This window comes from Mauremys reevesii, linkage group 1 (genome assembly GCF_016161935.1).
Source record: "Mauremys reevesii isolate NIE-2019 linkage group 1, ASM1616193v1, whole genome shotgun sequence".
Taxonomy (NCBI): Eukaryota; Metazoa; Chordata; order Testudines; family Geoemydidae; genus Mauremys; species Mauremys reevesii.
The window spans coordinates 303,863,251-304,007,429 of record NC_052623.1 but is presented as its reverse complement, the minus strand read 5'-3'; the positions used below and the strand labels follow the sequence as shown (position 1 = coordinate 304,007,429).

Genomic DNA, 144,179 nt, shown 5'->3' with positions numbered 1-144,179 from the left:
GCCGGCCCGGGGACTTGGGAGCTCACTTATTCCAGCCGCTGGTCCCCTTTGTTTTCCCTCTTGCCCCGGGGAGATGCGCAGCCAGCCGGTAAGGACCCAAGCAGCGCAGCGCGCCCGAGCCCAGCGCCTGCGGGGCAACGGCCTGTCACGTTCGGGTTTAAACCCTTGATCCGATCGGCTCACGTCAGTCTCCTCGCACGGGGGGGCGCCGCCGCGGGCTGGGCACCAAATCCCGCCTGCGGCCCCGGCCAGGGGGGTAGAGAGACCGTAACTCTCCGGTGGGCTCCAAGCTGAGGTGAAGGCCCAGCAGCGCCGGGCTGCCGCCTCCGCGGCCCCACCGAGGCACCGGCTCAAACTACTTTCACTTGTAACATGGGAGCAGCCGAGAGGCCCCCCGCCTGCGCCCCCTCTCCGGGAACCAGCGTCCCGGGACACGCGGCACCGCCCAAGCGCTCCCCACAGGGACCCCGAGAGGCCCCCGGCGCCTCCTCGGGCTGCCGCCCCCTGGGCGTACCTGGCGCCAAGGATCGGAGGCTCCGGCCGTAGAGGCCCCGCGTGCGTCCCCACAGGGCTCGGTCACTGCCGCGCTGCCAGCTTCCCCAACATGGAGGCTCCGCCTCGGGGCTTCCGGGAGCCGCCGCCGCGGTCGCTTCTCTGCGGCTGAAGCCTGAAACGCGTCCCCGGCCTAAAGGCTCCGCGGGGGGAGGGGCGGGCTCCGAGCGCGCTGCGCCACCGCCGCCTGCTCCGCTCGCTCCTCAGCGGCTCCCCGGCCACATGTCAATGCGCGGCGGCGACTGCGCAGCACCCACGGAAGCCGCGCGGCGGCGCTGCCCAACCGCCTTTTGCGACAGAGGAACAGCGTGGCGGCGGGCGGCGCAACCTGACAACGAGACGCCTCCAACCCGGCCCGCGCGCGCCGCCTACAAGGGCATTCTGGGAAAGGTCCTCCGGCTCCGAGCTCCGGAGGGCGGGGGCGATCAGAAGCTGCTGCAATAGGAAGGCGCAGGCAGAGGAGGAGGCCAATGGGCTGGGCTGGGCTGAAACCTCCGTGGGGCGCGAGCCGCTGCGCGCGGTGCCGAGCTGCGGGGGCACGTAGGGGGCGCAGTGACGTGGCTGGCAGCAGTGGCGGGAGGCGCGTGCTCGCCTCGTGCAGCACGTGGGCTGCTCCCTGCTGCCCCCAGCGCTGCGGGGTTGATGGCAACAGGCGCCCCCTGGGAGCGGGGCGTTTCCCCCTGTGCCGGGGCGCTGGCGACGGGGGCCCCGCAGCTGGTTCCATAGGGGCGCACAAAGCGGCATGTGCAGGGCGGGCGGCCTCGCCTAGGGCGTTCAGGAGCCCAAACAGCGGTGTTGTGCCAGTGGGTAGTTGTGGTGTTCGGCTGGTTCCCCTTGTGTGAGCAGCGGGGCTCGTGAGGAGAGATTTGACAAAGCAGGTTGGGCAGGGCACAGGTTTACCCGGGTTCCTAGTTTCTAAGGTAAGAGGGGAGCCTTGTGATGATCTGCTCCAGGGGTTCTCAGCCTTCATCGTGCTGCAACTGCCTTCTGACAAAAATTACTATGTGACCCCAGGAAGAGGGACAGAAACGTGAGCCAACCTGAGCCTTACTGCCCCATATGGGGGAGGGACACCGAAACCTAAGCCCAAGGGCTTCAGCCCCAGGCGGGGGGCTTGTAACTTGAGCCCCACGACCCAGGGTGGTGTGGAGCAGGCTTTCATCCTGGCTCCATGCCCCAGCAAGTCTAACACCAACCGTGGCAATCCAATTAAAATGGGGTTGTGACCCACTTTGGGGTCCTCACCCACAGTTTCAGAATCGTTGCTCTACTCTCAATGCCTGTAATTAGAACACGAATCTCAAACTTAAATCACCACAAGGGCCATATGAGGACTGGTACATTGGCCCGAGGGCTGCATCACTGACACTTCCCCCTGCTGGACCTGCCCCAATTCCACCCCTTCCATAAGGCCCTGCTCCATCTCCATTCCAACCCCTTCCCCAAATCCCCACCCCTGCCCCACCTTCTCCGCCTCCTCCCCTGAGCACTCGGCTCCCTGCTCCTCTCCATTCCATCCTGGAAAGTGCTAAGTGCCTGGAGGTAGGCAGAGGAGCATGGACGTGGCACACTGGGGAGGAGGGGTGGCGGGTGAGGGGAGCATGGCTGCTGCAGGAAATAACTCCGGGGGGGCAGGGAGCTTGGCAGGCTGTAGCAAATAACTCCATGGGCCATGTGTTTGAGACCCCTGCTTTAGAACTTCCCTTCAATAATTCCTACAGCAGAGCTTTTAAAAAAATCGCTTGATTTAAAAATTATGAGTGATGGAGGGTCCCCCCCACACCTTACTCAGTTGTTTCAATGGTTAATTACTCCCACTGTTAAAAACATATGCCTTATTTCCAGTCTGAATTTGTCTAGTTTTAACTTCCACCTGTTGGATTGTGTTGTACCTGTTGGGGACTTTAACCCCAACAGCGAAATTCGTTGTCTGATCACAGAGAGACAGGCAACACCAGCAAGGTCCGATCAAAAGCCCTTTATTGACAAGTGCACGCATCAATAAAGGGCAGCTCGTCTCCAGTGAGAACCAGCCAGCTCTTTACAGCTTAGTATTAGCCTATATAGACAGTTTTATTACGTCATACATCACTCACTTGAGCAAAACCCACCTCCCTTTGTTTAACAAACTAAAACTAGACACTTTTAATATACACACATGCCTAGACTTTATGTCTACAACTTTAGATTATTAATTATATCTTAACAACACCCAAAAGTTAGAAATACAGGGGAGTTTTAAACAAACCTATAACTCAACCAGAGAGTTAGAATCTGAACCGTGGGATACTAGAGTTTCTTATCAGTTCTTCAAACACTGTCCTTAGCACAGCTAATGCTATGCCAGGAATGCAATCCCTGGCGTATCTCACGTTTTCCAGGGCTCTGTAAAACAATGCTGCTTCTCAGTACTTTTCCACTCTGGGATTACTCAGAAACCTCTGTTAGCCTGACTTCAGTCAGGTTGGCATAACTGGTTTTGTGCTACATCTTTATTCAGGCCTAACAAACCTGTGTCTGCTAGGGTGAAGAGTCCATTACTAAATATTTCTTCCCTATGCAAGTACTTATAGACTGTAATCACATCATCCTTAACTTTCTATTTGTTAAACTAAAGAGTTTGACCTCTTTGAATCTATCACTATAAGGCATGTTTTCTAATCCTTTAATCATTCTTGTGGCTCTTTTCTGAACCCTCTCCAATTTATCAATGTCCTTCTTAAATTGTAGACACCAGAACTGGAGGCAGTATTCCAGCAATGGTTGCACCAGTGCCAAATATAGATTTAAAATAACCACTCTACTCCTACTTGAGATTCCCCTTTTTATGCATCTCCAGATCACTTTAGCTCTTTTGGCCACAGCATCACACTGAGAGCTCATGTTCAGCTGATTATCGACTATGAGCCCCAAATCTTTTTCAGAGTCACTGCTTCCCAGAACAGAGTCACCCATCCTGTAAGTATGGCCCATATTCTTTGTTCCTATATGTATACATTTACATGTATCTGTATTAAAAGATAATATTATTTGCGTGCCTCCAGTTTGCCAAGTGATCCAGATGGCTCTGAATCAGAGATCTGTCCTTTTCATTATTTACCACGCCTCCAATTTTTGTGTCAGCTGCAAACTATATCAGTGAACATTTGTTCCAGGTCACTGATGAAAATGTAAAATAGCATGGGGCCAAGCACCAATCCCTGCAGGACTCCACTGGAAACACACTGGCTCGATGGCAATTCCCTTTTTACAATTACATTTTGAGACCTATCAGCCAGTTTTAATCGACTTAATGTGTGCCATGTTTATTTTGTGTCATTCTAGTTTTTTAATCAAAATGTCAATGTAATACCAAGTCAAATGGCTTACAGAAGTCTTAAGTATATTATGTTCACACTATTACCTTTATTAACCAAACTTGTAATCACATCAAAATAAGATATCAAGTTAGTTTGACAGGATCTATTTTCCACAAACCCATGGTGATTTCTATTAATTTACATTACCCTCCTTTACTTTATTAAATTTTATTCGGTCCCTGTGTGATTCCAATCTTCACAGTTTGCACAGCATAAGAATTTGCTTCAGATGTAGGGACAAAATCATATCCAGCATTGTGGGCCTTGCAGAATTGGGCCTTAATAGTTTAGGAAAGATACAAGATTCTTAGTTATGTGTGCCCAACAGATTACCTCATTGTAACAATGTTTATTATTATATTATTTGTTGAGTGCCAACAGTTAAATGCGTGATGCTTTGCGAGGTGTAAAAAAAAGACAGTTCCTGCCGCAAGGGGCTTACGATTAAAAATACACCTAGAGTAATTGCACACACAAGACACCGAGAATTGTGCTACTTTGGGGAATGTTTTGATTCGTTTAAAATGGAGTGGTGACAGCAATTACTGGTTTGGGTTAATATTTATGGGTCTTGTGGAAGAAGCAAGGTTTAGTCCATACCTGTTTTACAGGTACCCGGCTAGTTATACTGTCATCTGAACTGTTCACAATAAACATAAAGTCGGGCTATTCAACAGCTTTTTTTTTTCACAACACATGCATTTTTGTCCATCTACACTTACCATGTTTGCTGTGTTTTAGGGTGACCAGATGTCCCTATATTTTGGGCTTTTTCTTATATAGGCTCCTATTACCCCCCATCCCGATTTTTCACATTTGCTGTCTGGTCACCCTAGCTGTGTTTGAATCAGTTAATTTTGGGTAGCTTTTTCCATACTGCCTCGGTAGGAGTGAAAGAGCTCAGAGGACATGCATGCAGAGTGGTACCAACAGCACACATAGGGCAATGCACTCTGATGTAGCAAAGAGAGCTGGGAGTTAGGCCTCGCTATCCTAATTATAGAGACATGGTTGGGTCCTGACCCATGCAAAATGACTGTTACAACCATGGGCAATGGATATAATAGGCCAGGGGAGGCTAAGTCTCCCCAAACAGCTTCTGACCCAGTGCCTTTGAGAGCACAGATGCCTGGGCCAGGGCCCCTCCTGTACTCCATCCCAAAGCCCCGCTCCTGCTCTTCCCCTGTGGCCCCACCCAAGCTGCGTCTCTTCCTGCCCATGCTACTTCTCTTCCCCCCACTCCGGTCTGTCCTTGCTCCGCCCCTTCCCCCAAGCCCTCCCAACCTGCTGCTCACCAAGTTGCACCTCTCATCCACCCGCCCACACACACTCCCAAGTCCCCCCACTCGCTCCTCTCCTCCGCCATGGAGGGGAGGAGCGATGGCAGGTCGGGGGCTGAGTGTGGGCTAGGGCCAAGTGGGGGTGGAACATAGGCGGGCTCTGGGATGGAGTGGGGGTGGAGCGGGAGCGGAGCCACAGGCCAAGCACCAGGGGAGCTTCCAGTGCTCATGCCAGCCTCCCCAAATGCTGGAGCCACGTGTTGCCCATGGTTACAACCTGGTTAGACTAAGACAACTATGTGCCAGCCTTGGCTGCTGGCAAGGGCAATGATACGTCATAAGTAGCCATGATTACTAATAGAGTATTAACTTGTGATGTGTGGATACCAGCAGTTGTAACTGATCCCACTGTAGGGTGTTGCTGTGAGTAACACTGGGATTTCTCAGCTTGGAAAAGAGATTATTAAGGGGAGACATGATAGAGGTCTATAAAAGGACTGGTGTGAAGAAAATAAATAAGGAAGTGTTATTTACTCTTTGTAACACAAGAACTAGGGGGCACCAAATGAAATTAATAGGCAGCAGGTTTAAAACAAACAAAAATAAATATTTCTTAACACAATGCACAGTCAACCTGTGGAACTCTTTGCCAGAGTATGTTGTGAAGGCTAAGACTAAATTCATGGAGGATAGGTCTATTATTGGCTGTTAGCCATGATGGGCATGATGGTGTTCCTAGCCTCTGTTTGACAGAACTGAGAATGGGTGACAGGGGATGGATCATTTGATGATTACCTGTTCTGTTCATTCTCTCTGAAGCACCTTGCGTTGGCCACTGTTGGAAGATTGGATACTGGTCTAGATGGACCTTTGGTCTGATCTAGTATGGCTGTTCCTCTGAGTGTTGTGGTACCCACACATTTGGTAGTGTGTTTTGTGTACCTCATGCTTGTGGTAAGGTGGCCCAAATGCTTTCCAGGCTTTAGCCTTCCCTGAATTCCCATAAACACTCACACACTTTGAATAACATAGGATTCCTTGGCTAGCTGCCAAAACTAAAAGGTACAACTGCCCTAGGTACAATGACTGTAAGATACAATAAAAGATAAACCAGCAGTTCCTAATCCAGCCCCTAAGAGCAGTCCAGTACAGGAGTATAAGGGCAACTGTGTCTTGTAACTCCTGCACACTGCCCTTCTGCCGGAAGATCATTGCCCTGTATTCTCCTGCTGTGGTCACTGCTGGTCCACTGCTAGCAAAGGGGCATAATTGCCTGGATCTCACCCCCAGTTCCCAGGCTTCCTGCTGCCCTGCCTTCCCTCTGCAGCCAACTCCCAGGCTGATACCTCCAGCCTGCTACTCCTGCTTCCCTGTATCCTTCCCTGTATCCCTCTGATCTCAGCATATATATTACTTCCTTTTCCTGTATGTTGGGGGGTTATGGAGCCTTTCTACATGTTGAACTGGCTCAGAGTGATCTCCACTGGCTTGAAGGTACTCAGTAATGAGCAGCAAGTGGATTATGTTAGTGGCCCAAGAGGGACTTAAATAAAGTGAGTATGGGTGCTTGTTGCTGAACAGCTGCCGCGCACAAGAGGCATCGAGACGCAGCAAGCAAGACTAACTAGGTTTTGGGTGGAGTCCTATTAGGGTTTGGGAGGGACTTGCATTGGGGTTCCAGAAAATCTCTACCATTAAGAAGCAGAGCAGCAGCTACCGAAAGATTCTAAGGTTGCCTGGACAATGTCTTCTTGTGCTACCCAGCCAGCAGAGGGCTACTGCAGCAGCTGCCCCAGCAGTCAAGCAGGCTACCACCTCTCCTACCTGAGGAGGTGTTTTACCTCCGGAGCAGGTACTAAAGCAGCCCATGGTTTATCATCAATGCACAATGCTCCCTACATTTGTGACAGAGCAGAAGGACCTTTTTAGACAGTCTCAGAAGGATTTTAAGGAAATCTTTTTACCCTTTTACTCCTAGAATATATGGGTTTTGTTTGTAAATAAATCTGGGTGTCTGTGGTGTGAGTGAGATCTTCCCCTACCCATCTAGGAGCTGCCTGGCCAGCACTTACTGTATGTTTAGTGCTAAGTATTGCTTGTTTAATTGTCATCTAGTTATTATTGTTATAGAGAGACATGTTATAGAGAGTTAAGTACATTGTTATATGTTATACAGTATTGAGTTTGTTTTGAGTCTGTAGCTTTCATTTACCATGCTGCTTCATTCTTTTATTACTGTATTGCTTTCATTATTTGTAGCCATGCCGCTTAGATATGATAAGGCTATCTCTATTCTTTGATGGCAACCGCTCATTTCTAAATAAATATTTATTTCTGTTTTCAAAGCATTACTGCTTGTGTGGCTATTCTTGATCAGAGGGCTGTATCTGTGTCCTTTCAAGAAAAGAGCAAGCTAGCTGCGGTTTTCTCTGGCAATTCCTTTTGGGCAGCCCACAACCTTGGTTACCAGTTTAGAAAGTTATAAAGAAAAAGCTTTTAAATTAAAAGCAGTGGTTTTTAGGCAGCATCATTGGTATAATGTAACTGAATACAAATCGGAGCCGAAAAAGCTCAGTTTCTCAAGATGGTTATGGACTCTCCTCCTCTCCTGTGAAAAATGGCCCATTCTGCTCCACCTTCAATGCACTCCACCCATGCAACTACAGGCCAGGGAAAGGGGAGAGGAGGTGAAGAATCCATGGAGTGCCCCCTACCCCTTCTGCATTCCTGGGAAGGGGTAGAGCCAGGGAGTAAAAGACTCCTGGAATTGTTCTCTCCCTCCCCAGGACCAGAAAGGAGGAGACAAGGGCCCCACTGCAGCTGCCTCCCAATCTAGGGGAGAGGTGAAGAGCTCCTGGAGGAGCAGAGGTGCACTGAGGGGCAAGGGGCAGATGTGAGGGGTTGGGACAGAATTAATTTGGGAGCTGGTATGGTACATAATGAATTAATGGGCTGGAGAATGGGCAGATGTGAGATGGGGGGCACAGAATTTATATAACAGAATGTTGGGGGTTTGGGAGAAGCTGGAAACTCAGCACCATCAGGCAGCATTTTCTATAACTCTGTGTATTGTGAACCCAGTTGTGGCTTCCAGTGAAAAGAATCAACATATTACTCTAAAATCTCAAGATTTGGGGCTAATCTCACATGGTTTTTTTTTGTTTTGTTTCGTTTTGTTTCTGAAGTTTGGGGTTAGTAATAGTGGGACTTGACTGAAGCTGGCAAGTGCCCTGAACCAAGATGGCCACTATTCCCATAAAATCCTTTGTAGAGGAGGTGAGACTGCCACTAGTAAAGATGGGTACTATTTCCCATTGTTTCCAAAGGGACTGAATCGAGGCCACCCTCAGATAAGATGGTGACTAGCTTGACCACCTCTCTCTTATTTTAAGGGACTATCCCTTATTTCATGGATTTGTCCCTCCAGGTGACCACTCATCCCTTATTTTAAAATTTATTCAAATATAATAAAACTGATAAGAATTGTTTTAAACATTAAATTGAAGCTTATAGTAATTGTATTATATAATTGAGAGGAAAAATACATGATGTACTAAGGGAAATGGTGTTTCCTTAAAATGTCCTTTAAAATAAAGCATTGTCCCTTATTTTTCATGTGGTTTTCTCTTATTCCCATCCAACAAAGGTGGTAACCCCTCTGATCTCTGTGTGGGAACAGTAAGGAGACAAGATGGGATATGTGGAACTGTAGAGAATTGGACTGGAGTCAGAAGGAACAGAGAAGCATGGGATAGGAGCAAGTAAGGAGACTGGGACAAAGGAAATGTGGAGGGAAACAATATGGGAGAGTGTGGAGGGGAGAGTTGGACAAAAAATTCTAGTTTGGAAATTGTTCAGTGAAAAACAGGGACAAATTTTTCAACAAGCTCTAATGGACCAGCACAGAAGTAGATAGTCTGGGGGCAAAGGAATGTCTGAATTGCCTACAACAGGTATTAGAAGATCATCAGCCAGGCCCCTGAAATTCATGAGGTTGGCTTAAAACATCACAAGGTGTTTTTATTTAAAAAATAAAATAAAATTTGGGTTCTTTTTATTTGCCTTCTAGTTTGAGCCTTTAAGATGCATTCATATCACATTTTCAAACTTTTCTGTGCAACCATGAGGGCTAGAAACTTAATGGAAGCTGAGATTCACACCTAATAATTTGTCCCCAGAAGCATGGTTTCCTGTAAAACTTTAGATGATATCAGACTTGAGATAAAATTGCACAAGTTGGCTACACTGGAGTATGGAGGTGAGGCAGGGAAATGGAAAGACACAGAAAAGGAGATAATGGAAACACGGGAATATTAAACAGATAAGAAGAGGGGACTGGGAAATGTGACTGTAAAGAGGGTAGAGAAATGGAGAAACACTATCAGGCAGGACAGGATGGGAGACTGGGAAGGGGCTGGGGCGGCAGGTTTGTATCTTTTTTGGTGTTGCCCAGAATGGGTCCAACCCGCCTGCCCGCCTAAGGCTCTGGGAGGGAATTTGGGTGTGGGAGAGGTTCTGGGACAGAGTTTGTGTGCAGGCTCTGGGCTGTACAGGGGGCTGGAGTGCAGGAGAGTGTGTGCTTTGGGCTGGGACAGGGAGTTAGGGTATGGGGCTGGGCCGGGGATGAGGAGTTTGGGGTGCAGCAGGCAGGCTGCCCTGGAACTGGGGGGCAAGAGATGAGGACTCCCCCACCCCCACCCCAGCCCTCTCCCTGCTGGCAGCAGTGAGCTCCAGGAGAGGAAGGGTGCTGGCGTGACACTCACTCAAGCTCCCCAGACTGTTGCTCAGGAGGTCCAGCCAGGATAAGCCTCGCCCCCCATCCCAGAGTCAACTCAGAGTTGCCTGCCAGGGGAGAGGGGCTGCCATGTACCTCCTCCCCTCGTTCCTCTGCAGGTGCAGCAGCTGCCTTAGCTTGCCTCTGGCGCCACTCCCTTGTAGCTGGCAGTGGCTGGTGAGGGAGCGCAGCGCGGAGCTGCATGGGGCAGCCACCCACTGCCCAGGGCAGGCAGGGATGCTCCAGGGAAGGCGCATGGGGCCAAAGGAGAGACCCATCCCCGAACATTGGTGGAGCCAGGCACCATGGGCCCATACAGCTCACTGCCCCTGGGAAGGGGACATGGGGATAGGGGAGGGCTGAAAGACATAGGAAAGGGGCAGGATAATGCTAAAGGATGGAGAAGGACAAAATAACAGCCTTTCCCACCTCAAAGGTTAGGATAGTTTAAACTTTAGGCTCTGAGCAGTTGAGAGTGAGGGGATGGGGAAGCCCTTTTGTCTGTGCATTTAAATGTGAATCATCAACCTGAATTTATCACACTCAAATTGGGGTGGAGCTTCCCCAAAAAGGTCGACAAAAATTAGGAGACTGACCAAAACTGACAAAAATTATATTTTTTTTAACGTCGTGATTTCAGGGATCTGAATCACGATTTTTGGACTCTTGAGGCTAGCAGTATTGCACTGTGTCTTTTAGGAAGATACAGAAAAATATGCTTCAGAATACTGGGTAGTGCTTCCTAGAATGACAGTTGTGGAGTTGAGTGATGTTGATCACCAACCAATGTATCCATCAGCCAGTGAACAGAGGGACCATTCATGAATGATTCCCCCCCCCCAATTTTTGTACTTATTTAAGCAATGAACAATTAATCTATTTTTGCTGTTGGCATTTCTAATAGTCCTGAATGTCTTTAACTTCAACATAATTTACATGTATTGGCAATGAACACTTCCAGGTTCAGCTTTGGCTTGTGTCTACATTTTAAACAAAAATTGAAACTCGCTCTCTATATATTGTTTATAGCTATAGATATAAAGATCTGAGACCTGATTTCTGCAGGCATTTGTGTAAGCATAGCTTTTTAGACAATTTTGAAGACCTAAAAGTTGTTTGCCAACATGCATGAGTAACCAAATAAATAGTCCTAGACTGTGAACTTTATATTCCAACACATCTTGCACCGTATTAGTCAAATTATTTTAGAATTATAGCATTTTTCATAAGCTCCTCCTTTCATAAGTCCTTTGGTTGATAAAGAGATCATGGTATTTTATTTTTGTGCAGCATGTCTTTGTTGGATATTTCATGATTTTAATAACTCAAAATTACTAATACGTGTTTGATGAACAAAAGTAAGTAGAGTTGCTAAGTCTGAGTCAACAGCTATTCAGACGATGAGGAACGCAAGCATTGTGCTATTTAGAAGCAGGCTAAGACCTGCATACGAGAATTTTGGTTAAAACGTGTGCAAAATATATTCCAAGACTAGAACCACCTCAGTGAACTGGTTTCTTCAGTTCTTGCAAATATTTTGATGTGTGCTAATAGCTATGTTTAAAATGTTTAGTTGTAAGTTGACAGTTTTCTTCTGCTTTGTCTCAGTGCTTTGTAAAAGCCCTCTCCAATCTCACCTCATCTTCTTTTTGTCTTATGTACAGAAAAGGACTTTTTTCCAGCGGAAACATTTCATTTTTATTTTTACCTTGTGACTTATAAAAACATACTAGAAGATGCTCAGCTGCTACTTTGGGTACCTTGACATTGTTTAAAACAACAGTACAATAGGGGGAAAAAAAAAAGCCCTGTAACAAAACGCTGGGAAAGCATCAGCAAAACTCCAACTCCAATAGAATCGAATGGACAGGACCTTCTCCACCAAAATTAGATCTCTTATAAATTGTTGCTTCCCTGTTTCCAACCTCTTCACTGCCCTGGTGAAAAGATGCCCTTTTTCTAGGGTGACCAGATAGCAACTGTGGGGAAAAAAATGGGACAGGGGGTCGGGGGTAATAGGCGCCTATATAAGAAAAAGTCCCCCCAAAACAGGACTTTCCATATAAAAACAGGACATCTGGTCACCCTAGATTTTTCTGGTCTCTAGAATTGCTTGTGTATGTAGTACAGATATTAACAAGCCAAGGGAAAAATGTTGAGAGAAGGAGTAAAGAAAACAAATACATTAAATACATACAGAGCAGCCTGTAAAAGTACTGTCAGCACCAATTCATGCTATAAGCTAAGTTGTGTCCAGGAATCAGATCTTAGTGACATTATTAGTAAAACAAGGAAAGAATTATATTTTCTATCTGGGAACAAATACCCAACAAATACTTAAGCATGATCTACTATTTCTCTCTCCTTCTGGAACACTGTCATTCCTATTATTCATCTCTTGATTCTCCCTCCGCACATAGCATGGCAATTTTCCTCTAGCTGGGAGGATGAAAGGCCGGGTTCCATTTCTTGTCTCCCGCTTTTTGTGCTGCAGATGAATCCAGCCTTCCCCCCTTCCTGACTCCACTGGTCACAGCCAACACAAGCACTCCCCTCTAGGCCTCTGCAGGCTCTGCTGTCTCTCTACAGGCACACTCCAACCCCTGAGTCCTCCAAGTATCCCCCTGGAGTGTCCAGCTCCTGATCCACTGAACACTCCCAAAGGAAGAACATACCCCAGCTTACTAGTTACATCACAGATCACTGCTCTACTTAACTCACAGCCCTCAGATATGTTTATATTGAAATTCTGTATAAGATTATTTCACGAAGTATAGAGATGCAAGTTCAAATATTGGAAACAAATGATTACATATAATTAAAACCATAACACTCATTCTGGCACCTAGACTTAACTAGTTCCTGTCATGTCTTATAAAAAGCAAATCTGACCCCCAAATCCTTCCAGTGTTTTACAGCCAGACTTGGCTGTGATTTTCTGTTCATGAGACAAGTCACACTGTCAGTTTGCCACATCAGTGAAAAGATCTTGGATGTACCTCTGCATGCACATTTATACCCCCCCAAACATCCATTGTCTTTACTCATAAACAGGATCCCCTCGTGCTGTTTACAATGTGCAGCGGCAGTCAAAAAAAAGCTAACAATGTTGGGAATCATTAGGAGAAGGATAGATAATAAGACAGAAAATATCATATTGCCTCTATATAAATCCATGGTACACCCACATCTTGAATACTGTGTGCAGATGTCATCGCCCCATCTCACAAAAGATATATTGGAAAAGGTACAGAAAAGGGCAACAAAAATGATTAGGGGTATGGAACGGCTGCCATTTGAGGAGAGATTCATAAAACTAGGATTTTTTTAAGCATAGAAAAGGGATGACTAAGGGGGGATATGATAGAGGTCTATAAAATCATAACTGGAGTGGAAAAAGCAAATAAGGAAGTGTTATTTACTCCTTCTCATAACATAAGAACTAGGGGTCACCAAATGAAATTAATAGGCAGCAGGTTTAAAACAATGAAAGGAAGTATTTCTTCACAAAATACACAGTCTTTTAGAAAGACTAAACCCGCAAGTTAGGCTAGGCAATAACAGCTCTGGTCTTAGGGGTAGAGATACTTACCTGCATGCAAGGATAGCAGTCCACTGGCTGTCCTTAAGATCCGGAACAGACACAGACACTGACGCAGGGAACGAAGACTAGAGTGGGAGAAGACTGATATACCTGTTTGGAGCAACTGTCTTCACGAGGAAGGCCAGCCAGGGAAAGAGCAGCTACCTGTCTGTGGTCCCGTCTTCAGGATCCTGTTGCCTCCTGTCCTGCTGTGTCTGTAAGCATCCATCATTCCTGTCATCTGAGATGGTATAGTGACATTTTAGTAATCCTTGCCACTTACCTTTGTAATCAGGGTGGGTCTGAGATTCATGTTCTTGTTTATGTTAACTGCTGAGTTTGTTTTTAATTGGTCCTGTAAATTTGGGGGTCCTCTTCTGTGTTAACTTGCCTTAGTTTAATAAATCTTTTCAACTGTTTTTCACCTTACTCCCATTGTATGTTTTCATTTGGGACTGTAACAACCAGATGACAGATGCGGGATTAAGGGGACAAATCTTCTTATCTTTTGCCAGGTGAACAATCTCAGCTGACCCCGTCACCTGCCGGGACCGAGGAGCAGCAACATTTGAATTTTTAGGCATCCCTAAAATGCTGGTGCCCCAGGGCCCATGCCTACTGTGCCTAATGGGAGATCTGACCCTGCACAACATGATTGTTTCTGGGTGTCAGGAAGGAACCTTTTCATTCTGTCCACCACAGAAAGGCACAGTTGTGAAGGTCCTTTCATTATAACCCTTTTTAACCTTTGAGGCATCAGCCTGTTGGTCCGAAATAGAACGATCACATCAGAAACAATAGCCAGCCTCATTCCAGCCTATACATGAAAATTTTGGGTTGCACAGTTGAAATAATTGAGCACTCAACTGTCTAGTTTGCATCTGCAAATAACTTGTTTCAAAGTCCCTTTTCTTTCCCAAATAGGAAAAGTATAGGTATAACACCATTTGTTTTAGCCTACTCTATCCATAAGCACAGATTTCCCAAATAGCAAGTCAAAAGGTTAGTTTTAAAATTCACTTATGCTGTCACTCATTGAGGCACCCTTATTTGGCCATTCAGTCAGGGTTAATGTCAGCTGCCTTTTTATACATCACAATCTACTTCCCACTGTAGTTTAAGAGGACAAATGTACAGTTTAGCTACAATGCAGCCCCTTGATTGTTGATTTCAAAAAGGCCATGTGGGAATTTGCTTCAGTAGTAGGCTATTACCTCAAATTCAACCCCCCTCTCTCTGTCTTAGGCACCCATCACTCTATTATCTAAATGCTAATGAAGCTTCACAGACATAACTGAGAGAAGGTTATGGTCTATGAGACCTTTTTTATTGGTGATAATGCCTGAGAGGGAAAGAATCCAGCTTGACGGTCAGTTTCTTGGGTGAGTTTGCAGGAGATGGCAGTTGTAAAAAGCAATGTTTTGCCTTGTGAGCTGAATAAATTTGATGTGGGGTAATTGAAAAACAATAAGGCTGAAGCAAACCCCACAATACTCTTTTACAGTGTTACTGTTCAGAGGAAATACAACTGCACTTTAATGGACAATGTTTGAATGAGCAATCAGGTCAGAGATAGGGTTGCCAACCCATCCCGGTTTGGCTGGGAGTCTCCTGGAATCGGGCTCGATTCCCGGAGGCTATTGAAGCCAATCCAGGAGATTTTAGGCTGCTAAAAGTCCAGCAGCGCTGGGGGCTAAGGCAGGCTCCCTGCCTCCCCTAGCTCTGTGCCACCCCCGGAAGTGGCCAGCATGTCCGTCAGCGGCTACTAGGCAGAGGCACGACTAGGGGGTCTCCATGCACTGTCCCCGCCCTGAGTGCTGACTCTGCAGCGCCCATTGGCCGGCAACGGGGAGCTGCGGGGGCAGTGCCTGCAGGGAGGGGCAGCATGCAGATCTACTTGGCTTCCCCTGAGACTAAGAGCTGTTGCCAGAAGAGATAAGCACTGCTTGGATAGAGCCTGCACCCCAAACCTCCTCTCACACTCCAACTCCCTGCCCTAGACCGGTGAAAATGAGTGGGGGAGAGCGAGCGACGGAGGGAGGGGGGTTGGAGTGAGCAGGGGCAGGCCTCGGAGAAGGGCTGGGCAAGGGTGTTTGTGTTTGTGTGATTAGATAGTTCACAGCCCTAATCAGAGAAGAGAAATTTCAGGTTCATAACATCTAGATTTCTTGGAACTAAAGTATCAATTCCTGGCAATCCTTCACATATTCAAAGTATACAAACTGTGTGGCAGGCTCTTAGATAAGACCATCAAAAATGAGACTCCTTCTGCTCTTTGTGAGTAGCGAAGTTCCTTTTATATAATGTTTTTATATGATATGGGGACTTATGCAGTGGCCTTGGACGACATTTCTTTTATTCCTAACCAGGCTAGTTAGAGGCTGCATTCCAGTTGTGCTGAATGAATATAGTTCTCACTCCTTCAGGATGAAAGGCACTATAGAAATCAAAGATGTTATTAATAACGAGGTTGAATATCATGGAGGAGAAAAGGGGTTTCCTGTCTTTAGAGCACAGGGGAAACAGGATGTGAGATAATTAACAATAATTTATGTTATATAACCATGTTGTCTCCTCAGGAAGAAATGGGATGGGTGTCACCCCTTCATGGAGACACCATTCTCCAGTTATTTCCACAGGAGTTCCCATTAGCACTTTAGTGTTATTCTAGCACTAAGCTATATTACATTCATTTATGCTAAAATTACAAGTACTAAAGGGGAAATGCTTGGAGCTTTTAACACTGATGGCCAGAATGTGCATAGTATGCAAATACTGAATACAAAAGCACTGGTTTTCTAAGTAGGAATACTCTGCACTCTTTTTTCCCCATTTGATGCCTCAATTTCACGCTCCTTTGAAAATGTTTTTTGTATCCAATCACAACTTATGCCTGTTGTTACAGATTCAGTTGGCTGATTTAGTGAACTCTGGACTGAAATGAAACATTAGTTCATTAACGTTCCTCTTGGTGGCACCAAAGAAAAGCAGTGCTTGAATAATAGCAAACTGTGACATTAGTAGAACCTGGACATGGTAGGAAAAATTGTTTCCTCCTAGTGTATGTAAGTGAAAATAATTTACCTTGGGGCACTCTGCTTGATACTGGCTGCCAACTAGACATCGAGCCGTTGATCACTGCCCATTGAGCCCAATGAAGAAGTTGTGTTGTTTATGACATAGAAATACACCCGTTTCAGTCTGGGTACTACTTAATCAGTGGTAGATAGGTAGTAATTCAATTGGATAAAGCAGTTATTCTCTAGCCCATGTCTCTATTACAGATATGGTAGAGATAATAAATTAGGCATGTCCAGAGGTTATAGTGGAAACAATGGAGTCCTGTGCAATTAATCCTTTATGAGGCCAGCTGGATTATAATAGTAGGTGAGAAGTTGACTACAAACACCTTTTTTTTTGGGGGGGGGGGGGGGACAGGAGTTGTATCAGCCTGAACCCCTGACTTTCATTGCTGTTTTGATCCTTGTGGGATGGAACTGCTATAAAAATTAGAATGCAGCAGCCTCCTCTGTGAATGTATTTTTAGAATGGAAACATCCCTTGCTTATCAAACAAACATCTTTTTTTTTTTTAGAGTGATGGACCAAAACATAACTGCTCACAGTGGTTTTATGGCATTTTGAACCACTAGTGTAGACTATTGTAACACTGTAAGGTAATTTTAATAATATATCTTTCTTTTGAATCAATATTGGTTTGTTCATCTGAGCGTCTACAACAGTGGTTCTCAAACTTTGGGTCGGGACTCTAAAGTGGGTCGCTACTCCATTTTAATTGGGTCACCAGGGCTGGCTTAGACTTGCTGGGGCCCGGGGCTGAAGCCTGAGCCCACCATGCAGGGCCGAAGCCCTGGGCAGCGGGGTTCAGGTTACAGGCCCCCTGCTTGGGGCTGAAGCCCTTGTGCTTTGGGCCTCCCACCTGGGGTGATGGGGTGCAGGTGGGCTCAGGCTTTGGTCCCCCCTCCTAGGGTTGTGTAGTAGTTTTGTTGTCAGGAGGGGTTGCAATGCAATGACGTTTGAGAACCTGTGGTCTGAAAGCGGATGTGCAGTGGATTTTTTAAAATTTAGCTTTGTGCTCCTTTTTGCTTCTTTATGACTTATAAAGTAGGCCAGAATGGTTTTTCTTCTTTTTTTCCAGAATTTTATTTCCTTAAAAATATTGGGAATGTAAAATTTGACCTTCCCTGGTTTTGCTCCAGGAATGCCTCTCACACCTTATTTGAAGGGCTGGGAAGGCTGGATCTTTACAAAGATATCTTTTTTCCAAAACGTTATTTAGTCATTGCAGTTAAATGGTATTAACAAAAAATGAAGTTTTAAACAGTCCAACTAAAAATCCCTCCCCATCTCCACTGATCAACATTCACTCTCTCGATTCTTTTTAAGTCATCATCTCATGAGTTCTCCACTTACTACAACCCTTGTCTATGCTAGACTTTTTTCTCAAATTTTCTTGTTATTGTAATTCCACCACCAGCTGTGACACTTTACTTCTAACTCGATCACTTAGAAATAGCAGGCGCTGGAGTGCAAATAGGAGTCACTGGCATTTTAACTACCTTATCATGTAGACCTGCTCTGAACCAGGTTACACAACTTGGTAGTTAACTTAAGATGTCAGGAGTGGGTCCATTTTCACTATTGATAGCACCGGTGGAGCTGCAGAAGTGGTAATAACTGTGAGAGATTCTACTAGAGTATTTCTCTATTTTTTTAGCTTGTTTGTATATTTGGCAGGCCTATTTTTATATAGTCAGTTTGACTGTTTCCCCTGTACAGTCAGTTTCTTCTATTGTTTTTCTGAATCTTTTCTGAATGAAGAGTGGGAAAATATAGTTTTAAAAGAAAACCCAAACAACATTATCTGGGGGACTCAAGGGGAGGTGTAGTGCCTGAAAGTACTTTTAACATATATCTCTTTAAATGAATTAGATTTCAAGTTAAGTAGGCCAGTTTAGATAAATATATAACAAGAATTTCAGCACACATAGGGCCAAATCCCAGTTACAATGGGCAAAACTCCTAATGATTAGAGCAGAGCCAAAAGTTGGCCATAATATTAAATAAAAAATTGTTAAAGTCACACATCAACATGTTTGCATAAGAGCTCATGTGAGTTACATCAAAGCCAAAAACAGATTTTCCCTTTTGTAGGCAGTTTCTTCTATATTGTATTGTACTTTTATATTCAAATACAAGTTTAGATTGATGATGAACTTTGGATATCAACAAATTCACTGCAGCAAAACTTGGTTGCATTATTATAGTTCCTTGGCAATAATCCCTAAACAATCACACAATAATAGCTTTAGAGTCAACAGTGAGGTTGCTAGCTAATGGTCCAATGCAAAGTGAAGTGCTGTTAGTAATCTAACAAACTAATTTTCCTAGAGTAATGGCAGATTTACATGAGGGCATCACTGACACAAACATTCATCAGTGATTTATATAATCAATAGTATGTTTTTAGTGGCTAATAATCAGTCTCCTCTTTAACAAGAACTAAATATCCACTCCATTAAATTAAAAGTGTAATCCATTTAATATACTTTAAGAATTAAAATACATTGTCTGTGTATTTGTCTGGTTAGTAAATAATTATTGGCACAGACCCAAAAATGTCATTTCAACAGGCCTCCTAAATTCATAAAAATACATTTGTCTCCTTGTTTGTATTTGTGTTGGCTTTATGGAGAGTGCATGTGGGTAAAAGGATTGGAAATGAAACATGGTATGCATCCTGAATGTGGGCCCAATCCTAAAAAGACTTGTGCATGTGCTTAACTTTACACACCATGAGTTCCAATGAAGCCACTGAGACTAATTGCAGTGCATGACAATGAAGCATGTAAATAATTGTTTCCCGTATTGGGGCCTATATTTGTGGGACTCAAGGGCTTTTCTTGATTGTTTTGTTTTATTTTGTTCTCTCCTGGGTAAATAATAATAAAAATCCCATTCAAGTGGACGATCAAGAATATTTTCCAATAGAGGCTCATAATTTTTCATTGTTTGAATTTCACCAGTATTGCTGAAAATTATTAATACTATTTGATTTATTTAGATTTAAAATAATAAAAAGGACATCTATCCAATGTCCTAGGTGCCCTGTCACATTAATTAATTATACAATACAGTGAAATCCCAGAGACATTAAAATAATAATTCCAGCGGGAATTCAGCCAGCCATAAGCCTATAGAAGCTCTTTCCCACCCTTTCATCGGTTTGGGAAGAACACTCTCAGCTCTCTCCAAAAACCCCATCAAACAAATGTATTATGCAGCAGCCCAGAATTCGACAGCTAATGCAGCATCACCAGATTCAGGCTATTTCTGACCCGGAGAGCAATACCTTGCTAGCCACTCTCTCTGTTTTGTAGTGAGGGGATCCAGCTCAGTCTCCCCGGCTGACTGCATCTTTGGCAGTAGGCAGAGGGTGAGATGCAGTCCCTTAGGTAGGCCAGTCTCAGGTCATTTAGAGCATTATAGATCATAACCAACACCTTAAACTCTACCTGGAGACCAGTAGGCAGCCAGTGCAGATCCTGGAACACTAGGATTATATGATCCCAGAAGATGTCCTGCTCACAGTGGTGGATTATCCAATGGGCCAACGGGGCCCATGTGCAGGGCCCTGGCCAATTGGTGGCCCCTGGAAAGGGAACTGCAGCCAATGGGAGCTGCAGGGACAGTGCCTGCAGATGGGGGAAGTGCACAAAGCCACCTGGCCACACCTCTGCCTAGGAGCCACCCGGAGGGATGTGGTGGCTGCTTCCAGGAGCTGCCTGACATAAGCGCTGCCTGGCCGGAGCCCTCACCCTGAATCCCCTCCTGCACCGCAACCGCCTGCTCCAGGTCAGAACCCCCTTCCACACTCTAACTCCCTCCCAGATCTTGCACCCCAACCCCAGCCCTGAGTCCCCTCCTGCACCCCAACTCCCTGCCCCAGCCTGGTGAAAGTGAATGAGGGTGAGGGAGAGTGAGCAACGAAGGGAGGGGGGATGCAGTGAGTGTGGTGCAGGGTCTCAGAAGGGTCGGGGAAAGGGTGTTTGGTTTTGTGCGATTAGAAGGTTGGCAACCCTATGGCGGAAGCCCCTGCGCACCAACCCCGGTCCCCAGCAGAAGCGCTGGGCGGGGGGTCCCCAGCACCCAGACTCCCGCTGCAGCCCCGAGACTGGAGGCACTCTCACTCCCTGCTGTGGCCTCAGGGCTGGGGGCCACAGCGAGGGGACAGAGCTTCTCTGGTCTTAGGGCCACAGTGGGAGGGTGGAATGGGGTGGGGCCCTAGGGCTGCAGGCGAAAGGGTCAGAATGGGGTGGGGCTGCAGGCGGAAGGGGTGGGGGGGCCCCCACTTGCTCAGGGCCCCAGGAAACCTTAATCCGCCTCTGCCTGCTCAATAAGTGAGCTGCTGCATTCTGCCCCAGCTTCAATCTCTGAATGGTTGTAAGGTATAGCCCCATGTAGAGCACATTGCAATAATATAATCTTGAGATAGCAAAAGCATGGTTAATAGTGGCAAGGTGAACATCCCAAAGGAAAGTCTGCAACTTCCAAGCCAGATGCAAATTGTAAAAAGCTGATTGAGTCACTGTAATATGATTGTCAAACAGCATCTGCGGGTCTAAAATCACCCGTGAGTCATGAATCCAAATAACAAATGGTGGACATACTCCCTCAATCAAAGGGACTGATATAACCTCCACCATCTCCTCTGGTTGCTTCCCCCACTCCCACCATCATCAGTCTTCTCTGGGTTGAACTTCAGCCAGCTCGCTCTTATCCATACTCCAGTCTGAACTAGACATTGGCTCAGGCACTGAACTAAGTTGGACGAGATGAAGACAGAGAGTTGGTTGTCATCAGCATACTCTAAACCAGGGGTTGGCAACCTTTCAGAAGTGGTGTGCCGAGTCTTCATTTATACACTCTAATTTAAGGCTTTGCGTGCTGGTAATACATTTTAACATTTTTTAGAAGGTTTCTCTATAAGTCTATAATATATAACCAAATTACTGTTATATGTAAAGTAAACAAGCTTTTCAAAATGTTTCAGAAGATTTATTTAAAATTAAATTAAAATGCAGATCTTATCAGTTTAGTGTGATCCTTGCCCTTGCTTTTCCTTGCTGAGTTTTCCAGTGTCTGGCACGTATTTGGATACTTTAAGCTGCACACAGGCTTCTGAGTGATCAGTTGTTAACCGCTCCAAGAGGGACAGAGGACAGATTTCATGTGTGAAAATACCAATTCACACAGGTATGTGGATCCAAATGCTGAAAGCATTGCAAATGCAATTTTCTTTAAACAGTTAAATTTCACTGGCAGGGATGTCCAGCAGGTCAGAATAGAGGTTCCATGATCTCTCTCAGTAGTTTCAGGTGTGCTCCGCACATCCACAAACTTTGATGTTCACAATTCTGAGCTTTTTAACTGAATGAGTTGCATTTCAAAATCTTCAACACCCATCCACTGAAATACAGACAAATCCAAGTCGCTTTCATTGAACTTTTCAGGTTTAATTAGAAAAGAAAGCATTGGGCCAAATCGCAGGCAATCTTTAAATCTATCAGAAAATTCTGATTCCAGTTCTTGCATGTACTTTCCAATCTCATCGACTTTGACAGTGCAACATGTCGATAGCTCTTTTATAAGCTGGAAGTAGCGGAAAGTAGAAGTTTGAATATCCATGGAAAAAAATAGTTTCACAACAAATGCTTTTCAGGCTTCATAAAGATCCAAACTGTTTGCCCTGCATCCTGGAGACAGAGGTTGAGTTCATTTAGGTGAGCAGTGATATCAGTTAGAAACATGAGCTTACACAGCCATTTGTCATCATCCAGTTCTGGGTGGTTTTGTTCTTTTTCTGACAAAAGGGCCTTGATTGCATCAAAACAGTTTATAAAGCACACCAAAACCTTGCCATGACTTAGCCACCGAATGTTGCTGTGAAGTGGGATGTCGTTATAAGCATAGGCGGCAGGTTTGTATAATTTTTGGTGGGGCCCAAAATGGTGGTGCCCCCCTGCTCCCGCCCTGTAAGCCGATATAAAATGAAGCTACAACGCGTCAGTGCCACAAGATTACAAGGGTCAATTAAAAGTGGAAAGTCAGAAGCAGCACTTGCCTACTTCAATATACAGTATTATATTTTGTTGCATCTGTTGTGATGAAGTGGGAATGTTCTTAATATTTTCTCTGAATACTGTGTGGGTGCCTCAGTTTCCCCTGCAAGATGCCAACTGAAGGTGTTGGGGACAAAGAGATCAGGTGGCCTCCTTGTCCAGAAGAGACACAGAGGCCAGAGGAGGGAGTGTCAGTTTGGAGCTGGCTGGGGAAATTGGGAGAGACCCAGAACTTGGTTCTGGGCTCCCCACCCCCCAAGATGGACCTGACAGAGGGGTTCTGTTTTCTGTACCAACAAGCTCTGTTTAAACTGTGTTCCCGTCATCTAATAAACCTTCTGTTTTACTGTCTGGCTGAGAGTCACATCTGACTGCGGAGTTGGGGTGCAGCGACCTCTGATTGCCCCAGGACCAGCCTGGGCAGACTCACTTTGGAAAGTGCATGACGTGGAAGGGCATGCTGAATGCTCCGAGGTCAGACCCAAGAAGGTGTAAGCTTCTTGCCCTGGAGACAGTATGCTCCGAGAGAGGAGGCTCCCCCAGAGCCCTGACTGGCTTTGTATGGAGATGTTCCAAAGCATCACAGCATCCCCTTCCACACCGTGCACTTCCCAGAAGTCCGCACAGGCACTGACACTCCCTCCTCCGGCCTTTGTCTCTTTTCCAGGCATTAGGAGGCCACCTGATCTCTCTGTTCTCCAACACCTTCAGTTGGCACCTTGCAGGGGAAACTGATTTGGGAGAAATGAAGTAAAAGCTGCCCAAACCGAGCTTGAGCACTCCTGAATTTTGAGGTGTTCAAATCTGGAAGGCAGGTGCTGGGGGTGGGAGAGGGCTGTGGGCTCCATGGGGGAGCATGGCAGCAACTGTCTGGAGCTGCATGGAGCCAGATACGCTGGTCTGAGTGGCACAGTAAGCGGTTTGGGGGTTGGAGAAGAGGTAGGGAGTTCCGGGGGGCAGTCACGGGACAAGGAGCAGGGGGAGTTGGATGGGGCAGAGGTTCGAAGGGGCAGTCAGGGGACAGGCAGCAATTGGATAGGCATGGGAGTCTAAGAGGTTTATCAGGGGACAGGTAGGGGGTGCGGTCCTGGGGGGGGAAGTTGGGTGGGGTCTCAGGAGGGGGCAGTTGGGGACAAGGAGAAGGGAGGCTTAGATAGGGGCTGAGGTCCCAAGGGGCAGTTAGGGGCAGGGGTCTAGGGAGGGGGTAATCGGGGAACAAGGACCAGTGGGGCTTAGATACGGGGTGGAGGTTCTGGGGGGTAGTTGGGGCAGGGGTCTGGGGAGGGGGCAATCAGCGGACAGAGGCTGGGATTCAAAGGGCTCTGGGCTGCTGGCAGCCGCGGGGATCCCAGAGCCCTTTAAATCCCAGCCCCGGCTGGGAGTCAGAGGACTCTGGGCTGCCTGCAACCGTGGGGAGCCCAGAGCCTTTTAAATCCCAGCCGGGCCGGGAATCAGAGGGCTCTGGGCTGCCCGCTGCGGCGGGGAGCCCAGAACCCTTTAAATCTCAGCCGCTGCTGGGATTTAAAGGGCTCTGGGCTGCCTGCAACCGCGGGGAGCCCAGAGCCTTTTAAATCCCAGCCGCCGCCGGGAATCAGAGGGCTCTGGGCTGCCTGCAACCGCGGGGAGCCAAGAGCCTTTTAAATCCCAGCCGTGGCCGGGAATCAGAGGGCTCTGAGCTCCCAGCCGCGGCGGGCAGCCCAGAGCCTTTTAAATCCCAGCCGCGGCCGGGAATCAGAGGGCTCTGGGCTTCCCGCTGCGGCGGGGAGCCCAGAGCCCTTTAAATCTCATCCGCGGCTGGGATTTAAAGGGCTCTGGGCTGCCTGCAACCGCGGGGAGCCCAGAGCCTTTTAAATCCCAGCTGCAGCCGGGAATCAGAGGGCTCTGGGCTTCCCGCTGGGGCGGGGAGCCCAGCGCCCTTTAAATCCCAGCCGCGGCTGAGATTTAAAGGACTCTGGGCTGCCTGCAACCGCGGGGAGCCCAGAGCCCTTTAAATCCCAGCCGCGGCCGGGAATCAGAGGGCTCTGGGCTGCCTGCAACCGCGGGGAGCCCAGAGCCTTTTAAATCCCAGCCGCGGCTGGGAATCAGAGGGCTCTGGGCTGTCTGCTGCGGCGGGGAGCCCAGAGCCTTTTAAATCCCAGCCGCGGCCGGGAATCAGAGGGCTCTGGGCTTCCCGCTGCGGCGGGGAGCCCAGAGCCCTTTAAATCTCAGCCGCGGCTGGGATTTAAAGGGCTCTGGGCTGCCTGCAACCGTGGGGAGCCCAGAGCCTTTTAAATCCCAGCCGCAGCCGGGAATCAGAGGGCTCTGGGCTTCCCGCTGCGGCGGGGAGCCCAGCGCCCTTTAAATCCCAGCCGTGGCTGAGATTTAAAGGGCTCTGGGCTGCCTGCAACCGCGGGGAGCCCAGAGCCCTTTAAATCTCAGCTGCGGCTGGGAATCAGAGGGCTCTGGGCTGCCTGCAACCGCGGGGAGCCCAGAGCCTTTTAAATCCCAGCTGCGGCCGGGAATCAGAGGGCTCTGGGCTCCCCGCCGGGGCAGGCAGCCCAGAACCCTCTGATTCCCGGCCGCGGCTGGGATTTAAAAGGCTCTGGGCTGCCGGCAGCACACAGCAGGGGAGAAACCTAGCTCCAAATATTGCTGGAGCAGAGCCCCTGTCTGTGAATATTCCTGGGGCTAAAGCCCCAGGAGCCCATATAAGTCGGCGCCCATGGTTATAAGCACTGTCCATCTCTTCTAGCAGTGCTTGAAATTGTCTGAGAGTCAAAGCAGATCGAGCAACAAGGAAATTCATAATTTGCACCACTGTATTCATCACATTATTGAGCTCTGAATTAGAAATTTTAGCACATAGGTTTTCTTGATGGATGATGCACTGAAATTTGACTGTCGGACGGCCAATTTGATCTTCAAGTAACTTTACAAATTCCTTCTGTTTTCCGACCATGGCAGGAGCACCATCTGTTGTCACGCAAAATATTTTTCTGATGTCAACTCCTTGTTCTTCAAAATAGTTTACAAAACTTTCCAGGATATCTTCCCCCTTTGTTGTGCCATTCAGGGGTTTTAGGCAACAAAGTTCCTCTTGGATTTCATTGGAAGCACAATATCTTGTAACAACTGCCAAACGTGGAACGTCGTTTGTATCCACGCTCTCATCAACTGCAACACTAAACACTGCTGTGTCTTTCAATGCAGTCGTCTGCTTTTCCTTCATGTTTTCTGCCATTTCACTTATGTGTCTCTCAACTGTTCTGGCAGAGATGGGCAGTTTTTTCTAGATATGATTGTATCTTTATTTGGCAAATCATTGAACAAAATCTCCAAATTGCTGAGAAAAACTTCTTTTATATATTCCCCATCTGTAAATGGCTTTCCGTTTTTTGCAATGCACTGTGCAATCTTGCATCCGAAGAAGTGGGTATTCACCCACGAAAGCTCATGCTGCAAAACGTCTGTTAGTCTATAAGGTGCCACAGGATTCTTTGCTGCTTGTGCAATCTTGTAACTTCCTTTTGTAGCTTGATTTTTACTCAGGGCTTTGCAGCAGGGTGTGAAAACACACCCTCTGCAGCGCAAGCGCCAGTGTAACAGCGCTGGGAGAGTTTTCTCCCAGCGCTGGCGCTGACTACACTTACCATGTCCTTACACTTAAGCTTTTAAAAACACTGCTTTGCTTCTCATAAGCTGCTACTGCCTTTTTGATTTATTCAGTCTTGTCTGCTTCATCAAGAAAGGTTTTTTCTTGTGCTTCGTTTCAAAATGTCGAATGCTTGATGTGCGACAAACAACACTTTCATAACAGAAAGCACAAATAGCACAGTCCTTCAATAAATCCAAATGCGTCTGTCCAAGTAGGCTGAAATGATCGGACGTCTAGCTTCACTTTCTTAGGAGCTGCCATTTTGTCAAATGTTCCCTTCAACTCTCAGTGGGGAAAAAAATGGCGATAGAGGGCAGGCACAAGGTCAAACACAGTGTGGTCTGATATAAGCAATTTTAAGATGGGGGTGCTGAGCCGCACCCCCTCTTGCCTCGTGTGCAACCCTCACTGTCCCAGGCTGGGAACAGTGGGCCGCAGCGGGGAGGCTGCAGAGCACTGATCCAAGGCCAGGAGCAGAGCCCAGGGTGGCCTGCTGGGACTCCAGGCTGGAAAGCAGGCTGAGCAAGGCTGGAGATCCAGACCCCGGCTGGCAGGAGGTCAGTGGCTGGAACCCCAGATCGGCAGCTGATGTGAGTGGAGCTGGTGGCTGGTAGGGCTGAGCAGGGCTGGAGGCCTGGACCCTGTCTGGCAGGGGGCCTACACTGGAACTCCAACTGGAAGCAAAGTGAGTGGGGCTGCGGCGGCGGGGACCCCGGCTGGCAAGGAGCCAGCAGCAAAAACCCCGGAGCAACGAGTTAGCGGCTCAGCCTGCCGCTGCTCTGTGGTTTTGGCTGCTGGCTCCTGCCAACTGGGGTCTCAGCCCGCTGCCGGCCTGGGGTTCCTTCACCCAGTCCAGCAGCGGGTGCTGAGTGGGTCCGGTGGTGGGACCCCGGCTGGCAGGAGCCGGCAGTGGAAACCCCAGAGTGGGGGCGGGCTGAGCGGCTCAGCCTGCACCGCGTGCCATCAAAAATCGGCTTGCGTGCCACCTTTGGCATGCCATAGGTTGCCCACCCCTGCTCTAAACTTTGCACAGCATGCCTCCTTACAAACCCTCCTAACAGCCCCATATGCACATTAAGTAGGCAGGGTGATGGAATGGCTATGACTTCATTTGTTGTACAGAATTAGAGTAAGCAATAAAAGGAAAAGAAAATAATAGGTGCGTCTCTCTATAAAGTCCACAGCTGAAAGCTGGAGATGTGGGTAGATAATATACGTCTCCCCCACAAATTATGAAGTAGAAAATATAAAGTTTTAATAAAATATAAAGCTGTGTTTCTGCGAAGTGAACATATATATGGTAGTCGTTATTAATCACAGGCGCTGATTTTTGTTTTTGCCCATTCATCCTGGCCTCCATTTTGAGAAAATGCTATTGAAATGCTTTTCCAAGGAGCTATGGGCTTTGATACCTTTTCCCACAATTCCCTTGGATTCCTAGTAATTAAAATTGGTAGAAATATGCTAAATAATTTTAGCAAAAATGTACATTTTTAATCTAAATTTTTAATTTTCAAAAAATTTCAACCGCTCGTTAAGTTGACTGAAAAACAACAATTATTTTCATGATATCCAATCTTGATTCAAAAATTTGTCAGTGATGAAGAATCCACCATGACTGTTGGTAAATTGTTCCAATAGTTAAATAGGAAAAAAATTCAGCAGGTTATAAGTGATTAAAATGAGTGGGTGAAAATGCAAGCACTTATGAACATTGGTGGTTGCTATTGCTCTAACTAGAACAAAAAAAATGAACAATCTTAATTTTCTGGCGTGGCAGACACTTTAATTTAGTGGCATATTTCAGTACTGAAAAATTATTTCAACTGGGTTAGGAAAGACTAAGTATAAGACAATAATAAATCTTACCCATAATAATAATTATATAAATAAAGAATATGATTAAACTTCACTACTGTGTGTTTTTATCTAAAGTGATTGCTAAATAACAACATTAATTTTCATTATGCTAAAACTGGTCTTATGACTCAATGTTTTCATCTAGGTGAACTGTAAAAAATCCTACAGATTATAGAGGAATTTTAACTATGTTTGTTTTACCAATTTTGCTACAAATAGAAAGTATACACCTAGTCCTGCAATCCTTACTCAGGCAAGCTTCCCATTGATTTTAGGGCACCAAGAGTCAGTCCTACATGAATGACTTTTGAAAACTGCAATTCTGCAGTATTATATATAACCAGTAGGTGGCAGCCCATCATTCTTTGATACAATAGGGATAGGCATTTTTTATACAGATTGTTCTTCAGGTGCAATATTTAATTAAATTGGTAAATTGACCCCTTATAGCCCAACTCTGCATTAAAATAAGTATGTTTGCACAGGATGTAAATCGCTACAGAACCTGGCAATTTTTAATTACTATTACTAATATTTTTTCTAAATTACAACAACATTTAATATATAATAATAGAACAATAATACTTTTTCCTTTTAAAATTACTGTGGAACTATTAAACTGTTATCTGCTACTCATATTGTAGCTTAATTCTGTTTGCTGAAGGCAGACCCATGGTACATTACCATTTTTGTACCATTTTGATTGGTAGCTGTCCTTTGCTTTTGAATCAGTTATATGTTGATTTTAAATAGCTTATTACATTACTTTACATGGTGCCATGTCTAAATAGACATGAGTGAGTTTGTAATTGGATGTTGGCAATCAAATTTTCTTCCATTACAGAATAATTCTAGCCTCTTAAAATATTTACATAGGAAGCACCTATAGGTTACAGACATGAGGACTATAGAAAACATGAAGATAGTCAGGTAAACATAAATTCAGTAGGAGTGCCTTTAATGCCCAATAAGAGTTGGGGGTGCTGTGCTCATAATTTTGCAGGACTGAGCCCACTATGACCCTACATATTTAACATAAATATCATAAATTAGGATGTGCATATTTTCCAGCAATTGTAAAACAGTTGGTGGAACTTTTGACATGTGACTAAGTCTGTTATAGTTCTACACCCTCTGAAACACAAAAGCATAATTAACATCCCACCCACAAGGGTCAGTTACTTCTGACTATCTATGGCCTTAATAAAGACAAGTTAAGAGACTTGGTTTACTTCAACAATGGCTTGTCTGCAATGTGATGTCACTGAATTTCTGGTCTTTGAGGAAGATGCCATGTTACCATGCCAGGTATATACTTTGATGTTGCAAAAGGAAGAAGGAGTAGACCACAAACAGAATTTAAGAGACATTATCAAAATATATACCAAACAAACAAACAAAAAAAACCCCTTGGGCCAGATCCTCAGCTGGTACAAATCATCCTAGCTCCACTGAAGACAATGGAACTGCAGTATGTCAATTTACCCTCTCTGAGGGTCTCACCTTATTTGTTTTAAAAAAACAGATCTATTTCCTATACTTGTACAGTACTAATAATACTTTATATTAAAACAGAAATCATTTTTAATCTAATACTCTTTTAATAATGTCTGCTCTTTGCTTATTTTATCAGTTTCAATCAGTTTAAATCAATAAACTAGATTGCTAACAGTTTGCTAGATTACCAGATTGCTTCAGTTTTACTATCTGGATCTCTTGTAGAAACACAATACTGTTCCACTGTATATCTGTTTCCAATACTGCACTGGAACATTTAAAGGAATATTATAAGATTGGGGGGAAAATAACACTGTTTGAATTCTTCTACAGACTATTATAAATAGCACCAAAGGTTTCTATCACTGAAAGAGATCATAGAAAAAAAGCAATCTCTCTATTTTTAATCTGTTTATTTTATGCATTTGACAATCCTTTGGGTATAATCAGTTTCACTGTTTTTCCTGTATAATCAGTTCTTGATCTTGCAAACATTTAAGTGCGTGCATAACTTTACTCACGTGAATAGTCTCATTAACTTCACACTCTTAAAACAATAACACTTTAAAATAATCTCATATTTTCACTGAAAATTAAAAATATTTTAAGAAATACATGAAAAGTAGACTGATACTGTCTAGACATCTGATAGCCAAAGCTAAATGTGTCAGTCAAATTCCATGTGGATAGGTTTCCAAATTGCTGTTCACAATAATGGGAATGTTTTTTGGTGCTTTCAAAGAAGCCAGAAAAACTGAGTAGACAGGGACAATGAACTCACCAAAATTTAATTCCTCCAGGCCAAGGATGAGGCACATTGCCAGGGCAGGTTGAGGAAGCTGATATTGCTCTCCTCGTGCCATGTGTGTTGTGTAGACCAGTAGTTTTTTAAAATCTTCAGTTCTGTCAATCTGTGATGTTTTAAAAACCACTGAAATTAACCATAAAATAGACTTTTTCCAAAAATACAACTGGAAAGAACTTGTATATCACTGCATAGAACTGATCACCTCTTCATTTAAATGCCTCATGAAAACTCACTTCAGCACAGTGCACAAATGTTAACCCATTTCAACTTAAATGGGGGCACTCAGCCTGCATGAAAAATCAACAGCAAAAAAATCTTAGACTTCATTCTGGATCTTCCATTATGTCTAATTTTGAGTTGTCTGTTCATTCACACTATATACATGCACACAATATTTTAAAATTCTGCAAATTTTATTTGTCAAATGTGGAGGCTCCAGAATGGCATTGGGGAGCACAGACCACTGGCTGCACAGAGGTGGGAGATTGCTGTGCAGCTCCCCACCCTCTGCCAGACATGGTCTCAGTGGTGAGGCTCAAGGACCGGGCCTGCCCCAGAAATACCCCAGGGCCCTGCCCCTCTGTGCCAGGTGCACCAGGTGCAGGCAGGCTAAGCAAGGCAGGATCCAAGTGTGGAGGGGCTTAGTGAGGGGGTTCCAGGTGTGCGTTGAGAGGATTCTTTGTGGGGCAATCTGGTTGCAGGCAAGATCAGTGGGGGATCCAGGCGTGTGGGGATTTGGATGCACAGGGGCTTGTTGGGGGTTCTAGGTGCAACAGTAATGGGACTCTGTGGAGGGGGGTGGTCCAGGTGAAGATGGGTGGAGCTTGGGGGGGTTCTGAGTTGGCAGGGGGTAGAGCTCACCAGGGGGGGTCTTTGTATGGGGCACTCAGTGGGGATCCAGATGCTGGGGAGTGGGGCTCAGTGAGGTGATGATCCAGGTGCAGCTGGTTGGGGCTTGGTGGGGGGAGGATCAAGATGTGGGGGGCTTGTTGGGGTGGTCCAGGTGCAGGGAGAGTGTGACTGGGACTTGGTGTGCGGGGAAGTTCTGGGTGTGGGGGGAGTGAGGCTTGGTGGAAGGGTTTGGGTATGAGGGGGTCTGGATGCATGGGGGTTGGGCAGATGAGGAAGCAGTTCCCTGTACAGAGTGATCCCTCCCCCTGCAGCTGAGGAGCAATGGGTGCAGGATGGGGGGGGGGAATTTGCAGAGCTTCCTACAGCCAGGGGAGAAATCTGGGGGTGGGTCAACCCGGACCCGGATGCTGTGCAGGGGAAGAGGAAGTCCTGTCCTCCCCAGCCCAGCTGGGACTAGCAGCTGAGTCTGGCGCAGGGTAGGAACCACCAGCCAGGTCTTCCCACTCCCGCCCCCTACCCCACAGTGATTTTCCTCTCTGCTGACTGCCTTGGGCACCCAAAACATACTGCTGGGGAGGGGCTCATGACAGCTCTTGTGGCTTCCCTTTGCTTCCCTGTCAGAAAGTCATTTTTCTGCAGGGAAGCAAAGAAATCTGCAGGGGACATAGATTCTGTGCATGTGCAGTGGTGCAGAATTCCCCCAGGAGTAGGGGTGTGTGTGTGTGTGAAAACACACACACACACACACACACACACACACACACACACACACACACACACACAGCCTTTATTGAGTTATTGCAAAAGGCTACACTGTATTTTTAAAACAACATGATAACTGCTTCTTGAAGCAGTTCTATTGGAAATACTGGTAACTGCACATAAATTTGCATTTTAGGGTCTATACCCATTTTATCTTTATTAATTATTATTATTTATTATTTAATTTGTAATACATATGAGATATGGGCCTCATTGTATAAGGCCCTGTACATAGACAGAGTAACAGACAGTCCCCGCGTCAAAGATCTTACAACCTCAGCAGATAATGTAGACAAATGAAGAATTATTATTGTCATTGGAAACAGGCACAGACTGAATGACTTTCCCAAAGGAACAGAGAGAGTAATTGAAGTGAGCTCTCCAAAGTCCCTGTTCAGTGACTTAACCAGAAGACTAATTTCCTCTCAGCCTTTTCCCCATTTCTGAACTTGCTTTACTACTGCATATAAATCATTCCTATTTCTTAATATTGGAGGACTAGTATATGCAGCTGGAGAACCATATCTTACTACAGGTGAAGCTTATTGAAATAATTCCAGAGAAAAAGCTGGACAGTTAAAATATATTCACAGCTGTGTGGAAGTGTTGTGCCAAAGAAAGGAAGGGGTAGGAAGGCTGTTGTCTTAGTGAGCTGTCAGGTAATCCTGAGGTCAGAGAATGGCAAATGTACATTCTGAAGTTGGAGGAGAGAAGGGATGGGTCAATACAAAATTAAAATGAGTCTAAATTTTGTTCACAAATGATTGTGCTGCCCTACTTACATAAACTGCTTAATCCTATCTGGTAGTGGTATAAATTACATCCAATAGTCCAGAATTTATCCTGATGATCAAGATGAAAAGAAAATCCTGTTACAGATCAGTGGTGGAAGTGATACATAGCAGAAAGTAGAGAAAATTATAATAAAAAGCTCTAGTTCAATTGTGTTTTCAATTGCATAGGCTCTGTCACAAGCTTCCTGTATGTGACCTTAGGGCCAGATTTTCAAAAGTGCTCAGCTCTTGTGTAGGCACCAAAAATAAATGGCTAGAATTTCCAAAGAGCCCACTATGTTGGGCACTGATGTCTCTCAAAAATCTGGCCATAAATGTCCCAGTGGGCTTTGCTGGATGTTGAGGACCTTGGATAGTCTAGGGCTCATTTAGGTGTTTAAACAGGAGCTGAGCTCTTCTGAAAATCACCTTGTCATTGGTGCTGAGCATTGGAAAATCTGGCCTGAGTAGGTGACCAGACAGCAAATGTGAAAAATCAGGATAGGCGGTAGGAGGTAATAGGAGCTTATGTAAGAAAAAGACCCAAAAATCAGGACTGTCCCTACAAAATCGGGACATCTGGTCACCCTAGGCCTGAGTGACTTCACTCCGAATTCAGTGGGTGCAGCTGTGGGGTCTTTCTGTGCTTTTGATTCTTCATCTGTAAAATGAGGATAGTAATATTCACATCTCAGGGATGCTGAGAGGCTTAATTAATCAACTGTCAGGTGTGGGGCGGGCAGTTAAAAGAAGGCCAAGCTCTGTTTGGGGCTGAAAGCCTGGTTTCAGCCAAGAGCTGGAGATAGCTTGCTACTTGGACAAGCCTTCCAGGGGATGAGGTGACTAGGCCCAGGAAGACTGACTAAAGGGACTAGCTGCATGAAGACAAGCTCTGCATAGAAGAGCAGGGTCCTGCCAAAGACTGTTCAAACTACCCTGTTTTGAGTTAAACATTTTCCTTTATTTTTGGATTTTAATACCGCAGAAGGGGTGCGACTCAAGTGTGCACTTGATCCATAAGAGGTGGCAACTGACTGTCGGAGACACCTCAACCAGGGAAGTATTGCCCCCTTGGGCCAGAAGTGGGCACCATAGAGTCAGACCCTGTCACAGTGACATAAAGCCATCTTCCCTTACCCTTCTTGCACCAAGTATCATTCTTTGCCAATGACCTGTATCAAGCACAGCTCAGACAGAGGGCCCATTGTTCCAGTTGGAATGGTGAAAATGCCCTCAGGATGCTTGCAACCCAAGCTCTTCTTACCAGCATTGATTAGACACCCCTGTGTTTTTCAGCAACAGCAAAATGAGTGCAGTTAGGAAGGCCACATGAAATCAGTTACTGTTTAATTGTTCATTGTACATCACTATGCTATAGTCAGGAAATAATTTAAAATCCTACACTACCTTACCACTTTTAGCTGCTTTCTTTAAGGTGTGCATTTTGACTCCATGTCAATTGCTACTGTAAATATAAAACTATTTATAAACTATCTCACAACAGGCCATATGCTCCCCATTTTGACTAAAAATGCACAGAAGGAGCTGAAAAAATCCTGCAAAAGAGAGGCGTAGTAAATTGATATGTCCCATACCATCTGCTTCCATGAGAAACTGATGTTATAACAAACTTCAGGAGGCCTGACTAAAAAAAACCATTGTAAAGAGCCAAACCCCATTGTGGTGTTTGGAGATCTTTTGCCAATCTTTTGCATGGTACCAATTTTCTATTGTATTCTTCTGTGGCAATATACCAAGTAGAACATATTGGGCAGCTTATAAGGTTTTTAAGGCTGGATTTTTAACAACTAGCAATGATTTTCTCTTTGTATTACCATTCAGCGAACACTCCAGTATTTGACTCCAGATGCTCTGATCTTGCTAGACTTATGAATCATTCTTTAAAAAAATATTTAAAAAAGGGTAGCCAGACTAAAGTTGAAATGCCACTGACACCATTCCTCTTGTAGAACAAGTAAAACAGTGAGAAACTGCTGCAGAACTTGTTCTCATTAGCTAAAATATTTTCTGTATTTGCCCAAAACCTGTAACACCTTTGCTTGAACGGATATTTGGTTGGTACTTAAGTTAGTTCTATGTGGAGAAGAGAAGTTATTAAATAATTGTTTAATATCAATTGCAAGTACATGTATAATGTAGTTGGCTTATTTATTAATAGGAACATGCCCCATTACATATTTTGCTTGGGTTTCAGATGTCTTACACTAATCCTTCAAAGGTACAAAGGAAAGGACTGAAAAATTCCCTTTAAAAGCCCAGTTTTATTGTGACAAAGTCTACACTGGGGATTAGATTGGCTTAACTATGTTGCTCCAGGGTGTGGATATTTCACACCCCATGTGAAGTAGTTGGGTCAACATAACCTTTTAGTGTAGACCAGGCCTTTGTTATTGCTACTGATTTTATGTGGAATGTGCTCAGATAGTACAGTGATAGGCAGAAGTTTAAGAAAGACAGATAGCAGCTGGTTACTAAAAGCAAAAGTGCAACTCATCAAAGGCTCCCTATTTTAATATAAGTAGCTTTATGACCTACCTTCAGTCTTTACTCCAACTAATATTACGGTTATCTCTACTAGATCTGTTTTCTCTTTGACCTACTTTTGTGCATACTATGAGAGATGCTACATGTGTTATTCAGAGAGAGCTCACTTGTAAACCTTCATTACCGCAAAAGACTAATTTTTTCCATTTATCATTAGAAGCTTACAGTGTAAAGTAACACATAAGTGTCTAAAGTGTGCAGATGCTAAATGATATGTAAGGAGGAAATATTGTTTGTGTGACCTGGTTTTATTAGGGCCAAGTATAGATATACATTATCTAGCATGGAGTATTTAACTGCAACTCCCCCTGTGAATCTGTGTGGCTTGGTTTAGTGCAAAAAAACTGGCGCCTTTGACAAAAGCCCCATGTTGACATGTTTGAATTGCCCTTTCATCTCAGGAAGGACAGTTAATTTGTGTCAGGGATTAGATGTACAACAAGCGTGGAAGAGAAAGTCACATGGAAGGTTTTGTTGTTATTTTTGCCTGACAGATCAAAGAGAAGAAAGAAGAAGAAGTGACAACAAAAATGGCACTTAGGGTACGTCTACACTACGGGACTATTCCGAATTTGCATAAACCGGTTTTGTAAAACAGATTTTATAACACACTAAACACATTAAATCGAGCTATCCCATAGTTCTTGGCATTTCCGGGTTGAGATCCCAGTGCCTGATGGGGCAAAAATCATTTGGTTCTGGGTACAGCCTCACATAGCACAGCAAGCATGGACCCTGCTCAGCTCCATACCGCAATCGTGGATGTTTTAACAGTATATGCTGAACCAGGACCGTAAGAGGCGGATCGCAGCGCCGGGCGATGACAGTGATGAGGACGTGGACACAGAATTATCTCAAGAGATCCTGATGGTAATGGGGCAGATTCTATCCATTGAAAACAAGCACTGACTGGTGGGACCGCATTGTGTTGCAGGTGTGGGACGATTCCCGGCACTTTCATGGAACTTTGTGACTTGCTTGCCCCTGCCCTGAAACGCCATAATACCAAGATGAGAGCAGCCCTCACAGTAGAGAAGCGAGTGGCGATAGCCCTGTGGAAGCTTGCAACACCAGACAGCTACCGGTCAGTCGGGAATCAATTTGGAGTTGGAAAATCTACTGTGGGGCTGCTGTGATGCAAGTAGCCAAAGCAATCACTAAGCTGCTGCTACGAAGGTTGTGACTCAGGCCATAGTGGATGGCTTTGCTGCAATGGGATTCCCTAACTGTGGATAGATGGAACCCATATCCCTATCTTGGCACCGCAGCACCAGGGCACCCTTTTCAATGGTGCTGCAAGCACTGGTGGATCCACAAACATCCACGTGGGATGGCCAGGAGGGTTCATGATGCTGTTTAAACGGCTGCAGCAAGGGACTTACTTCCCAGACCAGAAAATAACAGTTGGGGATGTTGAAATGCCTGTCGTTATCCTGGGGACCCAGCCTACCCCTTGATGCCATGGCTCATGAAGCCATACACAGGCAGCCTGGACAGTGGTCAGGATCTGTTCAATTACAGGCTGAGCAAGTGCAGAATGGTGGTGGAATGTGCATTTGCAGACCTCAGCCAAACCAATGTCCCCTATGTTATTGCTGCTTGCTGTATTCTCCACAATCTCTGTGAGAGTAAGGGGAGACCTTTATGGCGGGGTGGGAGGCTGAGGCAAATCACCTGGCCTGGATTACGCGCAGCCAGACACCAGGGAGATTAGAAGAGCACACCAGATCAGAGAAGCTTTGAAAACGAGCTTCATCAATGGCCAGGGTACAGTGTGACTGCTGTGTTTGTTGATGAACACCCAACCCCTTGATTGACTCAGTCCAGTACAGCTTACTTATGCAAATAAAGTCACTCTCATTTAAAAGCATTAATTCTTTATTTTTTCATTATAAATGTGCTTTGGGAGGAGGAAAGGAGGGATGGAGAAGGCCATTAAAAAAATTCAGAGTAACGGCATCCTTCTGGTTGGGCTGTCCACGGGGTGCTGGGTGAGGAGGCTAAGGAACATGGTGAGGGGGGTGGTATACAGGGGCTGCAGCGGCACTCTGTGATCCTGCTGCGCATGTCAGTTTGATCACGCAGCAGCCCCAGAGTTGCATCCCGCCACCGCTGATCTTCCTGCCGCCACCGCTGATTTTCCTGCCGGTCTTCCTGCCGCCACCTCTCATCTCGGTTGTCCCTCCTGTCCTCACGTTCACTGGCCTCTTTCCTGTAATTTGAAACCACGTCCTTCCACTCATTCAGATGAGCTCTTTCATTGCGTGTAACTTCCATAATATCTGAGAACATCTCCTTCTTTTTCCTCCGCCTTATCTGTGCTAGCCTTTGGGATGGAGGAAGCTGCATTAGGGAGATAAATATTTAGAAAGATACATTTTACAGAACAATGGTTATACTCTTTCACAGTGAAAAGCACTATTCACCTTACATAGCACATGTGATTTCCCTACAAGGTCGCATTTTTCATCTTAATAGTGACTGCTTGCATCTCTGGGGTTACAGATCTCACAGACACAGGTCCAGGCATCAGGATTCAGCTTGCATGCGGCCATGGTAAGCCACTGTCTCAGTGATTTACCAACGCATGGCTAATACCACGCTAGCTCCTGCTAATCAACAACCTTCCCCTCCCCACCCACTGCTTGTCCGTGACCAAACAGAAAAGATCATCGGCATTTCACCGCAGGAAAGTGTTTTTAAGCTGCTGCATTCCACGAACCCAGTAGAAAAATGGCCACCCCCCTTACTTAAATTCCTGATTTTTAACCAGGTTATCCTGAACGATATCACTTTGCTGAGGATAACAGAACAAGATAAAGAGCGGATGCTTCTTGAATGCCAGCAGTCCCGAATGATACCTGATTACTTGCTACATGCATGGCATGGTAAAGTGTCTGGGCAGAACAAGGATGCCTTGCCCAGAAACCTTCTGCAAAGGCTTCTGGAGTACCTACAGGAGCGCTTCATCGAGATGTCCCTGGAGGATTTCCTCTCAATCCCGGACATGTTAACAAACTTTTCTAAGTAACTAGCATCCCAAGTCCTCAGGGCAAATCAATCATTAAAAAAGGCTTGCTTAAAAAACACTGTTTGCTATTTGCAAAGGTACACTCACCAGAGCTCCCTTCCAGGGCGTCATTCTCTGCAATAGTTGCTTGTGAGGGCTGGGAGCAGGGTAATTCCGTCAGGGTGATAAAAGCTCCTGGCTGCTGGGGTCACGGTGCTGTGTGCTCTCTGCGAGGTCTTCCTCTTCTTCTTCCTCTTCATCTTCCCGTCTGCATAATCCTCAGACATGGCAGAGATTACAACCCCACCTCGGAATCCACAGTCAGGGCATGCAGCTCAGCATAGAAGCGGCATGTTTGACCTTCCATTTGCTTCTTTGGTTTTCTGGTAGGCTTGTCTGAGCTCCTTAACTTTCACTCTGCACTGCACGGAGTCCCTGCTGTGGCCTTTAGCAGTCATAGCCTTAGAAATTCTTTCAAATACTTTAGTTCTGTTAGCACTGAATCCTCTCCCCATATAGCGATCAGATCCATTACCTCCCGAGCGGTCCATGCTGGGGCTCTTTTCGATTCTCAGGAGACTGCATTGTTAACTGTGCTGATGAGCTGTGCGTGGTCACCTGTGCTGATGAGCTGTGCGTGGTCACCTGTGATGATGAGCAAATGAATTTCAACTTTTCCTGTCTACCTGGCCAGTGCATCCGAGTTGAGAATGCTGTCCAGAGCGGTCAGTGGTGCACTGCCATTAAAATCGATATAAGGTGCAGGCTTTAGAAGCATGGGATACGCTTGAGATAATGTTAACTAAAGACCATAAAAACCTTTGAGGCCCAATCTTGTAATTCCCATGCACTTCAGTGGGCGTTTTGCCTAATGGGGTACAGCATAGGTAGCTATATTCAAACCATCCCTTCACATTTCTATCAATACTGATCTGGGGAACTTTATGCTCAGTCATTTCCTGGCCTCTCTTCTGACTCTGTCAGAATGACTGTCAGCTATAAGGGAGTTTTTGTATTGCGGACACATAAAATTAAACTAAAGTCACAAGCCTTTTTCACACCACACCCTAAATAGCCATCACTAACTACTTGTTACTGCTCACCTGGGCTTGACTTTAATTTTATTTTTCCCCCGTCTGAGCTTTGGTGGAAAATAGACATAAACAACCCAGAACTACCGTGGAAGTTTTTTCTTTGCTATAACCACAAAGCAGCAGTTTTTCCCCTTGTTTTCCATAATAGAGTAACCTTCCTCTTCATTGCTTTTTATGTCCCTGCTTGCTTGTTGATTCTCCATGTCTGTTGCAAAGGCAGCTTAGTTAATTTTTCATTTCTTTCAAAGGCTTGCACCAGTGAAGTACTAATTCTCTAGTAATGATAAAATGGAGCAAGAGTTGAAAGCTTCCAGATATTGCCTTCAAAATAATCCACAAAGGAAATCATGAGCAGGTTTGCTGTTTCACTTCAAACACATAGGCCAGATCCTCAGGTAGTATGAATAAAGTTATTAAATAGAACTATGCCAATTTGCACCAGCTGAGGATCTGGCCCTTCAGCTTTTCCATAGATCAGTGTTACCATTCCTGCATTAGAAAGTATGGGGCACTGCACAGTGCTTTTCCCCCAATGCTTTTAGGGCTTGGAGCAGTTTGGGGGACTGCTAATTGGTACTAGCATTTTATCTCTGAGTCACTAGTTTATCTCAGGTGCAGGCCAGTAAAGACTGAAAGTTCTAACCAGTTGATGGCTATTTACTGTCCTATGTGAAATAAGTTAGTTGCCCCAGACCAAGTCATTACTGGATAATTTTCCACACTTAAAAAAACTGGCACCCTTGTTAGCTGTGGGTTAGCCCATGTGTCTTCAAAATGCAGCATATTTTTATACAAACACATGCTTAGCTAATCTGGTTTACAGTTACAGGGCTGGATTCATGGAACGTGTATACTGGTTTCTGCTGGACATAGAAGGCCCCCAAGACAGAAAATTTGCTAGTGGGAGGTTTCAGTGGCACCAAGCCACTGAAATCTTCTTTGCACCTAGGAGCAATAAGGGGTGGGTGCAGCCCCCAAAAGCAGGATTCTGACCAGGAAGGGTGGTTGGGGAGTGCAGTGGTTCAGTGTCTCTGTGCATGGAACTCTGATAGAGCTGAGGAGAGTCACAGTTGCTGCCCTCAGGGGGATCTCCAAGGAGGGGTGATGGTGGAATCACTGCATGGCCCTCCTCTGGGTAAATGCCCCTGTGCTGCAAGGAGCCTCACCAGCACAGGGTGGTGCAATGTTCACCTTTCTGTGGCTGCTTCAGTGAATATTGTTGGATTGCACCGACCACAGTGTATTCACAGCTGTCAGGAAAGTATAAAGAAAAAAATTATGGCCAAAGCTCTTTTCTTGTTCTGTTTGGAATGATTTTGATTACTAGGTCTGAACTATTTCATAAGATACCTATAGCCAAGATTCTTCCCTTCTTAGATAACTGCCCTGAGTCTAGCTGGTATCCAGATTCCCTGAAGGGAAGTGCAGGTTATTTCTAACCCTGGCAAACAGGGCTGACTCTGTGTCCCATACAGAGAGCATTGAACCAACACACGGGTGTGTACCTATTTGAAGAGGTTTAATGTTTTGCATAGGACGATTAAAGAATCTACAGAATAGAGTCTTCCTGTTCTACACAGATCCAAGGTTTGTCTGGTTCATTTTGCTTCCACACAACTAGTACTGTAGTTTTGTTGCCCAGCTGGGTTTGGCCGTCCCTTTAGGATGTCTCCTTAGCTGTGCAGAGTTCATGCTCAGTGTGGTTGAGAAGAGGTGAGAAGGAGAGATGGCGGTAAGCTTCCTTTTGGTTCACTGGTCCTGCAGCTAGCCAGCAGCTAAAACAGCCCCTGCTGTAATTTAGCCTGAGCTAAAATAGAAAATTAGGTAACTTTTTTTATTACCTATTACCACTTTAACTATGTCAGTCAGAGGTGTGAAAAATCCACAATCCTGAGTGACTTAGTTAAACCAACTGAAATCCCCAGTGAAGATTTTTTCCATCAACCTAGCTACCGCTTCTTGGGGAGGTAGATTATCTATGCTGACAGGAGAACCCCTCCTGTTGGTGTGTCTACACTGAAGTGGTACAGCAGTGCAGTTGCCTGCTGTAGCATTTTAAATGTAGATATACTCTTAGAATAGGCAAAGTTAAACTGGAGCACTGTACAAAAGGAAGATGGACAGGTGGCATAGATCCCTCTATGTCAGCTTTATGCTGCCCAAGGATTCCTCTACATCAGGGATATGCTTAACTGTCCTTGCAGCCTGCAGGGCAGCTTTCAAGTTGTTTTGTGCTGCTTGACATTGATGAGAATCCATTTCTGTCTATAACAAACAGATGATCTAATTGCAAGAGATATATAATTCCTTGTTATGCCTGTGAAGCCATTTCCTCAGCATCTGGTACTTTTCCGATTATCTATACACAGCTTTGGAGAATTACTAGGAGCATCAGCTTTAGCGTAAAAATACTACTGGGAACCATTGCATATCTCGATCTACAAAAGACTTGGTGCTCTGCAAAAGCCAGCTCCATCAGTGAACATATAATTTTCTTACATCATAGTAAATTACAAGCTTTGGTTATGGTTTCAAAAAATGTGTTCTACAAATGTCCTGACATCTGTATTCTGCTGCTTTTACTGTGGTCCATGTGCAAGTCATTAATCTGATCTGACATGGAAAAAAATCTCTGCATCCTCTCTATAAGTTTCTTTGTTATTGTAACACTTTGCAGTATTTTGGCTCCTGGCAGCATCATATTCCTTTCTAATTGCCTTAGATAAAACAACAACTTTGTGCTATTTAACATGCTTGGTTCTCTCTCAAAGGATGTTATAGATGCCCTATACTTCTCATTTATGTGGAAAATTGAACAGCCAGGAACACATATGGCCAACAGACTCTTTGCTCTTGACCTGGTTTGAAATCTTGGTAGCACAGAAGTCTGATCCTACTGAGAAATGGAGATTTCCTACGTGTGTCATTCTGCAGGGCTACGGCAGGGGCTTAGGCAGCCAGGGTGCCCCAGCGCCTCTTGTGGTCCCTCGGTCCTCGTCCCTCCCCCCTCGCCTCCGGCCCTCCAGCGGCTCCGGCAGGTCCGCCGAGCCGCGGCGGCGGACCGACTGCCGCAGGCGCGAGACTGGCCGAGCCACGGGAGCCGCGGGGAGCGCGCAGCGGCGGCGGGCGCGGGCGGACGCGGGCGCGGCCGGCGGGGCGCGCGCGCGCATGCATGCCTGCAGTGAGAGGTCCAGAGCCGAGCGAGCGGCGCCGCCGCCGTCCGGTCTCGCTGCCGGCGGGGTCCCGTCGCCGGCCCCGTGGACTCCCGCAGGCATGACTGCGGCAGGTCCACCGGCCCAGCCTGCCGCCCCCTAGATTTGGCCGCCCTAGGCAACAGCTTGGTTTGCTGGTGCCTAGAGCCGCCCCTGCATTCTACTAATCATTCATGGAAAATAAGGGCTATAGACATACATATGAAAGGCCTCCATGGAGTTACTCTGTGACATCAGTGTAACTGAGAGCAGCATTTGGCTCTGCAAACAGTTGTACTTAAGTCTTTCTTCAGCTACCATTGTATCAGACATAACCAGAATGGTGAGAGTGAGCTAAGATGAGCATACGCAAAATACACTTCTGTTCATTTACTGTTACCAAACTTGCATGTGCTATTTAAATGGCACCAGTTGCATATGTTGAGATTCCCAGTGTGCTGTATAGGAATAATGCTGTTAGTGGTCATTCTCCCACTTCTCAGGGGAGGTGCTTAGCAAGGGTCATGAAACTGCTGATTTTCATTGGGAGGGGGAGCACATGACCCACAAGACAGTAATGTATTGGCACCGCATAGAGGTATTGGATTTTGTCAGCCACGGCCTTTGGTAGCTTTCTGTGTCCTCCCTGCTAATAGTGAACCAAAGTGAGATTTGTTTCTATAGAAACAAGAGGGGAAATGCTGAGATAGAGTGTCAGAGGCCCACAAAGGCTTTTGCAATCTTTCATTTGGTTCTTTTACTAACATCTCAATATTGGAAGAATAACTGCTACCAACACTGGTGAGCAGAGTATTTTAAGTTTGGCTTCTATTAACACAAATCCTGTGGCCCAAGTGAGGATTGCAGAAGGCTCCACCAGCAGCATAAATGGGGCTGTTCCACTGCATGGGGATGGAGAGAAGGGCAGGCTGTAGAGTGTTGTAACGAATCCACATCCTGTGTGTCATGGCGCTGTGATCTGAGGGGCTTGAAGTGGAGATGTCAATTCTGATCCTCCTGGCGCAACCCTCTGTCCCCTCTCCCACTGGAAGAGGGCAGGGAGACAGCCGCTATGAAGACTACTGCAGCCTGATGACTTGTGTCCACCTGCACCCACCTCCCTGCTCAAAGCCAATTGAACAGGGGAGAGGGCTGAGTCCATCATGTTTAGTCCAGAGAAGCAGAGTTACGCAGTAGCTAGAGGAATTCTATTTAATTAGAGATTTACTTACAAAGAAGCTGTGAACTTCTGAAGGACCAGCAGCTGCAGAAGTGGGGATGTATTCTCCCCCAGGTACATCTGTACAATCCCACTGACTTTATGGGGTTAAACATGTGACTTCAGTGGGGCTGAACAGAGGGAACAATGTAGTTCATGTTTTTCACACCTTACATGTCACTTTCTGTACAGGCTAGTTAAATATTTAATGAGCTAGGAAAACAGGCCAAGATTTTCAAAAGCAACCAGTGATTTTGGCTACCTCAGTGTTTGGGTGGCTAACTTGAGACACCCATAGGGGTCTGATTTTCAGAGGCTCTTTCTGAAAATCAAGTCTCACCGTATGTTTCAAATCAGGAACCCAAACACTGAGGCAGCCAAAATCACTGATCACTTCTGAAAATCTTGGCCAAAGCTTGTACATAAAATTGAAAAAATAAATGACAACTTTAGAGCTTGGTTTTGTGTTCCTTACACAAGCAAAACTTCCATTGACTGTGAGGCACCCAAGAAAAAGATGCAGACTTACTGGACTGGACCCAGGGCTGTCCCTAGTCATTTTGGTGCCCTACATAAGAACATAAGAACGGCCGTACCGGGTCAGACCAAAGGTCCATCTAGCCCAGTATCTGTCTACCGACAGTGGCCAATGCCAGGTGTTCAGAGGGAGTGAACCTAACAGGCAATGATCAAGTGATCTCTCTCCTGCCATCCATCTCCATCCTCTGACAAACAGAGGCTTGGGACACCATTCTTACCCATCCTGGCTAATAGCCATTTATGGACTTAGCCACCATGAATTTATCCAGTTCCCTTTTAAACATTGTTATAGTCCTAGCCTTCACAACCTCCTCAGGTAAGGAGTTCCACAAGTTGACTGTGCGCTGCATGAAGAAGAACTTCCTTTTATTTGTTTTAAACCTGCTGCCTATTAATTTCATTTGGTGATCCCTAGTTCTTGTATTATGGGAATAAGTAAATAACTTTTCCTTATCCACTTTCTCAACATCACTCATGATTTTATATACCTCTATCATATCCCCACTTAGTCTTCTCTTTTCCAAGCTGAAGAGTCCTAGCCTCTTTAATCTTTCCTCGTATGGGACCCTCTCTAACCCCCTAAGCATTTTAATTGCCCTTTTCTGAACCTTTTCTAGTGCTAGAATATCTTTTTTGAGGTGAGGAGACCACATCTGTACACAGTATTCGAGATGTGGGCGTACCATGGATTTATATAAGGGCAATCTTATTCTCTATCCCCTTTTTAATGATTCCTAACATCCTGTTTGCTTTTTTGACTGCCTTTGCATACTGCGTGGACATCTTCAGAGAACTATCCACAATGACTCCAAGATCTTTTTCCTGACTCGTTGTAGCTAAATTAGCCCCCATCATATTGTATGTATAGTTGGGGTTATTTTTTCCAATGTGCATTACTTTACATTTATCCACATTAAATTTCATTTGCCATTTTGTTGCCCAATCACTTAGTTTTATGAGATCTTTTTGAAGTTCTTCACAATCTGCTTTGGTCTTAACTATCTTAAGCAGTTTAGTATCATCTGCAAACTTTGCCACCTCACTGTTTACCCCTTTCTCCAGATCATTTATGAATAAATTGAATAGGATTGGTCCTAGGACTGACCCTTGGGGAACACCACTAGTTACCCCTCTCCATTCTGAGAATTTACCATTAATTCTTACCCTTTGTTCCCTGTCTTTTAACCAGTTCTCAGTCCATGAAAGGACCTTCCCTTTTATCCCATGACAGCTTAATTTACGTAAGAGCCTTTGGTGAGGGACCTTGTTAAAGGCTTTCTGGAAATCTAAGTACACTATGTCCACCGGATCCCCCTTGTCCACATGTTTGTTGACCCCTTCAAAGAACTCTAATAGATTAGTAAGACATGATTTCCCTTTACAGAAACCATGTTGACTACTGCTCAACAGTTTATGTTTTTCTATGTGCCTGACAATTTTATTCTTAATTATTGTTTCAACTAATTTACCCGGTACCGACGTTAGACTTACCAGTCTGTAATTGCCCGGATCACCTCTAGAGCCCTTTTTAAATATTGGTGTTACATTAGCTAACTTCCAGTCATTGGGTACCGAAGCTGATTTAAAGGACAGGTTACAAACCTTAGTTAATAGTTCCGCAACTTCACATTTGAGTTCTTTCAGAACTCTTGGGTGAATGCCATCTGGTCCCGGTGACTTGTTAATGTTGAGTTTATCAATTAATTCCAAAACCTCCTCTAATGACACTTCAATCTGTGACAGTTCCTCAGATTTATCACCTACAAAAGCCGGCTCAGGTTTGGGAATCTCCCTAACATCCTCAGCCGTGAAGACTGAAGCAAAGAATCCATTTAGTTTCTCCGCAATGACTTTATCGTCTTTAAGCGCTCCTTTTGTATTTTCATCATCAAGGGGCCCCACTGGTTGTTTAGCTGGCTTCCTGCTTCTGATGTACTTAAAAAACATTTTGTTATTACGTTTGGAGTTTTTGGCTAGCCGTTCTTCAAACTCCTCTTTGGCTTTTCTTATTACACTCTTGCACTTAAGTTGGCAGTGTTTGTGCTCCTTTCTATTTGCCTCACTAGGATTTGACTTCCACTTTTTAAAGGAAGTCTTTTTATCTCTCACTGCTTCTTTTACATGGTTGTTAAGCCACGGTGGCTCTTTTTTAGTTCTTTTACTGTGTTTCTTAATTTGGGGTATACACTGAAGTTGGGCCTCTATTATGGTGTCTTTAAAAAGGGCCCACGCAACTTGCAGGGATTTCACTTTAGTCACTGTACCTTTTAACTTTTGTTTAACTAACCCCCTCATTTTTGTATAGTTCCCCCTTTTGAAATTAAATGCCACAGTGTTGGGCTGTTGAGGTGTTCTTCCCACCACAGGGATGTTGAATGCTATTGTATTATGGTCACTATTTCCAAGTGGTCCTGCTATAGTTACCTCTTGGACCAGCTCCTGCGCTCCACTCAGGATTAAATCTAGAGTTGCCTCTCCCCTTGTGGGTTCCTGTACCAGCTGCTCCATGAAGCAGTCATTTAAAGTATCGAGAAATTTTATCTCTGCATTTCGTCCTGAAGTGAAATGTTCCCAGTCAATATGGGGATAATTGAAATCCCCCAATATATTGGGTTCTTAATTTTGATAGCCTCTCTAATTTCCCTTAGCATTTCATCATCACTATTACTGTCCTGGTCAGGTGGTCGATAATAGATCCCTAATGTTATATTTTTATTAGAGCATGAAATTTCTATCCATAGAGATTCTATGGAACATGTGGATTCGCTTAAGATTTTTACTTCATTTGAATCTACACTTTCTTTCACATATAGTGCCACTCCTCCCCCTGCATGACCTGTTCTGTCCTTCCGATATATTTTGTACCCCGGAATGATTGTGTCCCATTGATTGCTCTCAGTCCACCAGGTTTCTGTGATGCCTATTATATCAATATCCTCCTTTATCACCAGGCACTCTAGTTCACCCATCTTATTATTTAGACTTCTGGCATTTGTGTACAAGCACTTTAAAAACTTGCCCCTGTTTATTTGTCTGCCCTTTTCTGATGTGCCAGATTCTTTTTTGTGTGACTGTTTATCATCTGACCCGGCCCTTACATTATACTCTTCCGTCCTCTGCTCCTGACTATAACCTGGAGATTCTCTATCATCAGACTCTCCCCTAAGAGAAGTCTGTGTCCTATCCACATGCTCCTCTGCAGCAGTTGGCTTTCTCCCATCTCCTAGTTTAAAAACTGCTCTACAACCTTTTTAATGTTTAGTGCCAGCAGTCTGGTTCCACTTTGGTTTAGGTGGAGCCCATCTCTCCTGTATAGGCTCCTCCCATCCCAGAAGTTTCCCCAGTTCCTAATGAACGTGAACCCCTCCTCTCAACACCATCGTCTCATCCACGCGTTGAGACTCTGAAGCTCTGCCTGCCTACCTGGCCCTGCGCGTGGAACTGGGAGCATTTCTGAGAATGCCACCATAGAGGTCCTGGATTTCAGTCTCTTCCCTAGCAGCCTAAATTTGGCTTCCAGGACATCTCTCCTACCCTTCCCTATGTCATTGGTACCTACATGTACCACGACCACCGGCTCCTCCCGGCACTACACATAAGTCTGTCTAGATGCCTCGAGAGATCAGCAACCTTCGCACCAGGCAGGCAAGTCACCATACAGTTCTCCCGGTCATCACAAACCCAGCTATCTACATTTCTAATAATCGAATCTCCCATTACTAACACCTGCCTTTTCCTAGAAACTGGAGTTCCCTCCCCCAGAGAGGCAACCTCAGTGCGAGAGGCAACCCCAGCACCATCTGGAAGGAGGGTCCCAACTATGGGAAGGTTTCCCTCTGCTCCCATTGACTGCTCTGCTTCCCTGGGCCTTTCATACTCCTCAACAGCGCAGGGGCTGTCTGAGCGGAGGTGGGACAATTCTACAGTGTCCCAGAAAGCCTCATCAACATACATCTCTGCCTCTCTTAGCTCCTCAAGTTCCGCCACCCTGGCCTCCAAAGTCCGTACATGGTCTCTGAGGGCCAGGAGCTCCTTGCACCGACTGCACACTTACGCCACCCGCCCAAAGGGCAGGTAATCATACATGCAACACTCAGTGCAATAAACTGGATAGCCCCCACTCTGCTGCTGGGCTTCTGCCTGCATTGTCTCCTAGTTAATGGAAGGGTGGTTTACAGAAAGGGGTTTTGGATTGTGGTTTGGTTTATAGGTTTTAAGGGGACTACAGGTGAAGGGTTAGGACCGACAAGGGACTCCCGCTCCCTTCCCAACTCCCTTGCGAAACTCCCTGTTAGCAGCGCCTGTTCGCAAAGCTCCCTGGTTGCTTGTGCGCGGCTTTATAAAGCCCTGGCCTGAGTGAATGCCCCGCCCACTGATTAAGGCTCAGCCAATTACCAGAGGCTTCGAGCTTTCAAACCTTCCTTTGAAAGCTCATGGCCTCCAACTGCCAGCCACAGCACACGGTCCTTCAAACAACCCAAACAAACAAACAGACTGACAAACACAAGCTCAGCACACAGCAAGTAACCCCCAAACACAAACAAACACACACTACAGACAGTCACTTAGCCCACAGATGCTGCATTTGCTCCTCCTTCACCTGGAGAACTCCCTTGCGAAACTCCCTGTTAGCAGCCCCTGTTCGCAAAGCAACCTCCCGCATGGGGGCTGTGTGGGGCTGGCCTCAGGCCTCCATGTGTGTGTGGGGGGATAGCTTGGGGGGGAAGGGGGAAACCGCCCCCCAGCATGAGCAGGCAGAGCAGAGTGGGTTGGGGCAGGGTTGCTCCACTTCCTGGTGAGTGCAGGGCAGGCCTGACCCCCGCACGCATGGGGCGGCGGGAAGTGGAGTGACCCAGCTCCAGCCTGCTCCACTCCCCTGGCTCCCAGCCACACCGCTGATGAGTGTTGGGGGGCAGTTCCCCTCCTGCTCAGCCTTGGGGGATGGGAGGCAGTCCTCAGGGGAGTGGGGGAGGGACTGGGGCAGAGCAGGGGCTGGGGCCATGGGGAAGAGGTGGAGCAGGGGCTGGAGCAGCTGCATACTTTGCGTATGGGTAGGGACAGCCCTGACTGGACCATGTGGAAGCTGACCCCAATAATCAGTGTATGCAGAGAGCATACAAAATATACTGTGTACAGGGTATGGGTCTTCAGAGATTATATATGACGCTATTTATTTGTGTCTTATCCAGATGCAGCCACAAATTCCTTGAATGGTTACAAATAAATTGCTCCTGCTGCTATGATTCTGAGTGGTGTGTTCACACAGTTCCATTCTGGCTTGGAATTACATTGTATTTACTTCAAGGTGCTCTCTTGAACTGTATTAAAACCCGTTTGAATTCTGTCTGCTCACACCTTCCACACTACAGCTTAGTTGAGCTCTCATGCTAGCCTCCTTGCCTGGCAGTACCTTCTGTCACCTCTTTGGAATGCTGTCTCACAGGTGATTATTTGCTTGATGGCCATTTCTATGGTGCTGCAAACTATAAAGTTGTTTTCTGTCAGGGGGAAGGGAAGGGAGGCCTCATTAATTTTGCTGCAGTTCAGTGTCAGTTCCTGCAACAAAACTGGCAAGCTTGTGGGATGTTTTATCTGAAGATTTTGCTGTTTCTGTGGCATTTGTAAGAGGCACTCATAAAATGCACAATTGGCTGCAGTATTCCTAAGAGCCTGGAAACATTCTACCCATGTGTTATATAGGAAATACAGAATGGTGTGCTATAAAGGTTCTTTCAGCATAATTTGAGCTGGATGCATTATTCATCAGTGGCAAACCCACAAATGAGTTATATAGGTCATGCCAATGAGTCCGAGTGGACCCTTCATGCCAGACCACACCATTGGGACTATTCTCTGTATCCCTCCACCAATAAAGCTAGTACCAAGCCTTAGTACCATGGCCAAATTTTTCTAAAGCTTTAGTGGGTGCATGTAGCAAGCCATGCTGGTAAAATGGCAGCTTTGAGACACATTTTCAAAAAGGGTCTGTTAGCTGAACACAAGTCCCCTGCATGTGAGAGGAGATCAGATGGATAGGGGCAAGTGTAGCCTGGAGCACTCAAGCTGGATTTTCAGAAGGGCACAAAATCTGTCCATACACCTGACCCGGTGCTGCTCTAGTCATGACAGGGCCATGACTAACTCACCAGGCTGAAGTTAACATGCACCAGCAAGTCACTGTCCAAGATGGACGATGGATGCTAGGGGAACACACTCCTAAATGAAGAGTCGAGAGAGAGTTGGAGACAGATAGATAGGTAGCTAGCACTTTCCTACTGGGCTTGGGATATAGAGTTGAGCAGAGAAAAGTGGCAGGGCATAATCCAGGAGTGAGGGGGGTTCTTGGGGCTATATAATCTAGGAATGTTCTGTTTCTGCAGTATGAGACTTTCCAGTTTTATTTTCTAATGAAGTGAAGATGTCGTGTGTGGTCATGGTTGTGGAAGAAGGGGTGGTCTTTTTGGTAGCTAGGGCCAATAGCCAGCAGGTCTTGGAAAATCAGTTCAGTGAAGTTCTTAAATGGACTTTGATCAATAAGGAACCAAGTCAGGCCTGTAAAGCTGCCTTGCTCAGTGGACTAGATTGCACAGTGGCCTTCCTCAGGAGCAGCTCTTACTCCTGCCTATTCCAATTTATTTCTTTGCCATATTATCTAAATCTAACTCAAGCAACACGTTTTTCTGAGCATTCTGGTAATCCCCTATTTTGTAAGCAATAAATCCTGATGAGCAAATACCTTGGCAAAGCCAAGGACCATTAAACCAGTAAGAAGACTGCTGTTCCTAGCCAAAGCTGTGGCATTTACAAATTTATTATTTTCTCTAAGTTGAAACAGAAAGATAAGGTGTTTGATTTTAATACTTATGATGAATGCCAGACCAAAAGCTTCTATTTAACAATTCTGTAACCCATGATACACACCCTCCAGGGGCCTCTGCTTTTGCCACAAAGCCCTCTAGCACAAACCCCATGGTCCGAGTGGGGACTGCTGGCAGCTTTGAATTATGCAGCACAACTGATGCTGCTCCACTGCATGGTAATGGGGGAGAGGACAAGTTATAGGACAACAAGGAGTCAAAATCCTGTGTCATGGAGCCACGCTTGGAAGTCCTTATCACTCATCTTTATTGCTTCCAACCCCCAGTACCTCTTACAAGCTCTCTTGCAGTGGTCTTAACATATGCTACAGCCTGAGGAGCAAGAGGGAATATGTTCCTGCCCTGGGCTCTCCAAATGAGGAAAGAACGGGGATGGGAGAGAAATGGAGAGAAAATTGCTTCTCTGTTTAAGTTTTCAGTTTCACCAAATCACACTCCCTTACCCAGTAATTATAGAGCAAAGATGGTAATTCAGAATGCCCTCTGAAAGTGGAAATGGTGCAGTTCTGCCAAACAAGGGGGGCTGGGTTAGCAGAGGCTGAATAGAGGCATGCATGTTGCATGGAGCCCTGCTCCATGAGAGCTCCCTAGGCTATTGTGTATGGAGAGGGAGTGGAGGCATGGCAGAGGTTGGTCAAGGATCTTTTTGATGCCTGGCTCCTCTGGCCCCTTTCCCTCCCTCATGAGGTGGGTGGGTGGGTGCTAGGAAAAGATTCCTTTTTATTTTAACACCCCCACCCCAAGTAGTTCCCTTTCATTCAGTTGAGTTATTCAGGGAGAAGATTTTAGACTGAGGGTGGAATTGTAGCCACCAATTCTTTCCACAAGCATTGTTCACCATGACTGGAGCTATAGTTATACTAGTGACTTAAAGGCGAAAAACAATTTTTTTCCAAAGCACCTAGGTGTCAATGGAAGTCCGTGGTATTTAGTTGACTTTGAAAATGTTATCCAATCCCACTTATCAATTCCCTGAGAGTCTAGTACAACTGGTACCCAGGGATGCAAGCCTTGAGTTCAATGGGATTACTTGCATAAATACTACTCGACATGAGTAAGAGCTGCTAGCTCATGCTATTTAACAGATTGTAACAAACACATATTTGTCCCCTTGAAAGAATGAACGTAACATTCTCATTATTTTAGATCACATTTTTAATGTTTAAAAACTATATTGGTAACAGATTACAGAACTTATTACTCTTTTATTTATTTACACACAAACTGGGAAACACTGTAATCTATTTGCTTATGTTTAATATGAACAGCACAAAGTATAGTGACATTAGCAGGAGCAAAAGATCACCCATGAGTCATGACACATTTGAAAACCCCATTGGAAATTACCTGGCATCAAGTGTACATCACACTGTAGTGTTTGTACTGCAGCTGGGTGAACCTTAACTTACATAGGGACTCTAGAAAATGGATTTAGTATAAACAATCTAAAGTTCAAGTCTTATGAAAAAATACCTTTTACAGTCTGTATCTTGGCTGAAACACTGTATATATGCAACAGTTTGAAAAGCTCTGTAAAAGCGACTAATACATTTTCCTTCAAATTTGTGCTCATGTTTAAAACAAATATTACTGCAAGACTTGTCCTTATCCTAGGCTACAAAGCAAGCTTGGAAAATAAATATTTATTTTTAGACCCGTTTCTCAACTTCTATTTTTCATAAATACTGAATACTATCTTGTACAGTGTTAACATGGTATGGAATATGCTTGATCACTTTGTCTCTAGCTCCTACTTCTAAAGCATGATTATTTTAGTGGGTGAAATTCACCTGGTGCAGCAACCTTCACAAGGCCTGTTCAAGATACTAGTGCCACTTGATCCCTACCAACAACCTAGGAGGTGACTAGGCATTGTGTGTGCACAGGGAGTAATTTCACCCATCATGAGCATTGTTTGAATAATTTGCTATTGAGAAAATATGAATACAGGCATTAGAATTGAATTCTAGTAAATTCATTGGACTATATTGAAAAAATGCAGCCATTTTCTTGCTACATTCATCAATATAATTATAGTTTTAGGTTTAAAGTTTACTTGAGGCAACAATGATAAAGGATAGAGGGGAGGGGATGTACATTTTGCTACGTGAGAAGCTAAGGTATTCATGTTTCTGTTCAAATTTGGATACAAACACCTATTTTTGTTAATACGCAGTGACTAACATCTATTTCACAGGGGATAAACAATAGCAAAAATATACAGCATCCTGTTTATTTACAATATATATATACATAAAAATGAAACATTTCATACAATACCACACAGCTGCATAGATTCTTCTTTAGAAACAAACATGTGCACAGTATGTGAATGTCCAGACCATTTCAACCCTGTACTTATGAATTTGCTACCATTTTCACAGTCTGTAATGAAAGCCTTCCATTTTGATACAAATAAAACATTCTTTGTATATATTATAGGGAAAAGGTTTTCCTGATGCAAAGTGCTCTTGGGAACTTTTGTGTGAGCTTCTTGGTAGCAGGAAAGAAGAGCCATTATTGGTATTGTTGATGGAATAGAATACACACTGTTGTGGGTTGGTCCTAAGGATACCAGTAATAGGATTGTGGAACTAGATTGGGGTCATTCAAAATCAGAAGGCTTTTTGCCAAGATGCTCTTTTGTCTTAATATAAGATTAAAGCAATTAGTCTTTGCAGATTTAGGATGGGCTATAGATACCATTATATATAATTAATTATTCGTACAGCACCATAAATACGTATGGTGCTTTGTGTCATGAGGCAGATGTACAGACGAAACCCATGCTGTCCCCAAACATGTTTTCAAAGTTTCATTTAGATGTGTGACCAGTCAAAATAGAACACACACGTATCATTATTAAGCTCAGAAAATCAACTTTCTGGAGTGGATGGATATCCTGAAGGGCAGGAATTACCCTTCTGGCAAGGGGCCAGTACAAGGGCTGTGTACCACTGAGATCCCCCTTACATCCTCAAATTAGGGCTTATGTGGCACATAGGTCTTGTGCAGGCCCATCTGTACACTTCATCCCAAAACAGTGTTACTTCCAAGATTCTAGGTCCAAAGTTGTAATATATTTTACTTATTTATGTTTATAAACAGACAGGGAGAGAGAAGGGAGATAGCTTCTTCATTTCTCTCCACAACTCACTGTCAATGAAATGCTAGTCAAGAGCAAAAGCCAAAAGCAAAGGATTTTATGGGCCAGATCTGCAGCTAGTGTCAGTCAACATAACACTAGCTCACGATCTACTCCTAAAACCTTATTAGGAACTCCTGCTTGGAATTACTCCCTCCTTCTCCCACCACTTTCCAATAACCGTAACAGAACAGTTTAACTAGTTTCACGTCCAGTCTATGAATTTGCAGTGTCCACAATAGTGACAAGCTCTCTAGAAAAGGAAGGCATGCTGCCACCTATTAAGTAGATACAGTACTCTGGATCCTACTAATTTAACAGAGGAACTCCTATAGCATTTTACAGTGCTCTTAAAAACCTAGCTAAAATGTGGGATTCATACTTTTGTTAGCTACAAGTTCACTATTTCAAACAAACTGAATAATAGCAGTACATTTTACAGATAACCTTATACAGTGATTTTGACAGTTACAGCAGGGTCTATTGCATTCTGTTAAAAATGTATAAACCTGATGAGAAAATAAAAAAGCATTATTTCACAGTCTGTACCACAGACATCAACATACATATTATTCCTTTGCATAAATAGCTATATATACTAGTCCAGTAAATCAGTCTGAGTGAAATCCCCCCCCCATGTACAGGGCCAGCACACAGCCTGTTTAAGGACTGAGCCCATCTTACACCCTTTCAGGACAGAAATGATGATGGTCCTATGCCTAGGGGAAATTGCACTCATTGCATAAATCCTGCTAATTAAATGTATTTTATTCAGTAAGACTGCAGTATGCAAATTGAAGAAGGGAACAAAGTGGGTGAGGAAGAAGTAAAGAGGGAGAGTGCCCAACTCCCATTGAATATCAATGGGAGTTGGGCATCTAACTCATTTGTGCCTTTGAAAGTCCCCTCAATATCTCCTCTATCACAGTTCCATCAACTCAGTAATCTCTACTGTCAGTAGTAGAAGGAGGAAGGAAAAGGGAAGGAGGAGGACAACCCCAGAGTACTTGTGGGATAAAACAGTCACCTATGAAATTTTCACAGGTTAAAGTTAGTCTTTTAGGGTTTGTGTACACTACAAACCTAAGTCTACTTATATTAGGTCAACTTACATCCACCACAGTAATTAATGTGGTGGTGTATGTCCACACTACCCTCTTTGGGTTGGTGGTGCATGGCCTCACCAGGAGCATTTCTGCTGACCTAATAGAGGGCAGTGTGGGGAGCTGAGAGCCTGGTCTCTGAGCTCTGCTGGCAGCTCCCTGCCTGGAGCCTGGCTGCCACACAGGCTCCTAGCGGGCTGTCCCCCTTCTTTGCTTCCCAGTCCTCGCTGGGAGTGGAACAAAGCTGTTTGAGGCTTTTCACCTCCACATTTCCCACAGGGAGCCGGGGGAAGCCGCCTGGGGCTTCTCACCATTGGGGAGCAGCGTGCAGCTGCCTCGGCTTCTTGCCCCTTCCCCCACCAAAAGCTGGCGCGAGGCCGCTTGAGCTTCTTACCCTGACTCCAGCTGGGAGCTGGATCCAACTGCCCATCTCTCCAGGACAGCAGGGCTCCTGTTGTGAAATTGACACGAAAGCTGATGTAAGAGATGCAGTGTCTGCACAGACACTACGCTGCACTAACTACACTGACATAAGCCTTATCCCTCTCGGGGAGTTGGAGTTATTATGTCAGCATAGTAGGGCACTTACATTGGCGGGACAAGGCTGTAGTATGTACACTGACATAATTAGGTTGACATAAGCTGTCTTATTTTGACCTGTGTAGCATAGACAGCCCATAGGGCTAGACCCTTACAGGTCCTGAGCACCTCCTGCAAGTTGCTAAGTGACCTCAACTCCCAGTGACTTTAAGCGACGTAAGGACAAGGCAATAGGAGTGAAGGCAATTCAGCAGCTCACAGGAAACTCAATTATCTTGAAGTATCAGGTCTGTAAAAAGAAAAAACTGTAGTGACAAATAATATCCATAGATATGATTGCTAATCCTAGTCTCTTTTTCCTTAGTTATAGTGTGAGTATAAAATGAATCAGCCACTGAAAATGTGAGAGTCATCACAAATTGGCAGGTACACCTGAACTTATGAAGGGCATCATTCAACCCTGAATGTGCACCTGTACTCCTGTTAGCCATTAGTTCCATTGCTAGTGTAACCCTTCTGCCAGGTGGAGCCAGCAGCAACAAGGGCCGGGTTCAGTATCTAGTGGTTCCTTTTCAACAATACAACACAAAACCGGCTCGAGCCCCCACCCAGTGACCTGGGACAATTACACACAACCCCTCTGGATGCCTCTAACAGGCAACACTTCCTCTCTCACAAGCACAGTCTGAGTGTAGCAAAAACTTTTAATAAAAGGAGGGAAGTAACTCAGAATTAATTTGGGAAAACACTGCAACTAGGGTTCATAAACACAAACCATGAGCAAAAGACCCAGCCCCCAAGTAATTTGGGCAGTGTCCTTTCGCCTCAGGTTCTTAAGTCCAGCAACCCAAGTCCCTTCAACGTGCCCGTCCCTTCTCTGTACCCCACTCACAGTTGCTGTCCTTGGCCAGTGCAGCCCCAGAGTTCAGAGGTTCATCTGCAGAGTTTACCTCCCACTCTGTGTGGAAGTGGGGGGTGTGGTGTAAGGAGGCACCTTACATGCCCCAATGGCCACTTGCCGCACTTCTCTGCAGGGCTCTGCTCTGGCCCTCTCCACCAACCTCTCTGCCAACCACTTGCCAAGATGTCTCTCACTGATTTCAACTGTTAGTGGGGGAGCCTCACTGCTGGTGCACACTGGCCAGTCTCTTGCAATAGAGACACTATCCTAAAGTAGGTCTAATACTTAGACCTGGGTATCAGTGATTTCAGCTCTGCAGCATGTAACAAGACTCTCAGTTGAATCTAAATTAACTTTTTTATTATACCATGGAGAGAGGAAGGGTCAAACAGTGTCTACGACCCTTAAACAAGGCCCACCCTCTCTCAAGTCATTAGACTTTGGAACCCATGTCCTCTGCCTAGCAAGTGCCGTTCAGTTGAGGGTGAGTCCCTCCACTGGGGTATGCCAGGTACAGTTCTGCTGCCCTCGGTTCACACAACAAGGATAACAACGCTTTATTACTCCTGCCCCAATAACAAGGAGACTGGGATCCAACACCAACCATAAGTGATCATTTGGGCAAGCAATCCCATCATGCTGAACACCTAGGCAGGGTGGGTGTGTCCAGGCAAACGAGATCAGCTTCTGAAGTCTTTTTCCACAGCTCACCACTAGATGTCAGGGAAGAGCTCATTCAGACTCTGTTTACACTAGGACAGGGATTGGCATCCTTTGGCACACAGCCCGCCAGGGTAAGCCCCCTGGCAGTCCGGGCCGGTTTGTTTACCTACTGCATCCACAGGTTCGGCTAATCACAGCTCCCACTGGCTGCGGTTCACCACTCCAGGCCAATGGGGGCTGCAGGAAGCAGCAGCCAGCACATCCCTCAGCCCGCGTCGCTTCCCGCAGCCCCCATTGGCCTGGAGTGATTAACTGCAGCAAGTGGGAGCTGCGATTGGCCGAACCTGCGGATGCAGAAGGTAAACAAACCGGCCCAGCCCGCCAGGGGGCTTACCCTGTCAGGCTGTGAGACAAAGGTTGCTGATCCCTGCACTAGCAACCTAGCACGTTTGACAGCAGAATTCAAACTCTCTAATTCACACATCAAGAACAATACAACATGAACAAATGTGTGTCCCTGGTAGTACATTATTACTAAAAATGATTCGGTACGTGATGATAAAGATCACCTGCTTAGTACCTGAATCTCTAACCTGAGCCATTCTCCAAACTGACAATATGCCACAACATAAATGCAAAGTTAGAGTGGCTCTGCAAATAATTTATAGCTATTTTTGTTTGATCCTGAAGAAACAGAAATAGGCTTTTTAAATATAAAATTTTTTTCTATTTAAAGAGATATTTAAAAAATAAAAATCTGGCTTGATTCCAATTAAGAATCCAGTTTTGCATAAGGACCTGATCCTGTTCCCACTGGAGTGAAAAACTCACACTGACTTCAATCGGAGGAGGGCTAACCCTAAAAGGTTAAGTTAACTTCTTTACAAGGTCAGCCTTAAGTATATGCAAAACTATCCTAAAGGAAAAGGCATTAAGTATGACTAAAGGTGGTGTTTTTTGATATAACTGGAATTTTTCATTTTTTCTTGAAAAGTGTAGATGTATTTAGTAAATATTGGTTTATATGGAAGAAAATGCATATTTCTGAATCTTTCCTTTCACACAAAAATCAGCTCTGCCTTCTCCTGGTTGGTTTCAAATGTTCAGTGCTCTATACCAAGTCTCAGAGTAGCAGCCGTGTTAGTCTGTATCCGCAAAAAAAACAGGAGTACTTGTGGCACCTTAAAGACTAACACATTTATTTAAGCATGAGCTTTCGTGAGCTACAGCTCACTTCTTCGGATGCATCCGATGCATCCGAAGAAGTGAGCTGTAGCTCACGAAAGCTCATGCTTAAATAAATGTGTTAGTCTTTAAGGTGCCACAAGTACTCCTGTTTTTTTTATACCAAGTCTGTTTCTAGTCAGTTTCAAAAGGGTTAGTGGTATTTGATATTCCTCTTGGTCTAAGGTCACTCATGGTTGAGTATTTGTCTCTGCATGGTGATTTGATGTACCATCAGCTCAACCATTTGGACTGGCTGCTCCAATTACTTTTTTTTTTTTACACCACAAAGAGCAGCACCAATACAGGACATACTTTTATCTAACACCAGCTGATGCTTTCATGGTGCCCTTCATATAAACACTCCAGAATGCTACATTTACTAAATGAGGGGAAATGGTTTACAAAATAGTAATGAAAAGCCAGATTAAATGTATGCAATTTAAGAGTACAGTTTTGGTTAAAAAAAGATGGTGAGAGCTGAACATCATTTGTGAAAACTATTCTAGAATCTGGATTTGCAAAACAAAAAACAAATACACGTCTTGCTCCAAGGGACTAAATATTATAGTTTGGAAGTTTTAGGACTAGTATTAGAACAATCTAATTCATGGCCAGAAGAGTAAAAATTAATTATGATTGGAACCAAGTGGCAAAGCCGTGTAAACCCTTGCAGACAATCAACACAAACTTAACATTGATTTGATAACTCACTGGAATTGGAGAAACTGATATTGCTGTTGGGAAAATGGGCATTTTCTGCAAGCAAATACATCTATATCAGTATTTCATTATTTGGATTTGATTTGAGTAAACTCATAATGGATGGGATAGATAAAACAGAATGGTGGTGATTCTGGTGAGTACCAAACAGGGATGTATCCTTTTCAGCATGATGTTGTCTTCAGTTGCCTTCAGCACTGTCTCCTGAGTGCACCCAGTCATAGATGACCAAAGGAATGCTCACTAGGGAAAACAATATTCCCAATGCCATGAAAAGAGAAGCCTGAAAGAAAAAAGGAAAGGAGTCTTTCAACTAAGGTAACATTTTCCTTAGAGAGACTTAAAAATTGATTCTGGGTTTCAAAATTACAAATGAAAACAAAGCTCTGAATTCCTTGTTAAGCACTGAGAATGAAAATTTCCTCTATCCTCAGTTCACAACCTCTGCCTTAAGTGCTCATTTCAGTGACTATCTGAAGAAGGCTGAATGGGTTCTCCTTTGGTACCCCTTGGCTCTGCTCTTTAACTAGTCAATGGGCTCATTGCAGAATGAAGTAAAGCACATGCACTGGGTCATCCCATGAGGGTTTACTTGCATAGCATTTCAGCCATTGTTGTCTTGTGGAACTAATGAATTAACCCACATATGTAACCTAAGATTCTTGCATGCCGGTGCAGAGAAATAACTATGGAATCACGAGCCTGGCCCAAATGAAGTTCTTGATTATGGAGTAATCAAATAAAATTAATCCAAATCACTACTGTAATATGAAAAAGCCCAAAGGCCATGATAACAGAAGGGCTGGTTCTGGTAGTGCACTGAGTGCACCCAGCAAATCACAGGGACTATTCAGAATCTTACATGACTCTATTCACAGCTGGGAAATTAGCAGGATCTTTGACCTTTACCAAGAAAGTTTTTTATTCTAATCTCAGTATGGGAAGGATTGTGCCATCTTCTGGACTGCAAACCTCCCTTGACATGCAGTAAAAACTTGTAAGGTCCTGCTGGGATCAAGTTGTCACAGTCCTGTATGCTCACAAATGGTAAAGAGCTCGCTCCTTTTGCAGGAGGCGCCCAAAATTTGACTGTGATCCCTTAAAACAAATGTGAAGTGCTGCAAACGTGACATACTGCAGGCTCTTTCAGGTAATGTGTTGCAGTGCAAAATAAGTTGTGGCTATGGTGGCAGCTCTTCTGCTGCCAAACTTCAAGGGACTCAGAACCTTGCTGGGGATTACTATTGTTTAAACTGTGGTACTTCTGGACGGTCCCCAATTAGATTTGAGGCCCCAGTCAGATCAAGGCCTCAGTGTGCTAGGTGCTGTACAAACACATAAGAAGGTAAGGGTCCCTGCATCAAAGGTCTTACAATCTAATTTAAGACAAAACACTGCACAGGAGTGTGACAGAGGGAGGGAGGACAAGGGTAACACCAATAGGTTCACATATGTTCAGACAACAGATTAGATCTGTTCTCAGCCTAATACATTTTAATGAGTAACAGGCAAAGCACTAAATTGATCTACAGAAAAACATACCCAAATCCTCTGAGTAAATTTTTCCGTATCTTGATGTGTGATTTTTAAATACAGCGATGAAGGAAGAATGAAAATCAGCATATTGGCAGAAGTTACTCCTGTAACATTCAAATAAATATGTTAGTTATTGTGGAATTTCACATCTGCCAACAACAGCTATTTATTATTATATAGAACCAGAATACTGTACCTATAACTCCAAAAATATCCTTCATTGAGGGGATAAAAATTACTAACAGGTTGATGAAAATCAGGAGGACAAGAGTAACCACAACATGATGGCATAAGTCATATTTTGTTTTTTTAGCCATCTCAAATAAAGAAGAACGCACCTGTAGGAAAAGGAAAAGTTCTCTGTTAGGAGGAGCATACAACTTTCAAGCCCATATACTAATTTTTATTGATTCTGTGCATGACAATGAGATTTTCATAGATGCCCCAGTGATTCTGGAGGACTCAAATGTACTGCCTTTGGAATAAGCCTTACATTTAATTCAAAATCTGAGAACTGGATTTCTATGTGTCTGTACAAGTGTATTTTCCCCCAGATTATATTTCTTGACAGAGGTTGGGGAGTATGTTAACATGTACATTTTAGTTCAAAATTAACTGCTGTTCTGCTAGGGTGAAAGCTCACATAATTGGCTTTGTTTGTGGAACTAAACAGCGATGAGAAGGAACGGAATTCACCTACATCCAACTCTACAACATAGCCACTCTGTGGCTGCCATTCCAGCCTACACAGTAGGTTGGAATAATGTCACCCATGTGGGTGGGGAGGTATTGAATCCACTGGATCTGCATAATTGCGGACTCAGTGACTCCTTCCCCAGCCTGCCCATAATGCCTCTTTCTGTATCAGACTCTTCAACTGTTGTACAGAGCTCCTTGATCCCTGCAACACACAGGGGAAGTGGAGGCTGCCCTCATGGTCAGTCCATCCCACCCTCTCATGAAGAGCTCTACTACAACAGGGTTACTGAAAGGGATTTCTGTGGTTCCTCTGTTCTTGGATTTCATCCTTGATTCTGCCCCTATTGAGATCAATAGGGTAGGATAAGGCCCTTAAGTTGATTTAAAATGAAAATAATAACACCTTCCAGTTCCAAGAGAGATTAATTAATTTTAATTGTATGATAGCTTCTTCTCCCATCCAGAACTCCCAATGAAGCCAATGGGGAGTTTAATATGTGGAAAGACTGACTGCAGGATCAAGTACTCTCTAGTCTGTCATTGATTCAGAAACCAAGCCACACACACAAATCAGCCTTGCTTTGGGAGAGTGCACCTACTACAGATCTTAGCTGTTTCTAAATTGCAAGAAGCCTTATACTTACAGTGAAAAACAGCACTGGCACAGTGAGTATGACTGCAAAAATGACAGCCACACGCACTGTCAGGATGAGGATGTCATCTCTACTCTGGTAGTTGTGAAGCAGATCTGAGTGCACATTTTCTGCAGGGAAGACAATAACGTAAATGTTCCAGCAAATAACCAATTAATTTACAGAAACCGTCACTTAACAATGGTCTTCTTGAACAAATAAGTGATGTATCAGCAAACAAAAGGGCAGGGAATGAAACATTCTTGAGTTAAAATATGTTTTAAACCATACTCCAGTGATTCCATGTTTCAAGATTAACTCTTTGGGGCCTTGTTTCAGGAAAGCATCCCCAGTCAAGAAAGCACAAGGTTAACTCTAAGCTAAAATCCATTTCAGGAAGATTACAGGGAGGCATAGCATAGCTACTGGGGATTTTTTGGCAGCTTAAACTTACATAAAAATAACCACATGCACTGTCCCTGCTGAATTTATGCTAAATTATTAGGTTGCACTAAATAAGTCCAAAGAGCAAATAGAGTGCTAGGAGAAAACAGAACATCTTCTCTTGAAGAACAAACCCCCTTTTAGGTCAACCCTTTCCCCATGAGGTTTCTCTGACCACACAAACTGCTATCCAGCTACTTCTGGTGGCTACCCCCACACCTCCATTTTCCCCCTTGAACCTATCCTCCTCCCTCAGCAACATTCACAGCCCTTGCACCTCAATGACCACCTCCTGGAGGAAGTGATCCATTCTAATTGCTGCTGATATGGGTCACTGGCAGGGGCGGCTCTAGGAATCCCGCCGCCCCAAGCAGGGCGGCGCGCCGTGGGGCACACTCTGGTGGTCGCCGGTCCCGCGGCTCCGTGGGACCTCTTGCAGACATGCCTGCGGGAGGTCCACCTGAGCCGTGAGACCAGCGGACCCTCCGCAGTCATGCCTGCGGGAGGTCCACTTGTCCCGCGGCTCCGGTGGACCTCCCTCAGGCATGACTGCGGAAGGTCCGCCGGAGCTGGCTGCCGCCCTGCCGGCAAAATGCCGCCCCAAGCGTGCGCTTGGCGCACTGGGGTCTGAAGCCGGCCCTGGTCACTGGGAGCGCCACGTGTACTGACAATATTTTAACAAGGCCTCCCACAAAAGCATCTCCCTTAACCGGTGAGAAATGCTGTGGACCAGGTGTACACATGCTGGCAGACAGGAAGAACATAGAATTCATTTGTTTGTTTCCGCACCTTTAAAAAAACCTCTCATAACTGTAACCAAAGGAAGCAAATGCACTGGCCACAAAAAAAAAGTATATTAATCTGCCCTTTCCTGGAAGTGTTCAGACTTTGTTTCTGAAAGGTGTCCTGAGAAAACTGATAGCACAGAACAGTAGTCAGCCTGTGTAATCTGATGTGGGGAGGCAGGGGGGTAAAGACATTGCAGGGGGCTCGTTGGGGATATATAGTTTTAAAATACCTGCCATTTGGCGCAATCTGGTCTATTCCTGAAGGCAAAAATATTACTCGTCAGAAAGATTTGACCCTAAAGGATAAACCCTCTCTGGCAAGAATCACTTATAAATATACAGAAAAAGCCTGAAATCATCCCAAACTTCCCTTCAGTTTGCGGGTGCAATTTTAAAAGGGGCTGGCATAGCCCCTTCTCATACCTGGCTTATACCACATGAGGCGCATTCTGCCATTACAAGCCCAGGTTGCTGCCTCTGTACCTCTGGTCTCCCACTCAGCATGACAGCGAAATACCATATAGCCCAAGCAAGTGACCTTTATCAATACCTAAGTTTTTGTAACTGTACTCCTGTAATGTACATATGGCAATAACTGCGACACCCTGAGCAAATAAACAAGTGGTGTTGGTTTAAAAAAAGAAGGCCAAAATAAAAATGCTATTCTGGTCTATGAAAGGATGAGGGAAAGGGCTACAGAAAAAGAAAAAAAACATTTAAAAAAGGCATGTTCCTGTCAGCCTCAAACGATGATCCATGGGGAAGGAGAAAAGTAATGCTGCCTTTTCACACCCCAATTCTGCAACTGATAGGGTGCAGGCAAACATCGGAGTGGGGGGCTCTCACAGATGCAGCATTATCCACACACTATTAATATTCAGGCACATGGTAAAGTAGGAAAGAATTGGGTTTCCTTTTCTCACAGATTCACGCAATCTGTAGGGTTAGCTTTGCCTCCTCTGTGGACTTGTCTCCAGGGTTTCTGCTCCAGGTCACCCCCAGGACTTGGTCCCAGCACCATAGGCACCGATTTCTGCTCCCAACGGTGGGTGCTCGACCCCCTTCTGCCCTTTGCCCCGCCCCGACTCCATCCCTGCCCCGCACCCATTCCAACCCCTTCCCCAAAGTCCCTGCCCCAACTCTGCCCCCCCAACCCTATTCCGAATCCTTCCCCATATCCTCGCCCCTGCCTCTTCCTCACCTCCTCCTCTGAGTGCACCATGTTCCCTCTCCTCTCCCCTCCCTCCTGGAGCTTGCTACACCGTCAAACAGCTGTTTGGTGGTGGCAAGTGCTGGGAGGTAGGCGGAGGAGTGGGGACATGGCTGGCTGCCTGCTGGTGGATGCAGAGCACCCACTAATTTTTCCCCGTGGGTGCTGTGGTGTCTGGGAGTTTCAGTGCATTAGTCTGGCCTTTCCTCCTTTCTCTTTCATTTTTGAAGTTAAATGGGCAAATGCTGCATATAGCTACTGTCTGTAGCCACTCAGAGCACCAGTAAAAAAGAGATTTGTATCTTTACGGAAAAGGTTACAGAATTTTTTTTAAAAATTCTAGTAAGGTAAGTGAGTGGGATTCTCCTTTTTGTTATTGATTTCACCTGGATTCTTTCTGACCGATATGTTAGATCAGCAAAAGCTGCTTACTTACCATAGAAAGTGTAATAGCCAAAAACGGCAGTCATTAAATACATAACGAACATGGCAAAAAATGAGATATTGGAAACCATTTGCATTTTCTTCTGTGTGCGACTGGAAAAAAGAAGAAAACATAATGAATGGCTGCATTTTGTTTGAATAACTGTTGTAGAAATGTATAAACCTTTGCACAAACAAAATTAACTAGCATTGGAGAGACTTCAGAGTGTGTCTTTTCTTCATTTAAATCAGTGATTCCCAATAGCTGTACTGAAGGAGGAGAATGACTGGGGGACTAACTCTCCCAAAAGCCATTGGTAGCCTCCCAGTTTTCCTAGGGTTTTAAGTCAAGAGAACATAATGACCATTCTGTGAATACTGCCATCCCCAAATCCCAATGGGTGGCTATAGCCGCTAGCAGTAGCCTCTGCAGCAGAGAAAGGGTCAGCTTGGAACTGCTTCTATGTGCAAATTAAAGGACCAGTAAAACAGAATATTAACATCCTAAATGCTTGCAAAAAATGGTCTGTGTCCTCTGGTAAGGAGAACTGCTGTAGTTTAAAAAAAATTGGTTGAACAAACCTTTCATTTTTTACACTAATTTTGAAATGCTTAAACCTGGGTGTGCCTAGTGTTGGGCTCTTAATCAATATTTTGATACCAAAATAGAAACACCCAGATTTATAGAAGAGCTGAGCACCCAAAAATCCCACTGAAGTCAATGGACGCTGAAAGTGCCCAACAGCTCCCAGTTAGACACCTTATTAAGCAGCCAGAATTTCAACAAACAGCAGATCCTTTGACAAGTATGAGAACTGCAGCAGGCTGAGCACTGCTGAAATTCCAGTAACTTCTTTCAGGTACTTAAATAGGAGCTGAACTCTTTGGCCTTGAAGCACTAATGCAAAGACACTAATATGGAGTAAAGAGAGAAAATGGCATACAGTCATTTAGGAGCAGATTTTGCTTCATGACAAAAAATGTTTTTATCTAAGGTATAAAAATATCAGTCCTGATTCTCCACTGGATCTGAGCTGTGCTGGAGGGAGCAGCTGCAAGGAGCCAGTTGCAGCTCCCTGATCATTGGCCGCTCAGCCTTGATGGATGTTACAGCAGCAGGGCGCCTACTGTAACTTGCACCAGTGCAAATCAGGTCACCACAACTACTGCCTGCTCATGCCCCTTTGCTCCCCTTATGCAGTTGCTGGTGTGGGAGGCTCATCTTCTTCATCTTTCTTACACAAAGAAAAGTTATTGGTTCCAGTCACATCGTTTAACTATACCTGATGTGGTTTAAAAACACATTGGGGTGAAAGCCTGTACATAAAAAGCGTAACTTCTTACTGTCACAGGCTTTTTGCTACATTGGAATCAATGGCATTAGCTGAAGTAGAAGACTCTAGCTTGTAAACTATAATAATTTGCACTGCTTGGCTCTCCAAAATCGCTGTGTCATGCTAAAGAAAACCCCTGGGATGTCATGTTACCCCATAGGGAATCCAGATTTACCTAGCTTCAAGCAGTGCTCCTTTGTTTTCTGATTTTATTAAACTACTTTTCCTTTGAATTACGAGGGTGAGCAAGGGTGGAGCAACTCTGCACTACCATTTTAGACTCTAAACAGTTCATTTTAAACAAACAAACAAACAATAAAAAACATCTTACTCTTTAAGTTCGCTGTAAATTGGAAGGACCGATGGGTGGCACACAAATGCAAATGCAAGGGTAGGCAAAGCATAAACAGTCTGTTTGAACATAATTGAAGAAAAGCCAGTTAGGAAAAATACATATTAAGAAATCAGTGTTTCAACTACCTCATCTCCCAACTTTCTGAACTCTTCAATTGAACATTGAGAGTCCTTGCAGGGAAGGCAGAGTGCCTGTCAAAAACATCAGGAACAATAACTTTTCAATGTGAGGACACAATCTATGTATTTTTCTTGCAAATATTTCTGACTCAGTTCAGACAGCAGTCGTGTAGCTGCTGCTACCACCAGGTTTATTCCCTTGAATAAGACACTTTCATAGCCTCTTCATATTCTGTCTGGGGATGGGTCCTGCTTTCAGCAGGGGGTTGGACTATATGACCTCCTGAGGTCCCTTCCAACCCTGATAGTCTATGATTCTACTATTGCTGCCAAACACACTCTTGTGTGAGAGGGGCAAATGTTTGATTTTTACATGCCATGAGGAGGAATATTATTTCAGTGCCATAGAATGGATGCTCAGAGAAGTCTGACAGTGATAGATCAGAGCTTGACTGTGATATTTAGTCTCAGCCCATAGGAAGGAGCTGTGCAGAGGGTCACTGTCCCAGAAGGAGTACTGGGACACATTCTGTTTCAAGGAGGCAAATGCCTGCTGGAGTTCCCAGGCATTACAATCTCTGTGTATTGATTGATAGTGCAGTTCATTCCCTCTTTGAAGCTGGCCAGATCTGCTACCTGGTGCAAAGAGAGGCAGAGCCTCAACTCCTTAAAGTCCAATGGAACTTGCCGCTTACACAAGCTGAGAGAGAAGGTTCATTATGCCCTTTCCATCACAGCGCATCTGTGAAAGGGCCACGGAGACTCTGGATCTAAATGATGTGTCTCATTGACTATGAATATGGAGTGTGATATCAAATTATCTGAATTAAAAATAAACATCATAGAAAGAAACATACCTTGGAATTAAAGGTAACATACTTTGGTTGACACATATCTTCATGTGCTGAGCTAACATTTGATATGATAGGTGATGTTGCACTTGGCTCCAGGACTGGGCAGGAAAGTTGAACTTTCTTGTAGATAACCTGCAATAAAGTGCCACATGGTAAACTGTAAAAACTATTATTAAAATAAAAAATACCAAAGATACTATACGGGCAACTCTAATCCAACCAAAACAGCAAGCAGAACTTACCACTATGAGGAAAAAAACCATGCAACCAAGGGAAAATCCACTAGTGTATCCAAGATACCCTAAAAGAAGTACAAAAGAAATCTAATCAATAACTCATTTAATGGTCACATTTGTTTGTGTTTTTGTTCTTTTTATAGCTTCTTACTTTATAACATAGTTAAAGTCGTTACACATTATACACATAATATGCACCATGAACTTCAGAATAGTATAAAAGTGGAATATAAGTAATATCCATGTCCATAGACACATTACCTAGACACAACTAGTCAAAAATTTTCAATGAGAATTGTTATTGAAATTTTGAATTTTTATGGAAAAAACTTTTGATAATTCTGTTGCAATTTAAAAAAATTACTAGCTCTATGTAATATTACTTTACCTATTGGAATAAACACCCAGGTGGTCATAAAATCTGTAATCAGTTGCCACAAGCAAATGGAAGAGCTAACGAACAATATTTTGAATCAATTTAGTTATACTGTGCTCATTTGTCATGTTACTAGCTTTTAGTTTAGCCTGGCTTGTTCCAGGATGCCTAATACATAGCTTATTCCTGTGCTAAGGCCACTTTATTCATGACTGAGCACTGTCCTCTCCATTGTATCTGAGTGGCCAATATGACTTAGAGGGGAGCAAAATTTGGGTACCCCCATTTTATTCTAATGATATTTGCACTCTTACCTAAGTTCTTAAGAAGACACAGGGGCAGGATTATAGTAAATGTCACGGCTATAACAAGAATTCGCCCATCCACATACCATGCCCTGTAAAACATTTCAAAGATGCAGTGAAATCTCCTCTTAAAGCACGATCACTGTTTTTTAACATCTGATCAGCCATCCAGAATTACAGCATTTTCTCTGGCTTCCATATGTTGTAAGCTCAAGTACAGGCAAAGACTAGGGCAATTTCCGAACTTCTAGGGCATTGGTTACATGTGATAGTAAATGGAATATTTTATCAGTAATTGCTTAAAAAGTGGCACTCTTTGGAATCTGAGCCACAACACATTTTCATAGTCAGAGGGCAAAATGTTGCCCTTACTGGTAGGAGTGGTGGCATGGATGAAGGGATGGAGCAAACCAGCTGGCATTAGATAGAAGCTATCCTGCCAGCACAGGAAAAGACAGATCAAGTGGTCAGACATAGTGCAGTGCAGCATATGCTGCAGACAGCAGTATATCCACTTAGCCTGCTGAGGACCTGGCCACATGCCCTAAATGACAGACCATGCTACTGAGGGCTGGATTCACTGGCCACCCCAGTCACTTGACCCCTTCCCAAAGGCTGTGGGTAGAATCCTCTCCTGGTGGTCTGCAGGGAAAGGGCAGAAATGCAGGATTGTTCTCTACAACATATTTTAAAGTGCTCTGTCCAGTCTTGTATGAAACATCTCCAGGATGGTGTTTCCACCTTTTAGCTAAGTTGCAAGACATCATATAACCTGATGTAACAAACAAGACATGTACCAATGTAAAGAAATACCCCTCTTTTTGTTTTGTTTAAGGCAATGGTAGATGCCATCAAGCACTAACAAGTGGCAGAAATCTACCCTAGGTATTCCACTCCTGTCACGTTTTAGTATTGGGGCACTTCGCACTATGGCAGGGGTGGCTAAACGTGAGCACTTTTACAGTTAAAGTGCAGCCTGCTGAGCCCCCTCCCCCCATTCTCCACCTACCAGATGGAGGTGTAGGCGGGAGAGCTCAGGACTTCTGCCTTGCAGTGGGGTGGTGGGGTAGGAGCTGCTTCCCAATGGGGAAGGGGGTTTCAGGGCTTCAGCCTCATGGGGTGCACCTGCCAGGGCTTGGGGCTTCAGCAGGAACAGGGCTGAAGCCCCAAGCACCATCAGGTGCCTCCCATGGGGCTGAAGCCCCAACCCCCGGCAGGTGTGCCCCGGCCCTCAAACTTTTGAAGATTGTCATATGTGGCTCGGAGGGTCAGTAAGTTTGGCCTCCCCTGCACTATGGGGAGTTCTTTACAGATTGAGTCCTACAAGGTGCTCAAAACTCCTGGAGGTGCTGAGTGTGTTCCATGCCCATTGGTTTCAATAGGTGTTGAAGGCGTTTAGTAGCCTGTAGCAGGGTGGACCTCTACTCCTGCCCTGGAGGGGTTAAAAACAGCCCTGGGAAGGGGCTGTGGCTTGAGAAAGCAGCCTTTAGGCTGGGCTGATTGGGGAAGTGGCTGCAGCTGGGGCCTCGCCCCAAACAGAGCAACAGGGCCTTATAAGAAGGCCAGGGAAGCCAGAAGTCTCAGTCAGTCTCTCTCTATATTCAGAGAGAGAAGGGCCTGGCTGCAGGGAGGTTAACCAGGTATCTGGAGTGGAGCAGGGCTGGAGAAAGGCGGAGGAACTGGGGAGCTCCAGCCTGGAAAGCCCCAGGCTGCGGCCTAGCAGTGGGCCAACAGGTGCTAGGGGTTCCAGAGGGCAGCCCAGGGGTAGGCCAAGGCAGCAGGTCCAAACCCTCCTTGCCAGTGATGAATAGGCTGATACTGCAGTCTGCCCCAGGGCGTGGGGCTAGACAATGACTGGCAGTAGCCATACACTGAGGCAAGGTGGGGATAGAGGGTGGGGGTTCCCCGGGGAGGGGAGATCCAGAGAGAAAGGGGTTACTGCCAGGGGGCAGCACCCCTTGTAAAAGGGCACCGGGTCCAGGGAGGGACACGGGGGCCAGAGGACAGGCGGATCACCGGCCTGCAGAGGGCGCTCCAGAGCTGGAACGGAGCTAATTCCCAGGAGTCACCAGCAGGAGGCGCCGCGGGGGTGAGTCCTACCCGTTTACATAGCCCCAGGAATTGCTCAGCATATTGTGGGATCAGACCATAAGATAAGAATGTTGTAGAAATCATTCTTCTAAAGGAAAATCTAGACAGTAATCACTAAAGGCTCATTTATTTTTATTTTCTCTCCCCCCCCCTCCCTCCTCCCCTCCCACACTTTACAATCCCATTAGGGACTCTGCTGTGAACATCTGACATTATCATGAGGAACAGCCAATAATTAGTGCTTTTATAAACCCATGCTCTAGCTTATCTACATGAAGTATAAACTCTGAAGTCAAGTAAGCAAAATAGTATTAAACTTACGAAAATGCTTCTTCTTTTCCCATAAGAAACTTTATGGCAGAAGGCAGCTCATTTTTTACTATGAAGAGATAGCTCAGCATTGCTGGGGAAAAATGAGACCATTTTAGAAAGTGGACATGATACCTTGTGGAATGAACACATAGAAGGATACTGGACCTGTTCTCATGCGAACCCTAAGTAAATACAAGATGATCTAAGGCAAAGAAGTTTAACTGATTCTAAACTACTGATTCAAGTTGGGTTTTCCCTGATATGTCATTTCAACAGACTACACAGAGAATACTAGTTTGAACTGCACAACAGAACATGAGGGCCCCCAAAACATCACTGGGAGAATGAGAAATCTGACTGGCCGACAGGCATAAATGTATGTGCATTCCTTTGTCTGCTCTTGTCTTTTATTCTTCCTTTACCTCCAGTATTCTGGAGAGAAGTGGATCCAAAAACAATCATTTTTCCCGGAGTGCCAAAGACCTGCTCGCCAAGCTTTTCATACACCATGCAGCCTGCGTAAACCAATTGGAGGAGAAATCAGAAATCAGGGGTGACAAGCAACTGTCAAGTCAAAACATTTAAGATTCCTCTTCATTCAGCTAATTTCCCCATCCATGCTGCTATTTCTTCCCTTTTCACACAAATATGGGTCTCTACTGTAACTCACAGGAGTCGAGCAAACTTATTTGGAAATATCCTCCTCACGTTTTTAAATGTCAGGAGGGGCTACCAATCCCTTTTTGAAAGTTGGAACTCACAATGAGATTATTATATCCCTTTAATAGGTGTCCACCTACAGTCCTCATGATATTTACAAACCTGACATCTTAAGTTTGCTCCCTCAGTAGGAATAATATAAGATTTAATGGAAGATAATATTCAACACAGCAGGGATTTGCAAGCCAAGGCTCTGGCAGACAAGCTAGAGAGACACAACACAGCAATCCTGTAATTTTATACAGTTTAACTGACATAGATTAATGCAGAGAAGCCAGACTGTTCATTTAAATTATTATTTTTATTTCCTTATAATATATTAATTTATGAGTTCTCATTCTCCTACGGTTCCTGCGAAAAGAGGAAAGTATGAGAACTATAATTAAATATTCCTTGTTTAAAATCTGTCAAATTCAACTAGTAGCTAGACCCTCTATTAATTACAAGATGTTCCAGTTGAATTTAGCAATTTTTTTTCCCAGTTGTGGCTTGGGCTGACAGAAAAGCTACAGCATTAAGAACACAAGAGGGTATGCAATGAGAATGGAAGATAAGTATTTCAGGTGTTACACTGCACAGATTATCCAAAAGAGGTGTCTCACAGTTTGGGTTCCTTACATTTTCTCCTGGTTGACAAATTTTCTCTTTAAAACTCACATGAACAAGAAGCAAAATTCAGTTTGATCCCAGGACAAAATTTTTAGTGTTTCCAGAACACAAATGTGTGTGCATCTGCATGTGTAAATTTGAATATGCAATTGCTGCCATTGTATACACAGTCATGATAATTGTGTACACAAACTAGGTGTTCAAATGTGGAAGCATTCTCGTGCATGGGTAATTTTGAAAGTTTGGACTAAAAGGTTATAATCTCAGGACATTATTCTTAGCCTATGGAACCTATGGAGCCTATTCTTAGCCTAAAGAGTTTAACATTACAATGGCATTTATATATGTATTTAGACATATATTGTGAGCTCCTCAGGGCAGAGTGTGGCTTCTTCCTTATATGGAAAGTACCTATTATTATACCATGAGTACTGTTGGGAACAACATCAACTCTATTTTAGTGATGTCATCTTATCCCAGATAAGCTTCACTGTACAGAGTTTCATTATAACTGGAATTGCAATCTTCAGATTGTAATGCAATAAAACAGTTAGAGTCTTTCCTTCTACTTCACTAAAGGGAGTTTCACCATATCAGAATTCACTGTGAATTGGTTTGATTATATCTTTTCTTTATAGCAATGGGCCAGATTCTAGTCTCAATTATACCAGTATAAATATAGAGTAACTCTGATGGCTTCTGGCCCAGTCTCTCTCTTCTTTTTCAAACTGATGAGAAAAAAACCCCCAGGCATCTTGCTTTATTCTGAACATCTTTCACCTCTTGTCCTTTTCCCTCCTACTAAATTGATACATTATGGTCTCAAATTACCTGTTTCCCTTGAACATATCAACAGGAGATTTATTGAATAAATAGACAGTACTGTCACCGAAGCCAATAGAAACCTACAAGAGAGTGAAAAATAAAATTTTATAATAAAAGAATTCCTCGGTGTTGCAATTTTGTACATATTGGGACAGATTCTCATTTACACTAAGCCACCTTCATAGTTTTCTGGCCGTGCAAAGGGGCCCTAAAGTAAGTATAAATATAACTGACATGCTTTATGGCTTCTTTACATTGCTATAGTGTAAAAAGGGGACCTAGTATAAATGAGTTTCTGGCCCATTAAGTCTTATATTGAAGGTCTGCCGTGATCAACTTATGGTGCTCAGAGTTTATAGCCTATTAATTAGTAACCCCTCCCACTTTAAATGTAAACCAAAATAAAAATCTCCTTCCATCTAAGCAGGAAGATCTAGTCAGAGCAGCTGTGAGCCCTATGCTCCCAACTACTTAGTTAATGATCTTTCTAAAATCTGAGGCACAAAATTTTATCTAAGTGTTTATATAAGGACACATCCTAATGTCCATACGAGGGTCACATCCTAATGTTCTTTCCCAAGCCATGTTCCAGAGGATGTTGATGGTATCTCCTGATATTGTTGTGCCTGACTCTGCCAGTGCCACTGGGAAATGGGGGCAGCACTGCCCCAAGTAGCCCTGCTAGCCCATTGTACAGGATGTAGTGTGATCTCTCCCAGTCTGTGCACCATTCCAGCTGCTCTGGAGCGGAAGGAGATGTAGTTCTTTGCCTTGCACTAGCATCCCTGTTGGCACTAGCTCACACTGTATGCTCCCCAGAGTGCTGGTCTCTGAGCTACAGATTTTGAGCAGGGGAGACAGCAGAGACACCTCCTCTGAGGTACTGCATGGCACTGGCAATTCCAGTCCCTGTCCTGCACTGAGAGAAGCAGAGGCAGAAGGGTTTGCTGCATCCTGCATTACGGTTGGTGCTTCCAGCGATGGGGCATCCATCATTTGACCCCTGCACTGTAAACACTGGTTTGCAGAAAAATTTGGGAACTAAAATGGGAATGAATGCTTAGTCAGTATTTGCCGGGGGCTGAGCAGCACGCCTGATAACAAGGCAGTACCATGGGCCAAGTGCACAACACTACCTTTGCTCAGTGATCCATCTCCTGTAGACCAGGGCACAATTCAAGCACTGTGTGTTCCTTTTCTCTGTGTACAGTTACATGGGCTGATTGACAACACATTTTCATGCTATGTGTAAGGAGTATTAAAACAATCTGTTGGCACTTCTATCATTTTTATCATGACAATACGTCTTAGGACACCATGTAAACAAATCTAAAATTAAACAGAAAATAAGCTGCTACAATAGGTGGGCAGTTTAAAATGCCAAAAACAAGTCTTTCCACTGAAAGGAACATGCAGGAATGACAGTTCGAGAACAATGTTTTCTTCCTTAGACTAGATGTATTTGGAGGCCAAATTATAGCTGCTCTTGCCATGATTGCATGGCCTGAGGTGCGGGGTAGAGTGGAAAAGGGCACAAGAAGCCCCATTCTTCTCAGTGTAACTGTACAGAACATGCCACAGTGATGTAGACAAGCATTACTTGATCTTAAGGGGGCACCAAACAGCTGACATTGCCACTGCACTTCCCAAAGGAACTTGTCCACCCTGGCTGCATTGTACATTAGAATGCCTGGAGGGCAGTGCTGGGAGAGCCCACACTGAACCTTTTCATAAGGTGGAGTAAGTGCTGCTGCTGAGCATGCTCCCACCAGAGACCACATGCACATTTTTGCACGATGTGGGCATAATGTCTCCAGCCATTATTGCTTGGCTGTTAAAGTTAGTCACTTTGCTAGTCGTTGCTTGGCTGTTGAAGCAAGCCGTAACTGAGCTCTTAACATTAAACTCCTAATTTGCTGACACCAAGCAAAGGGCGTCTTCACGGAGGTAAAAATAACAGCTGCAAGCCAGCCAGGTGATGATCTGATCTGTTTCCTTACCTCTCCTAAGGAGTCTCACCAGTTGCTATGAGAAACTTGTCCTTTTTCATTAAAGCCATATGAAAAGCCTGTTTGTGTGAGGGCTGTGGTTTAGGCAGACTAGTGCCAGTACCATCCCACAGAATGGAATGAAAATGTTAGTGCCCCTAGCTCTTTGCAAACTCAAAACATAAGCAGTGAAGCTTTGGCAACTCAGTAGTATCAAAATTGTTCTCATGCTTCACATTTTGTACAGTTTAAAAAAGTGCTGGCACCCACATAAGAAATCCGGGCAAAATTCTCATCCCTAGTCCAAGCCAAGTGTATAGCTATATGCAGAGGACCGACGCAGGACTAGGAGGAACAGAATCCTACCTCCCACACTGGGAAGCTATGCTGTCTGTCCACAGCTGCTTCCTTCACTCATCAGCTGTAGCAACTACTGTGACCCACTGCACTGCAGAGGCCTAGGCTTTGTGACCTGGGGATCTGTAAAATTGGTGGACTAACAGGTCACACATCTGCCTCTCCCAGCTCTGCCACACAAACCCCCTTGCATTCCACTGGGAATCAGGACACAGCAGAGCTCGGCTCAACCAGTGCCGAAGTCTGCAGAATCCTCCTCCTAAGGTCCCTCTGTGGACTGGCTCATGTGCAGACTTCCAAACATTCTGCAGCTGTGAGAATTTCTCCCCTATTGCTGATATGAAAGAATCTTTCTATGGCATAGCTCATAGTTATTAGCCATATTAGATTGTAAGCACCTATGTGCTCTCATCTTATTTTACACGTGCAAAGCATCATACCTACCTATTGTGTTAAGTTACACAATATATAACAATAGTGTTTTTGTTGCTTTGTTAATTTTGAATTCAGTATGCAAAGACTATATAATCCTGATTCTGATCTCAGTTGTGCGGGGATTAAATTTGATTCCACTGGAGTCAGTAGAGTCATGCTGGTAGAAACGCAGGCCCTAATTAAACAAACAAACTTTTTAACATACAGATTTCCTTTTCCATCTTTGCTTTTTACTTTTAGATTGCAGTGCATGGTTCTCTTCGGTAACCAAAGTCTACCCAGATCAAAGAAGGCTTAGAAACATTTCAAATCAGTGTAATTTACAAGTAATGAATACAGCAAGGCCCTCTGTTCAAAACGCAAAAATAATAATACTTGGTCTCTGTCTTTAATCATTTGTAAAGCAACGTGTGATAAAGATAGCACTATATATTTGTTGGAAAGATTCATTTGATCAAGTTGTGAGGAAAAAAAATTATTCTTGATCAATTGGATTCAACTCTCTGCATTGCAGGACATAGGAACATTTTAAACAGTGGTCTTTATTTGCCACAGAGCTCCAGAAGTCAGATTAGGGTTTAGTATCTTGAAGACTGGTTTGATGGCTCATTCCCTGCTAACTTGCCTCTCACTTTCTAACTTGTCACTAACTACTACATCTTTGGTCTTAATAGCTTTGTCTATGACATTGCTAACATGACTGAAAACCATTACGAAGCTAACAAAAGCATGGCTAATAAATATCTGCGATTAAATCTGCATAGTTAATTAAGTAGAAAATAATTCTGTTCTTTATAGGACAAAAAATGTACCCAGCATTCACCTTAGCTAAATACTTTGTACAACACGGGTAACTCCACAGATCTACCCAGTATTTGATTCACAAGTCCAACTACTATCAAAGATCATTTTAAGCATATCTAAGGTTCAGTATCATGTACACCTCTACCCCGATATACAACGCGACCTGATATAACACAAATTTAAATACAACACGGTAAAGCAGTGCTCCGGGGGTGAGGCGGAGGGGGCTGTGCACTCCGGCGGATCAAAGCAAGTTTGATATAACGCGGTTTTACCTATAACACGGCAAGATTTTTTGGCTCCCGAGGACAGTGTTATATCAGGGTAGAGGTGTATGTGATCTACTTCTGCTTTTATCTTGTTAATGTAAGCATTCAGGAGACACACACCTCTCAACTGCCCCTGGAAACAGAATGCTTTACAGAATGTGGTGTTAGCTTCTTGTTAGTGCTAATGAGTTCAATAGCACTATGTGTGTTGAAGAGAGGAGCAGACAAGGCTGTGAGAGTTTACAAAGAACTAAAGTTTGAGTGGAATCAGAATGGAATTAGACTAATGCTTTGGACTGTTACAGTGACACAGATAGTTCCCATCTACACTGTAACTTTTAAAGCGTAACTGGACCAGGGGCTGATTCCTGATTTGGTTACAGTTATAGGGTAGACCGGACCCTGAACTCTCCAAAGCAAGTCAATTCCCAGAGTGGAAGTCAGAATGATTTTCTCTTTTCAATGGGTTTCAGATTACAGGGCAATCTTGTACTGCACACACATAAGACAGATATTTGCAAACTGAATATAAAAAATTGAAGCACTGCTATAATTTTAATTAGAAATCACTGATGTAGCAATAGCTCTGTCCACTTCCATTTTTAGTTTGACATATAAGCTAGTGAGTTTATTTTTAATTAAATGTTTGTCAGTGCTGCAGTAGCAAAGCAGTTCAAAAACATCCTGAACCGATTTGTATCTTTTCATATTTTAAGTTTCAGATCTGTCTCTTGGTACCATGTGCTAGATCTCAGAAAGGAAAATAGAGGATATAAATCTCATGTGCTTCCTACCCATCATTTTTTCCCCTAGCTGTGCACAAAAAAGTATTAGGGCTTGTACACACTAGCGGTTACTTCAGCATAACTTGTCACTCAGGGGTGTGGAAAAGCCATCCCCCTGGAGTGATGTAAGTTACACCGACCTAAGAGCCAGTGAGGACCGTGCTATATTGACAGAAGAAGCTCTCCCACCAACATAGCTACAGACGCTCAGAGAGCGGGAGTAATTATGCCAATGGGAGAGCTCTCTCCCGTCAGCATAGACTGTATAAAAATTAAACATCTAAGCCTTTGAACAACTGGAACTCTTTAGCTTTGTCTGTCCAAGTGTTCCTTACCCTGGTTTTAGGACAAATACTGAAGCAGCCAGGAGTCTGGGGCCAGATTGTGCTCTGCCTTGCCACTGGCGGTTATGCCTTGTGTGATCCACCTGAAGAATAGGCACAATAATGGCCTCTAAGAGTAGGGGCTACTTCCTCCCTCCACACTGCAGTAAATAAACCACGTTAAAGGAGGTAGGGACCAGGAGAAACCATGGTCATGCTTCTCATTACGCCGGCCAGTGGAACCTTATAGATAGGGCCCTACCAAATTCATGGCCATGAAAAATTCGTCATGGACCGTGAAATCTGGTCTCCTCCTGTGAAATCTGTTTTTTTCTGTGCTTTTACCCTATATTATACAGATTTCATGGAGGACACCAGCGTATCTCAAATTGGAGGTCCTGACCCAAAAGGGAGCGGCGGGGTGTGTGTGTGTGTTTTCAAGGTTATTTTAAGGGGGGGGGTGTGTCATGGTATTGCCACACTTACCTCTGTGCTGACTTCAGAGTGAGGCAGCTGGAGAGCAGCGGCTGTTGCCTGGGCATCCAGCTCTGCAGACAGCGGTGCAGAAGTACGGGTGGCAATACCATACCATGCCATCCCTACTTCTGTGCTGCTGCTGGTAGCAGCGCTGCCTTCTGAGGTAGGCTCCTGGCCAGCAGCCACTGCTCTCCGTCTGCCCAGCTCTGAAGTCAGCGCTGCCACCAGCAGCAGCGCAGAAGTAAGGGTAGCAGTACTGCAAACCCCATACAATAACCTTGCAACACCCTCCACCCACAACTCCTTTTTGGGTCAGGACCCCTACAACACCACTGTGAAATTTCAGATTTAAATAGCTGAAATCATGAAATTTACTATTTTTAAAATCCTATGACCGTGAAATTGACCAAAATGGACTGTGAATTTGGTAGGGCCCTACTTCTAGACAATGCCATGTGTAAATCCCTATACACGCCAGGCAGTTTTGAGAGAGATACAATTTGTCTTAGTCCCTTGGGTGGAGCGGCTCTACACTGCCTCCAACAAGTTGTGCAAACTGCATAGCTTACCCTATTCTTTGTAAGTTACCATTATTATATTACACAGAGTGCTTATGCTGAAGGATTTTAATTTGCTTTGCTTTTCAGAAGTAGTTTCGCACTATGTAATCACTAAAATAATAAGTGTTTGGATTTTGTGCTCCCAGTGAAGGCACTGGCAAAACTCTCATCGATTCTTGGAGATCAGGACAGGTTCTTAATCACTGACATTTAGCTGCTCACATATTAAAAATACCTAAATGTAGCCTGCTATTTTTCTCTTAATAGAAAACTACCCTTCTGGGCATCTTACCCAGGGAATTGGTAGAGAAAGTGAGTGAGATTCTGGACCTGGACATAGAACACCCAAAGATTCACCCAAGGGTGTGTGATTCTTTAAATTTTGTTTTTTAGAGCTCTGGGAGAAGTAGGATAACAAATTAGTGATTAAAATATAAATTGGGTAATCTATTCTCTTGTTTAAAAACTAACATTTCTCATACCATTTCTTGTCCAAAAATGCTCTAATACTTATGCAGCTTGGAGACTCCAAGTGAAATCCTGGCCTCACTGAAGCCAATGGCTAAACTTGTATTGAATTCAATGGGTCCAAAATTACACCTCATGAATCACTGTGATACATTCATATCTGAAACCCATGACCAAAATGATCAAACTTGCATATTTAAGTCCATGTTTAGTTACCTAAATCTGTGGTCTAGGCATTAGCTGCTGCTACTGAAGCCAGCACCTCTGAAATCCTAGCTACTTATGTATACAGCTTACTTCATTTAGTAAAACTGCCCACTGCATTTTGAATGGTCTATAGACAACCACATTCTCTCTAAATGCAAACATTTTAAAATCAAAATGAAAGCGTGCCCAGTCCTGCTATTCACTGTGTGGATACTTACACAAAAAGGATGATTCCTGTGTTGGCTAGTGCAAAGGCAAGACCTAAAATTCCACTACCCATAATGGCGTTGCTGAGATTAAAGACAGACATTTGCAATGAGGTTGTTCCTGGAATCTGGACACAGGAAAAACGGACATATAAATAGTTTAGAGTTCATTATACAATGCACATTTACAGTGAATTCCAAGTTTTACGTTATAGGAAATAAAAGTAATTACTGCTACAGCAATGATACAGTACAAAAAATACAAAGCAAGATTTGAAAGAGAATAAATCCTAGTGAACCTTTTCACATGGACATTCCAATTACTGCCTAATGGAAAGGATAAATGCACTTAAAGAACAGAAATAGTGCGGGCAATATATATTGCTTTAAATATTTTCAGTATTTTTAAAAACACCTTCCATTAATCATAGGAGCTGATTTTTAGAGGTGCTGAGAACATGCAGCTCCCCTGGCTCAGCTGGAGTTGTAGGTGCTCAGCACCTCTGAAGAGCAGATCTAAGGGTTGTATAGTTCACAATCAACAGTATATCGAGAGAGACAGAGAAAGAAAGACTTACATATTCTTCACATTTCTTTTTTTCCAAGTGACTGTTTGTGAGACTTCTTCGGCTCTCCCGATCCGAAATAAACTTGCTGAAAAGAAGTCAGAGAATACATATTCTATCATGAGGATGTAAAGAATATGAATATACACTTTAATGCTATAAGCACAGCATGATTTTATACCTGCAAAAGGGGGTCAAATTTAGCTATTTAAAGGGTTATAATGAGCCTAATGTTCATTTACACTTGTGTAAATCAGGCGTCAGTGGAGTTACAGTAGTGTGAGAACAGAACCAGACCTAACAAATATAGAAAGCTATTCCTGGATCTTTAGTAAAAGAGAAGTACTGCTTCTGTAGACAGGATGGTAATTAATCTGCATACATATTAACAGAATTTGTTAGTCCAGATCCTCTAGCATGGTGTGCCTGCTGGTAGATCTTAGCCATAAAGACAACAAATCCAGCCATGGGAGGCTCATCCCACTGTAGAGGATCTTCTAGTGTTGTACAGCCACCTGATTTCTCTGCTCCTGGTACAAGGGGTACAGCTGAGGGAAATGAGCATGCCTGGGATGTTCCTATGCCCTGTAGGCTGCCAAACAGGAGCCAATAGCAGCTGGAGTTAAACTGTGGGATTGGCCTTGAATTTAACCAGCCCAGGGTGGGGGAGAGCACATCCCCCTCCTGAGCTGCACTGGGTGCTCCCTGGGTGTAGCCAAGAATCTGGGCTTTAGTATTTCCATCAAAGTAATCTTTTAGGGCCCTGGCAAAGCCAATGATTTAGCTCATTGTCCTGTAAAGTTCAGTTTAGTTTAGCTTAGGAAAGCACTAACAGAAGAGCTGCTCTGTAGAGTGATATAACTCTCTTCCTCCATACTCTTCACACATGCTGTTTTGCTTTGTCATCACAATGTGCACATTAGAAATCTATTGTCACTAGGACAACAAAAGCACCCTGCTATTTTTCTGTCTGTCCCCAGCCTTTGGGCTTCACCATCTTAGAGTTATATTTCATGCATGTATTTTCTCCCACTTCTTTTCTCTGCTGAAATCTTTTAGATTGTGTAACCCTTGGTCTGGTTGTTTAGTTTTTGCAATGTCCCTGATCCCCTTGTTAACTTATACATGGATCTCTGGGCCCTAGCTATTGCATCAATCATTATGCAAATTTCATTCCTAACCATGTGTTGCCACCCCTTTTCAAAGATCCCTTTTGCTTAGATAATTTTAGGTGATTCTTTTAACAAACACCAAACCAAAAACACTCTGGATGGCTTTACTTAAAAAATATCGTCCCCAACAATTCCCTACAAGGCATTCGATGAGCTAACATCCTCAGGTCAGGGACATACAGTTCTAATTTAACTGTAAATATGTAATAAACTCTGACTCAAACCATGTATTATAGCAATACATCAAAAAGTATTGTGGGCTATTTTTTGGGCTTTATCTTTTTTGGGGCTCATTTTTGGGGGGTTATTTTTAACAATTTTTGAGTTCTATGTACATGTCCAAAAATTTAGGTTTTTGAGGCTCTTTTATACTGTAATGAGAAGCTTTTTCAGGTACTTCCCAAAAGAAGTATTTTCATTTTTATTATATGTATAAAAATGAATTAACCTTTGCATCCTTGTTACTGAACCTCTGGTTTAGCATTTAGTGTTCGTTCCCTGATGCATTTTAACGTAGTACTGTTTCAAGCAGCACTACATTAGAGCACACTAGGGAACCTTTAGTGCACACCAGCAGAGTCTACACAAACCAATTAATGTGTGCTTTAGAAATCACACCCCATGGTTTGCATTACTGCTCCACATAGACAGGCCCTTAAATACAAGCCAGGGAGCAGGGACATTGCCTATATAAACAAACTGCACAAGGGGTGAAATCAGCATGAATTGAGTAGCTATGTCTGGGGGTTTTCTGGTATCTATTGGATAAACACTGATTTCCTTTATTTATTCATTTTATTTATTTTTTTAGTATCGGGGGATGGGGGGTGGGTTAATCAGTGTTTATTGGTTAAATCTTAAATCAGAAGCCTTAGCTATATTATACCCCTGCACCTTTCAATGTAAAGTTCTATTACACTTCTCACTATCCTGGCTATGACCTTATTACTGGCAATGCATGATGAGAATGTGGTGGTGTTTTGACTATGGGCCATATTCAGATGTCTGTATATCCACTGACTTCAGTGGTGTTAAATGAGGGATGCATTTAGTCTACTAACTTTACAGGTTCTCTTTAAAGATGATTTTCTGTGCTCCGACTGTGGTTCCTGAAGGATACACTCTGATGGAAAATATCTTGAAAAGTCTTAGTCATCATCTCTCCTGTATAATTCCCCTTTAAGTTTATCCCTTAAACCAAGACAAACTTAGACACATATGTTGCTGTTAAAATGTACTTAATCCCATTGCTAGTTTTACAGATTTGCTTCACATCTATCAGATTGGTCTGACTATGCTTATCTACATCTGAATCAACTATTTAATTTCTCATACATTTTAAAAACTATTCATTTTCATAAAGTTACAGCAAGTGAAGACAGAAAAACGTTTGCAATGTCAATGTCAAGAGTCCTGAGATCTGTTGCGGGCAGACAGCAGATTCCTCTTCCAGTTACATATGAGGTGCAAATCAGCCACCCTCTTTCTGAAGGAGAACTCACATTTTATTGCTCACTATGCAGATTTTTTCTATTCATATAAAACAGAATTTGGCCCTGAGCTTTTAGTGAGTTGGAACTTGTATACTTTTGATGTCTTTTTTAAGCCACTTTGCTGAATGTAGGCTGTTGAATGGGAAGAGTTTACATGGCACTCAGGTGCTCTAGCTGAAAAACTCTGCACGTGGTGTAATGAGGAGCACAGAGAGGAGCTTTGTTTCCAGCTCAAAAAAGCCACAGAAACAGCCAGCCACTCTAGTACAACAGCAGATCCTTACCGTAAATATGAAGGCTATTCAAAACCTGAAAATTTAACTCTTTGCCTTGCAATAATGCTTGGAAGGGTTTATTATGATGGAAAGAATATTGTTCTATTGTATTAAATTAACAAAAAGTTTATACAAAAATAAATGCTATAATAATTTTTAAGTAATCATGTAATAATTGTATTTTACTTTAATTGCTGAGCAGAGAATTTTTTTTTACATTTAAATTTGAACCTTAATTATAAATCTGTCACTTTTTTCTAAAAGTGCATTTTCTATTAGGTTTTTGCTATTGCAAACTTAGGAGTAAAGGTTTGATATACATTCTCATTTGCTGAGAGTTTTAAACATAGACAGGAAGATATGATCTACATTTCCTGTTAAGAGCATGAGTTATCAATTCACAGAAGCCTAAAGAACATTTTTGCAACCATTGTGGTTACATACATCAGATTGTGAAACAGCCTTTATTGAAAATCCTATATTTGCCCAAAATGTTTGTTGGTTTAATGTTATTATTTTATTTTTTGTATTGTATATGCAGATATTTTGAAATGTTAGCATTTTGCTACTCCATATGTTTATGCATTTTATTAGACTCATTTGAAAAATTCAAAATGAAGAATACATTGCTACTCTGTTTGCTTTATCTGCTGTTGCAGCCTATGCCCAACAGATGTCACATATGAAATTCAAATTACATTTTCAAATGGAGCATGACTCAGTAATGAATAATTCAAGAGATATACTGAAAATTAGAATGCTGTTTTTAAACAGTGTGTTTCACAGGATAGACAGCATCAGTGGAAAAATACTCACCTATTTATCTGGCCATTTTCTACCTCTGTAAAATCATTTGAATCATTGCTGATGTTATCATCCTCAGGGACAGTCATATTCTGGAACTCAGTTAATTCTAATCCACTTTTAAAAGGCATCCTGATCTAGGAAGTATAAGTATCCAAATGTTTATGCAAATAATAGTGTATATTTTGTAGGTAGATAGTAGCCACAACGTGAGCTCGACAAACCTAAAATGCAGTAAGAAAAACAAGATGTATGAAGTATTCTAATAAGGTTACAGTGAAATCTATACAAGAGAACACCTTTATCAAACACAGGGCCGGCTCTAGGCACCAGCGCTCCAAGCATGTGCTTGGGGCGGCACTTTCCAAGGGGCGGCACTCTCGCCCCCCCCCTTTTTTTTTTAACTTGGGGAGCAAAAAGCCGGGAGCCGGCCCTGAACCAAGATGTTCCCCGTCAGCTGAGGCTTTCAGACTGAGCGGGAACTGACACTGCAGTTATGGCTTCAGTAGCTAGATGGCAATCATGGCAGCCTGAGTTGCACAGGCTGGACTGCAGTTCAGGCTGCCCTGCCACTGGGGAGCCCGAGCATCATCCCCCGGAGCTGGGCCTGGGCTGCGAAAGGGGCTCAGCTCCGGGGGATGATGCTTGGGCTCTCCAGCAGCAGGGCAGCCTGAACTGCAGTCCAGCCTGGGTGTGAGGAGCCGGGGAGGGAGGGAAGTGGGGCCTGGGGATGCAGGGAGGGACTGGGGGAGGGGTCCTGCTGCCGCTGCTGCTCTGCTCTGAGTCTCCCCAGGGCGGCGTGGCGTTTCCCCACAGGAGTGGGCTGTGCAGAGAGCTGCCGCTGCCCCTGGACCCAGCCCTCTGCGCACCTCCCCCGCCTCAGCCCCGCGCTGCCTGCCCTGGGCGGGGAGGCAGAGCCCGGCTCCGAGCGGGGCAGCGGGGGATACTGCCCCGCCGGGGGACCCCCGCAGGTCGGGCACCTGGGGGTCAGTGTCCGTCCTCTCGGCTCTGCCTGCACGGGGCTGGGGAAGCAGCTGTCAGCACCTGCCCCTCTCAGCCCTTGCACCTCCCATCCCGTTCGCAGCCCCTTCCCCTTGTACTCTCCCTTCACTCACACCTCTCCCCTTGTATCCTCCCCCAGCCCTGTCCTCCCGCACCTCCCCCTTCCCCTGCACCTCTTCTCCTGCAACCCTCCTGATACCCCCTCTCCTCCTCCACCCTCCTCTGCGAGTACATCACACCCCACTTCTCTGCCAGTGTAGAGCCCCCAAGCACCCCCACACCCGCTCCTCTGCCTGAACCCTCTTTACTAGATCCCCATCCCTTTCTGGGTACAAGGTTTGAGGGTTAGTCCCTATGCCTTCCATGTGCATTTGGAGCACTAAAGATGGGGTTGCGGGGAACGGAGGGGGGTGAAATTTATACTAAAGTGAAATAAAAATAGGAGAAACATTTTGATCCCCACTGCAAGTGTAAACGGGGATTGCTGTGGTGAACGAGGAGGTCACGTTTGTGGGGGGGAGCCCAGGGCTGGGTGGCAAGGGGTGCGGGTGGGGGAGGGCATTGGTGGGGGGAGGAGAGCCCAGGGCTGGGGAGGGGGGCAGCCAAAATTTTTTTTGCTTGGGGCGGCAAAAAACCTAGAGCCGGCCCTGATCAAGCAACCCAGATTATATCCCAAATGTATTGTACAGGTAGAGTAAAAGGCTCCTCCAGCTTAATTAGAAGAACACCTCCATTGCTTTATTTGTGCCAGGGCTCAGCCCAAGCACCTCTAGGCTTAGTAGCTCACAGCCCTGGCACCTCTGGGCTTGTCGCATCAGTTATGAAAGTAAAAATTTTGCTTGACCCCAGCACCTCATTGTTTGAGCCCTGACACCTCTTTCATTACAAAGTAAGCACTGAACACCTCTGTTTAAGTAACCATATGTTGTCAATCCCATGAGTAGCTGTTTACCACAGGTTTGGCTGTGTTTACATTTATAAAATAGTGAACAAAATACCATATATGCTCAATCATAAGCTGGTTCATTTATAAGCTGACCTCCTCCTCCCCCCCCCAGATGGATAAATAGAAATGGAAAATTTTTATAACCCGTTCATAAGCCGACCCTATAATTCAGGGTTCAGCAAACTTTGGCTCCCAGGCCATCAGGATAAGCCGCTGGTGGGCCGAGATGGTTTATTTACCTTGAGCGTCCGCAGGCACAGAGGTAAACCTCAGTAAACAAAGTGTCCCAGCGTGCCAGCTGCTTACCCTGATGGGCCGGGACAGCAACAGAGAGGGAAATTTTTTTGAGGGGGAGAAGCTGGAAGTCAGGGGAGTAACCCCTGTGACCAGGGCTCAAACATGACCCAACCCCTAGCCCGGGACCCTCCCCCCCATCCCATCCCTACCCACCTTATCTGGGGACGGCCAGGGGAGGATGTCTATGGCCTGGCTGGAGTTGCTCCAGCGGGCCAGACCAGGCGGCGCGGCCGCATGTTCCAGCGGGCTGGGCCGGGCAGCACGGCCACAGTGTGCTCTGGCGCCCAGGCGGTGCAGCCACAGCCTGCTCTTCGGGGCGGGGCCGAGCGACACGGCTGCAGCCTGCCAGCCCCAGAGCTGCAGCTGCTTTGGAGGTTGGGGGGAGAGCAGCATTGCCAGAAGCAGAGAGACTCTGGCCACGCCTCTTCCCTTTTGGCTCTGCTGCCTCTCCTTGCTCCCTCTGTTTGGCTCTCCCTCTCTATACCCGTTCATAAGCCGACCCCCTTCTCTGGTGCGTCTCTTTTTTACTAAAAAATTCGGCGTATGAACGAGTATATATGGTAGTAACACACAACTTCAAAAAATAGGTTTACAACCTAGTAGTCAAGGAAAAAATTCTTAGGGCTGGTCCACACTAAGAAGCAGGGTCGAACTAGGGTACGCAAATTCAGCTACGTGAATAGCGTAGCTGAATTCGAAGTACCCTAGTTCGAACTACTCACCCGTCCAGATGCCGCGGAATCGAAGTCCGCGGCTCCAAGGTCGACTCCGCCACCGCCGTTTGCAGTGGTGGAGTACCGGAGTCGACCGCGGCGCTTCCGGAGTTCGAACTATCGCGTCCAGATTAGATGCGATAGTTCGAACTCCGAGAAGTCGAACTCACCGCGTCGACCCGGCTGGTAAGTGTAGACTAGCCCTTAGTGTGTTAGTTTGAGCCCCAGCTAGTTGTCACGCCTTTGTGTTTTTTTCATGTTGTCTCTCTCCTGCTTTTAATATACATATAAAATGTCCCATTCAATATAATTTTCATTATTAGTCTCCACGTTAGTACCAAATGATAGTACCAGGGATATCATCATTGCAGTTTTCTTTTCATGAAATAGCTTCTTCCAGTTATTTGACTACGCTATCTGGAGATAAAGATTCAGACCACAAACACTCCTCTGATTCAGAAACTGAATCCTTACATTCATGGACAGTCTGAAGAGAGAATAATGTTTGTCTTGTATCCAGAATTGTTAAGCTATCAACTGTGAGAAATAAATTAGTCTCTCCCCTGGGAGAAGATGCAGTGCCAGAGGCAACTAAAAATAACACCTTTGCAGAATTGGTCTAATCCACTACAATAAAATACATTTCCTCATCAGAAATGTAGATAATTTGAAAGGCCATACCTTCGCCTCTATGATTATGATTCATCACCCCAGGACCATATGTATTTGAGAATCAAAGAACTCTGGAACTCAACTGCCCCACAATCCCAACAAGCTTCTGAAGACAAAGTGTCATTAAGAAACAGTTTCTGTAAATGGCTGATGTGTGGTACAACTTCTCTAAACCTAGCAATTTTTCTGTAATGCGAGGTTTCCAAAAGTTTAAGGGAGAGTTTGGGGTTACTGACCATAGCAGACTAACCTCAGGATATTGGGGGATCTCTGAAGCCTGCAGAGCTGCCTCAAAAAAAAAACCAAAACAACCCCCTCAGAATATTCACTTGTCTAAGGAAGCAGGGCTGTCCCTAGTTTTTGTAGGGCCTCACATATTCATGTAGAGTCCTATTTCAATTCCTGTCCAACTATGACTGCCTCCTATCTATATCAAATAAACAGTACAGAATCCAAAACTGCTGCTTACCCTACATCCTCATTGCATTTGAAAACACTTAGCAGAGGTTGGCAGTTTCACTTTAAATAATCTCACAAAATCTCTTCAAAAGGTATAATAAAATCTTATATTGAGTTTCACATGTGTCGTTAGATAGATAATTTTCTTATCCCTGGGGTTTTGAAAATCCACCTCTTGAATTTTCAAGAGCAAAGTTTAAGATAAAAAAAAAAGAGAGGAATTCCCCCTAATTCAAACAAACATTCTTGAAAAACAGCACTTGAAAAAGTAAACAGGCCCAGCTGAAGTGGCTTTTGCTAATTTTAAAGAAAGACCCATTCATCCCATGACATACAATGACACAGTAAAAACAATTTAAATATGAATTAGGGCTACTTAATAAATACAGTGCGATCTACCCATAAAAATTCCTGATAAAAAGACTAAAGCCAAAAGTTTCAAAAATGGGTCCCTAAAGTTAGGCTCCTAAATGCATTTACACACAAAAGTTGTACTACTTTAATTATTCTGGTATACTAACACAATAAACTCCACCAGAGAGGTCCTTTGGGGCCATCTGCCTGTCCCAAGTCAGGGTAAAGGAGGAGGGTTGGGCGTGGGGCTAGCAACTCCACCCCGTAAAAATCAGCTTGCTACAGAAACGCCAACAATAGAGTTAACAGAGACTTTTAGCCTGGAAAAGAAGGGTCTTCAACTCCGCATGACGCTGGGTGGTGAAAGCCACTAAGCCGATCACCCTTCTTACAACCAGGAGGATTACCATCGGCACATGGAACGTGAGGACCATGGTGCGAGTCAGGAAAGACGGCGCAGGTTGCAGCAGAGATGAGGAGCAACAACCTGACCCTACTAGGCATTAGCGAGACAAGATGGACGCAAGCTGGACAGAGACGACTGTTGACAGGAGAGCTGTTGCTGTATTCAGGACATGAAGAGAGCAACGCACCCCACACACAGGGAGTAGGCTTCATGATGTCCAAACAGGCACAGAGAGCACTGATTGGTTGGGAAGCACATGGTCCCAGGATCATCACAGCATCCTTCAGAACTAAAATGAAGAGGATTAAGATGAATGTTGTTCAGTGCTACGCTCCAACCAATGACAGTGAAGAGGAGGACAAAGACTACTTTTACAACAGACTCCAGAAAATATTAGAGACTCTCCCAGACAAAGACATTACCATCCTTATGGGAGACTTTAATGCCAAAATTGGACCGGATAACACAGGATACGAACAAGTCATGGGGACCCACGCTCTGGGAGAGATGAGTGAGAATGGAGAGAGATTTGTGGATCTGTGTGCACTTAACAACCTGGTCATAGGAGGCAGCATCTTTCCTCACAAGCGGATCCACAAGAGTACCTGGGTATCGCCAGCAGGCATGACAGAAAACCAGATCGACCATGTCTGCATTAGCAAGAAGTTCAGAAGATCCTTGCAGGACGTTAGAGTTAGAAGAGGAGCAGACGTGGCGTCCGACCATCACTTAGTGGTGGCCAGATTGAAGCTGAAGCTGAAGAAGAACTGGATAGACGTCAGACAGAAGAGCGAAGTACAACGTCAACCTTCTGAAGGACCATAAGACCAAGGAAGATTTTGGATTGATGCTGAAGAATAAGTTTTCAGTACTACAGGATCGGTCTGAGGAAGAGGAAGACAGTGTACTCAACAGATGGCAGAAAGTGAGAGACACGCTTAGGTCAGCATGCCAGGAAGTGCTTGGAATTAAGAAACACCAGCAGAAAGAGTGGATCACAGCAGAGTCCTTGACTAAGATAGAAGACAGAAAGAAGAAGAAGGCAGCAGTCAACAACAGCAGGACTAGAGCAGCAAAGGCCAAAGCTCAAAAAGAGTATGCTGAAGCCCACAGAGCAGTGAAGAGGAATATTAGGAAGGATAAGAGAGATTATGTGGATGGACTGGCTGCAGAAGCAGAGCAGGCAGCATACAGCGGTAACATGAAACAGCTGCGACTGTCTGGAAAGTTCAGCAAGCCAGAACGTCCCGTTAAAGACAAGCAGGGAAAGTCTATAACAGGAATAGAACAACAGATGAACAGATGGGCGGAGCACTTTGAGGAACTCCTGAACAGACCAGCACCACCAAATTCACCAGACATCGACCCAGCCAACGAGGACCTCCCAATCAATTGCGATAAACCAAGCAGAGCCGAGATCAGAAAAGCCATCACCATGATGAAGAACAGTAAGGCGGCTGGACCTGACGACATCCCAGCAGAGGCCCTGAAAGCAGACCTGGATACTTCAGTGGAAATGCTGTACTCCCTCTTTGAGAAGATATGGGAAGAAGAAGTGATTCCAGCTGACTGGAAAGAGGGATATCTCATCAAAATCCCCAAGAAAGGAGACCTCAGCAACTGTGCCAACTATAGAGGAATCACACTCCTGTCGGTGCCAGGGAAGGTCTTCAACCAAGTCCTCTTAGAGAGAATGAAGGATGCCGTCGATCCACAGCTACGAGATGAACAGGCAGGTTTCCGGCAGAACAGATCATGCACGGACCAGATAGCAACGCTCCGCATCATAGTCGAGCAGTCTATGGAGTGGAACTCCTCGTTGTACATCAACTTTGTTGACTATGAGAAAGCGTTTGATAGCGTGGATCGAGAGACCCTCTGGAAGCTCCTTGGCACTATGGCATCCCAGCAACGGTGGTCAACCTGATCAAGAACTCCTCCGACGGCAGACACTGTAGAGTGATCCCTGGAGGGCAGCTCACAAACAGCTTCCAGGTGCGAACCGAGTCAGACAAGGATGCTTGTTGTCACCACTTCTCTTTCTTCGTCATCGATTGGATTATGAAGACATCCACTGGAATCCAGTGGACGTTGTGGACCCAGCTTGATGACCTGGACTTTGCCGATGACCTTGCACTCCTTTCACACAGTAAACAGCAGATGCAAGAGAAGACCAACGTAGTGGCAGCCACATCATCACAGGTTGGCCTCAACATCCACAAGGACAAGACCAAGATCCTTAGGATCAATTCCATCAGCAACGACCCAGTCACACTGAATGGACGCCCCTGGAAGAAGTACAGTCCTTCACCTACCTAGGTAGCATCATCGACCAGCAGGGTGGCACAGACGCAGACATCAAAGTAAGGATTGGTAAGGCAAGAGCAGCCTTCTTACAGCTCAAGAACATCTGGAGCTCCAGAGAGCTGTCTTTGGCAATAAAGATTCGACTGTTCAACTCCAACGTGAAATCAGTCCTACTGTATGGAGCTGAAACCTGGAGGACAACCAAAACAACCACCAGGAAGATCCAGACCTTCATTAATAGCTGCCTCAGGAGGATTCTCCAGATCCGCTGGCCAGACACCATCAGTAACATCCACCTCTTGGAGAGGACCCGTCAACTCCCAGCAGAGGAAGAAATTAGAAGGAGAAGGTGGGGCTGGATAGGACATACACGCAGCCAACCAACATCACCAGACAGGCACTGCGGTGGAACCCCAAGGCAAGCGGAAAAGAGGAAGAAATACCTACCTTCAGGTTGATAGCAAAAAAATGGGCTATACCTGGAACCAGCTAGAGCGAATGGCCCAGGATAGAAGACTCTGGAGATCTGTGGTTGGCGGCCCATACCCCGGTTGGGGTGACGGGCATGAATGAATGAATGAACTAACACAATAGTTAAAACAGTACAAACCCTTCAGTGTGGACCTAAAGTTATATCAGTACAAGCTACTTTAATACTGGTATAGCTATTCCCATACAGAAAGCGGAATAAGCTATACTCGTATGAAAAACTTTTTATGAGTATAACTGCCTCCATGCTAGGGGCTGTATTGGTATAACTATCTCAGTTTAAAAAAAAAAAAAAGACACTCCTAAAAATACTGTTAGAAAGAAAGCACCTCAACTCCAGCTGAGTTGTTTTCTGAGGCCTGTCTACACAGGGAGATATACCAACACAATTATATCTCTGTAGTTACACAGGTATAACTCACCCTGTGGACACTCTTATAATTATACTTGTATCTATCGTAGGTACTTATATGGCTCCTGCCACCACAGTATCTGAGCACCTCACACTCCTTAATGGATTTAACCTCAAAACACCCCTTTGAGGCAGTACTATTCCCATTTTACAGATAAGGAACTGTGGTATGCAGAGGTCACCCATGAAATCGGTGGTTGAGCAGGGAATTGAAACTGAATCTTGCAAATCTGAGAGTGGAACCATCCTTCCTCTATTATAAATAGACAATAAATTTCCATGTGTGTGAGAAAATTGCATCAGTCAGAGCCTAAAGTGTAAAGTGTAAATTTAAAGTGATTTACTTAAACTCATACAACCATGTGTGGACCCTTTTATTTTGGTTTAAACCAGGTTCTCTCTCTCCCCCCGCCCCAGTTTCACAGAAGTAGATTGGAAATTGGTTAATTTCATTTTAGCATAAACCTCTCTTAAAAAGGAGTTATTATTCATTGTTTGTCGCATGTAGGAGCCCCAGTAATGAATCAGGGCCCCACTGTGTTAGGAGCTGCACAAAAAACAGAAAAAAGAGTGTCCCTGCCCCAAAGACCTTACAATCCAACGCCTCGTCTACATTTGCAAGTTTCTGCGCAGTAAAGCAGCTCTCTGCATTGTAACTCTCAAGGTGTGCACACTGCCAAGCCACTTAGTGCGCAGAAACTGCACAGTTGCAGCGCTGTAACAAAACCACCCCGACAAGAGGCGTACAGCTTTCTGCGCCAAGGCTACAGCACTGCAGTACCAGTGTAGACACCCTAGTCAATTACAGTGCTGTGACTGGCCTCTGGGAGGTGTCCCACAATGCATGTTCTTGCCTCTCTGGTCCTCGGTTTGAACTCTACTGGCCTGCCTTAAGGTGACCAACCATCATTCCCACCCCTTAAATTCCTTGGGAATTTTGAAAGTCCCCTTCCTGTTTGCTCAGTGACACATGCAGTGGCCTCCATGCATCTTTCCGGGTGACCATGCCTGCTCCATGCACCAAGCGATCCCCCACTTGAAGCAATACTGAGCTGCTGGACCTCATCAGCATTTGGCGAGAGGAGGCTGTCCAGTCTCTGCTGTGCTCCAGCCATAGGAATTATGATACCTACGGATGGATTTCACGATGCATGACAGAAAGGGGCCATGACCGGGACACCCTGCAGTGCAGGAGCTGTGGAACACGGTGCGGGAGGCAAACCGCCGCTCCGGTGCTGAGCCCAAGAGCTGCCGGTTCTACAAAGAGCTGGATGTGATACTTGATGGAAACCTCACCTCCACTGCAAAGGCTCCTGTGGATACTTTGGTGGCTCACATGCCAGTCAAGAGTGGACTGAGCCAGGAGGAGGAAATCTTGGACATGGATGGGAAGGGGGACCCAGAGGCAGAGAATGACTCGGAGGCCAGAGATGTATGCAGCCAGGAGCTCTTCTCTACCCCAGAGGAGACTAGCCAGTCACAGCAGTCAGATCTTGGCAAAGCGCAAACAGGAGAGGAGGCTCCCGGTAAGTGGCTTTGATTTTGGGAATCGCTAAGCGAGTTGTTGGGGGCAGGAGGGTTGCAGAAAGCAGGGTTGTGTCTGTACGATGCACATACCACTACATGCCTAGTGTAAGTTGCGTCACCTGGCTTACCACCGCTAGGGGCGATGGTGAGCTACTCTTTCCCTGGGCCGGCTTGAGCCCCGCCCGGTCTCGGAGAATCAGTGGCAGGGGGAACACCGGCGAACGCCTGCGGCGCGCCCCCCAGGCAGGGGAGCGCCGGCAAGAGCCTGTAGCGCGCCCCTCAGGCAGGGGAGCGCCGGCAAAAGTCTGTAGCACGCCCCCCAGGCAGGGGAGCGCTGGCAAAAGCCAGTAGCGTGCCCCTCAGGCAGGGGAGCGCCGGCAAGAGCCTGTAGCGCGCCCCTCAGGCAGGGGAGCGCCGGCAAGAGCCTGTAGCGCTGTCGGGACCCGGTCCCTGAGGATGACTGGCCGGGTAGGGGAACGCAGGCCCGCCCTACACCTCTGCGTTCCAGCCCAGGGCCCTGGCAGGGCGAGACGAGGGTCTCGTCACTGGGTTAGCGGGGTTCTTTCCGCAACATAGACTCACCCCCGTGTCGTTCAGTCCCTGGGCTACTTCCTACCCGATTACGCGGCCCTCAGGTCCCTCCAGTTCACCCGGGTAGTCCGCTGCTGGCAGCTCAAGCTCTCCCCCCGCCTCAGGCTCTTCCAGTTTCTCGGGGTACTAGGCGGCAGGCAGTCCTGGTGAGCCCCGTCCTTCCTCCAGCTCAGGTTTCCCCTGGTCCAGGGCCTCCCCTGGGGTGGCAGCAAGGTCCGAAGGGAGCAGTGTGCAGTCTGCGTCTGCATCTGCCTCCCTCCCTGGTGCTGCTCTCACTGAGCTAAGGGCCCCGCCCTTTGTACTTCCTGTTCCACCCCTCCCCTTCCGGGGGGCGGAACAAGCTTGGCCTGGCCCCGCCCACTCAGGTTGAGAGAGTGGCTTTTTACCCTCAGGCTCGGAGGGAAGCCACCCTGGCTCCCTACATACCCCACCCCTCAAATCCAGCTCCTGAACCCCGGAGCTGGCATCCCCAGCCTCCCCCAGGCGGGATAGAAAGTCCGCATTGGCATTGTCCCGTCCCGCCCGGTGGCGAATCGAAAAGGCGTAGGGCTGTAGAGTGAGGTACCATCGCTGAAGCCGGGGATTCGCGTCCTTCATCTTATTGAGCCATTTCAGGGGTGCATGATCTGTAATCAGTGTAAAGGGGGCCCCAAAGGGGGTAGTAGCGGAGGGCATCCACCGCCCACTTAACCGCCAGGGCCTCTTTCTCAAGGATGGAGTAGTTCCGCTCCCTGGGGAACAGCTTCCGGCTAAGATAAACAATAGGGTGTTCCTCCCCATCCATCTCCTGTGAGAGGACCGCCCCAAGCCCTACGCCGGAGGCATCGGTCTGAACGATGAAGTCACGACGAAAGTCCGGGCTGAAGAGTACTGGCTCGCTACACAGGCGGGCTTTGACAGTTTGAAAGGCCTCCTTGCAGTCGTCAGACCAGCACACTCGGCGGGGGCTATTTTTAGTCAGGAGGTCCGTCAGAGGGGCCATAATGGTTACAAAGTGGGGTACGAACCGCCGGTAGTAGCCAGCTAAGCCCAAGAACTGCAGCACCTGTCTCTTCGTGGTCGGCGCCTGACATTCCTGGAGTGCTTGGACCTTCCCGACGAGGGGCCGTACCAGTCCTCGATCCAAGGTGTACCCCAGGTAAATGGTTTCCTCCTGTCCGATTTGGCATTTTTTTGGATTGGCTGTGAGACCGGAAGCGCGAAGGTCCCGGAAGACAGCCGCTACCTGGTTGAGATGTTCCTCCCAGTTGCTGCCATAGATGACCACATCATCCAGGTAGGCCGCAGCGTACTTAGTGTGTGGTTGTAGAATCAACCGCTGGAAGGTTTCCGGGGCCCCATGGAGGCCGAATGGCGTCCGGGTGAAATGGTAGAGCCCGGAAAGGGTGGCAAACGCGGTCTTCTCCTTGGATCGGGGTTCCAAGAGGATCTGCCAGTACCCCTTAGTGAGATCTAACGTGGTGATATAACGGGCTTCCCCAAGTCGGTCAAGGAGCTCGTTCACGTGGGGCATTGGATAGGCATCAAACTTTGAAACGGCGTTGACCCTCCGGAAGTCAATGCAAAACCGCCGGCTCCCATCTGGCTTGGGGACAAGGACGACAGGGCTCCGCCATTCGCTCTGGGAGTGCTCAATAACACCCAGCTCCAACATTGCCTGGACTTCCTCCTCCACGGCCTCCCGCATTCGCCTAGGCAATGGCCGGGTCGTCCCCCGGACCACCACCCCTGGGTCGGTCTGAATCGCATGGTAGGCGAGTGTAGTCCGCCCGGGTTTCATGGTGAAGGTCTTGGGGAACGCTTTCACTAAACAGGCAGCCTGTTCTTGCTGCTCAGTGGTGAGCGTCTCTGCTAGCTGGGGCCCACCACTTTCAGACTCCTCGGGGGGTTGTGGCCCCAGGTCCGGTTCGGGGGGGTACGGGGCAATTAGTAGTCCTTCCCGTTCCCTCCAGGGTTTCAACAGGTTTACATGATAAATCTGCTTTTCCTTCAGGCGGCCAGGTTGCCGGATTTCGTACGTGACCGGCCCCACCCGGCGAAGGACTTCGTATGGGCCCTGCCAGCGGGCAAAAAGTTTTGATTCCTCCGAGGGGAGTAGGAGGAGGACGCGATCCCCTGGTACAAATGTTCGGGCCTGGGCGCCCCGATTATATTGCTGCTCCTGGGCTCTCTGGGCTGTGTTTAAGTTCTCCCTAGCAAGCTCACCCGTCCGGGCGAGCCGCCCCTGTAGTTGTAAGACATACTGCAGGAGGCCCTGCGTTGCGGACGGTGTGCGTTCCCAAGTTTCTCTTAGGAGGTCCAACACGCCGCGGGGTCGTCGCCCATAGAGGAGCTCAAATGGAGAGAACTTCGTGGAAGCCTGCGGAACTTCCCGAATTGCCAGTAGTAAAGGGGGGGAGTAGTTGATCCCACTGGTGGAGGTCCTGGGTGGGGAAGCGTCGTAACATTCCCTTCAGGGTCCGGTTAAAACGCTCGACCAACCCATCAGTCTGGGGATGGTAGACCGAGGTCTGCAGTTTCTTAATCCCTAGCAGAGCACACACCTGACGGAACAGCTTAGAGGTAAAGTTGGTTCCCTGGTCAGTGAGTATCTCCCGAGGGAGGCCCACCCTGGCAAAGATCTTCACGAGCTCCGCCGCAATAGTGCGGGCGGTGATACTTCTTAAGGGGACGGCCTCGGGGAAGCGGGTGGCGTAGTCCATCACGACAAGAATATATTGATGGCCCGCCTGACTTTTTGGGAAGGGCCCGACCAGGTCCATCGCTACCCGCTCAAAGGGAACGCCCACGATTGGTAAGGGGACCCGAGGGGCCTTCCGGACCCCCGCTGGCGCAGCGTGTTGGCAGTCCGGGCATGACATACAATAATCCTTTACCTCGCGGTAAATACCGGGCCAGAAGAACTTGGCCAGGACCCTAGCTGCGGTCTTCTCCGGGCCTAAATGGCCTGCGGCCAGGATGTCGTGGGCCAGCTTCAGGACAGCCCGCCGATGAATGCGGGGAACCACGAGTTGGGTCCGGACCTCTTGGGTTTGAGGGTCTCGCTCCACGCGGTAGAGCCGATCGTGGCTGAGTTCAAACCTAGGCCACTGGATAGCCCGCTGGACCTCCACGACGTCCCCCTCCACCCGTGCCAGCTGTTCGTAGGCAAACCGTAGTGTAGGGTCCTCCCTTTGATCTCGGCTAAAGTCCACAATGTCCTCAGGGGGGCCCCCCCGTCCCCCGGCCGTCCTGCCCAGGCATGAGAAATGGGGCAGCGCCGGGGTCGGCCCGCGCACTGGGGTCTATGTCGATTTCCGAGGAAGTTCCCTCCAATGCCTCTTCCGGGGATAAGGATCGGAGCACTTCGACGATATCTGGCCAGTCCCGGCCCAGAATAACCGGGTAGGCCAGAGATGGGGCCACCGCCACACTCATTAACTGGGTTGCTCCGTTCACCGTGATAGGGACCTGAACCGTGGGGTACGGTCTCACGTCCCCGTGTATACACTGGATCCGAACCTCCCCCATGATCTGCTCGGCATCTGGAAGGAGCGCCTGGCGAACAAGAGTCTGTCCACAGCCTGAATCGATTAGACCCACCACGTGGGTCCCGGCGACGTCCATGGGAGCCGTCAACTTGGCCGCGGAAGGCGGGCGGGCTCGGCGCTCCCCAGTGTACACGCGGCCAAAGTCACACTCCATCGCCGTACAGTCTCGTTGCAGATGGCCGTACTCGCCACACCGAAAGCAAGGTCCTACCTCTGGGCGCCCCGACCGCATGGGGGCACCAGGGAGGCCGCGGGGTTGGACAGGTCCTGGGGGTCGGGTCCAGCGTCCAGAGCCCGTATGTGGCGGAGCCTCTGGGCGTCGGGGAAAAGAGGTCCCGCCGCCCTCTGGCCGTCGAGCACGGGGTGGTGTCTCAGCCTTGGAGTTGGACCCCCTTTCCAGTTTCTGAGTGCCCGGTCCCGAATTTGGGGGCCGGGCGGCCGGCCCCACAGGGGCCTCGGCCTCTAGAAAGTCCTCCATAAGCGTGACGGCCGCGCTCAGAGTTTGAGGTCGGTGCCGCAACACCCACGCCCTTCCTGGAGTCGGGAGGATGTGCACGAATTGCTCGAGGACGATCTGTTCCGTCATGTCAGCCGCGGTTCTACGCTCGGGCTGTAGCCATCGGCCAGCTGCATCCTTTAATTCCTGGGCCACGGCCCGGGGCCGGGCGCCCGGAGGGTAAAGCTTTCCCCGAAACCGTCGTCGAAAGGTCTCCGGGGTGATGTCAAAAGCATCCAAGATGGCTGCCTTCACTCGAGCGTAAACCCGGGCCTCATCGTCTGGGAGCCCCCGGTAAGCCTTCTGAGCGGGCCCCGTCAAATAGGGGGCGAAGAGGGTCGCCCACTGGCCCGGTGCCCAACCGGCTACTGCCGCCACTCGCTCAAAGGTCACCAGATAAGCCTCTGGGTCATCCTCAGGCCCCATCTTGGCCAGACGGATTGGTGGAGCAGGGGGGGTAGGCGAAGCTGCCCCCCCTGGTGGAACCCCACCGGGGCTCGGCCACAGGGTGGCCAGTTGCTGGAAGCATTGGGTTTGTTGTTCACGGTGCTGGGCCCCCAAGGTTTGAAGTAACTGCTGCTGGTGGGTTCCCAGCTGCTGTATGAGTTGCTGCTGCTGCTGCTGCTGACTCTCGGCCAGGAACTTGATAAGCGTCTATCTCCATCTTCCACCTAGGGGCGTCAAACGCCTCGTGGCCCTAATCCCTTCCGGCAGGGATAGGTTCAGGTCCCTGGTCAGGTGCCACTTGTAAGTTGCGTCGCCTGGCTTACCACCGCTAGGGGCGATGGTGAGCTACTCTTTCCCTGGCCGGCTTGAGCCCCGCCCGGTCTCGGAGAATCAGTGGCAGGGGGAACACCGGTGAACGCCTGCGGCGCGCCCCTCAGGCAGGGGAGCGCCGGCCAGAGCCTGTAGCGCGCCCCTCAGGCAGGGGAGCGCCGGCCAGAGCCTGTAGCGCCCCTCAGGCAGGGGAGCGCCGGCAAGAGTCTGTAGCGCCCCTCAGGCAGGGGAGCGCCGGCAGGAGTCTGTAGCGCCCCTCAGGCAGGGGAGCGCCGGCAGGAGTCTGTAGCGCCCCTCAGGCAGGGGAGCGCCGGCAAGAGCCTGTAGCGCCCCTCAGGCAGGGGAGCGCCGGCAAGAGCCTGTAGCGCCCCTCAGGCAGGGGAGCGCCGGCAAGAGCCTGTAGCGCTGTCAGGACCCGGTCCCTGAGGCTGACTGGCCGGGTAGGGGAACGCAGGCCCGCCCTACACCTCTGCGTTCCAGCCCAGGGCCCTGGCAGGGCGAGACGAGGGTCTCGTCACTGGGTTAGCGGGGTTCTTTCCGCAACATAGACTCACCCCCGTGTCGTTCAGTCCCTGGGCTACTTCCTACCCGATTACGCGTCCCTCAGGTCCCTCCAGTTCACCCGGGTAGACCGCTGCTGGCAGCTCAAGCTCTCCCCCCGCCTCAGGCTCTTCCAGTTTCTCGGGGTACTCGGCGGCAGGCAGTCCTGGTGAGCTCAGTCCTTCCTCCAGCTCAGGTTTCCCCTGGTCCAGGGCCTCCCCTGGGGTGGCAGCAAGGTCCGAAGGGAGCAGCGTGCAGTCTGCATCTGCCTCCCTCCCTGGTGCTGCTCCCATTGAGCTAAGGGCCCCGCCCTTTGTACTTCCTGTTCCACCCCTCCCCTTCCGGGGGGTGGAACAAGCTTGGCCTGGCCCCGCCCACTCAGGTTGAGAGAGTGGCTTTTTACCCTCAGGCTCGGAGGGAAGCCACCCTGGCTCCCTACACTTAGTCTGAGCAGTGGAACAGGGTGTTGATTGACTCCTTCATTTCACAGGAATCTGCCACAGAGATCTCCACGAAACTCTCATACTGGGCAATCCACTGCTGCAGGTTCTTTGGCAGAGCTGCTTTGTTTCTTGCCCCATTAAGTATAACTTTCCCACGCCACTGTGCCCTGACTGGGGGTGGGGGAGAACCATTGCTGCACACAGGCAAGCTGCATAAGGGCCAGGGCGGAAGCCGCAGTCTTGGAGAAGACCCTCCCTTGATTCCCTGCTCACCCTCAGCAGCTAGGTATCTTCCATAATGAACACAGCCTGTGGAAATGTGAGGACAGGAATGATTATAAGGCCCCCCCACAATACTGGCTCTCCCCAAGAGCCACATGCCCAGTGTACAGTATGGTCCTGGAACACTGATTTCCCCTGCCCCTGCGGTTACTCACCATTGCGGGGGGGGGGGGGTCTTCATAGAATATCAGGGTTGGAAGGGACCTCAGGAGGTTATCTAGTCCAACCCCCTGCTCAAAGCAGGACCAATCCCCAGACAGATATTTACCCCAGTTCCCTAAATGGCCCCCTCAAGGATTGAGCTCAGAACCCTGGGTTTAGCAGGCCAGTGCTCAAACTCCTGAGCTATCCCTCCCCCCACAAGGCTTGTGGCTCATATGTGCTTGCCTACGGTCAGTCAGTTAGTAACAGGTATGTGAATAGTGGCTGTGTTTTAAATCAGTGCTCTGTGTGTTGCAAATAATACTGCTTCTGTAAAATGTTGCATTTTGGCTTCACAGATATGACCTTGGGAGCCCAGCCTCGGCTGAACGGTTGCGCAGAATTAGAAAGCGGCCACAAAGAACTAAAGACGTCTTTCTGTGTGAGGTCATTATGCACTCCGCCCCTGAAAAACAAGAACTGAAGGAGTGGTGGGACAGCAAGAAGAGGGACCGAAAGGAGAACGCGGCACGCCAGAATGAAGCCACAGAGTGGCTCTTAATTGTTATGGAGCACCAAGCGGACATGCTCCAGATGCTACTAGCACTGCAAACCGAGCAGCTCCGTGCCCGCCCTGCCCTGCAGCTACTGTCACAAAACTCTTTCCCATTCGCCCCACACACACTGCCAACACACTTATCAATCTCCTGGTTCCAGTCTGTACCTGCTGCATTACACTCCTGCCCCGTCACAGTCCAGCCCTGCGGACTCCCAGTACCCACTGCACTCAACAACCGTCCCTCTGCAGTTTAGCCCTGCTGAAGTACAGTACCTGCTGTACTGTACTCCAAAGGCGAAGGTTGGATATGATAAGTGGACATACACAAATCTTTAACTGTCCCAGGATCTTACCTCCTCCTGGGACCCTCACTTCCCCCATCCCCCTCAGTGCTGATGCATTTTTTTGTTTGTCTGTCTCCTCTTGTTGTTGTTTTTTAATAAAATAATTGTTTTGGTTTGAAAGCAATCTTTATTCTATTAATTGAAAGCAAACAGAGCCCTGCAAAGCAACAGGTAATTTTCTTAAACCTTCACAGTGCATTGTCTGCACCAATCACAATCACCTTCTAGCATTACAAGCACTGCACTCCCGAGCACAGCAACAAATATTAGTGGCTTTCAGCTTCAAATTGCTGCCTCAAGGCATCTCTGGTCCTTATGGTCCTGCGCTGCACCCCTCTAATAGCCCTTGTCTCTGGCTGTTCAAATTCAGCCTCCAGGCACTGAGCTGCAGAGGTCCAGCCCTGAGTGACGCTTTCACCCTTCCCTTAATAAATGTTATGGACCATACAGCACATAGCTATAAGCATAGGAATACTGCCATTGGCCAGGTCCAGCCTTCCATATAGGCAGCGCCAGTAGGCCTTTAAATGGCCAAAAGCACACTCAGTCATTATACACTTACTCAGCCTTTTGTTGAACCGCTCCTTGCTGCTGTCAAGAAGCCCAGTGAATGGCTTCATAAGCCACAGCATTAAGGGGTAGGCAGGGTCTCCCAGGATCACAATGGGCATTTCAACTTCCCCTACAGTGATCTTCTGGTCTGGGAGGAGAGTTCCTGCTTGTAGCTTCCTGAACAGGCCAGTGTTCTGAAAGATGCGTGCATCATGCACCTTTCCTGACCAGCCTGCGTTAATGTCCGTGAAATGCCTGCAGTGATCTACAAGCACCTGGAGAACCATACCCCTTCCGATTAATGTATTTGGTAGCTAGGTGGTCTGGTGCCAGAATTGGAATATGCATGCCATCTATCACCCCTCCACAGTTAGGGAAGCCCATTTGTTCAAAGCCATCCAGAATGTCATGCACGTTGCCCAGACTCACAGTCTTTTGGAGCAGGATGCAATTAATGGCCCTGTCAACACAAGTCCAGCGGTCGACTTTCCCACTCTGAACTGGTTAGCGACTGATTGGTAGCAGTCTGGAGTAGCCAGCTTCCACATTGCAATCACCACGTGCTTCTCCAATGGGAGGGCAGCTCTCATTCTTGTGTCCTTGTGCCATTGGGCTGGGGCGAGCTCATCACACAGTCCCATGAATGTAGCTTTCCTCATCCAAAAGTTCTGCAGCCACTGCTCATCATCCCAGACATGCATGATGATGTGATCCCACCACTCAGTGCTTGTTTCCCCGAGCCCCAAAGCAGTGTCCCACTGTGGTCAGCACCTCCATGAATGCCACAAGCAATCTCATGTTGTAGCTACTACGCATGGCGAGATCAATATCACACTCCTCTTGCCTTTGCAGTTTAAGGAATAACTCCTCTGCCACTCATGACGTGTTAGTGAGAGCGAGCAGCATATTGATCAACAGTGCAGGATCCATTCCTGCGGACTGAAGAGGCAAAGTGTGCAGTACACAAACCATTGGAAGAAGGCGCCAAATGCGAGTGGAAGCACAGGGATTGCTGGGATGCATTGCAATGCATCACTGGGTATTGGGACAGGATCCAGGATGCCCTGTGACTCTCTGTCTTCCCACAACTCTTAGTGGCAGAAGAAGAAGAGATGCTCTGTGGGATAGCTGCCCAGAGTGCACCGCTCCAAATACCACTACAAGTGCCGTAAGTGTGAACATGCTATTGTGCAGGCAGCTGACAGTGTGAACACACAACAGCAGTTTCCATTCAGCGCTCTCTGAGCGGTGCTGTAACTGTTGGCGCTGTAACTCTGCCAGTGTAGACATCCCTAAGGATAAAATAAGAGGCAACAGATGGAGACAGACAGAAACGTACAAGGGACTAATGAGTCAATATTGGTCAGCATGATAGACATTGATCTCAGCACAACAGCGTGAGTTTTGGTCAGAATCATGGCAAAGAAAAATTTTTAAGTAGGGATTTGAAGGAGAACAGTGAAGTGCTTTTCAGACATTTACAGGGATGTTTGTGGGTGGAGCAGCATGGGAGAAAGCACAAAGATGCTCATTTGAAAGTTTGACAAGTGGACAATGGAGGTTGACATCCTTATTTCATGGGCCTACTGGAGGAAGGAGTCAACCTATTGATACTGAATGAGAGATGACAGTTAGGGTAGGGATAGGCCATGAAGGTCTTGAAAGTGAAGAGTGTCCACACAAAGGTTTGTCCCAGTTTGACTAAATCAGTTTAAAAACTGATTTAAATTAAATGACCTTAAGGCCCATTCTGCAAATACTTGTTAACCAGTACAGACCACAGTATCCTGATTAGTCCCACTGGAGCATTTGCAGAATTGCCTTTACACTGCCTGTGCTTAATAACGTTAGCATTTAATAATCCCAACTAGGTGATGAAATTAACACTTCACTGAGATAAAGCTCACACCCCTTGCTTCTGCTAGTGTTGAGCTAAAGAGCTGCAAGTCGGGAATAACAGGGCAGAAGTGCATTGATTGATTTGTGAAGGTTCTTTTGGTAATGAAAAAGCTGAGAACCTTTTAAAAATGAATGTTTCGATCAGGGGTCGGCAACCTTTCAGAAGTGGTGTGCCGAGTCTTCATTTATTCACTCTAATTTAAGGTTTTCCGTGCCGGTAATAGATTTTAATGTTTTCAGAAGGTCTCTTTCTATAAGTCTATAATATATAACTAAACTATTGTTGTATGTAAAGTAAATAAGGTTTTTAAAATGTTTAAGAAGCTTCATTTAAAATTAAATAAAAATGCAGAGCCCCCCGGCCTGGTGGCCAGGACCCAGGCAGTGTGAGTGCCATTGAAAATCAGCTCGCGTGCCGCCTTCGGCACCCGTGCCATAGGTTGCCTACCCCTGGTTTAGATTGTATGGAAAATTGATTTAACGATATAGGATTAAATTCTGACCCCAATGAAATCAATTGACTTCAGAAGGGCCAGAATTTCACACAGAGACCCTAATCCTGCAACACTGTGTATACAGGCATATACTTGCACCTTACAGCGCTCCCCATGAGTGCAGGGTCCACCCCATGCTGTAACTTGCAGGATTGGGGCCATAATGCTTATAAGACCACAGTATCTCATCAAGAAGTATATAAAAATTCGCATTAACATCAACAAAATAACTTGACAGAAATAGCAGCAAAGAGTCCTGTGGCACCTTATAGACTAACAGACGTATTGGAGCATGAGCTTTCGTGGGTGAAAGTGAGGTTCTCAATATCCTTGAGGAAGTAGGTATTCATCCGACGAAAGCTCATGCTCCAATACGTCTGTTAGTCTAGAAGGTGCCACAGGACTCTTTGCAGCTTTTACAGATCCAGACGGCTACCCCTCTGATACTTGACAGAAATAGAGTCATTCATTCCAACTCAGACAAGGGGCTATTTCTTTCATCAGAACAAACAAATACATGAATTTTCAAACATGAGTTATGAGGCACTATGGACTCTAGAAGATAGAGACAGGAACTGGGAGTCTGGAGGCCTGGATTCTTGGCCTGACTGCCATTAACTCATTGAGAGTCTTTGGGCAAGTGACAAGTATCTAATCCTTAGTATCTCTATCTTTACAAAGCTGAATAAGTGTTAGTATTATCCTCATTTTAAAGTGCTTTGCAATCCACAGTTGAAAGATACTATATAATGGCAAAGTATTATTATTCTCCCAAGCAAACTCCAGAACTTCCTTGTTTAATAGCCAAGGAAACGCAAGACTAGTCTACACTTAAAAAATTTGTGAGTGGTATAGCAATACCAGTACAGTTATACTAGCAAAATCTTCCTAGGGTAGACATGGCTTATATCAGCAAAAAGTGTTTTTGATGGTATCTCTTACACTGGTTTGGAGAGTGAAATACTGGCAAAAATACTTTTATGCTGGTATAACCGCATCCACACTAGGACTTTTGCTAGCATACAAATATCCCCAAAACTCACATAGCTAATCAACATTGCTAAACTGGCATAAATGTCTAGTGTAGACCTGGCCTTTTTCTTAACTCTCACGCAAAGTTTCAAGGAAGCAATATAGATATGAACAATAGTCCAATTGGTAACTAAGCAATTCCAGCCATTACCTATGTTCCCACTCCATGCCTTACCTCCAAAAAGATAAAGCAATGTTCTAATTGGTGGGTACTAATTAACCCACCTATAAAAAGAAAATTAGCCCAAGAAATAAGATTTCTTCCGTTCACATGACACTCTTCCACTCTGCTGGATAAAACAATCCTCTGTGGTGTAATTGCCCTTGAGAGGAAGTGTGAAAGGATTGGGTCCACTGGAGAAGGAGCTTCAAAAGTATGTGTTTAGTAGCTAATCTAGATCCTCCGTCCAGAAGAACAAGCAGGGAGCACTCTCGTATCCTGCAGTCTCTATGTGATTGGACTGGAAGCTTGCCTTTGTCTTTAGACATCCCATGACATATCCTGAAAAACCTATTACAGATAATTTGCTTACACTTTGCTGCTCACAGAAGAACACCATTGCCTTGAAAATTATAGAAAAGGATTATAATTTGTCAGATTTTAAAAGCAGGATTGACAGATGCGCATGAGTGGATATGCCCTTCTTTTTCCTCAAGGATATTGAGAACCTCACAGACTGTCAAAACCTGTCAGGCAAAGAATCCAAGCCATTTTCTTTGTTGTCTTCTGAAAGGTCAATAATTCTAACAGAATCCCTGCAACTCCAGTTTTCTGGATTGTCTAAATATCATAACACTAGAGATGGGCTTAATTTATCTGAAAAGTCTGGGTATTTGGAAAAACAAAACCTGATGTAAACAGTCCCATTGCATCTCACTACCCAATGGAAGCACGAACCAGCCCTGGTGGTATTTCTAAATTATGTATTTCAGAAAATACCTCTCCTGAAAGTGGTATTTCTGGCATTAATGTCACCACAGCAAGAGGTAAAAGAGATTGCTTGATGCTGTGGCATCATTCACTGAAATACTCCTTTAACTTGACAGTTCTTCCTCAAATAACATAATTCAAAATGGTGATCTCAGAGCCTATCTTCTCAGAAGCAGACAAGGTATTTGAGAGGTACCTGGGTGCAGCTGAGTGGCTTGTGTGCTTTCACCACTGGACAGGACTTTCTTCACAGTGACATGGTCTTGCATAGATTCAATGTGGAGTTCCCAGTAATCAAATTGTCCTTTAGTGTTGTGGTAGGATGTTAAACCTCCAAGATACAATTAGTAGTTTTAACTACAGAGATAATTTGCTTGAAAGCTGAAATTTGATTCAGTTTTCTGTTCATAGATATGGTTGGTAATCTTGTGAAGAATCCCTTTGTAACATTTACTAAAGCTATCAGAACCCAGAGCTTGAGTTTCACACAAATTGCTTCCTGTACAAAAAGACTGAGATGTGATATGTGTTTTTCCTTTGCCCATACCTTTGAGTGTTCTTTGAAAGGAACAGCAATATGACCAGTAAGAATCCAAGGATATAAATAATGAAACAATGAGTTTGAAATTGTGTGTATAAAATATTCACTTAAAAGACAAATACAATAATGAGTCTTATAAATGGAATTTCATGTGAAAAGCCAGGAAGGTAACTACTCCCTTTAGCACTAGTGACACCAAGAACATCTGGAATATGAAATGCAGTTATGGTTACTATAGAGAAACATTGATAAATTGGAAAGATTAGAAAAAAGTAACTATGGTAACAAAGGGTTTGGAAACTAAGACAACCTGTATGCAGAGTAGATAAAAGAAGTTAACATGCATAGCCTTCTGAAAACAAATAACTGAGGGAGGACATGATAATGAAGTTTGGAAAGAGATGCTATAATGAGGAACAGAGGTTTATACTATTCTTTGCCTGTGGCACATAATCGTCTTGTCTCCCATGGACTGTAATACCTTAGTCTAATTTCAGTTGTTGGGTTTAGTGTGGTGGTTCTGGTGGTGTAGGTAGTTTGTGATATACAGGTCAGACTAGGTGATCTGGTGGTCCTTTCTGGGCCTAAACTCTATGACTAGTGAAGTGGTTCTCAACCTTTGCCATATTGTGACCTTGTGTTACAACAGGAAAAACTTTGTCCCCTGTTCCATTATTGCTGGATGAGAAGGAGGCATCCAAAAAATTAAGAAAGGGAGGATGGTCACAACTCCTTGAAGTCTGGTTGCAACCTTCCCACACCAAACTGAGAAACCATGGTCTGCAGATTTGAGCACAGAACGGTAACTAAAAAAAAATCACCAAGTTCTATTTCTGACTCTCTCACTGACTTATGGCTTGGCCTTAGGCAACTCACTTAAAGATAAAGCAAAAAAAGGGAAAATAGATTTAAGTACAGATTAGTTCTGAGCCCTCAGCAATCAAGCTATAAGGAACATTCAGCACAGAAATACATTTTAACTTTTTTCTCATTATTGTTTCCTGTGAAATCCTCTTAATATTTACTATTTTGCTGAAGAGATCTCAGAATGCAACCTCACAAATCTCTAAAATCTCATTTCAAACCATGGATTTCCATAATAATTGTGAAATTACAGAATGATAAATTGTAGGATACCACCAATAAAACATGAAGTAAGTACCAAGAGGATTCACAAAGGGGAAAAAGTTATTTAAAACTTAATTTGCTGCTAAATGTGCTAACAGACTCTTTAGTAAGACTATGTCTGCACAGAAATCTGTTCTTAATTAATTTTTTTGTTTTCTTTTTGTAGTACACCTGTAACTTCTTTCCATCAGTCTCCTCATCTGTAATATAGGAAAAATAACTTTTATGTGCTGATCTCACAGAGATATTGTGAGGGTTAATTGGCAAATGCCTGTAAGGCATTTTGAAAATGGAAAAATCATTACAAAGAAGATCAGCTGTTCAAATTTCTTGTATTGGATTTAGATTATAGCAATACAAGATATGTAAGAAAATTTAACGTTAGCTTTTCATTTAGATTTAGAATATTTAAATCTTTCCACACCACAAAGGGTTTGACTAGGTGACCCAACAGTAGGGTTGTCAACTTTCTAATAGCACAAAACTAAACACCCTTGCCCCACCCTGGAGGCCCTGCCCCTGCCTTGAGGCCCCACCCCTTCTCACTCCATCCCCCTCCTCCCTCCGTCACTCGCTCTCCCCCATTTTCACTGGGCTGGGGTGGGGGTTGGGGTGTGGGAGGGGATGAGGGCTCCGACTGGGGGTGCAGGCTCTGGAGTGGAGCCAGAAATGAGCTCCACTCCAGAAAAGGGCTCTGGGCTGGGGCTGAGGAGTTCAGAGTGAGGAGTTCAGAGTGAGGAGGGGGCTCAGGGCTTGGGGAGGGGGTTGGGGTGTGGGCTCCAGCTGGGGGTGTGTGCCCTGGGGTGGGGCTGAGGATGAGGGGTTCAGAGTGTGGAAGGGAGCTCTGGACTGGGGCAGGGGTGCGGGCTCCGATTGGGGGTGTGGGCCCTGGGGTGGGGCTGGGGCATTTGGGGTGCCGGAGGGGGCTCAGGGCTGGGGCAAGGGGTTAGGGTGCAGGATGGGGTGTGGGTTCCGGGAGGAAGTTTGGGTGCTGGAGGGAGCTCACGGCTGGGGCAGAGAGTTGGGGTGCAGGACGGGGTTTGGAGTGCAGGCTCTGGCCAGGAGGTGCTTACCTCAGGAGGCTCCCGGAAGCAGCCAGCGTGTCCGGCTCCAAGATGGAGGAGCCAAGGGACTCTGCACACTGCCTGTGCCACCCCTGCAGCTCCCACTGGCCATGGTTCCTGGCCAATGGGAGCTATGGAGCCAGCACTGTGCTCGGGGAGGGGGCAGTGTGTGGCGCCCCCATGGCCACCTCTGCACCTAGGAGCTGAATGTGCCTGCCACTTCCAGGAGCCACACGGAGCCAGGGCAGGCAGGGAACTTGCCTTAGCCCCGATGACCAGATTTTTAGCAGACTGGTCAGCAGTGCTGATCGGAGCCGCTGAGGGCCCTTTTCGACCTGGTATTCCAGTTGAAAACAAGACGCCTGGCAACCCTACCCAACAGACCAAAGTTGCTTTCCATCCAACTGATTCTTTGGTTCACAATACTGTTTTGCGTAAACTTGACTGAAGGTCAATCATATGCAAGAGAATCCCTTAAAATTTAAGCAGCAAAGAATCCTGTGAAAGCTCATGCTCCAAAACATCTGTTAGTCTATAAGGTACCACAGGATTCTTTGCTGCTTTTACAGATCCAGACTAACACGGCTACCCCTCTGATCCTTAAAATTTAAAACACTTAAATTGTTTACATTTTTACTTAAAATAATGTTTTCCTGCATAATGTATATTTTAAAAGATCATATTTACTTGGGCTTATATGCTAGCTTCTGCTGTGGAGGGATGAGCAAAACCACCTTAGAACTGCAAAAATGCGGTGAAAATGTGGTACACAGGACAATCCCACTCTCTATTCAGTCACCACTTTTCCCTATGGGAAAAAGAAGTGGGGAAAAAAAAAGAGGAGTGGCAAGGACACAGAATGGAGGAGTCAAGGAGCAACCTCTCTAAATGACCTGTTCCTCCTCCTATGTGCATTAATGTCCTTGTAAAAAAAAATAGGATTAGGGAATAAAGCATAAATCATCCTCCATGCTCTCTGACATCCAGAAGGGTTCTGAGAGGCATGTGGGATGACGGTTTTCTGCACTTCTTCTCAAGGGTTCATGGCATCTTGCCCTTGGCTACCCACAGATTCCCAGGCACTATTCAGTCTTGAGAGTCCCCTTTGTCCCATCCCCTTTGTCCCATCCAAAACTGGTCTACTGTACAGGAGAGAAAATGTACTGGTTTCAGCCACCCTCCTTGGTGTGTAAGGGTTCAAGTGAGTGTTCCTTTCTCACATGTTTTTTCACAGAAAGTGTTTGAGTCAAATCAGAACTACTTGGTGGAACTGCACCACTTTACATCAAGGGTCCATTGCTCTCACTGAAGTGATTCCTGGGATGTAATGAAGTTCTCTCATTCAGTTTTAGTGAGAGGAACAAGAACCAGGTCTTAATCGGATCCCTTTTGATTATTATTTATTTTTCATTGACAGATGACACTTCTTCCCAGATTGTTTTGAAATTAGTAAAAGTTTGGGTTTATGATACAATGTTCTTATTGCAAAAACATTTTTTAAATTTAAAAAATACTTCTGAGTTAAAAGGATTAATTAAGGGTGTTTCTCATTCTGAGCAGTGCTTTAACTTCAGAACAATGATAGGTTCATTTTATGTTGCCTTTCAAGCGATACTACCCCTCACAAAAAATGAATGAGGTACCATAAAGCAGCAGTCACTATAATTTGAAATATAGGTTAGTCGAAATGCCTAAGAGCAATATGAGCACAGTGGAAATCTAATGATATCTGGCAGGTTCATACAGTATGACAATCACGCTAACAGCTGTCAAGGTTTTATTTCAGTTGTCCTTCTAATATCAGATAAACAAAGCACAGGTTTTTACATATAACACCTCTTTTTTTCATGAAGGTGATAAATTATAATTACAGTTTGGTTTAATTTACAGCCTCAACTTTAAAAACAAATGGAACAAAAACCTTTGGTCTAGAGGAAACCAATTATGTGATAAGAGAAAGTAGGCCAACACAATATAAACTAAGCTTCTCCCTTTTAATGCTTTTACATATCCTACATTCCTTGCCTAAACAAAACTTTCACTGCAACTAATAAGACTATTAGGCATTTTTGAAATGCAGGATTAGACAAAAAGCCAGTAATTGTGGGTTTTGATTTATGCATATGAGTGTGTTTCAGATATACCAGACACACACACATTCACATCATATTTTTAGTTTCTTCCCCAGATGATTGATACTCATTTCCCCCCAAGACTTAATTTTTAAATGTTATTGCTGCAATCTACCAGCAGGATTATTAATCAATGCAATATTTAAAAACACAAAGTCTGCCTTATTGTTAAAGCAGCATGCCTACCAGGGCATTGTACACTACTGCAATGGCTGTAACCAAAAGATAAAATCAACCCCTCCCCTCCCAATATTTCATTCAAAATGAACATCTAGCAGAATTAAAATGCAAATACTCACATTCCAACTGTCCCTGTCCAGGGAGGGAAGTCTCTACATTTCAGGAGAATACTCTATGTTTCTGAATCAAAATCTCCCCATGCCCAATGAATTTCAATAAGAATTAAAAGACGTTTCCTTATTTTACTACCACAATGTCCCTATTTATAGCTTTCAAATGTTGGCGGGAGTGACAGAAACTGAAATCAGAACTCAAATTACAAATGAAAGCGGGGGGCGGGCAAGGGCCATTTGGGGGGGCCGCCTTTGTGCAATGACAGTGGGGGGCGAAGAATGTCGTTCCCCCCCCCCCCGAAGTGCCCCTCCCCCGGACTGCATCTCTTCTCACCATTGTTCTTGTCATTTAAAAGCTACAGCCCGACCCGCGGGCGGGAAGAGGGAGGAAACGGAGTGAGCGGGAAATCTGCTCGCCACGTTCGCCTCCCACCCGCCCGTTCAGACATCGGGGTCCCGTTTACTCCCTGTCTGCCGCCAGCCCCGCCATGGACCGCAGCAAACCCCAGCGCCGCCACCCCGGCGACGCAGACTCGGGACCCCGCTGCTTGGCTCTGTCCACACGGGCTCCCCTCGGCTGCGGCGCCATCGGCGGCTCCCCCACCACAGGGCAGCAGGGCACTGAGTCCCTGCCATCCTCAGACCGACCCGTGGGCCAGATTCACGCTGGAGGGAGACTGGGGGGCCCACCCGTCCCAGCCGAGCAGTGCGCGCAGCAGCCACGCGTCTCACCTCCCCAGCCAGGATGGGCCTCGCCTTCAAGGTGTCCCCGCCGCCCCGCCTTGCCGGCCGCGCCGCCGGTGTCCTTCGTGGAAGGCGCTGGCCCCCTCGGGCTCTGCCTTGCGGAGAAGCCCCGTGGGTCGTGTCCCGCCTGGGAGGAAGGGTCAAAGCGGCGCCTTTTTCTCGCAGCGAGGCGGGCAAGGGGAGCGAGCGGGAGATGCTTAGACGCGACCTTCAGCAGCAGCGTGGACCAAAAGCAGCCTCCCCTCCTCCTCCTCTTCCTCTTGTGCGCCTTGTATCAGAGCTGCGCGCCACGCACCAAATAACCCACCCACGCGGCCGAGCTGCGTGTGTCTGTAGACATCGTATTAAAAACGCGGCCCCTCTCGAGTCCAGCCGGCTTTAGGCAGGAGCGAGGGCACCGGCTCCTCTCCTTGCGCGCACGCCACTGCGGCTCAGAGGCCGCCAACTGCGAGGTGCTGCGCCCGATCCAAGAGCATCTCCTGCCCCAGGGGCCACGCGAAGAGAGCCGCCGCTGTGTGCTGGCTGAACAGAGAGGCAGCTTTTGTGTCTGTGCTCCCAGACCCCAGGCGGTGTTAACTGCAGCCAGCAGCTGCAGGTCTTAGACTCGAGGCAGAGAGAGCCACCCCCACCCTCCAGTGGGGATGATGACACAGGTGGGAAACTGCATTGTGGGATGATGATGGAAGCAACAGCCGGGCCTCGGAGCAAATTCAGTCTGCCTTTGTCTACCGCTGCAAGGAGTGAGTATATGGGCTGGACCTGTGCTTGTAGGGCTGCGTTGGCAGATGGGCACTGTGGCTTAGCCCAGAGATGTAGCCCACTGTCCTGGCTCCAATAGCACCCCGCCATGTTCCGAAAAACAGACAAACCCTTTGTCTGGTTTCCACATCTTGGGACTTAATAATTGTAGCCCTTCCCGCTCCTCTATAGAATTGATCCCACGGTACACCAGGTATAATACACAGAGATAAAGGAAATCTCCATGATTCCATCCGTGCTTTTATTGGCTTCTACAAAATAAAAGAGTGTGTTGAGTAATAAACTGTAATACTGTTCATATCCAAATGTTCATACTAATTTCTAATACAGAGAAGTGGGAGAGCATTTAATCTGTGTATGTCATCTGGTTTAATTGACCTAGCTCTTCAGTAAATACTACTTGAAAAATAACATCTTAAGTGAAAGCTATTCTTCCCAATGTGTTTTATGCTTTCTTTCTTTTCTTGAATTTTTAGTGCTGTGACAGTTTTGTTTCAGGGAGAACCCCTTGTTGCAAGAAGAAACTAATTTATATAAAGGTTAGTTTCAAGTCCCCAAAGTAGCTACAGAAAATTCAACATGTACTGAAACCAATTCCCCAAATCATTATACCAAACTACATACTAAAAGTTTCCATTTTCTTGAAATGCTAACACATTTAGGAGAAATAATGTGTACATTAAATATACAACTGGTACGACATACTTTGATACTTCACAGATGCTCTCTGTAAACGATTGTATCAGCTCATTTCAATGGTTTCTCAGCCTAAAAAAATACTTAAGGAATAAAGCAGAAGTAAAATTTCATCACCATTAACAAATGTAGACCCAGATCCTATATTCACCACAACCATGCATAACTTTAAGCATGTTGTCCCATTGATTTCAGTGGGCCCACTCACAGGCTGGAAGTTAAGCTTATGTGGAAGTGTTCATATGTAACCCATTCACATTACAGGTCCATCTCCACTGCCTGCTGTGCTCTTCCGCAGAGGCTCTGAGTTATTACAGCTACAGAGGCTTTGGCTCTTTAGCTCAGGCTGTAGCACCTCATGGTTTTAGTTCTGAAGGTCTCCAGTTTAACCCTGTGTGTGTCAGCTAAGATGGTGGCTGTCAAACTTGCAGGACTGTGGCTTTAAAATACACCTCTAGCCCGATATAACGTGGTCATCCAGAGCCAAAAGAACTCACCGCCTTATAGGTGAGACTGCGTTATATCAGGTTTGGTCCGATACGGCATACCGGCAAGAGCCGGTACTCCGTGCCCGACTGGACGGACTTCCCCGGCGGTGATTTAAAGGGTCCGGTGCTCCAGCTGCTGTGGGGAGCCCCGGGCCCTTTAAATCACCACTGGAGCTCTGGCAGCGGGGCTCAGGCAGGGATTTAAAGGGCCCAGGGTTCCTCACAGCAGCTGGAGCCTCTGGCCCTTTAAATCACCGCCTGAGCCCAGCTGCCAGAGCCCTGGTGGGGATTTAAAGGGCCCGGTGCTCCAGCTGCTGTGGAGAGACCTGGGGCCCTTTAAGTCACCGCCGGAGCTCTGGCGGCGGGGCTCGGGCGGTGATTTAAAGGGCCTGGGGCTCCACACGAATTCGGATTTAACACGGTAAAGCATCGGGGCTCGTGTGGTGCTGTAAAGGGCCCGGGGTTCCCAGCTGCTTTAACGCGCTATATCCAAATTCGTGTTATATCAGGTCGTGTTCTATCAGGGTAGAGGTATAATATTTTGTATGCATGTAACATTTTTCGTCAATGAGGCCTAAACCGCTTTATATAAATTAAAAATAACACTTTCTGCTTTACCTCTGCAATGTGCTTTACAAACATTCACTAATTAAGCCTCACAGTATCCTCTGATGGTCCCCATTTTACAGATAGGGAAACTGAGGCTAGACCATAAGTGGCTTGCCCGAAGTCACAAAACAAGGGGCCAGTCTAGAAGCCCTTATGTGAGTAACCTCACTCGCTACTGTGATGACCTGCTGGAGTTCCCCTCAACCTCAGCAAGTGAAAATTTTACTAGTGCTGAGCTATGTGACAACTCCTTGACACACCAACTTGTCTGCCTTACCAGCAAACTCCTCAGGACTCTACCAGTCCAAACTTAGCCTTGCAGGTAAGAATTGTGAATTTTTGGCACAAGGCTAACACGTTTTACCCTAGGAGAACAACTTCTTTATAAAACCTCACGTCAGCTTTGCCACAAACTCAGTTCCTTTCATACGTTCAAGAAAACTAGGTTATAAATGTCAGAATTCTTCCCGTTAACCTTTAAACAACATAATCAGGTATGGCGTTCCAGATACACATATCCACATGCAAGCCTAGATATACATAGTATGCTTGTTTGAATGCCTGATCTCATATCATGCCATAAATAGGGCTTCAGGGTCTCCACTCTATTCTTATTCTACTTAGGGTGGCCAGGTGCCTGTTTTTTTACCAGAAAGTCCGGTCAAAAAGGGGACCTGGCAGTACCCAGTCAGGTCTATCGACCGGACACCCAAAGTCTGGTTACTGTGGGTGGGGGAGGCAGGGAGGCAGTGGGTCATGACCCGCACCAGCCCCTACTCATCTGGGACTGCCTTCTGCCTGCATTGGGTGGCTGCAGCTCCCAGCCCTGGCTCCACAGGTGAGTCCCTCCCAACCTGGGAGGGGGTGGGGGGAGGAAAAAAGCGAGCGACTGGGGGCTAGGGGAAGAGGAGCGGATGGGGCAGGGCCTTGGGGACAGGGTGGGACCCTGGGGGAAGAAGCATGATAGGGGCGAGGGCTCAGGGGAAGAGGTAGGGCAGGGGAAGATTCCGGCACTCCTGCTGAAATGTCTAGTTTTTAAATATTACTAAGTTGTCAACCCTAATCCTACTTGATCTCTCTCATGTTTTTGACATTGTTAATCATATTCTCCTTGATATTGTGTTAACCTTGTCTTTTGTGACCAAACTTCTCCTGGTTTTCTTACCTTTTGCTCATTCCTTCAGCTTTTCTTTCAATAAGTCCGCTTCTCTCCCACTTCCTCTTTGGTCCCACTCTTCTCTCTGTCTATATTCCTTTCCTGTATGATCTCATCCTCAAACGTGGCTTCGTTATACTTATGATTCACAAATCTACCTCTCTACTCCAATCCTGTTTCCCCCACTCCAGTTCCATATCTAGGCCTGTCTCTCTCTGACATCTCCTCTTGAATTCCAACCAACCATCAGTTTAAACTTTCCTAACTGTAACTGAACTTCTCATCTTTCCTCTGAAACATTCCCTACTCGCCATTCTTTGTCACTAATGACAACCAGGGGCGGCTCTAGCAATTCTGCCGCCCCAAGCACGGCGGCACGCCGCAGGGGGTGCGCTGGCGGTCGCCGGTCCTGCAGCTCGGGTGGACCTCCTGCAGACATGCCTGTGGAGGGTCCGCTGGTCCCGCGGCTCCGATGGAGCATCCGCAGGCATGCCTGCGGGAGGTCCACCCGAGCTGCGGGACCAGCGGACCCTCCGCAGGCACGCCTGCGGGAGATCCACCGGAGCCACCTGCCGCCCTCCCGGTGACAGGCAGAGCGCCCCCCATGGCATGCCGCCCCAAGCGCGCGCTTGGCGCGCTGGGGTCTAGAGCCGGCCCTGGTGACAACACTCCCATCTTTCCTGTTATTGAACCTTAACCCTAATCTGAGGGTCATCTTTAGATCTATCCTATTTATATTTTATAAATGTGAGAAATTTAGCATCCAAATTAATTTCAGAGTTACACCCTGAAATATAATTGTTTTCCTCCCAGCTCCTAAAAATTCCTTTTAAAACTGGCTTTCAAAAGTTCACATATCTGTCTGTCTTATCTATCTAAAACTATACATGTATAATAAAAACTATACTTTGAAAAATGAAAACATACTTTATAATTCTTTTGTTGTCTACGTTATCACAATACATTGCCTTATTATGTAAGACACTCTCATCTGGAAGATCAATTACATTATCAGAAAATCAACAATACTGACTCTTTAGTTTGAGGTATTGCTCTTTAATATGGAGTATTAAACTAAGGGCTGCCAGAACTGCGCTTGCTACACCGATGTTAAAACACTGCTGTTGCTACCAGCATTTTAACATAAGTTTCTTGACTTTTATATATAAGGGTATTTGGTCTAGCAGTGGAGTTATAAAAACATGCTTAATGGGGTGGTCTACAGCATGATTTGGCTAGTGTGGTTTTCTGAAAATATCTGCCCACATTCGTCAGGGAACCCATGAACCCTGATAACATCAACTGATTAGGCAAGCATTGGTGGATCCCCAGGGGTGCTTCACCAGTATCAATACAGGCAGGTAAAGGAAGGTACATGACACTCACATCTTTAAGAACACAGGACTGTTTAGAAAGCTGCAAGCAGGGACGTTCTTTTCTGACCAGCAGATTACCACTGGTGATGCTGATATTCCAGTAGTGATTCCAGGGGATCCAGCCTACTTCTGGCTCCCCTGGCTCATGAAACCATACACTGGCCACCTTGACAGCAGCAAGGAAAGATTCAACTGCTGGCCAAGCAGGGGCTAAATGACTGTTGAATGTGCTTTTGGTAGATTGGAGGGATGCTTGTGGTGACTACTCACTAGATGGGATCTCAATGAGAAAAATACTCCAGTGCTTGTTTTCTGAGTAATATGTGTGAGGTTAAGGGTGAAAAGCTGCTGCCAGAGTGGAGCGGCTGTCTGCTGATTTTGAACAGCCAGACATGAGGGCCAGTACAAGAGCTCAACATGAAGCTATGCAGTTAGGTAGACTTTGAAAGAGCATTTTAATGCTCACTCACAGTAGTGTTCTGTGCTAGACTGTTCCCCGGGCCTGAAGTTTGGGTGCTGCTAGGTATTGTGTAGAGCTTGTTGTACATTTATAACTATGAGTGAGTGTTTTCTTCAACCTATGAGTTTTGTGTTATTCTACATTTATAAGTACTGGTGTTTTGAGTACTGCTATGCCTTCTGCAAATAGGTGGCATTGTTGGTGTCACTAGGCATAAATCTAGGTAACTCGGGAGGATGGCTTTGGGCCTATGTGACCCAAAGTACCTTTATGTAAAGTGCTTTTGTTAGCCTTGCTAAACTTTTGTAACCTTTTGTGTTATGTGCTAATTACTGGCAGTGGCAAGGTTGCTTAATACTAGATGTAGCCAATACTAAATAAGATAGGCGGAAAGCAGGTGCTGTAATTAAAGTTATATGCATGAGAACGTAGCCCCCACGGTGGGAAAGTACAGATAACTGATCACAGAAGAGTTGCTAACAAGCTAAGGTGTTTTTTTGCCAAGTATGACTTAACTGCTTCATGTGATTGCTATTGCAAAGTGTATTTGCTGCATGGGAATGAAAGGTGGGGGGAGAGGAGGAGTGTGAGGAGTAATGGGAATGCTTAGTTGAAATCTTGTATAAAAAGAGAGAGAGCTGTTTTGTATCTGTGTGCAGGATTTGAGAATGCTTTTCTCCCTGGCACCTTTTTGGGCTCAAATAAATCTGGTTTTGCTTCTCCAAAAAAACCCAAAACAAAACAAACAAAAAAAAAACTGTTGCCGGCTCAAAGAGCCCGAGGCGGAGCAACAGCAGGGTTCGTTGCCCGGTGTGCGTCGCACTAATTATCACACCAGGGTGGAGAAGCAAAACCAGGTTTATTTGAGCCCAAAAAGGTGCCAGGGAGAAAAGCATTCTCAAATCCTGCACACAAATACAAAACAGCTCTCTCTCTTTTTATACATGATTTCAACTAAGCATTCCCATTACTCCTCACACTCCTCCTCTCCCCCCACCTTTCATTCCCATGCAGCAAATACACTTTGCAATAGCAATCACATGAAGCAGTTAAGTCATACTTGGCAAAAAACCACCTTAGCTTGTTAGCAACTCTTCTGTGATCAGTTATCTGTACTTTCCCACCGTGGGGGCTACGTTCTCATGCATATAACTTTAATTACAGCACCTGCTTTCCGCCTATCTTATTTAGTATTGGCTACATCTAGTATTAAGCAACCTTGCCACTGCCAGTAATTAGCACATAACACAAAAGGTTACAAAAGTTTAGCAAGGCTAACAAAAGCACTTTACATAAAGGTACTTTGGGTCACATAGGCCCAAAGCCATCCTCCCGAGTTACCTAGATTTATGCCTAGTGACACCAACAGCGTGAACTAATGAAGATCATTTTATTTTGAAAAAAATAGAATTTTTCTGAGTGGCAAAAAACAGTGCAGGAAAACAATGCAAAAAACCCAGGCAACGTAATACAAATTTTAAACATAAATTAACGGAATGGGACTTTGAAATTAGAAAGGCAGCAAACATTTCTCTCCATTTCAGTGCACATACATAGTCTGTTGTGGCTACACATATACAACTGTGGCTCTCACAGGTCACTGCATGAGAAGCTGTAGTCTTCCATGGTGACCCATCGCATGGAATGGTAGGGGTATTGATGTAGCCCCTGGTGCCGCATAGAATATTGGGGGCTATAGGGATCTGCTACCATGGAGTTCTCAAAGGAGAGCAAAGGGTGGGAAGTCTGGGATTTTTGGACCTGTAGAGCAGCCAGGGCCTGCAGCATTTGCGTTTGCTGCCTGAGAAGACCCATTACGTCATGGTGAATCCCCCTCTCTTTTTCCTGGGTCTTTCTCCTGTCTGATCTTTCCCTCTCCATGGTGTCTGCTATGTTGGCACTACAGGCCCTATGTTTGCAGTCTGATGCAGCACAGGCTTGTAGTTTCTCAGTGAACATGTCCCCCCTACTCCTTTTCTTTCTCCTCCTCAGCAGGGTTTGACATTCTGCAGGTATGGAGGGGAACCATGGAAGGCTGTAACAGCAGCAGCTGTTCGTAAAAACAGACAGATGTATCATTGGATTTACAGTCACAACAGTAAGATGCACAACACAAGGCGATTTTCTCCTCCCCCTCCTCACTGTTCACAGTAAGAGTCTTTGTCTCAGGCTCTTACAAGGTATCCATGATGGTTTCCAGGGTGCTGGTGGGGTGCAGCTTGTTGTAAAAGTGGCAGATCTGCCTGGCTCAGTTCCTTCACTTTCACACAGCACTACTGCTGGTCCCTGTTGTATCCCTTTGATTGAATCCCCATGCGATCTTTTCATAGATATCTGTGTTTTGACTGGTCTGTAGCTCTGCTTGCACAGCCACTTCTCCTCACAGGCCCAGAAGATCTAATACGTCCCACTTACTCCAGGCAGGAGCATGTTTACTGCGTGGAGCACAGTTGCCAACTTTCACGTGGTAAATAAGCACCCCGACTTTCACAATAAGCCAAAATAAGCCAAGCTAATCCCATTTCAAAACAAGGCCAAAACAAGACAGTCCCTAAGAACCCCAACACTCTATGTGACTAGATTTCCCCGACGTGCAGTCTGGGGCTGTAGTGGGCCCTCTGTGCACACCTGACTCTCCTCTCCCCTTGCCCCTGCTTGCTGGGAGCTGATCAAAAAAAGAAGCAACAAACTACAAGGCAAAAACTAGCCAACAAGCAACTCACAAGCCAATTAAACCAAAAACAAGCCCAATTTCTGTTTTTGTGGGGTGTTTTGCAGGTTTAGCATGTCTGGTGTGGAGCTGGCATGGTCAGTTGAGTAGTTTCACACAACAAGGAGAGTTGCTAGGTGTGCTCACCAAGGCAGGCAATCAGAAAAACGTATTTAAAAAATGGGGGTGGGGTTTAAAGGAGAGAAGTCTTCTGGTCTCCATGACCCCTGAACAGAGGAGTTTATAAGTGTGACCAGAACAGTCACTGTTTCAAGGAATGGGGCATTGTAGGACAGCAGCTAGGTCACTATTAGGGTCCACACAGGTTGCGCAGTGTCTACACTTTCAGTGCTTTGACCTGAGTAGATCAACCACAGCTTCCCGCTGTTCGGAGAGGTGGTTTTACAGCATCACTGTGACAGGGCACTTACATCAGCAGGAAACAAATTTTAGCATAGACACATGCACAAATAAGATGACGCAAGGCGAATTACATCGAATTAACTTTGTCGGATTCCTCTGAATTTTGGTATACCTCAGGTGGGTGCAGAGTAGGATTAGTGACCCAAATGTGGGCTCATTGGAGTTAGGGGTTGTGGAGATATATGTTCTCTAACCCAAAATAGCCATTTTTCAAAGAAGTTTCATGGGTTGTTGTTGTAGTTGTCGATTGTTTTTTAAGCAGAGCTAGACATCAAATTATTGATGTGATATGGGTCAAAATGGTCTCATTCTGTCAAGTTTTACCTGCTAAATCTTTGGGAAATCCAAATGAGAATAGTATTAAGAACATGTTCACTTCTTTGCTTGTGTAGATGTGCCATCTGGAAGGATTACAGTGCACATGCACGAATAAAGTAAAAAAATGAGAGGGTTTCTATGCAGCCACTTTATGATTGCCTGAGTAGTTCAAGGGAATGTACCAACACCATTACCACCGGTGAACACCTTGCCACTGATGTTTGTAGTGTGAATCTTTGTGTACCTGTGCAATAAAGATTTAATAGCTCATGTTGCTTTCATCAAGTTGTCTCTGTTAGAATATAACATGTTTTTATTTTGTGGGTAGGTTTGCTGTGAACACAGCAGATTAGTCAGCAGGTGTTCTAGCCACAGTTTTGTTATTTTGAGTGCAGAGGAATCAAAGAACAGGACTTTGTGTGTGTTGGAGGAACAGGGACTTGAAGAAGGGTTATAGCTGTGGAGGGTATGGGAAATGAGGACAGGTGGTAGGCAAGCCTTTCATTTGTTGTTTGTTGTATTTTACTAGCCTCTGCAGAAATGGGATGGGCAGGAGAGGGGGAAATAGAGTGGCTAATTCCTGATTTTGGGGCAGATGAATGTGTTGTTTCCAAAGGTGCCTTGGATGGAGATTTGGAACTGACTGTGCAGGTACTGTGACCACTGATGGAAAAGGAATATGTGTGCCCAGTGTTGCCAATGTGTGGATTTTGAGCGATCCCTGGATCATGAGGTTGCCGAAGTGTGCAGGAGAGCAAGGAATATATCATGACATGGGGATTTTGACTACAGGCTGATTTGGGTGCAGAGAGGTGGCTTGTGTTGACATCATGCTTTGCCCACTCTGCAGCATCTAAGTGGTGACTTTAAAGGTTGTGATCTACTGAATATTGTGGTGATTCACTTTGATGGAAATGATCTGGGCCTTATTCATGGTGTGCACCTCATACAAAGTCTGGGAGCAGATTTGGACCACATCAGAGATTTGTGTCCAAGAGCTGCAATAGTTTTCTCTGATTTGTATGCACATCTGCATAATTGCTAAAGCAACAATATGAAAACTATTAATAAGTCATCCTTTGCTCCAGGCACTGCATGTGAGTCCAGTTGTAGGAGGGAGGGAAGTAAGAGCAATAGAAATGTTTGTATACCAGGGAACAAAGACTTCAGAAGGATGCATTCCCTGCTTGCGGGGTATGTGTGTGGGTGTGGGTGTGGCTGTCTTAATTTGCATGGACAACCTTAACTGTGCATTTCCTGGTTTTCAGATGTTTGAGTTTTGCTCAACTCAACGTTCTGCAAACATACCACCAAGCCACACTGACTCTGCACTAACGTAGGTTTTTGACACTGAATATGATTTAAAAAAAAAAGGTAGCCAAGCCAAGAAAACTGGTGCTGCCCCTGTGGGCTGATAACTAACAACAGATTACTTGGTGGGGGCCTTTGATCACCTGATGAAGCTGGTCTGGAGCTGGGACTGGAGGTTATAAAAGATTCTCACTGGCTATTCTGTGGAAAGAGCAGAAGGAGAAGCTGGCTGCAGAACAAAAAGAGACATTGTATGATTTGGAGGAGATTTTTCACAGGGACAGCAAAAGACACATCTCTGCCACCAGGGATACTCCCCTGCCAAATTTTAAAACCTTGTTACAAATCATGGAGGTGATAGTGTTTCTCGATGAAACAAGTGTAACAAGTTTTTTAGTTTAGGCAAACAAAGTATTTTTCCCCTAAGGTTGTGTTTGGAAATGGCTGAACTATTTTAGCGGAAACTTTAGGGGAAAAAATCAGCCTGAGGCAGAAACCTGGCATGGAAAATTTCATCCTGAACAGTAAAAGTTATGCAGTTTTAAGGAACTGAAAATAGAACAATGAAATGGAAACCATGGACAACTTTAACTATACCAGTGTCACTTATAATAATGAGAAAAGCATCAAGCATGTAACAGCAACAACAAAACAAGAAAATAAAAACTGGTTTAATCTTCTAATAGCTGTAAATCTTAAACCCCACATATGGCTGGATCATACAGCTTTCACTCTAGAAAATTTTATGAAAAAATGTACATATATTTAACCAGTTTCACCAGAGGTGATGATAAAAACAAAACAAAACAAAAAAACCCTGACCCTACTCTTACTAAACCTTCTACAGGGAAGATGTAATTGCCATAAATAATTTAAAAGGCCTGGAAGTCAGATATTTCCAACATTATGTAATTATTAGAATCCAAGTATTTTTGTTTTATGCTGAGTATATAGTTGCTCTCAGTTGTACAGCTGATTGTTTTGCCTACATATGCATATGTAGCTTGTACAGACGTAGGAGTTCCACCCTACTTGTTTGCTTTTCATTTTTCCTGGAAGCAGGTATATGTGATGCCGAAGTTGAATACAGTATTTCTATATCTGTTTACTTTTCTCCTTGATGTACAGCTGTTAAACAGGAACTACTGCTTGTCAGTAATTGGTTAGCTTGTTACAAATACATTAATTAATTGTTACTACTTCCTCTAACAAATTTATGTGATTCATTGTGTCATATTTCAGAATTAGGTAATTATCTGGAAAAGCAGCAACAATCTCATCTTACACACAGTGCAATAGAAAGAGAACCTGAAGAGAACCCTGCTAAAGACCTGGTTTTACAGTCTTTTCACAAGCAAAAAATGCCTGTATCATGACTTTCAAGACTGGCCCTAAACAGAGTTTCTTCACATCTCTCCATTCTCCTGTAATTACCCCTTGGAACTTCCCAAATTTTTCTTAACCCGGTGTTCTTTTCTTTACTAAGGGCTAGATTGTACCTTTAGGCATAATCCTGAGCAAGGGTGAAGCGTAAACTGCACCACCACAAAAGTAGGCATAATTTCCTCCTTGTTTTCTCTTGCTTCAGGGCACCTCATACAATATATGAGAGCAGATCTGGACAATATCAGAGATTTGTGTCCAAGAGTTGCAATAGTTTCTCTGATTTGTCTACATGTCTGAATAATTGTGCTGTCCAGTGTGTTAGGCAGGCAGAGGAAAAGTTCCAACCACAACATCTCATCTATCTGCTTGGGAGGGAAGAGTGGCATTTGTGCAGCACCCACTTAGCCCTGTGGGCCCAGACCCAAGATCTAGTGAGCTCACACGGGGTTATAAGTGGGGGCTCTTACTCTCTCTTACACTTCTTTGCAAATGTGGAGTCCAATCTAGCCTAAATATTGTCTTTGGGAGAGTAAATTCAAATATATATATGCATAGATTTGTGTACACACACACACACACACACAAAAGCGGCAAAGAGTTCTGTGGCACCTTATAGACTAACAAACATATTGGAGCATGAGCTTTTGTGGGTGGTATTCATGTTTGTTAGTCTATAAGGTGCCACAGAACTCTTTGCCGCTTCTACAGATCCAGACTAACACGGCTACCCCTCTTATATTTGACACACATATATGTATATATTTGCATTGATTGAGCTATATAATCAATAGCTCTAGATAATACTTAGTCCTGCCTTGAGTGCAGGGGACTGGACTAGATGACCTTTCGAGGTCCCTTCCAGTCCTACACTTCCGTGATTCTATGATCTATATATGCATTGATTTATATATGGAGAGAAATCCGTGCATTCCTGAATATTACTTAATTTGAATATACTGTTTATGATGTTTAACACTTTCACTGACTTTGTCTCTTATAGCACTATCCTAACTTTGGCATTCCTAATCTCAAAGTTATTATGTTACTAACAAAACTGGTTCCAGAACACTGAATTTACTGGGCAATATAAGATTTCAATAATATGCATTTTGCAGGTACCCTGTTTTGCATCACAGTATGTCAGTTATAGAGAAATTAATTCTTGAGATTAAACTATTATTTATTTTCTCCTATACCAGGGACACAGAGTGGATTTAATAAATCACATCAGCACAAAGTTAATTATATTTATACTTGAATGTCAATATTTTTGGTGATTTAGGAATAGCAAATCTTGTCCTGTGGCTTCCATGCATTGGGATGATTGGAGTCCATATGTTACATAGAATGCCAATTAATACTGTGCAACACAATTCATGCTGGTAAATTGGATTTAGGAGATGTCAACAGACTTTAAGCACATACTGAGTATGACATAGTTTTGATGGCACATTCCAGTTTTTCATCCTATATGATGTAAAAATGAATAGTGTGAGAAAAAATATCCTTGTTCTGAAGTTCACTAAGGCAAGTTGCAAAATAAAATCATTGTTTCTCAAAGGGACCCTGCAGACTTCAGAATGGCCTTTTCTGCAAGCATGGGACCCTATACTACACTGCAATTTTGAGGCAGTCCTGTTCAGGAGTTGCAGAAAGATGGTAGTTTTTGGTAGTTTCCCCTTCAAAATGAACATTCTGTTAGTATACAGGGGAGTTTTCCATACCAGTTTTGGTGTACATTCAATGTAACATGCATTTAGTTTTCCTTTTTTCCAGGAGATAATTATATACTTTTCAGGCAAACATAATGCTTTCATTTTTAATAATGATGTGTTATTTCAGTAACACTTTTGTGATACGGAATTGTAATAGTGATCAAATATGTCTTTCTTCCAAGCCCAGAGTTAAGGAGGCTAGCAACCAAAGTCTTGATGATCCCAATCTAGCCCCAGTTCCACCCACTAATCCTAGTCATAAATCTAAATCTAAATATGATTACTGCATTTGTAGAGAGTTTGCATATGTCAAATTCATCTGAGAATCAAGCTCTGACAGGAAATGAAAAACAAGAAAATAACCCTGAAGTAGACTCTAATAAGACTAAAATTTGAATTTTTGATCTCTTTTCATTTGATCCTCTTTAATGCTTAATACTGCATGTCAAGACAGTATCTCCTATGTAGAAGAGAAAGTTAGCTGACAGAAAATGATAGTAAAAGGTTATATAATATTTTTAATCATATAGGAATGAAAAATGAACCTAAATTTAGTGATTATTTTTTCATACTCATACTACTTAATATGATTATACAGAAATTATTAAAATCTGTTCTGAGGTATGAATAGAAATACCCTAGTTGGCCACTGACTGGGAAGCCAAGCAGTAAGTAAGCACTGCAAGAGGCATTGTAAACATTATTCCATCATATGATTCCATTTTACACATAGCCTATGTTGAGTTATTCTTTATCAAATTATCCAGCTCCCCAGATCACTGTTGTCTGCATTCATGAAAGATATGGATTGTTAGTCCTGGAGCTTGAGGTTCAGATAGATTGTAAACTCTTTGGGGCAGGGACTCTCTGTGTTCTGTATTTGTGCAGCACCAAGCATAATGGTATCCTCATCCATATCTTGGGCTCCTAAGCACCATGATAATACAAATAAATCATAATAATCATAGTCTTACAGTCTTCCTGACACTATCCTGCCATTAAGGCTCATCCCCGTTCTGAACTCTCAACCTCTAAGAGTGAGAAGATGTTTCTATAAATATATTCATTTTGGTAATCTCGGAAGCAAATGTTCACTGTTAAAGACCATCTTGTAAGAAATTCTTTTACTGGTACAGTTGGCGTAATGTCTGGTAATATTTGTAAGAGCCATTAAAAAACTGAAAAGGCAGCTTGTTCTGAGAGGTTAGGTCACCCAGTCCCTGTTAAATGCATTCTATTGATTTAACAAGGTTTTCCATAGTTGGTCTGATTTGGCCAGTTGGAAGTTAGGTATACTGCGTGGATTAGCAGTTCTTTTAACCATGCTGTGATACAACACATACACACACACACACACACACAGATCATTTTGGCCTTGAAGGTCTTTTGGTAATCATCCAGACATAATTCTGTAATAGTGTTAGGCAGAAGTAGTGGCCATGGAGTAGCGACCCCCACATTCTTTGCGGAAGGGTTCTTCCCCACCCTCACTTTCCCCTGTGGAGTTCTGCAGCAGCTAGCTGAGTACTTGCTAGGCACTGGAGGCAGCACTTGGACCCTTGTTTTATAAAACTTTAACATACATTCCTTACATATGTGTGTATAAGATGACCTGAATAGAAGATGATCCCTAATTTAGGCCCTAGTTCAGCAAACATTTAAACACATGCATTGAAGTCAAAGGACTGCTCACCTGCTTAATGTTAAGCATGTGCTTACATGCTTTGCTAATTTGGGGCCTTAGAGCCTAAACCTGATGCAGTTGAAGTCGATGTGAATTTTGCCATTAACTTCAAAGGAGCAGGTTCAAGTATTGGTGACCCTCATGTAAACTGAACTCCCCAAAACTTACTATGACAGGTGGTACAGACCCTTTGGGTCTCTCTCATGGTCCTGATATAACCCTGTTACAGCTTTGCTAATAAAGAGAGATCTCATCAACGCAGATACTGACACAGGAGAGCTGTGGGGGAATCTTGGACGGAAGGAGTTTCTCACGTAGCTCAGGGGAGTTGAGAAAGAAGACTTAAACATCCCTTTGGAGCCTGATTCACTTGTGGGGGTTAAAGCACTGATCTAAATCTCACTGAATTTGTTGGAGTCTTCAAATTGACTTAAGTGGGCTTTGGCTCAGGTCCAAAGAGAAGGAAGCCTCTAATGGAGGAGGGACCTTCTGTGCATTTCACCAAGAAGTTAGAGGAGCCTTCTTGGGAAACATGATGAGGAAGCCCTATTCAGTTGATGGTTATTTGCTTGTGTATACACTGTGTTGATTTAAATGGCCAGCCCAGAGGTAGGGTGCAGGTTGTAGTTATTGGGGCTGCTCAATAATGGAGAACACCAAACCCCTAAGGTGCCAGTCGTATTCCAGGTGTACCTCGACTTGGAGGCAAGCACTGTATGTGCTTCAGCAGCTAGGTCTTATAAGAGCTAGTCCTGCTGGGTCCCAATAACAACTCAATCTCCTGGCTAAGTGAAAGGGTATTTTTGTGGGGCTGGCAGAAAAGGGAAAGGTTGCAAATAGCTTAGGTATGGAGGCTTAAACAGTTATAGTTCAAGTGAGCAATAGTGGTAAATGTTAGAGTCCCAGGGGGATTCCAGTTGAGAGTCAGGCCGAGTGCCTGGGGTAACCTTTTAAGCCCAATTTCTATTCAAGCAAATAGAAGCTTGCAGGTTTCCAGGTCAGATTCAGTTACTGTTTCTCATTAGGGCCCTTCTGCACTGATTCCCTCCCCAACTGCTACTTCTCCCCCAAAAGTCCCACACAGACCTGCACTCAGCTGTAATATCAGTCAGTCACAGCCTGTTTCATACTTGGCTCTGCGTACAGTTGGTGGAGAATCGTTGCTGCCTCCAGATTCTCTGGTGTTCCTGGCTAGGCATGCGGCCCCTGCATCCAGCTTCCCTGCTGCTCCTAGCTAGCTATGGATTTCCTGCATCCCAAAGCATGGCCACTTGCTGGTTCAGGACTAGAGTGACCAGATGTCCCGACTCTATAGGGACAGTCCCGATATTCGGGGCTTTGTCTTATATGGGCACCTATTACCCCCCACCCCCATCCTGATTTTTCACACTTGCTATCTGGTCACCCTGTTCAGGACCTTTCCCATTACCTGCCCAGGGGAAGGAGAAGTACATTGGAGAGGCTGATTGGAGTTGTAGTCCCCAGCATAGCAGATCCATCACCAGGGCATTTGAGAGTCAATTCCTTTGGTCTTGTGATATCTACAACTAAGTGAGGTTGCTCTGGAGCCATGTCTTCACTGCAGAGACTACACTGGGCTCTTACTTGGGTGTTGCCCCTAACTCCTCTCCTGTCCACACACAAAAAACACTTATAGTGGAGCTTTGAACCACAGTTGCCAACTTTCACATGGTAAATAAGCACCCCAACTTTGACAATAAGCCAAAATCAAGCTAATCCCATTTCAAAACAAGCCAATCCCTAAGGACTCCAAGACTCTATGTGACTAGATGCCCCAGTGTGCAATCTGGGACTGTGGTGAGCCTGCTATACACCCCTGACTCTCTCCCCCCCTTGCCCCTGCTTGTCCCCCATTTCTCTTGCTTGCCTGGAGCCGATCAAAAAAAAAAGAACAAGCTACAACAAGCTACAAAGCAAACAAGCTACAAGCCAAAAACTAGCCAACAAACAACTCACAAGCCAATTAAGCCACAAACAAGCCCAATTTCTGTTTTTTTTCCTGCGGGTTTGGCATGTCTGCTTTGAATCTGGGCTAGCTGGCATAGCTGGGAGCGTGGGTTATGGTTAGAGCCTGGGTCTGCTTCCATGGGGCTAATATCCTGCCCATTTTGCAGTGAGGATATAGGCTGAATCATTTGAGTTCTGATAGTCTCCAATGCCTTCCCACAGTCTTCCGGGTGTACCCAGAAAGATGGACAAATTCTTCCCCAATTTACAGGGAAAGAATCATAGAGCAGCTCAGGTATCTGCAGCACAAAGAACCAGGGGATATGCTCCCAGAAGTCCTAGTGACACCCCTGAGTGAGCACCAGTGAAGAGACAGTAACTCGAGTACTACTTTGCATTGTGACTGCTCACACCTGGGATAGGCTAATCCTGGTGCTCAGACTTGTGTTACCTCTGCTGTGAAGACTTAGCCTAAGAATGAGGTTTATATTTCCTTTTGTTTGCTGTGGAGAAGCCTCCAGTGATTTGTAGTAGGAGATAGGAGATGGTCCTGCCCACATTTGCTTAGTTTTTTCCATCACAATCAACTGTACCGTTGAGACAAATATTTACATTGCAATAAAACAAGCTCAGACTGTAATAATGAAACTTACAATAATGGTATCTGACTTTTAGACCCTTTTAATAATCTATGGCCATTACTTCTTCTCTGTGGAAAGTTTAATCAGAGTAGTATCAGTGTTTTATGGGATTTTTATTGTCACTTCAGGTAGTACTGTAAAATATATGCCATTTTTAATAAAAATGATCGGAAGTGAAATATGTGTGGTCCAGCTAATGCAAAGATTAGACCATATAGCTATGCTTTAGACAGAAAATGCCTCAGAGTGTAGGCCATCTCTACTTTTGTGTCTTGTAAAGTACTGAGCACACTTCCAACAACAATAGTAATCAATTTCTAAGGTGACACCAATTAATGATTGGAACATAAGAACTGGCATACTGGGTCAGACCAATGGTCTGTCTATCCCAGTCCCCGTCTCCGACAGTGGCCAGTACCAGAGCTTCAAGGAGAGTCTACAAAACAGTACAATTTTGGAAAGCTCCACGCCTCTCTTCCTGTACCTCAAAGCAACACCCTGTAACCCCTATATTCATCATTTATATATAATTATGATATATTTCACACAAAGCATGCCATGAAGGATATCATATGAAAGGTCATGATCTGCCAAAACACATTGTTCTGTCAAAATATGTATATCATTAGTGTGTATTGTGACAAAGTTCCTCCTCTACCTTGGTGGGTCCTGCGCTTATTGGTGGATTTTGCTAGCCTCAGAGATCTTTCTGTGTTGGATCAGGAGTTTGGGAGGTTTGGGGGGAAACCAGGCCCGCCCTCTACCCCAGGTTCCAGCCCAGGGCCCTGTGGATTGCAGCTGTCTAGAGTGCCTTCTGGAACAGCTACACGACAGCTACAATTCCCTGGGCTACTTTCCCATGGCCTCCTCCCAACACCTTCTGTATCCTCACCACAGGAGCTTCCTCCTGATGTCTGATAACGCTTGTACTCCTCAGTCCTCCAGCAGCACACCTTCTCACTCCCAGCTCCTTACACACACACACACCACTAACTGGACTGAGAGCCTTTTTAAACCAGGTGTCCTGATTAGCCTTAATTAATTCTAGTAACTTCCCAATTGGCTACAGGTGTCCTAATTAGCCTGCCTGCCTTAATTAGTTCCTGAACTTAATTAGAAAGTTCCTGAGTGTTCTGGAATATTCCCTGTTATCTTACCCAGGGAAAAGGGACCTGCTTAACCTGGAGCTAATGTATCTTCCTTTGACCAGTCTCTTGTAGCCATCTGGCCTGACCCTGTCACGGTATGAAGTTATGATTTTTACTATATAGTTTTAGTGAAATATGTTGTAAGTATGAAAGTCTCCACTACAAGGGTGGTGACCCCTGCCCAGGAGGTTGTTAAATGACTGTTAATGAGCAGGGGAGTTGTTGTGCAAGCACCATACAATAGGGACTGCTCAACGCTATGACTCAGTTGCACAAGACCACGCCAGAGGGATTTCTCAACTCTGTGACTCAGCAAAGCCCACCAGAATGTGTCTAGGCTAGTATTTTCCAAGCACATGGACTGAGAGTATAAATTAAAGGACAGTGGCATCATGCCTTTGCCTTTCTCCTCCTCCATCTACAAAGGAAGCAACAAGAATGCTGGGAAGACAAAGACTTTAACTGAGGAGACTGGTCCCAGGCTGAAGGACATAAATCCACACCGTGTAGAGGTCAAGCATAGGAGTTTATTACACACAGCGCTGGCGGAGTGTCACCTGGCTTATTAGGCTCAGAGACACTGCCAATCAATTGATTACAATAGAATATATAGATTTTCAATGGGCGGGGGAAAGTGACGGGGTAGGCAGTTCCACACCCTGGGATAGGTTTTGCAGCAAGACAAGATAGCACATTAGCCAATGGTTAAAAGGTTACATAATGTCTCCGCCCATGGTCTCAAGTTAGCAAGTTAACATTTAATTAATACTTTGATGAAATGTTATTAGTATAAAATATATATGTTGAATTCTGATTTGGAGTCCATAGGAATGGAGCAACTCCTTTGATTGTCCAACAGGTACATTCCTAGGGGTTAAAGCAAAGAAACAGTGAAAGTATATGACAATAAAGATTGTCCCCTTCATATATTAAGGCAGGCATTGGTCCCTGGGAAGAGAGGTGGAAGGATGCCATATCTTATACTGACATGTGCCAACTTTTCATAAACTCAGGGTTGGATCTGTGGGAAGAACGTTCCCTACAGAAGAGACTGACACAATAGGAACAGGGATCCTTTGTTCAATTTGCAACTTTGAATAAGACACAATTATTTAGTTCTTGGCTCCAACACCTGGCAATTTGCTGACCAGGCCTATTTTAGCAAAAACAAGATTATCTGTTTACCCCAGCTTTCTCTTAGCTAATCACTATTTGCTAGGCCTCTGGTCTCCAGACCAAACTCTGGACTTTGGGTGTGAGAAAGAGCTGGCACAATCCATATACCAATGGAGTGGTTGTTATATAAAATGCACATGGATTTTAACCCTTCACAGGCTTAAGGGAGAAGCCTGTGTATTAAGATAACATCCACTGGGGTTAGAAAACTGCTTGATCCAAATACTGGCTAGTGTAAAAGGGTTTAAGATTTAGACTGTGCGCTTACCTTTTATTTCCTTTGGTAACTATCTCTGATCTTTTATGCCTACCACTTATAATCACTTAAAATCTATCTTTCTGTAGTTAATACATCTGTTTTATATTTTACCTGGTTGAAGTGCTTGGGAAATCTCAGCTCAGTTTACAAAGGCTTGTGTATTTCCTCTCCACATTGAGGTAGGGGCAGACTGGGTAATAAACTTACACTAGTCAAGCTTCTGACCAGGGCAAAACGGTTCAGTTCTGGGGTGCAAGGCTGGGGGCTTGGAGATTTTCTGGTGCCTTTCTCTGTGTGATTCATGAGTGGCTCTGGGAGCTTTCATGCAATCTAGCTGGGTGTGGGGTTTCACATGTTGTTATGCTGAGTGATAACAGCACCTGGAGGGGTTTGCTGCTTGTCACTAACAAAGCATTGTGAGAGACAGCCCAGGCTGGACAGTTAAGGGGGCACAATGGTAACCCAATTCCACGTTGTAACCCAGGGATCCTGTCACACTTCCCCTCCTGATTTAGGATCACCCCAAGCATGGTGTTACATCCGTGGCCATCTTAAGAGCCATTGATGGACCTATCCTCTCTGAACTGATTAATTCTTTTTTTAACCCAGTTATACATTTGACCATCACAACATCCCATGGCAATGAGTTTCACAGGCTTATTGTGCATTGTATGAAAAAAGTACTTCCTCTTGTTTGTATCAAATCTGCTGCCTTTTAATTTCATTAGTTGACCCCTGTTTTTTGTATGGTAGAAAGGGGTAAATAACACTTCTCTATTCACTTTTCCCACACCATTCATGATTTTATAGATCTCTATCATATCCCTCCTTAATCATACCTTCTCTAAACCCTAATAGCCCTAATCTTTTTAATCTCTCCTTGTATGGAAGCCGTTCCATACTCTTGATAATCTTTGTTGCCTTTCTTTGAACCTTTTCCAGTTCCACTGTATTCTTTTTGAAATGGGGCAACAAGAACTGGACAGTATTCCAGATGTGGATGCACCATAGATTTATATAGTGTCATTATGATATTTTCTGTCTTATTTTCTCTTTCCTAGTAGTTCTGTGTGCCTTTTTGACTACTGCTATGCATTGAGCTGAAGTTTTCAGAGAACTATCCACATTGACTCCAAGATATCTTTCTTGAGTGGTAACAACTCTTTTAGAACTCATCATTGTACACTTGTAGTTGGGATTATTTTTTTCAGTGTGCATTACTTTGCCCTTACCAGTGTTGAATTTTATGTGTCATTTTGTTGCCTAGTCACCCAGTTTAGTGAGATCCTTTGGAACTCTTCATAGTCATCTTTGGACTTAACTATCTTGAATAATTTTGTATCATCTGCAAATGTTGCCATTTCATTATTCACTCTTTTTTCCAGATCACTAATAAATGTTCAACAGCACAGGTCCCAGTGTAGATCCTTGGGGGATCTTGTTGTTTACTCTCTCCATTGTGAAAACTGATAATTCCTATCTTTTGTTTCCTATCTTTTACCAGCTACTGATTCATGACTGGACCTTCCCTCTTATCTTGTGACTACTTCCTTTCCTTAAGAGCCTTTGGTGAAGGGCCTTGCCAAAGGCTTTATGAAAGTCCAAGTACATTATATCCTCTTGATCGCCCTTGTCCACATGCTTGTTGACACTCTCAAAGACATGACTTCCCTTTACAAAAGCCAAGATGACTCTTCCCCAACAAATCATGTTCATCTAGGTGTCTGATAAATCTGTTCTTTACTACAGTTTCTACCAGTTTGTCCATTACTGAAGTTAGGTTCACCAGCCAGTAATTGCCAGGATCGCCTCTAGAGACATTTAAAAAAAATCTATGTTACATTAGCTACCCTCCAGTCATCTGGCACAGAGGCTTGTTTCAGCGAGAGGTTACATACTTCAGTTAACAGTTCTTCTTCAAATAGCATGGCAGACTCCCTTCAGATACTGCTTGAAGAGGTCAAGGAATTGCAACACGAGTTATTAGATATCCTCCAATCAGCAACACCAACCAGAGTCACCATTCCGATTAATGAGATGATCTTGGATCTCATGAGGATGGTTTGGCAGACCCCAGCTACAGTGCCACCTACTTGCAAGAGGTCTGATAGGAAAAACTATGTTCCCACCAAGGCTCTGCATTTTTGTTCTCCCATTCCTCTCCAATTCCCTGGTGGTAGAGGCAATACATGAGCAGAGAAAACTACATCATGCCAAGGCAGCCATGTAAGACAAGGACTAGAAGAGTCTCCAGTATTTTGGATGGAAGTCCAATTTGTCAGCGACCCTACAATTTTGGGACACTAATTATCAGGCCTTTATGTCCAAATACAATCACGTGAACTGTATAAAGTTTAATGAGTTTTTTTAGCACCTTCTTCCAAAACAAAGAGAGTCATTCCAAACTATTGTTGCTGGAGGACAATTATCCTGGACATCCCTCCAAGCATCCTTGGATACTGCAGACACAGCAACCTGTTCCATCTCTACTGCAGTAGTCATGCACAGGTCATTGTGGCTTCAGCTTTCTGTCTTCCTGAAAAGCAACAAAGAGTCCTGTGGCACCTTATAGACTAACAGATGTATTGGAGCATAAGCTTTCGTGGGTGAATACCCACTTCATCAGGAGATTGTTATACTGGGCTATGTCATCCACTTCACATCCCCCCTCCTTCCCACCCTTCATCCCCCTCTTCAGGGACCCCTCTCATGAGCTCCTACTAAGACAGGAGATAAACTCGATTAGGAGTGCTAGAGCTTGTCCCAGCTCTACACGGGGGAAAGGGGTTCTACTTGAGGTACATCCTCATACCAAAGAAAAACAGAGGGTGAAGACTAATTTTAGATCTAAAACTCCTAAACAAATTTGTGAAGTCCCAAAATTTCAGGATGGTGACTCTGGCAGTGATAATTCCTTCATTGGACCAAGGGGATTGTATTTCAGCCCTTGTCCTCCAAGATGCGTATTTCCATATTGTGATACCCTCCTCAACTCCAAGAGTGTTCTCAAAAGTTCTGGCAGTGGTGGCTGCTCCCCTTCACTGAGAGGCAATTGTCATGTTTCCATACCTCAACGACTGGCTGTTCAATGGTCAGTCTTTTTAGGGAAGTGCTGTCAGCCACCCAGAGGGCCCTATTACTGTCTCCAGTTAGGCCTCCTGCTCAGTTTCAACAAGTCTGTATTGGCCCACATGCAGAAAATATACTTCATAGAGGTGTCTTTGGATTCACTGACTACTAAGGCCTATCTTGCTATGGAGAGATTTGTAACCTTATTAAATTTCATCAAGACTATTCAAGCAAGCTCTCAGTCCTCAGTGATGTTCTGTTTGCAGCACCTGGGTCACATGGCAGTTTGGACTTTCATCACAGATCACGCAAGATTATGCCTTTACTGCTTTCAAGCATAGCTCAGAACACTCTATTCACCAAAGGACCCAACTTTGACAAATGAGTTTCTGTTTTGCATCAGATGAAAGATTCCCTAGATTGATGGAAGGATCATCATAACACCGGGGCTGCTGGTCCCTTTCTTTGACCAATGCCGATGGTCATCATAGTTACAGATGCATTGCTGCTTGGATGGGAAAGAGGGTGCATTTCAGTGTTCATGCGGTCCAGCACAGATGGTCACTTCAGGAGACCAGTCTCCACATCAACCTGCTGGAACTAAGGGCAGTCAGAAATGCTTGTCTCCACTTTCTACCTCTCATCAGAGGGAAGTCTATCAAGAACTTGATGGACAATGTGGCCTGCATGTTTCATATCAACTGGCAGGGTGGAGCAATATGTAGATGTATGCTCTCTCTGTATGCTGAAGCAATAAAGTTATGGAATTGGTGCACAACCCATCGTATTTACATTTTGACACTGTACCTTCCTGGAGTACAAAACACCACAGCTGATGTTCTCAGTCGATGCTTCTCCCAGGACTACAAATGGCAGCTGGACCCATAGATTCTAGAAGACATATTTTGAATGTGGGAACATCCAGAGGTAGATCTCTTTGCCTCAGCCACAGACAAAAAGTGTTGCCTCATCTGTTCAAGGGAATGCCTAGGCCTTCAATCCTTGGGAGATGCTTTCTCCTTCCTTAGATGAAGGAGCTGTATTATGTATTTCCCCCAAAACCTCTAATTCTAGAAGTGATGAACAAGATCAGGCAGGACAAGGACAAAGTTATCCTTATAGTCCTTATGTGGCTAAGATGAGCATGGTTTCTTTATCTGTTTTGATTGTCTTTGTCCAGTGATCAATCTTCCATCCTTCCCTCATCTTCTCTCTCAAGATGCGGGCTGAGTGCTTCATCCCAGACTAAAGAGTCTCTGCCTCAAAGCGTGGCTCATTGATGGTTTGCAGGCCTAAAGTACACCTGTTTGGTAGAGGTACAGCAGGAAGGAATGTACCCCATGTTCTACCTTCAGAAGTGGAAAAGATTTGGCTGTTGGTGTGAATACTGGCAAATTGCACCTGATTCTGCCTTGCTTACGCTTATCCTAGTTACCTGCTACAACTTCAGAAAACAGGCTTATCAGGTTCATCTGGCTGCAATATCAGCCTTCCATTCTCCAGTGGAAGGGTTCTCAGTATTCCTTCTCCCCACAACTGTAAAGTTAATTAAAGACTGGGGAACCTCTTCCCTCAACTAAAAGCCCCCACTCCTGTCTGGAATCTTTAACTAGTTCTCATAGATCTCAGAGGGCCTCCTTTTGAACCTTGGTGACCTGCTCATTATTATACTTATCCATGAAGACAACATTATTTTAGCCATTACATTGGCTTAAAGAGTTGGGGAAAATCAGGACCTCGATGGTGGGTCCTCCCTATGCAATATTTTTCAAGGATAAAGTTTCTACATCTACAAATTCCTTCCTAAAGTATAATCTGAGTTTCATCTGACCCAGACCATGTGTTTACTGTTCTTTTTTTCCCCAAAACCACATAACTCGGGTCAGGAAGCTTCTTTCCATACCTTAGATGTCAGAAGAGCATTGAGTTTCTCTCTTGATAGGACCAACTTATTACAGAAGTCTCCTAGACTATTTGTATCCATTGTAGACAGATCTAAGAGTTCCACCACTTCCACCTGGAGACAATCAAGGTGAATTTTGGGATGTAGTATTGCTTGCTATGAAGTTGCCAATGCCTCCCAACCTCCTGCTAGGGTTCTGGCCTGGGGATGTCTACACTACAAAATTAGGTCGATTTTATTTAAGTTGACTTTGAGCCTCCTATTTAAGCAAGTCGATTCTGCATGTCCCACTGTGCACATTGTGTCGGCGGAGCGCGTCCTCACTGGCAGGGCTTGCATCGACTCACGGAGCATTGCACTCTGGGTAGCTATCCCACAGTGCATGGAGGTGAGTGGAATGTTGGGTTTGGGCTTGCAATGCCTCATGGGACCAAAACATTTGCACGGGTGGTTATGGGAACATGGTATTAGCCTCCCATGATACACTTACCTCCCTCCCTCCCTCTCTCCATCCCTGAAATCAACGGCAAACCAAGCCTTTTTCATGCCTTTTTTTCCTAACCCTGGGTTACCCGTGCAGACTCCATAGCATGGCAAGCACGGACCCTGCTCAGCTGTACACTGTTGTTGTGAACATTACAAAGACCTCACGCTTTATCCTGCAGTATTTGCTCAGACGAAGCAGGAGCCACCGTCCAGAAAATAAGATGCCATGCAAGTAGCCCTGCTGGAAGCCATGAAGTGGAGCAATTCACAGATGCGGGCAACAGTTGCGTATCACCATGACATGGTGGAGCGCCGCTTCTGGCCCCAGGAAACAAGCACTGACTGGTGGGACTGCATAATTATGCAGCTATGGGATGACAAGCAGTGGCTGCATAACTTTCAAATGTGCTTGGCCTCTTTCATGGAACTGTGTGAAGAGCTTTCACCAGCCCTGAAGCCCAGCAATACTTGCAGCTGAGAAGTGAGTGGCGATAGCTCTGTGGAAGATTGCAATGCCAGACTGCTACCGGTCAGTGGGGAATCAATTTGGAGTGAGTAAATCTACCATGGGGTCTGCTGTGATCCAAGTTGCCAGGGCAATCAATAGATTTCTGCTCAGAAGGGTAGTGCCTCTGGGAAACGTGCAGGACATAGTGGATGCTTTTGCCACAATGGGGTTCCCTAACTGCGGTGGGGCAATAGACAGAATGCATATCCCTAGCTTGGTACCAGACCACCTTGTCAAAGAGTACATAAATCGAAAGGGGTACTTCTCAATGGTGTTGCAAGCGCTGGTGTATCACAGGGGCCATTTCACTGACATCAACGTGGGATGGTCAGGGAAGGTGCATGACGCGCAAATCTTTAGTTCTTTAGGAACTCTGGTCTGTTCAGAAAGCTGTAAGCAGGAACTTTCTTTCCAGACTGCAAAATAACCCTTGGTGATGTTGAAATGCCAATTGTGATCCTGGGAGATCCAGCCTACTCCTTGCTCCTTTGGCTCATGAAGCCATACAGAGGCAGCCTGGACAGCAGTGAGGAGTGGTTCAACCATAGGCTGAGCAAGTGCAGAAAGGTGGCATAATGTGCCTTTGGACATTTAAAAGCGTGCTGGCGTAGTTTGCTTACTAGGTTAGACCTCAGTGAAAGCAATATCCACATTGTTGTTTCTGTGTGCTGTGTGCTCCATAATAACCGTGAAACAAAGGGAGAAAAGTTTCCGGTGATGTGAGGGGTGGAGGAAGATCGCCTGACAGCCAATTTTGAGCAGCCAGACACCAGGGCAATAAGAAGAGCACATTGAGGTGCATTGCGTTTCTGTGAGGCTTTGAAAACTAGTTTCATCAATGACCCATAGTAATGTGACACTTACGTGTGTTGTTTCTTACCTAGCTGTCCCCTTCATTGCATGTACTCCCCTGTAAATTACACCCCCGCTAACCACAGTGTGCTGAATGAATAAAGAACCTTTTCTCCTCAATCCATTGATTTTTATTATGCTCACAAACACTGAGAGACAGCAAAGAAAAGGAAGATAACCTGGGGCAAAAGGGCTGATAATATAGGGGGACGGGGGTGGAGGGGAACAATGACAGCTTGCTTACAATTGCACTGCAATAACAATCAAAGGTGTGGGAATGGGTGCCTTCTGGTCCTTGTACCCTCCCTGGGAATTGAGTGCAGGGATACCGGACTTTCCGCTTTCACATCCTAGGACGTCTGAGAGGAGGATGTGGAACTTGGCAACAATGGCAGCAGGTTCACCATAGGCTGCAATGGGACTCTAGTGTCTAGCTGCCATTCTTGAACCTCAACCAGACACCTCAACATGTCTGTTTGCTCCCTCATAATCCATATCATCTCATCCTGTGTGTCACGCTTGTGTTCCCTGCATGCTCTTCTTTCCTCGCAGTCATTGTGCAGGTTCTCCGACAGTGCAGTCCTCCATGCGCTGAGCTCCATCCTGTCACTCGTGGAGGCACGCATTAACTCATTGAACATGTCATCCCGAGTCTTCTTTTTCTGCCTTCTAATCTGGAAAAGTCTCTGTCCCAGCATGGAGGATGCGCCTACGGACAAGGTTTCAGCTGCAAAGAATACAAAGCACAAGGGTACCATTGACAGTGCATACATTGTTTCTGATGCACGGTTAATTTTTTTTATAAAAGAAACACCCCTCAGTGCACTTCCCTGCAAGCCACAACGTAAGCAGAATCGCTGGCTACTGCAAGAGTCAGTTTGCTGCTCCAGCCAGGGTGACTAAGGCCATGAGGCATGGGCTGGAGGTCTTGTGCTGCAGCTTTTGTTAAGACATCCTTGGGATCACTGGTTGCACAGCACCCTTTCCTACAGCAACCTGGATGGTGCTTGAGGACAGGCACCAGCGTAAAGCCCCGCAAATAGTTGATTGTTACAAAAGTGGCAAACAGGAAGCATCATGCTGCTCACCCCTTTTTAAATGCTGGCTGCAATACGCAGTGATCCCTTTCAAGCACAACCAGGGCATCCTCGGTGTGAAAGTAGAATGAATTATATTGTAAAAATAAGAATGGATTAAAGAAATGTTGTATGTACCTTTAAGCAGAAATAAGAAATGTTGAAATACAGGTGCCAGGAAAAGAAACAAACAGGCATAACAAATGGTGCTAATGGTGAAAAACATTAGAAGAAGGGTAATATAGTTAGTAAGGAAATAGATATGCATGCCCCAGCCCAGGTAAACTTCTTCTTGCTTCCTTTGTGTTACCTTGTAAGTTCTCACCTTTTTATCTGTATAAATAAGATAGTTTGTGTCTTGCATGGTGCTCACATATCTGACATCAGGAATCTGGTCAATTAATCTGTTTGTTGTTGTCCAGACTGAGACTGTCTCTCTCTGTGTCTCTCCGTCTTCCTGTGGAGTGTTTGAGTCTGGGTGCCATCTCCATCCGGGACTCATTTATGTATTTAGGATGGGTCCAGACTCTTTCTGAAAAATCTCTCAGGCTAACTCAGGAGATCCCAAAACTCAGTGGCCACTGTTAAAATCTTGGAACAAGACAGCCAGAAAAAAGGGCAAGCAAACAGATAAAAAAAAAAAAAAAAGGTTGGAAGCCCTAAGACCATAGTGTTGTGTATGTATCTTTGTCTGTGAAAATATGTAAAAAAAAAAAAATCTAAACGAGCACATCTGGTTTGTAACTGTTTTTTTTGTGTGTAAGATAAAATTTTTTTTTTTTTTTTTTTTATGCCACTAAAAATTCATTGACTCTTTAATTCAAAGTTGCAAACTGACAGACCTTTTTGCAAGACACAGGTAATTAGTGTTGTTTGGGATTCTAAAAAAAAAAAAATTTTTTTTAAAAAAAAAAAAAGTCATGGCTGCAATAGGGCAGTCAAAATCAGAAGGAGGAGAGATTCTCTGAGTCTTTTGTTTGGTTGGTTGTTGTTGGGTTCCTAAAAAGATAGTATAACAAGATCCCTTTAGAGATTTGATGCTAAATGTTATTGTTAATATTAAACATTGAAATAAATTTAAATTAAGGTATAATGAATTGATGCAGCTATTACCTGTGAATAAAAACTTAAAGCTACACACAGCAGAAAAACATTACAAACTTGGTCTGCTATAGAAGAAAAACTGAGGTACACCACCTCATGAATTTAATAACTAAACAGTGAAATAATTAAAACCCCTGCCTATATTAAAAAAAAAAAAAACACAGAAAATATGGGGTAATTTCTCTGTTTTGCTGCAATCAGCAAGGTATTTGTAAAAAGAAAGGAATATTTTAAGCAACAATCAATCTTTCAATACCAGCTACAGAACAACCTCTTACAAAAACAAAAAAAAAAAAAAAAAAAAAAAAAAAACAAAATACTGCAATAGCTATGCAAAATGGAATGAGAAAGAGAGATAAGATGTTTTTTTAATATAAGATAAGAAAAATATTAAGGTTTTAAAATATTATTTAAAAAAAAAAAAAAAAAAAAAAAATAATTTGTTAAATATATATCAATATACAGATATCATGTGAAAAAAGACAAAATAAAAAAAATGTTAGAAAAGAAATTGTTAAATTGCTTTGCAAGCAGGCTCTGGAAAAAAAAGAAAAGTTAGCCCCCCCCACCCATCCACCCTGGGATCCTTCCCTACCTCTCAACTCTCTGCTCAAGGGCTGGGGAGGGGAGGAAGGGACACTATTGGACACTAAAGGTTGTACCTCTCTCAAAAAGGTATGCTTATATATGCCTGTTTCTCTCAAAAAGCAAAGTAAAGTAGTATCTCACTGGATCCTGTATGTGAAAAAAATTAATAATTAGACCAAAGTATTGTACTATGTGCAATGTGTGTGTGTGTTAATGAAAGGAAAGTTTTAAAAGAAAAAAAGTGTTAGCAACCCACCACCAGAGACATGTACAATGTAATGTAAGTGTGTTGTTTACCAATAATCACATTTATTATTTGCCACAAAAAAAAAGTCTCAGCTTTCTGTACTGACTTAGCTGAGTTTCTATCAGTCTCTGCTTTAAAATGGCAAACAGTTACCAATTATCTGTTTAAAAGGTAAAAGGTAACAATAGTTCTAAAAAAAAAACAAAAAAAACAAAAGGAAACAGAACAATTCATATTATATTATGGGGATCACAACTACTGGCATACTAATGTTACTACTACTACCCTGTTTTGGTTTTAAATTTGTATGTGTTTAACTGAAATATTTAAAATATGCTGGTGAATAAAACAAAATGTATGCAAATCTAGAGCCTCAGGCCCAAATCACCTCCCAGTATTTTTGTGGAACCAGAACAGTTGAGTTTAGTTCCTCCAACATGACTACAGTTCTGCCTGCGCCCGCCTCTGTTGGTGGTCTGAAGGTCTGGTCGTGTCTGAAGGTCTGTCTTTATCCAGCAGCAATTTATGATCTTTCCACCAGTCCAGTGTGGATCTTCAGAACCCTTAAATATAGCATATTCCTAAATGCTGGGTCTGCAGCCACTCTCAAACTCCACTCTCTGTCCTCCTTATCCACCCACCCCCCCCTTCCCCCAGACCCACCTTATGGACCCTTAATGACACCACACACAGTACTGACACCAGTTCCTTTAAGAAGAGACTGGCACCCCCTTGAGCCAAAAAACAAAAAAAAAAAAAAAAAAAAAAAAAAAAAAAGTAATTAAAATTAAAAAAAATAAAAAAAAATAAAAAAAACAAACTGGAAAAAAGAACACAGGGCAAAAGAAAGAGGGGGCAGCAAGGTGGCAGGCATTGTACACAGGCATTGTACATAGGTGCTGGTGCCAAAGGAGGGACCTGTGCTCTCTGTGGAAAATGTGTTGTTGTGTTTATACCTGGATGATACCAATGTAATAAATAGATCACGCTTACTTAGAACAAAAATTGCATATCTTCCCATGCCAAGTTCAAGATGGAAGTGGCTAAGTATTCTTCTCTTCTCTAAATAACTGGTTGTTGTCTCAGGGAGCTCTTCCTTTCCTTTTGAAAATAATTTATTTTTGTTTGTTTTCAGTCTCCTGTTGTGTGTTGTGTTGTGTGTATGTGTACTGTCCCCCACCAGCCAGAACAGAGACAGTGCATGATGATTTTGATATTTGCTGATGAACAAAGAGAA

At 45.1% G+C, this 144,179-nt stretch overlaps 2 protein-coding genes across 5 annotated transcripts in view; both read right to left on the bottom strand.

The window, feature by feature from the left end:
• The window catches only part of SCAF11 (SR-related CTD associated factor 11), a 64,929-nt gene extending 63,975 nt beyond the window's left edge, over positions 1-954 (bottom strand). Inside the window, exon 1 of one of the 2 annotated variants that reach the window (XM_039504900.1) lies at positions 515-954. The gene's annotated coding sequence lies outside the window, so the exon portion shown is untranslated. The remainder of the gene's footprint in view (positions 1-514) is intronic. The other variant, XM_039504892.1, reaches the window with a different exon arrangement.
• A 58,264-nt stretch (positions 955-59,218) lies between these two features.
• Positions 59,219-113,409, bottom strand: SLC38A1 (solute carrier family 38 member 1). Of its 3 annotated transcripts, none has more exons than XM_039498344.1 (16): positions 112,815-113,409; positions 84,742-84,953; positions 80,998-81,073; positions 80,432-80,547; positions 73,547-73,620; positions 71,809-71,901; positions 71,396-71,477; positions 68,993-69,075; positions 68,309-68,367; positions 68,070-68,198; positions 67,070-67,149; positions 65,418-65,518; positions 62,552-62,670; positions 61,405-61,546; positions 61,215-61,312; positions 59,219-59,955 (listed from the first exon to the last, which is right to left on the bottom strand). In XM_039498344.1, the coding sequence occupies exons 2-16, from the start codon at positions 84,858-84,860 to the stop codon at positions 59,854-59,856; spliced, it is 1,473 nt and encodes a 490-aa protein (XP_039354278.1). In that variant the 5' UTR covers positions 84,861-84,953; positions 112,815-113,409; the 3' UTR covers positions 59,219-59,853. The 3 variants fall into 3 exon arrangements, with proteins under 3 accessions (XP_039354278.1, XP_039354357.1, XP_039354438.1); XM_039498423.1 differs by lacking the exon at positions 112,815-113,409 and adding an exon at positions 94,896-95,133; XM_039498504.1 differs by lacking the exon at positions 112,815-113,409 and adding an exon at positions 87,128-87,187.
• Between the last annotated feature and the right edge of the window lie 30,770 nt (positions 113,410-144,179).

What these genes read in the sequence shown, in the direction of transcription:
- SLC38A1 (XM_039498344.1), bottom strand. Translation starts at nt 84,860, where the DNA reads ATGCCTTTTAAAAGTGGATTAGAATTAACTGAGTTCCAGAATATGACT. An exon ending in TGCCAGTGCTGTTTTTCACT is followed by an intron (nt 61,547 to 62,551) that starts GTAAGTATAAGG and finishes CTTTTCCTACAG; the next exon opens with GTGCGTTCTTCTTTATTTGA. An exon ending in AATTTACTCAGAGGATTTGG is followed by an intron (nt 59,956 to 61,214) that starts GTATGTTTTTCT and finishes TTTTTCTTTCAG; the next exon opens with GCTTCTCTTTTCATGGCATT.